Here is a 138,932-nt window from a genome sequence, read left to right on the forward strand (position 1 = left end):
TAGGTGATGATGATTGGAGCAGGGCCTGGAAAGGAGGTCTTCTCCAGCTGGACTAGGTAACTCTACACTCTCCTCCTCCACACAGCCTCCCCACCTCCGAACCCATCCTCAAGGCCACAGCAGCCACTGCGAGTGCACCCACGTGAGTGTGAGTGTGAGTGTGTGTGTGTGTGTGTGTGTGTGTGTGTGTGTGTGTGTGTGTGTGCATTTGCGTGTGTAAATGTGTTGTTGTCATACAAGTGGATGCTCCAGAAAACACCTTCTACATTGTAGAAGGCTTCATAGGTTTAGTAAATAGTTTGTGTTTCCGTACATATCTTTACAAAAAGTGCAACATTGCTACTGCTGCTGCTTCACATAAGCATGAAAAAATATATTTAAACATTGATCAAAGTTCTAGCCGGCATCTTGTCGGAAAGCCCCTTGTGTAATGACTGTGTCATTCAATGACACATATTGTCTCGTTGACAAAATCATTTTGCTTCTGCAAGTGTGTTTTGGTGAGTCCAGCTTTCAGCAGACCAGCTGGTGGTGGCCTGGTGTGGCACAAATGCTAACTCATGCTGCAACGTGTGGCAGGGAGTCAATCAGGGGGATTGTCATTCGCAAAGTAGCATAGCGTCCTTTATCGCTGCAAGAGCTTAGAGAATAATAATGGAGCTAGAGAGGGTTAACGGGAGACAGTAGTGTAGAAAAATACAAAGTAGAGGAGAGAGGAAAAGAACATGGAAACTGAGATAAAGGAAGGCAGAAAGGAAAGAGAGATGGAGAGATGGAGAGGAGAGAGAGAGAGAGAGAGAGAGAGAGAGAGAGAGAGAGAGAGAGAGACATAAGAAGAGAGGTTGAAAAGGACACAGGGACAGCTGTTAGATACAGTCCAGGCTTGGCACCTGCGGAGTTTCCCGTTTGGCATCTTTCAGTGGCGTGGATAGATAACATCTCCTACCTTATTCACAGCCACCCACACATGCACTCTGGTCTATTATATACATGTAGGGTTAGCATACTAGAGTAGTGGAAAAAACATTGTTGCCTTGGCAGTACTGTGTGTGTGTGTTTGTGTGTGTGTGTGTGTGTGTGTGTGTGAGCACATTCATGGGTTTATGTACCCATGTGTTTGTGGGTGCATTAAACCACATTCAAAAATCATTTCAGTTTGCAGCAACAAATCACTGCGAGATAAATGTGTCTCACACTTGGGGTTACATAGGAGAAGTGCACACATCTCACTACGTCCACCAACAAGCTAGCTTAGCCCCTTAGCTCCTCCATAGACCACCTATACTGAATGAACCCAGAGCTACCTTTCCAAAGTGTTTCTACACAGATATGCACCATTAACACTGGAGCTTCGCACACATCTCAACTGTGAAGGTCACCATTTAATTCTGTTGTCATCTTTCCAGTGTTTCACTCAACGTTTAATCCCTTAAACTCCCTATTGTTGGCATTGAGATGTCAGATAAAGCTAGCTGCCGGCTGGTGGTCAGTTTGTGCTGACATCAGAAGGAGTGAGTGTGGGTTGAGTTGGAAACGGCCATGTTTGAGTTTCTCCCCCGTTTCCTGTCAAAAGGCAGCTTTGATCTGTTTTTTTTTTTGGTGTCAGTCGGCAGCCATGTTTGTTTAGTCAAGAGAAGTAGGCTACCTGGGTAATTACCTCTAACGAGTGACTTGTTTTGATTTGGACTGAAATCTAATCCGTCGGATAAAGATGAGGAAACCGGCTGAAGTCTTGGATGTTGTGTTCGGAAGGTGTGAGTTGGTCTGTAGTTGTGGCTACGGGTCTGGTTATGTATGGGGGGGCAGTGGTTGTTTTGCATGAAGTTTAAGGTAGATTATTTTCTCTCCCTAATTTTTAATCATACACATACACATGCACACACACGCTGTTGTTTCTTGCTGTGTGTCTGTTTCTATCTCTCTGTCTTTCTGTCTCTCTAGTTCTCCCTCACAAAAAGGCACACAGAAACACATACACACACACAATACCTCTCTCACACAGAAACACATACACACACACACACACACACACACACACAATACCTCTCTCACACAGAAACACATATAGGCACCAAACAATCTTGCTCCTGTGAGTCATTTCAGCCCTGGCGGTGGTTCAAGAAAAACCTCAAAGACAGTCTTGTTGGCAGAGGGCTACGATGCTTCACCTCTCCCTAAAGGTTAGGAGGAACACTTTGTGTAGCACTCCTCTTTTCTCCTTTCTGTTTCCCTCCCTTTAATCTCCCTGTTTTTGCTTCCCACTCCCCTCCTTGCCTCCTCTCCACGCTCCTCTTTCCTCGATGACGGTGATTAAATCATCCATTGGTGTGTCTCCAGTGGAACAGGAGGGAGGTTTATAGACTAGAGGAAAGTTGCGGGGGTGATTCATTGGTCAAGTCATTGTGTGGTGGAGCTGAGCTCCAAGGCTGGTTAGAGGAGTGACAGATTGTAATAATGAGACAGCAGGCAGCAGGGTAGCAGAGGGTAGGAGTCTTAAAGCTTCCCATAGGCTTCCTCCGGCCGATAAGGAAGACAAACACACAACGCCACCAAAATGCACGCCTGCTACCTTCCACACTGAGAAGAGGTAAGGAGTTGAGGAGGTAGTAGAGGGGAAGGGGGCGGGGCGGGGGGGGGGGGGCGGACGATGCTGCTCTATGATTTTAGACAATGATCTGTGTGTTGGAACTTGGAATGAGAAATTGCTTTCACAAAGTAAGGAAGCCCCCCTACCTCACACTGACCCACCTCTAGTTATCACATTCTTTGACACACCGTAGCCTGATCAGACACCCGCGTACACACCATCACGCACAGAACATGTGTGTGTGCGTGTGTGTGTGCAGTCTGTGCATGTGTGTGTGTGTTTCTGCACCACCAGACCCCCCTGCACAGACCCCCCCCCCCCCCCCAGACCCCCGATCTTAATCCATGCGGGTGTGGAGTTAGAGAGGATGAGGGGGGGTGGTCCCTGTTTATTTGCTCAATCCTCTCTCTTCTTTTAGGGAGGAAAAAAGAGCCGTGTTTGAGCCTCTGCATGAGGGCTGTGGGTACATCCTTTCTTTTTCATCCCTCCCTTCCTTCTATCCCTCCATCCCCCCCCCCCTTCTCTGGTCGTCTCCCTCATAAGGATTCTATTCAGAGGAGGCTATAGTTTTTGTTATGTGTCCATGCAGGCCAAGCAGATACAAATGATCCAGAGTAACCTAACAAGATCAAACTGAGATGAAATGGGGCAGGGGGGCTGGACCTTGTTCACTGACCCAGTGCACATGCACCAATTCCAGGGTGGACGGGGGGGTACCCCAGCCTGAAAGGGATGAGCCAGCACATTTCACATGACATTATCATGATTGGTTTACACACACACATTTGTGACACACATAGAGTATTCATACTTGCCCGCAACTAACTTTTACCTTCTGTTCAACTTTGTACCATCATAACCCTCATCAGCAAACTGGTGACTTAATTTGTGTTTAAATATGAGTTTATGTGTGTATATACTACTGTATATATATATATATATATATATCACACTGTATGTGTTTTTACATATGTAAATTTTTTATTGCAATACCTTTTCAAGGTATTCACCGTGCCCAGAACACATGGTACATCTAGCTGTCATTCCCCACAAAAATTAATAATTGTTGTTGATACTATTTGATCAAAATGTATGTTTGTGTACTATAAACTAAGCTACATCCTAACTAGCCATTTTAGCAACATTTAGTCACGCAACCTCTACATTTCAAGTGTTGAGTCTTCCCTCATAACCTCTTTACTATTCTGTTATGTTTACATTATTATTGTTACTTGGATATAATTATTAAATTGTTCACTGTGAGCATTACAATTTTAAGTGTCGCCTTGGTGATTAAAAACATTGTGTATTTAAAGATAAGTCTGTAGCAGTGTAGGCTAATACAATTGATTGAAAAGATCCAAACATATATACTTCTTCTTACCTCATAATATTTAGCATTATTTTAGTTGTACCAGTAGTAGCCTATGCTAATAATATGTTGTTTGGTGTATGTGATTCTTATCTTTAATATTAGCCTACATGTCAGTAAAAAGGCCAACAGACAACATATTTAGGACCTACAGCTACGTTATGGATAAAGAAATTATTTCAATGATTTTACATGGGTCACAGCCAGTCCCTGACTGTTGTCCATGGGCTCCGGTCCCAAGTCCCCGATCTGACCTGGCGGATTTCGTCCTCCGCATTCCTCTCACTCGCCCTATCATAAACATCCTTGCCTTTAGACCAAGGGCAGGAAGCGCGCGAGGACAGGAATTTCACTCTTTCAAAGTGCATTAGAGCTGAGAGCTCGATAGAAAAATGTATCTGCAGTATTCGGTTTATTATCCTAAACACGTGGCGTTGCGCCACACACTGACGGGCATTGCGGATTCACGGGCCCTTTGCTGGTGTGTTTTATTGTTTTTCAAGTTTGTGTTAATATTATTATTATTTATAGTATTATTTTTTTGCGTTGTATCATTGCTGTTGTGGCTAATACCAGGCAATGTTTGTTATCTTGACTACAACACTGTGAAAACAGCTTTCAGTTCATTTACAAGGTGATAGGCCTACATCATAGGCTGTGTTGGCCAAACGGCAACAGAACTTGGTCAGCTGCGGGAGTGCGAACACATGCAGGATGGTTTTACATTGTATCTTTTTTTTACAGTCAGCGTTTATTCGCTCATGATTGTTCTGGATCTAGCAAAAATTGGAGAGGGATTCTTTATTCGATGTGTATTTACCTAAGACAAGAAACAGACTATGTATCTCTCTTCTTTGCTCTTGCGTTCAGCGTGCCACTGTGGCGTACTTATGCTGCCAAGTTCTGTTTTTATAGGAATTTAGATTATTTATATAAATAATTTAATGTGGTGAATATTGCTGCTTAATCAAAATGCATGTGGAGGGGATGTGTTGGAATTAATTCTGGGCCCGTCCTTTTGCTCTAACAATTCAATTCAATATGTTTTATTGTCATAAATGTTCACGTTAAACAATGTTGCCAAAGCAGTCCACAGTGAAGGGAAAACACATGTAATTATAAACATATTGTATTGTTGATCTCATAATCATAATCAGCGATTACATCTTGACACTTTTATCAATTAAGGTCTGGAATAAATTAAAAGTTTATTTTACTTAGGTACTCATGTTTTTTAGCTAAAATACATTTGACATTCCCCTATTTCCTAATTGTTGCATATTCTTGCCAACAAAATAACCTACCGATTATTTTTCTTCACCCACTTAATCTTTCAAGGTAACACTTTCGGTCCCTCTTTTATCCATTCTAAAAAGCGATGAAAGAGAAACAAGAGACATTCAAATTAACATTCTTAGACGCTATGAAAGCTAATAATGCCAAACCAGTTCGGGTTACACACTGGCCTCGTGCTCACGATGTTTACACATTACTTAACGTGTTTATTTACGGCTTGTTGTGACGTGGTACGCACGCCTGGTAGCAAAGGCCAGACGCGTCGCGCAGGTTAGCTTCAGGTGCCAGGGAAAGGTCGAAGGCTTTGTGGTGGAATTGCTCTGACAAGTTTAATTAAATCTCAAACAAAAGGCCACATTTCATTTAGCTTATTCGAGAAAATCAAACGTGCCTTCAACTGGTCTAAATAGCTCAGACCTAAATAGGCATACATATATAGGCTAGGTTAACATTGTCTGGCCCAGGTGCCAATGTTAACAACTACCTTGTCTACTTACCATGTGCCATATCTTAAAATGACATAGCCAGGCCAAAACCTATGGCAGATGTTAGCCTAAAGTGTAATAGGCCCAATTATAAAACCGTTAGGCTATGAAATGTAGGCCTATAATTATACCCCCAACAATGTATACATGGTTTGACCTTGCCCTATGTTTTATTGTTTAGAAGTCCAGAATCCAACATCCTCATGTGGGACACGGGGACAGGGAAAGACCACAAGAACAATCTTTCTCCGAACAACAATGAAGACGAGGCTAAATAACTACCCAACGGAAATCACAAGGTATTACTGAACCACACACTCACTGTCAACATAAGAACATAAGAACTCAAAAGGCTCGATTGTTGTGGTGACTATATACTCAGTAAAAATCCTCTGTACCGCATCTTTTGCTTCGGCACAAACCACAAACCAGAAACATATAAAGCGCTATTTTCAAGTGTTATGGAGGGCTGGATTATTTTCTGCATGCATGACAGGCAAGTAGCCTATTATTGTCTGTGAAAGTGTGCCTTGGATTACTCTTAAATCTGTTTGGTGGCACACATCTGAGGTCAAATGTAATAGGCCTGTATCTACTCTTTATCGTTCTAAATGGAATCCTTTGTAATTGAAGTCTTTCAGGTAGGTTCCATATTGACATGTTAAAAAGAAACATTGAGAGTTCCAAACAGCCGGGCAAATAAAGGCTGTATGATGTAATCAAAAATGTTGCATGTTTCCATGGGCTTTAAACTTGTTTAGAGGTTAAGATTATTATTTTGTAATTATATCTAGCAACGTTGATTTCAGAGCAGCATCAGTTTTAAGAAACTCAGTTGTTTTTAAACCCACTTTTGTGCACCCGTTATTATCCTCCATTATTAGACTAACACAATTTGCCACAATATCATCGATGCAGTTTTTAGAGGTATGCTACGTCAATTTTTTCAAGTTGCAATGGGTTTGCTACTTTTTGACAAGCACACTTTTCATGCAAATGCATGTCCTCAAACGGGCTATGGTCTTTCCAGTTGATGTGTGTTACCATGTGGGATTCATCAATATTAGTGTTGTGTCACTATAACAATTTATAATACCCAGTCGTTCAAAATGAGACTACTCGATTAACATCTCGTTCATGTGTCACACGTATTTATTTACATTAACAGTAAACGGAGAAGTTCAAAACATATGTGAAAAAGATCATGAAGAATTTCTAAAAGGTCTCTGTTCTAGCACTTGAAACTGCTCACTCCGACTCTGGAGTAATTGCACGTTGAGAGACGGTTGGCTCTTATCGCTGTTCAGCTGTTCCCCTGCGAGACTGGGCTTTTCTCAAGCGACCCAGCCGCAGACTGTGGGCCGGTGGCGGGTGATGACACACATGCCAATGCTGCTCCACCTGCGTCGACTCTCATAGCACGGAAATATACTCCCCGAGAAAGCCGACGGGACCCGCATGGGTGGCCAGGGAAATGTATCCCCTCTTCATACACCTCCCTACCAATGTGAGCTAATTAAGCGCCACTATCAATCCAGGTTTTCTGAGGCCGTGGACATGGGGGTAGCGGCTAATGAGTGTTTTGCATTTAGACCAAACTTCGTGCAAAAACACAGGGGCAATTCTGAGGTTATGATGGAAGTCACTTGGGGGGGGGAAAAATAAAAGCTAATTGGTTGTTTTACTAATCAAGCCAAGTCATATTATTGACCGCTTTACACTAGTTATAGATATGCATTGTGTTTAGCCTATAATAGCCTACAGAAAGGTTCCAAATTTGACTGAAAATATGTGTATGATGTTCCTAATTGAAGAATGTCTGTTATTCATATTATATCATTAAGTAATTGCGTCAACTGACTGCATTCAAGGAAAATATTAAAACTTGCTATAATAGAAGAGCATGCTTTTGACATCTCTACCATTTATGAACGCCCGTATCCAAGCCCACTTTATGTAATTGTGCATGCGGGTGTAATTTAGGAAAATGCATTTGATCATGATAGATTCCTCCCCTAACAAACAAACCTAGGCGGAACTCAAAACGCGCTCAAATCACAGAGCAGAATAGTATGCTACGTCGAACGACGCACGGTCGATCCGGAACGCACCAGCGTCTGCCCTCGGGGGGAAAAAAGAGAAAGAAAAGGGTTGGACTTAGTGAGGAAGTAAACCACAACCTGTGTTGCGCTTCCATCAGAAACCAGTTTTAAAGAAAGTCTATTCTACGAGGAGACTGCCCGATGCCACCAAGCCCCCGACTGAAACACAAAACAAAGATTTCTCTGTGCGTAAGACGAGGCTCATTTTTAAAAATCTCAGCTTGGGTTGCATCTCGAGTTGCTACGTTGGGAATACTTTTACCCTGTTGATTCTGTGCCACAAGCGCACTTTATTCTCTATTTCAGTAATTGTGCTGGATTAGTTTTTGTTTTGTTGTGCGCAATGATGACCACTTACCAAAATCCGGAGGATGACGCAATGGCCTTGATGGTCCACGACACCAACACTGCCAAAGAGAAAGAACGACCCAAAGACGAGCCCGTCCTGGACAAGACTTCGGAGAAAACGGACCCGTCCCAGAAACCCCCATATTCCTATGTCGCTCTCATTGCCATGGCCATTCGAGAGAGCTCCGAAAAGCGCCTCACTCTGTCCGGTATTTATCAGTACATCATCAGCAAATTCCCGTTCTACGAGAAAAATAAGAAAGGCTGGCAAAACAGTATTCGACACAACCTAAGTCTCAATGAATGCTTCATCAAGGTGCCCCGGGAGGGTGGCGGTGAGAGAAAGGGAAATTACTGGACCCTCGATCCGGCGTGCGAGGACATGTTCGAGAAGGGGAACTACCGCAGGAGACGCAGAATGAAGCGACCCTTCAGACCTCCACCAACCCACTTCCAGCCTGGGAAATCACTCTTCGGTGGGGACGGATACGGCTACCTGTCTCCACCCAAGTACCTGCAATCCAGCTTCATGAACAACTCTTGGTCTCTTGGCCAACCGCCTACACCGATGTCCTATACCTCCTGCCAGATGGCCGGTGGCAACGTGAGTCCCGTCAATGTGAAAGGACTGTCAGCTCCCTCCTCCTATAACCCGTACTCCCGAGTGCAAAGCATGGCTCTCCCCAGTATGGTGAACTCTTACAACGGCATGAGCCATCACCACCACCCGCACCCTCATCACCCTCAGCAGCTGAGCCCCGCCACTGCGGCACCTCCCCCCGTCTCCTCAAGCAATGGAGCGGGCCTTCAGTTTGCCTGCTCCCGCCAGCCTGCCGAACTTTCCATGATGCATTGTTCGTACTGGGACCATGAGAGCAAACACTCGGCATTACACACAAGGATTGATATTTAGTTTACGAGCATGTCACTTGTAAAATTGACTCTTAAAGAGAGTCTACTCCTCTGTTTTCAAACAAGAACCAAAGTATTTTTGAAGTGACAATATTCTTACGGGCTCTTTTGATCCAGCTAATGTCTTGAAAAGCCATATGGAGAAATGTAAGCATGGATATTGAGATTTTAAAAAATTAACTGGAAAAATGGAAGTATGGGAGCCATCGAGGACGCATGAGGTAGCAGAACTTTTTCGGGGCCATTGACGCACCAATGTTTGAGAGAAATCTGTGTTTTGTGGTTTTCAATATTTGTAAAAGTAAAAGAAGATATATAAAAACATTTCGAGATCCCCATTCAAAGGAATAGGCTAGATAAATAATTCAAAGCTGCGTTTGATCAGTATGCGTAATGACATATCAAGTTTATAGAGGCATACTATTACTGTTGCCAAATTAAACAAAAAACACTCTCGAAATGACTGTGGCTTTCATAACATTACTTGAGAGAGTGATAATTGAACTAGGACGTAATTAGGACATAGAAAGTGAACTGAGCGGATTCAGGAGAAATGTTGATTCTTTCCCATGTTTTCTGAGTGACAAAATCCATAGGCCTATGACTTGCAGGTGGGAATAGAAAACCCTCACATCATAACAAAGATATTTTACTTCAGGGGTCATTTACTTATTAGGCTTTGAGGCCCCCGATAGAAAATGTTTAGTTTCAAATAACACCAGCCAGTGCCAGATTTTTTTTTAAACCTTTCTTGTTTATTTCGTGCGTTGTTTTATACATAAACGTAAATACATTTTGTCTCATACATGTTGGGACCATGTTAAATTAGCACTTTTTTCTGTTTTTATAGTTTTGTGAATTTCTTAATAAACTTGTAATTCTTTCAAAGTAATGCACTTGTTGTGATGTAATCTTTATTTTTGCAAATAATTTATCCATCAACCGGGCCAGAACAAATCAGGCTATAGCCAAGCTAGCCTATATATTATCAATAAGTCGCTGTCATTGTAATTAAACATTTGTAATAAAAAATTAAACATTTTATTTTAAGAAAAACGCGTGTGTAGACTACATGAATTCGCGTTTTGCCGAGCAAATGTCATGGGCCTAATCTAGGCTACATTTCTACAGCAAATGCAAAAGATCAATGTTTTTCAGGAGAGGACGTTGAATAAGGGAATTAGACTCGTTGGTGTCATTCTGTTGACCTGCTTTAGTTAAAAGTGGCAAAGTTTGCACTTTGAGAGGAATTTATTCCACAGCATTATTCGGTATTAAGCCTATTCCCTATTTAAAAGCATAGATATTTTTTAATTTAAAAGGTGTTATTGTCTTTTACCTGCTTTAAATTTGTCCACAACTCGGACCTCATACAGTAAGCCAATCGAGAAGTCAATATATTCATTATACGTCATCATGCAAGTAGAGTAGAGATGTTACCTCTTATATTAGGCGTTCGCGCTTCTGTCTAATCGTTTGCTGTAAATTGAAAAAGAAAGGTGAAATTTGTGCGTTTTGGGCACGAGTTAACTTAAGCTATTGGGGGTTACTTGGCCGCCGTTGCTCACTGGCGTTGTGTAGGAGAAACAGATACTGCTGCAAGTCAGAGGTCTCAATGACAGTCTATCTATTTAAGCATTATCCACAGGAGTATGTGGACTGATAAACTTACTTTAATATCAATATGACATCGTCTACATTTTGGATGACCTGAAAAACGTTAATTGTTGCCCAAGGTTTACAACATTTTATGATTTGGATTATAGGACAGGCGATGGCTTTTGGACTTTGCTGGACTTGAATTAGTTTCTATACTAATATAACCACATTTTAATGTAATTTGTTGAGTAGGCTACTATACAGCTAATTGAAATCCTCAGCTATTTCAACAGTACTTTTGTGGTAGACTAATAGGCCTATACATGCTGAAACGTTCTGTTGTTTTTACACTCAACTCCTTAGACAGAAATGCATGCACCAACGGCAGAATGTACCAATCTTGTGAAGCTGGCTGACCAGCTGCTTTATGGGAAAGTACAATTATAACTTGCACGTATATAAAAACTCCACCTCTCGTTATTATTGTCTGGTAACATTGGATTTGATGTACGTGCACTTCCCGTGAGGCCCATTGCTGCCGTCCCCGGGGGCAGTGACTCTTGAAGAGAGAAACGTGGTGACGACTGAAATGCATTCAATACAACTTTTATTCTCAACTCTTTTCCACTTATTATCACTTTCACAACACTGCCCAAAGTTAGTGAGCGATCCGGTGATTCAATTTAAATAAAAACAAATCTCTGTAATGTATATGTATCTATTTATTAATCAGGGCGAGTTGTGTTTAGCTTTCGAACTATACAAAACAGTCCTAGTTCTGATGGCAGCCAAGTCAATAAGTTGTTTATTTTGGTAAGCTACTGGCATTACTTTGTGTTGGCACATCTTTAGGCCACCAGTTGTCTCTTATTGGTGGCACGGATTTATGGCCTGTGACGTCTACTTAGGCCGGAGGGATCTCAAGCTTAACCGTAAGCAATCACTCATGACTTCAATGCTTTTACAACGGAAAACAAGTTACCTTGATCCACCCGTCGTCCAGTGGTACCCTACCTGTCAAACAATACATTTTAAGATATGTATATGCCTGCATTATAAGTCTCGAAATCTTGCCGAAATCTGATCCAAATATTTGTAAAAAAAAAGTTAAACCCCGATCCAGCCTAAATCGAACAGAACACAGGTTACATAGCAATATTTCGATGTTGACAAGCGATTCGGTTTAAAAGTAGTGACCTTCCAGCATACTTTAAAAAAAAATAACAATCAAGCACTTTTACACCTCTATGGTTATTACAAGGCAAGAAGGCTACTGTGAATGATTCAGGGGATAATATAGCTCATTAAGTGTGAGGGCATGGTGCATCGTGCGTGGCCGGTAACAGAGACGGTGTCCTATTATTTTTGCTACCCAGTAGAACGTGCTGCCAGAAACTGCGCTTGCGCATTTCAAGGTTTAGGTTATAGGGCTAGACGTAAATTTGCGCTATATCAAAATCCAAGGTCTAGATACATGCATTTTGTTTGGAATTAGGTATTATAAGTAGGCCTATTAGAAGCGTAAGTTGATGTTGCACAGTATAATGTGCAAGTACAAATATGGATTCTGCGGAAAGTCGGTTGACAAACAGCTGTAGTGAAATTATTTATTTCCTCAAGCTTTGCGCACATTGGAGCCCATTGTGTTGTCTATCAAGAAAAACAGTAAGCTAATTATAGCCTATGCAATATAGCCTTATTTAGAATAACAATAGTTATACTATTTTCCCAACCACCTAACTTTCCCAATAGAGTTTCCTAATGCTCAAACTTCATTGAACGTTTTTAATACAAACAATTAGTGTACGTAACTGGAAACTATGGGATCAGTGGTTTTGTGGATTTTTTAACTTGTAACTAGTGTCACCCTGACTGGCATAGGCCTATACCCCTCAATTAAGAATAAAATATAGGCCTAAAGCATTGGCGTGTTTCCGTCGACAAGCAGATAGCCTATTATAGCATATAGACCTATATGTTTTGGCCTAGTTGTAGGCTCAATAATATTTCATATTTGCAGGCTAGATAAAAACGACCAACTTAACAATATCTATAATGATATTCATCATATTTTTCATATTTTATTTTGTAATTGTTCTGTTAAGGGAATAGGCTACAATCCCTAAAGCACACAAAACAAGTGTCTCAGTTGCTCTTCAACGGGGGCTAAACAGTTGGGCTAATATGCAGTGAAGCCAACTTCTCCCACTCAAATGGCTGCTTTCGAGCGAGCTGGGCAAAACAGCGCGTTCACAACTTTTCACCGCTGCCGCGCCGCATCAACTGACATCTTTATCCTCCCGCTCGAAGAGGGAGCGTCCGTGCAGGGTTGAAACGTGGCAGTGTAGCTATATTTTCTGCTTCCTCACATTAATGTTTTGTAAACAAAGAGAAGATAAGGGCGCGTTTAAAAGGCCATTGTATTCTAAACATGCTCCTAAAAATAATAAATAGAAATGTTTCATGAAAATATTACATTTTTATCTAGTCTTATTAACCGACATGATATAGCCTATGCACAGTGAGGCTATTTAATTTTAAATGAAGGAATATAGATTGTGATGGATGTTGTTATTGTAATTTATACACTTAAGATGGCCATGATTAGCATTGTTATTATTGTTTGTGTTTCTGCAGTCTTTGTGTTATAATTTTTCTTGTTTTTTTTTTCTTGCAAATATACATATTTTGTCTTTCGATTCAGTGAAAGTAGGAAGCCACGTAATAGGATGCTGATTCTGTAAGCTCATAACAATATGTGGCACAGGACAGAGACAAGTGATTGAGCGAGTAGTTCCTTTAACTCCTTTAGTGGAGCTTTACGCACATTTCTCTCTCTCTCTCTTTCTCTCTCTTTCTCTCTCACACACACACACACAGACACACACACACGCCGCACACACACTGTACATCTCAATGGCACAAAGCGCGCATGTCTTCTATGGTCTGGGTAACAGGTGTGCATTTGAGCAGAAAGGTTGACATTTCAGTCAGGCGGACGTGAACAATAGGCCTGCATGCAGGATGTCCCCGAGGCTGAGAGAGATAAGACGAATCTGAATATACCAATACCTTGGTTCGCGAAAAATAGTCAAAAATAGTCTCATACTTGGATACGGAAAATAAAAGGACAGCTGTCGCTGGATTTGTAAAAAGCCCTATCAACACTGCTAAGCAATATAGAACTCAAAGTCTAATGGAAATTAATCTAGATGTTGTAGGCCGGTATGTTCTCTCCTTTAATGTTTAAGGAATAATCGGATTTCAGATCTGTTTTTTCTAAGCACATCATGAAATTAATTATTCGAGATCAAAACAAAGACGCATTTCGATACATTTGGCTTGCACCGGATTTTACAGATGTGCGATCAAATAAATATTTTCCGCTATGTTTCAGAAACAGCCAAACGCTAAACAACCTAATTTTCTTTCATTCTTCGGCAATTTTATGAATTTGCCTTAAGTAGTCTAATGAATGTTTTTATTTATTTGTTATAGACCAAACCTAAGTAAGGAAGAAAAAAAAGATTCTAAATAATGATTTTAAGCGAATGCTCATGTGAATACAAATGGTAAATCCTACAAAACTTGGCCAGCTTTTATGCTAAATTGCAAATTTGTATCCAAATTAATTGAGAAAGCATAAGTAAGCTACTAATTGCATTGTCATTAAACAGGCCTACAGAATCGTGAACCAAATGCTATTTAATATAAACTCTTTGGGGACCAAGTGCTAATGAGCTGCTGAAGTTCTAAACTGAGGTTAATTTAATCACCAAACAACGTCTCTGTTAATAATTGCCCCATTTAGCAAATACTACGTTAACTCAAGGATGAATGTCTTGAGTTTGGGTTGGGTTGCAGTTTGAAAGGTGGGGAACAGCGACAAGTTGCTGTCTCCATCACGTGCAGTAATGGTGATTTAAATAGCAAATCTGAGAAAAATTACATTACAACATTATATTTAGTCTTTTTTTTTTTTACATGTGACTGCGACATGTCCCCATGTCCCCTCGGTCCAACACAGGCCGATGTTTTTAGGTGCAACACCATAATAGAGTTCAGGATCTCACAGGCACTCAGTCTTGTCGATTTATAAAAGGTAAAAATGTGTTATATTTGTATTGACTGCAGTGATTATACGACCAAGTGACCACCATACTGCTTTTCTCACATCTCTACGTAAAAGTTCAAACGGCCTATATGAAATATGAACATACCAAATATGCCATCAATGCACACATTTCCTCTCTATTTCAGTGCATTTAAAAAATTGAGTTGGGTGAAGTGAATCTACACACATGGCTTGCATCCAAAGTTCTAGGGATGTTTCTATTATATATTTATTATTCTACGATGAGGTGAAAAGGTTTCGCACTCTGTGCCATTTTGTTTTTGCGTGTCTTTCCGTTGAGCACGCAGTGAATAACCGTGATTGTATCCTTTGTTGTACTCCAGGGGATGACAGATTATAATCAACAAGACGAATGAGGTCAAATCATTCTCACAGAACGCATTTGACCCTCGCCTTCCCACCTCCCATCTCTATCCTCTGTAAGTTAGGTGTACCTGCACTTGCTCTAGGAACACGTGTGAGCGTCCGTCACCGGCGGAGGAAGGTGACGGCAAGTTTGGCAGCTGCGCACGCTAGGGCACCGGCGAGGTGACCCGGCCGTCCGAGTCACCTACAGGTTGCCGGTTTCCCAATGCTCTCACACAATTGAATTCCTGGCATTCTTGAGAATGTTTGAGATTGAAGCGAACCAGTTTCCATTTGGTCGCGGGACACATCACCCTAAACCCATTGAAAAGGAGAGTGGGGTCACCACTGTTTGGTATACACCAGCTCGAAACAGGAAAATATGCAAAGATTTGATTCCCAGAAAATCCGGCAATTGTTCAGATCAGCGTGAGTTTTTCCCTCTCATGCACCAGAAATACTAAAGGGAATTCTGGTTTGAGAGCTCTGTCTATTGCATTGCAAACAATGTCTTATTTTTATGAGGAGCATCCGTTGGTGAATCTGCAATGTAATCCATTGTCATGGAGATCTACGTGATGTTTTCAATTGGAAATGATTTTTATCTCATGAAAACCGCAAGAAACAAAGGATTAGGCTTCATGAAATATTCTCCAATATGTCAAAATAATTAGCCTACAATTGTGTATTTTGATACTCAACAATTGGTTTATAAATAGGAAACACGCGCGCTTTGTTGACATTGGCCAAACTGAAGACAGGGGTTTAATAAAAGTTCTATAAATACATAGTTATAAATACGCACGATGAGCTGTCATTCAGTCACGGATTTTAGCTGACTTTTTGCCTGAGGCAACAACACGCACCGACCTCCCTCTGCCCCAGCCAGAATAGGTCCACTGTAATGTCACCTCGAGCCCATTCCGATGTCAAGGGGCAGAGGACTGTGGTGCGCCATGCACATCTCCAAACAGGCCACTTTGGAAATATTGGATATTCATTTCATTATTTTATGGGGAGACAGAAGCCTTGCTGTAAATCTAAATCTAATGTGTCCAAGTAGGCTATTCTCAGACCGGGAAAGGCCTAATTAAATCTACTCAGATTTCGTTTGTAGCACACATTTACGGTCTACCTTTAAATATTTGGGACTCTTTTTGAAATCAAATAATTCCAAATAAAAGGAAACTAAAATGCTGCCTATACCTGTAGAGAGCTTAACTTGGACAACTATAGTCTACCTCCAGACAGCAGAACAGACTGGCCTCGTTCTGTGAAGGGAAATGCGATAACCATTTCCTTTCTCTTGATTATGAGCTCTAAATTGGTTTGTCGGTTTAAAATGTGAGTTATTTTCCCATCGTGCCTATTGATGGAATCTATTTTTAAACCTTTACTCCGGTTGTGCCCCACGAACGTTTCCGACGGGCTGGCACGTCATTAAATAGTGCGCCAGCCAGCCTCCTCTCGTGTTCAGACTCATGACATATTTATTAAAAAGTAGGCTAAACTAATCAAAAATTAAAATATCACGATCAATTAATTAAACCGTAACACCTGAAATCCATATAAAACCGCAGATGTTTACAACGTTATGTGTTTGAATAAAGTTATGTGTTTAAACTTTATTATATTATTCGAACTGCAAAACATTTTATCTGTTAAACAAAGTCTCTGGGTCACAATAAGGTTATAGAAAATGATGGATGACAACAAAAGTTGTCATTTAAAGTTTTTGTTGTCTAGTCGCCCAGTATCCAGAGTTCTGAGCCGCTGCATGTCATGCTCCTTTATCCGGGGCACAGTTACAATCAACTGTTTGATTAAAGGAATAAACAATAGCCTATCAATGTGAATTTACCTCAATGCAGACCAGGGAGGCTATGGTCAAAACAAAGCAAGGAATAGGATAGTGTCAAAAGTCCGACTGAGAAACTCAAACTGAGAAAGTTATAGGCATGTAAACGTCTTACGTGATAACAAATACATCAATACTTTAAGGGCCATTGTTTGAAACTTCAATAAAAAATTACAAAGAATTACGGAGTCTATCTCTTTATTGGCTGATATGTGTCCACCAAACAAGAAGGCATTGGTGCTGACCCTGTGTCCCAACCTTCCTATCAAGGATTTACCCCGGCCTCGTCAAACCAAATCTGGCCTCTCAAAGTACTATCCAATTTTAGAACCAGAACATTTTCCTTTCAAGCAATTACATACCTCTTGGCAAGAGCTCACAATTAAACAAATTATTATATTTTGATAACCGTAATTATACGCATTCGCATGAGGTCCCCTTTTAAGTCCAACGTGCTTTTTATTACACGCATTTCTCCCGTGATGAGATTATGCATAGCGCAGGTTTGGATTGAGTTAGGGTACATTTAATCGAATAAAATGAGAATAACTCTGTAATGGAAGCATGCTGGAAGCAGCACTGCACAGCTCAGGACTTTCTCTTTGAGCTCGGTTTATGTTTAGCAAATTTCAGAAAATGAGAATGTTATAAGGGGGGGGGGGCGTAGACGGAGTAGGCTAACCACCCTTCAATCTTCCTATATGTAGAGCATATGGCACATGACGTGGGCATTTGAAGTTGCATATAAACGACTGCAGTGTTAACTGCAGTCAAATCCAGTTTGGCAATGCAGAGAGTATTATGGTCAATATTTAAATCTGTTTTGAAACATGGTCAGGACTTTGGATGGAAGCGTCTGATAAATGAATACATTATCTATTGCTGTCTGATGGGGAGTGTTTCTCAAATTCTGTGTTTTACAACTTACACATACCTCATTCGTATGTGTCTATTGTTCATAGGACACTTTTGGACACTGGCTTTATCTATTGACCCATGAGCATGGGCCTACTGTAATGCCTTTGAGATATTAATGCTATGTATGGACTGCCCTCTTGAGGTGGAAGAAGTGCTAGTGCAGTTGATTAACAGGCTATCCCGTCCGTAGAAGTTCATAGGCCGTAGAAGTTCATAGGCCTACACGTCTTTCCTGAAATGTAGAATGCACCCAACTCCAGCATTGGCAGTTAAACCCTAACCCATTTAACGTAGGCTATATTGTTTTTGTAATCGTTTTTTTTCTCATGTAGCTAATGATTTTCATTCTGTAATGATAATCTAATTTTGGTCCCGGACAAACATTGTATTAGAGTTTCAGTGCTTTCAAATCAAAATCTCAAACAGAACAACATTTCAATGTTCCATTTGCAATAGGCCTACGGCCTAATATTATTTCACCAACGACCCATTAAAGGTAAAGTCCAATAGGCCTACTCGCTACTTTGGCCTAGAGGCTTAAATGGCGCGTCAACACTTTTCTTGGAAGATGAAAGTTCCCCCGAATCATATGCAAAGATTACGTAAAAATGATATCATTCGGAAATGAACTTTAGCACACTTAAAAATCTGTACTCCAAGGCTTTGCCCTTGTTGTCACCAGGGGGCGGCAGTGCTCATCATTTAGTTAGTGTCGCCTACCATGAAATGTCGCCGTGAAGCAAAAGGAAAATTAAATGGCATACATATAGCACTATGGATTTGTGTTGTAATTTGACAATTCGCCAGCTGTTGATCTGAACCAAGGTGATCCTTAAGTGGGGCTAGGTCTATCATGGGATAAACAACAGAATTAAGAACAGAACTTGGAGCATGTAGCCTAATTCTGCCCTTGGCAATACTGTCATGAGAACCTTCATCTTGTTAGCATGTGATCCTTTCTGGGCCTCTTTTTTCGTTTATAATTTTTCTTTCTTTTTTCCCCTTCTTTTTTTTGTACATAGACTACATAATGTTTTTCAAGACATTTCAATATTATTCCCGCCCCTGGGCATTTAGCTAGGAACCGCTCGGCACGACCTCCGTAGATAATAATGAGACATTCCAGATTGACTGAACTGGGCCAACATGCACGCATTAGAGATGATTTTTCCGATAATTCATCAGTAAGAACTTTCTATTTCCGGGTGAACTCACGGCCCCGAAGTTTTTGAGCCGGTTGTAGGCTGTAGATGAGGGAGAGCGTTGCCGTTTAGAGCACTGTTGCTAGAGCTGATACACAGGGAGGGGAATAGGAGGCGGACGGAAAAAAATAAGAGCAGCTAAGTAGTGCGTGTCCGTGGTGTGCACCTTCTGAAAAACAGGAAGCGACGCCTATCTGCCCACCTGCGCTAGGCATTGTCCTGCGTGGAAGACACGGGGCTTACGGACTCTGAAGCGTAACTCAGATTTGAAACCAAACTCTTCAGTGTTCTGGATCCTTTTGAGCAGGAAAACGAGACTATTTTCCCGAACGTATGTTCAGTATTCTACAATTGAAAGCAGAAGAGTACCCCAAGGTAAATCCATGTCTTTTTCCCCTTCCTCTATACCTTTAATGAGTGCGTCGATCGAGTTGGACTTGGTGTCATACGCTTCATTGAAAGGCAAATTCACCGGTCGTTTGAAGTGTTAAAGCTACGTTCTTGCACTTGTGGTCGATGATGTACCTCAAAAGTGAGCATTTGGTTCCTCGTTTTTGAATAGGAATGTAGAGGAACGGCAACCTTTTAACAGTGCAATGACATTCTTGCCAACTTATGTTCTTCCATGTGTTATGTCGGGATTTAGGGACTGTCACTTAGCGTAGCCAATTGTTGTTATGGACACTTAGCGCTCGACGCACCTTTTCCTGTCTGTGTTCCAAACATTGTCCTCTTGTTATGCTGTTTGAACATGCAAAAGCACCCGAGACGCTACGTTATCGCATGAGAATTATGAAGCATATTTAAACTCAGCCGTTGTGATATGTCAATATATGCACCTTGCAATTCTGTTATCGTATGAGAATTATGAAGCATATACGAACCCATTCGATATGTTTTGTCGGTTCATACACCTTGCAAACCAATTTACCCTTGTTGCTATATGGTAGTTAATTGTAGCGCTCCTAAACTGCCTTTGAGTCATATAGCCAGATATTATGAGGCTCTAACACTTTTCAACACTCACTTCACTTTTTGGCTCTGCCGGTGTTCTACGTTTGTATCTTTTTAATAATGAGATCCGAATTGTCATTAGGATATAATAGTTTAGGCTTGCTAGACAAAAGAAGTGGGGCCACACTTTCTTGGATAATGACGTTTTATTTGTGGCCTTATTCGATTTCAGAATGGGTTTCGTGTATGCTAATAGGCTACTGTAAATACGATGCGTGTTGGAGCATGTCTGGCATTCTCCTTTCCTCCCCCTCCTCCGCGGGGATGTCTCCGGTCTTCAACAAGGCAGAGAGGGATTTGAGTGCTCAGTCATGTGTTTTTGTCCACCTGCTATTCACACTCCCATGGAAAGTACTGCTGTTATCTTGTTGATGAAGATGTTTGTACCGACAGACTTGACTGCCCTCAAGGCTACTGTTTGTTTTGAATGGCCTTACAGAGTGACTGGATTCAAACATATCTGAGGTTTATAGTGACAGACAGTCTATGAATGTGCTGGTGATTGTTTTTGTGAATCATCATTGGGCTGGGACTCAAGCACCATGTGACAGTAAGTCTGGCCAGTAGGACGGGGGAGGTGATGATGTCACAGGTCAGGGGACCAGCAGGGATAGAAACTGTGTGTGTGTGTGTGATGTAAGTGTTGACCATGTAAAGCCCCTACCCCCTGAGCACTACCACACGAGGTCTGGGGAGATGTGGTGGTGGTGATTGGAGCCATGAATAGGGCAATTCTCTAAGTCATGTAAGAGCTCTCTGTGCTGAGCACACATTTGATGATATATATATAATGTATATATACAATATACATATGTCTTGGTCATTAACACACCAAAACATGTGACACACACCCACACAACGTGGATAGATGTACTTAAATATATTGATCTCTCATGCTTTGAGAACACACACTCTTTAAACTCCCGTACGGGTAACCGTGATTATCATTCAGCACTACCGTCATTTTCTTTGGAAGGTCGAAATTGACGCGTGACAGGCTACCGCGTGTGGGTGCACGCGCTCACTCCCTGTTCAGCACACAACATTCCGGTCCACATCTTCAAATGGACATCCTCGAGCAGCTCCCACCTCTCCTCAGGGTTTGAGTGCCTGCGGATTTGGCCAATGGCACGCGTGAACGCGTTAGTGATCCAGCACGAGCTGTCGGCTGGCTGGCTGCCCGTGTGTGGAGGGCGGGTCTCCTCCGGGCCTCCTCTGTGCTGCGAGGGCGACTCATGAGGCAGTCGGACGTCATGCTCCCCGTCTCGACACAGGCCTCGACACAACCCTGGGCTGGCTTTCCAAACTGACCTCTCCCAGGAAATGGCTCGTCATGCATCGGAAAGACCTGCGTCCCATTGAGAGGGCTTTGTCCCAGTGTTCCGATGTCACTTCCTGTTTCAGTGTGGTCCCGTCGGTTCACCCCCGCGGGCAAGACAATACAGGATACATGTTCCAGTAGGCCCTGCATACCAGGAGCCTAGAGGGGAAGGATGGGAAAGGAAAGGAATTGAAGGATGAAATATATTGTAGAAACGGGTTTGAAGCACACAACACAAAAAGAACTAGCGGTGAGAAATGTGCGTGGGTAAATGTTCAGTCCAGCTGGGTTTTTGATTGGCAGCCCTCCACCAGCATCAAGACACCTGCTTCCCGTGTCTCTGTCTTTGTCTCTGTGCTGTCTGCCTCCTGCTCTCTCTCTGTGACAGGCTGCTCTCTGCTGAGTCTCTTAGACTGAGTTGGAGATGTATGATTGACAGCTCCATTTAAGAGAGGTGGAATAGAAGTAGCTTTGCATGCACAGAGTCACTGGCTCTGTGTGTGTGCATGTGTGTACACACGCACACACATTTCAAGTGCGTGTTTAATTGAAGCACGCACATACAGGTGCCCTCATAGAGAGACATGCATTCACACGCATACACACATACAGATTGTAGTCACACACATGAAACGCACACTGAAACGCACAAACACAGACTTACACTAACTGACACGCACTTCCTGCTGTCACAGTTCTAAAGTAATCAGGCCTCACTGCCGGTGATGGCTTGTGTAACATCCTCTCTGAGACTCAAATCTGGAGGCAGGCAGAGGGAGGGAGGGAGGCGGGTGGTACTGTCTGTGTGTATCTGTCTGTCTGCGTGGGTAGGGGGAGGTGTGTGTGTGTGTTTGTCAGGTAGGTCACTAGTTGCTCTGTGAAACAGCCCCATTCGGCCCTGAATTGTCATTCTGAATGTGGGCAGTCCTATACGTCCACTCGCGCTATTGCACACACATTCAATCCAAATCTATGGAAAACGCATTCAATTCAAAATACACGCACAGTATCCCAAGATTGGAGTGTTCAGGACGCGCTAAGCTAAGCAGAAACTGGAGAGAGAGAGGGGAGAGCTACGTGGAATTCTCCTCTCCTTCCTGTACAGCAAGCCGCGACCTGCCAAGGAATGCAGGGAAGAGTGGCGTCGACGAGGACCTGAACAAGGGGAAAGGAAAAGAGGAAGAGCAGAAGGCCCGAGGAGGAGAGGCGCGGTGAGCGTTCAAGGTAGAAAGAGACAAGCCCGCGTCCAGAAGACGGGCAGAGTCGTCTGCTGTCGGGGAGGACTGTGGCAGGGAAGACTGGCGAGAGATGGAGGGGGAAAGGAGGTAGGGCGGAAGGCTTGGAGAGATGGAGGCGTTTGGGGAGGGTTTGAAATAGTTCCGAGGCAACGAAAGGAAGGCTGATGGTGGTCGAGGAGAAGAGATGCCGTGGTGGATGGAGGGAAGTCTTGCCTACGCTCAGGTGAAGGTGCAGAGAGGTAAAGGAGACGGAAGGCGCGGGGGCTGTGTTCTGTAGTCGTAGCCTGCAGCGTTGGAACTGACCCACGCTGAAACCCGAGAAACAATTCCTGCTCCTCACCATGGCAACGCTGCCCTCACACGGAATCTCCCCGTCCGTCTCTGCTTCAGACACATCGCACGCGCACACACACACACTCTTACACGTGGAAACGTGTCGCTGATCAGTGTCCTCCCTCACTTCTCATCCCCCGAATCACAAACCATCACTTTTCACTTTGAGTACGTACTGTACTGCAGCTTCCCAATCACAGTACGCACTGGTGCATGCAGTATGCATACAAATGAGACATGGTACTTAGACCTTGCCTTGAACTGGTTAATGTTCTCTACATGGTTCCCACAAAAGCATGCTTGCTCGCATGCTGCAAAATGCTACCTTATGTTGCAGGACGTATTCGTAATATTCGGGGTGTACTGTATTGCAACATACGAAAAGATTTTCGGGAATAGTACAAAGTATGGTAGTACGGGTGTTGGGACGCAGTTTGGGCTTCAAACTAGAGGCTTCACACTCACATGACAACTGCCCTTCACAAGCTATATAGCCAGCTACTCTACCGAAAAGCTGGCAGTTCTATGGGCCAGGTGGATGTTATAAGGTTGGTGAGTTCAACCTATTAAATTCGGTCACACACACACACACACACACACACAAACCAACCAAGCAGTTATACATTTAAACATGGAAGCAGTTATACATTTAAACATGGAAGCAGTTATACATTTAAACATGTTGTGCCTTCATAGCCCACGTAAAAGTGTGTGTGTGTGTGTGTGTGTGTGTGTGTGTGTGTGTGAGCTAGCGATAGTGTCACCACCTACATCCTTATCCTGCCCACATAGCTCCACTCTGCTGTTTATTTATAAACAACATGCACCCACAGATGCCTACACACATCTTATAAGGACTTGAGATGTACAACATTAGGTGTCCTGATCACCCCATATGGAATAGGAGAATAGAAACATGTTACATCATCAGCCCTAGTGTCTGCCTGTAACCTGACACCTGCATTGAAAAAAACTAATGTTTTTTTTTTTTTACAAACCTCAATTGGGAAAAAGATTTGAATGTATGTTTATATCATATTTTAATACCAGAAACAGTAAACCCGGTGCTTAATGCGTTATGGATCCAGGCACAGTGACGAGCTTTAAACCCGATGAACTTGCTCCGATCCAGGCCAGCTGAAGGAGCGGGGGGCCCCTGTTGCATAAGGACGTCCAGGCCTGGTCTGCTCCGCTATCTCTCGGTTTCCTCTTCAAGCAGGGACTTTGTCTACCTTCACATGATCTCCCCATACTGTGTCTCCGCGGACACATGCTCAGTGACTACATTTCTTCTCTTCCTGAATTTGTGTGTTGCCCCGGGCCGAGACGGACCTTTGTTCAGTCAGGCAGGCAGAAGGTAACTGATTTACAGCATCCTAGGGAACTCTACACACACACACACACACAGCCCTCCCTTTCACAACGGGGCCCTATAAATAGGGAGAAAGATGAGAAAAGGCCACAGGCTGTCTCACACACTCCAGGGGATCAACTCCCACACACACTCTCGCACACGGTGCAACATGCACGTTATACGCTCTTCAACATACAAACACACAAAATGGGACGCTTAGCCCACTTGCAATCATAGAGTGCTTTGATAAAGCATGCACCCGATGACCTTGTTGTGGTGGTAGTTTCGGCGCGAGCGTGCGTCGTGTACTACCTTGGACGAAGCATGTGGGGGTTGGGGGGGTGTTTGTGTCACTTTGTGTGTGTGGCAAGCGTTCCCAGTGTGGGTGTGTGTTGTGTTTGCGACAGATAGACAGGGACCTTTTGTTTACGAGTCAGCCATGATGACGTCGGGCATTCTGCAATACCCCCTCGAGGGCCCTGTCGTTGGTCAGTCCATAATGTTTGTGTTTCCCTGCATTCCTGTGCCATGTGAGCATGCTCTCCCAGGCTAGACCTATCAGTGTGTGTGTGTGTGTGTGTGTGTGAGAGCCTTCCTCAGCGACCACCTCACTCGCTCGCGTCGAGCCAGCACGCCCGCATACGTTCACAAACTCTACCCTGTGGACATCTGAAATCGACAGTCGTTTCATCCCTCTTTTTTTGGAATGTCCTACTTCCTTTGTCCTTTCCGTCGTGATAACCGAGCCAAATGCGATTTGAAAGGTGGAAGTGATGTCATCAAAGGCTCTACGATGCGCCTCTGGCCTGCAGAGGAAATGAAAGGAGATGAGTTCATGAAAAATCCTCCAGTCTTCGACCCAGAAAGCTGTCCTCGATGAAGGCCACAGTACCTATTGTTTCAACTGTGTGTCAACGCTCCACCATTATGTTATTGACTTGAGAGAGAGAGGTGCGGCTAACCCAGGTACAACAAAAAAAAACATGGCCTTTTGTCAAGATTAGGTCATTAACCCTCAGGAGGCCCGTTTACAATACAGCCCCAGGGTCCTAAAACCCACCTTCCATTGTCGTTGATGCCTCCAGCCAGGAGCAGCGAGTTGCCCCACTGGGGCAGTAAGTGTTGTGAGGAGGAGGGGGTGGGTAATTGATTCTCCGGGCATGCGTTTAGGTGAGCCTGTAACACTGGAAAGGGCTGTGAGTTTAGTTTCACAACTCAAAACAACTCTTTGAGACACGGTGAATTGTCTTTGGTTAGCGTTGACGGTGAAACTGTTCAGGATACAGCATTCTTATCAGCAGCTCTTGGACTGACGATGCGGTCCTTGGTGATTTGAGAATCCTTCATTCCTCGCATTCCACAATAAGAGGATGGGTGGAGGAGTGGAAGGGGTGTGTGTGTGTGTGTGGGTGTGGGTGTGTTTGGACTAAATGTGTGTGATGGGAGACTGAAAACGGGGGTTTTGTGTGCGCCGGGAGAGGGGGGTTGGGAGAGAGGTTGAAAAGGGAGAAGGAGAGAGGCATGGAAGCCCCGAGTCAGCCTCTGGGGTGTTTGTACAGTGAAAAGGGTGGGACGGTTTGGGAGGACGCCAAAGCTGGTAGATTTCAGAGGGTGATTCTGCAGGTATGTGTGTTTGCATGTTGATTGTACTTGTACTCTCCATACTAGGTGGAGTGTGTGTGTGTGTGTGTTGGGGGGCGGTGTGGGTGGGTGGGGGGGGGTGTCAGTGTCTGCGTAAGCTTGTACGCTCCCAGCTCTCATAGCCTGCGTCACTAGCCCCTACATTGTGCATTGTGAATGTCCGGCTAGCATTGTTCGGCTAGCTAGCGCCACAAGCCTGCAAGCGTTTGCCTTCAATGAAGAGGCCTATGTTTTTTTTAGCCTGTGGATCACGCTCTACAAACAAGGGCGCTTTTCTGTGGCACTAGGCAGCTTAGACGTCCCTGGAATTCCAGTAATATCGCACTCCCTCTCTTTCCTCGTATGTGTAGCTGTGCCTTGTTGCTCGGAAGGATCAATACCGCCAGACATGATATGGGAATGTTCACAGTCAAGGGGCTCCAGTGTCGCCTAGCGTTAGCTTAGCAACACACAATTAGCATAGCTATTGGCTAGGTAGTCAAAGGAACTTTTGACCAGTACGCTAACAGGGAAAAATCCCTAAATGTGCGTGCGTGCACATGTTTAGGGATGGGAAATGTAACGAGACGCGCGCACTCGCACACACATACGGATGCTGGTTGGTCATGTGATAGCCTCTTCTGTGATAAGCACAGCTGCAATGAATCCATCCAGTCAGTTAAACATTGACTCTCCAGACTAAAGATCTTATCGTGATGTTCAACAGCCAGACAGTTCCTGGAACGAGCATGAATGGGTAGCACTCATTGTCGTTTGTGTGTGTGTTTCTGTCTGTGTCTGTCATTTGTCATGTGGTGATGACTGTTTGGGGAACAGATATTAGTGTGTGATGCTAGTGTGTCTTTTCAGAGTCTGTTTGAAATCTTCTCCTCATAGTACTTCAGACTTCAAATACACACAATCGATAATCAATACGGTTAAATTGATACTGATCAGTGTTTTTATGGAGTAATGGTTTTCAAGAATCCCCATACTTTCTTAGACCAAGAAATATGCAAGCAGCAGTACCATAGAAGAAGCAGGTAAGTTGTTTAATGAAACATCCCACTGCAAGGAATTCTGGGATGAAGGCATATGTGTTGTGTCCCAGTTGTCTGGACTGGAGAGATGATCTGTCATGTCTGGTGGAAACACAAGTATTTAGTTTGAAACCTAGTAGACGACCTTCTACTCACCCACAAAATGCCTATTATATAAGTTGTAGTATAGCTTTGTTAATGTAACTCACACACACACACACACTTGTTGTTGTTTTTTGGCCATAAGGTCACGCCCTTGTAAACAAGATTAGGAACATCTGAACCTACGGGGAAAACGCAGGAAGTCTCTAACACTCAGTCTTGAGTTTTAGAAACCTTGAGGTTTTAGGGCTACATCTCAACAGGTCTTCCTTGATGATTGAAGCCTCCTTAACATCCCTGTCTTCCATCTCCGACGAGTGCACATGTGAAGACAATGAGTGCGTACGGTAAACGGTACCGAAGCTTGTCGGACGCGCAACAGTAGCCCCAAAGAGCTTTGTCTGGTTTAAGTGGCCTAAAAAGTGGCCTGGGCTGTAGATAAGTGGACGGGGCTCGAGTTCCATGCCATCTGTTGCTGAGAACTCACAACAGCCATTAGCGGAGATTTGCTGAACTCGAATGAATAAACGGGAATGACTGTTAGAAGGCCGTTCTGTGTGATCTACTCAAAATGATGATACACAACGTTGTCTCTTTGCCCCTTTTCTGTCTCACGCATTCCTTTTGAATGTACTTTATGGCTTTTGGCGCACGAGCAAGCAGTGGTATTCGGTCCAATACCCTCAGATTCAGTTTTGTGTAATTGGAATTTCTATTCTGGGATAAGTGTTTTTGTGCTGGATGTCGATGCGTTGCTTTGAGGGATATTCTGGAGCCTCAGCAATGTTTTCAAATGTGACACGGACTGAGCGCAAGCCGGAGAAAGACCGGGAGGCTAGGTGAGGGAGGGAGGCCAGGCTGAAAGAGGGAGAGAGTGAGGTGTTGATGAGAGAGGAAAACAAGAGAGATGGAGGACTGGAGAGGGAGGGGGAGAGCCACCGTGAAGTACTGAATGCACTCGGATGCACTTAGTCACACACGTACAGAGCACAAGTCCCCCAGTCGATCTCTCTCTTTCTACTCAGACACTTCCACACCTTTCACTCACTCCCTCTTATACCTCTCTCTTTCTCACACACACACACCTGACCGACTTCCTCCTCCTCTGTCCACAGATGCAGTGTCCCTTCAGCACCCCAGACTCTCCCAGCATGCAGCAGAGCCACGGGAAATAAGAGACTCCAGGAGAGAACAAGTAAGGTGTGTGTGTGTGTGTGTGCTGGAATCTGGTAGGGTAGTGTCCTGACAGGTGGGGAATGTTGGAATCCTGCATGGCGTCTCCAGGGAAGGCAGGACTATGCTCCTGCTCTTCTCCAGGGCCCAGTCCCAGCTGTCTGGGCCTCAACCTCACACTGCTCTGTAGATCCAGCTTGGCTGGTCTGGCTTAGGCCCAGTCTGGCCTGGCTTAGACCCAGTCTGGCCTGGCTTAGACCCAGTGTGGCCTGGCTTAGGCCCAGTCTGGCCTGGCTTAGACCCAGTCTGGCCTGGCTTAGACCCAGTCTGGTCTGACTTAGACCCAGTCTGGCCTGGTTTAGACCCAGTCTGGCCTGGCTTACAACCAGTCTGGCCTGGCTTACACCCAGTCTGGCCTGGCTTAGACCCAGTGTGGCCTGGCTTAGACCCAGTCTGGCCTGGCTTACACCCAGTCTGGCCTGGCTTAGACCCAGTCTGGCCTGGCTTAGACCCAGTCTGGTCTGACTTAGACCCAGTCTGGCCTGGCTTACACCCAGTCTGGCCTGGCTAACAACACTGGACTTTAACAACCTTACTACCCTCAGTTTATAGGCTGGTCTTTGATTCGTTTATAGCAGGAGAGAGAGAGAAAGCGTGTGTGGTTGTGTGTACGTAATGTACATAGGGGTGCTTGTTGTGCACTCAGTGAAATGTACTGTACCTAAGGTAGGGTTTGTATCTACACTGTGTGTCTGTAGGCAGGTGCAAATGAATAAGAGTCTTGGCAGCTGTTCACTCCACCTCCCACACACACACACACACACACACACGCACACCAACACACTGACGCACACACGCATTCCAGCTGCAACCAGGTACCCAGGGCCGGAAATCTGTCACTTTGTAGCATAGCAGCCTTCTAGCCTTTTGTCACTCAATACCGTCTGCCAATAATGCTCGAACCAGCTACTCCCTCCCCCCTCGGCCCCGACTGTCATTTGGATTCATGTGGAAAGCCAGCCTGATCCAGTTATCTTCACTTAGGCCCTGTCTCTTTGATCAGGAGGCTCCTTCCAACTCATCCGGCATCACCGCCGAGCGCACAATCTTTATGACGTTCCAAGCGGCTCGCCGAGCACCTTCCCTTTCCAGCCGAGCGTAAAAACCAATGCGCGACGGTACCGCCGGCGCCGCTCGGACCATTCCCAGAACGCCGTCTCAGCAACGCAGCAGCTGAACGTAGCTTTCCTGAAACATGGGTGGGGGGAGGGGTGTTGTGGAGAGTTAGGGTTTTTGTTTTTGTACCTTTTTTAAAAAAATCTTTTTTTATAAAAAACGTTGGCAAATTGGCAACCTTCTTACGCACACAATCCTAGGAAACCCTGCCCCAATGGCCTATTCTTATTACTCTGTGTAATGCCCCCAATGCTCTCTGGGAGACAGCCTCCACACTGTAGTGGATGGGAGGCTAGCCTGCACTGTAGGGACTAGCAGTCTTCAGTTGACTACACATAGTCCTAGTGTGGAGATGGTTGCCCGACACATTCAATTGAATAATAGTAAGGCTACACATTCAGCAATGTCACCAATGACGGAACGTCATGGTTAAACTGTATACGGTGTGCCGATATTGCTGGTATTATTGAGTTCTTTCACGCAAACATGATTTTTGACCACTTCCTGTGAGATGGTGCACTCGGTTCACTGAATGAAAAGGGATACCAGAGGGATGGAGGAAGGGAAAGATGGGGGGGTGGGCAGGGGAGAGAGGGAGAGAGAGAGACAGAAACGGAAGAAGAGACAGCCATGGGTGAGTATCACTTACTAGAACACAGTATCCCTGGCAATCAATGTTCCTGGGCATCATGTGGCCTTAGTGGGAGGAGAAGACCGGAGCCAAACCATCTCCCCATTACTGGAGGAGTGAGCGTCTCTTATCGCTGTGTGTGTGTGTGTGTGTGTGTGTGTGTGTGAGTGAGTGCACGTTCCTCTGAGTCGACAATGTGTGTGCGTGCTGCACGCGCGTTTGCGAGTGTGTCTCGTCGCGCCACATGCACGGCAGCTCAATGTTATTTTTATCCCGCGGTTCCGGTCGCTGTCCGCTGCGCTCGGTCCACTGTCCGCCTCTCCTCCTCCTCTCCTCTCCTCCTCCTCCTCTCTCGGTAGCAGTGAGGGGGACTGATATGGGAGGATGGGTAACTGGTGCAGTATGCCTCAGCCCAGGTGCTAACCAGGGGAAGATGCACGGAAGAAAAACGGGAGAGGAGAGAAGGGAAATTGAGTTCAACAAGGGGTTAATGTGTCAAACATCCCAATGTCAGAAGCAGCATGACTGACCACTGAGGTACACACACACACACACACGCTTTTCTCTTGGCTGAGAAGGTGAGGTTGAGGTGCTCGCCGAGTGAGAACGTACATTTCCAAGCAGACAATCAATTTGTACGTCTCATTCTGGAAACGTCGTCGGCGTCGGGGAAAACCTGCGAGGGCTTGGGAATGGACTGTGTTGGGTAAAAGGTTGTGACAGAGTGGCAAGAACAAGCCTCTTGACATCCGATCGTTGAGGAACAACCGCCTGAGGCCCTCTCTGACATCATAAGTCGCCTATTGTCGTCACCTCAATCGCCGTCACAGTTTCCACGTTTACTCAGCAAAACCAACTTCCTCAATGTACTACTTTATTTTCGCAAAGAGTGTGCGTGTGTGTGCGCGCACGCGTGTGTGTGACTGAACAAAGACGTGTCCTTGCCGTGAGAGAGATGCGGTTGCGGCAGCAGGACAGGACCAGACCCAGAGCTGTTAGCACCATCACTAGGGAGAAAGGGGAGGGCCGTTCAACTCCAGACACCCAGTAGCTTATCTCCGATTTGGGAAAGAGGTGGAGGAATCGATGGGGGGGGGGGGGGGTTTGGGGGGGGGGGGAAGGTAGGTAGAGAAGAGTAGGCCGTGGAAATTATACCCTTGGTTTGTTTTGACACTTAATCTTTTCTTTTATTCATGGGATCTGATTAGACTTGACTGCTTTGCATTTGTGGTTTTTCCTTAGAAAGTGTTTGTGTGTGTGTGTAGGGGGAGGTTGCTTTGAATACCGATGAGGAAAAGATAAGAAATTGTGAGCTTCTGTAGAACCAGTCGTTCTTCTGGTAATATCCTTCCTTGTTTTTGAAGATTAAAAAATGAATACAAAAGGGAGTTCACAGCAACTTTTGTTGAACCACTCTACCACCTGTTCCCTCATCGGCAGTGTGCAGACCAAACACCGTGTGTGTGTGTGTGTGTGTTCTGGTTGACCCCTGGGAGCTGTGCGTGGGGGTCTACCATACAGCATGTGAAAGTCTCGGAAAGGTCCATGTCCACCGACTAGACCACAGACGCGTGTGTGTGTTTGAGCGCATGTGACCTAAACTTGTTTAACCCCTGTGCCCCCCCAGGCCCCAGTGTTTGGCCTCTGTGCTGCATTGAGCTCCCTCTGCCGAGCGGTTGTCTCTGAGCGGGGGGGGGGGGGGGGGGGGGGGGGGGGGGGGGGGGGGGGGGGGGGGGGGGGGGGGGGGGGGTTAGGGGCAGGGAGGGCAACGGGGATGATGGGGAAGGGGGGGGGGCGTACGGGTGATACAAGGGTAGTGTTTGTGCTGGGCACGGGACTGTCCTCACTGACACCAGCGACAAGACACACACACAGAGCCGCCGAGCTGGACTGGGACAGAGGTCTATTGTGGAGGCCCAGCCCAGCCAGCACACTCATGCATTGTAGCTTTGCCTTCCATCTCTCTCTCTCTCTCTCTCTCTCTCTCTCTCTCTCTCTCTCTCTCTCTCTCTCTCTCTCTCTCTCTCTCTCTTTCTCCCCCCCCCCCCCTCTCTCTCTCTCTCTCTCTCTCTCTCTCTTGCTCTCGCTCGCTCTCGATCTCTCTCTCCCTCCCAATACTCCGTTTCATCCTGCCTTCCATCCCTTTCTCTCTCCTTTTTACTCGTGTTTTTGACGTTTTCTTTGAAACTGTTGGTAGGATTCTAGAGAAGACCCATTCCAGCTCTGGTTCTCCTCCTTCACCCCCCCCTCCTCCTCTCACAGGGGAGGTGTGAAAAGGGGGACTGACGATGTCATGGAGACTTCCTTGCTAAATTGGTGTGTGTGTGTGTTTGTGCAGGTGTGTCGCCATGCATGTGTGTGTGCATTTCTTTTATGACTGTGAAATGAATCAGATCCCATGGAACATCAGATCGGCACATCTGACTCACCCGCTGTCAATCTCACACGCGCACACACACACAACCCCCCCGACAAGTACACACAAAATCCTACACACACTCATAATAGGACTTCAATAGAACATGAACTCAATCCCCCCCATTTTACATGAACATAATATGGTGACATCTTATTAAAGGCACAGACACATTTGATGTTGGATTTAATCATTTCTCTCCATCTGTCTGTGTCTCTCTCTCTCTCACTCTCTCACTCTCGTATTTGCAGCTGTAGCCACATTCTTTCAATATTTGTTTGTTTCAACTGATCCACTTCTGAGTCACACCACACTGAAAGATTCGCAGAGTGCATTAGCACGCACAGCAGAGGTATTTGTAACCGAAGACGCACCTCCGTCGAACATCACCCCGTGTCCTCAACTCTCTCTCTCTCTCTCTCTCTCTCTCTCTCTCTCTCACACTTTCTCCACTTATCTCATTCCCTATCTTGCCATTCTCCTCTGCTGGATCCAGCTTTACGTCACTGTTTCCCTTTTAACGGCCCTCTTACTTCATGTCAGTCACACTCCGAGCGAAAGAGAGTGCTCCTTCCCTGCTCATCTCTCTCTCCCTCTCTCCCACCCATCTCATCCGCATCCTACAGGACCCAGGTTGGGGAGTCTCTGTCTCACTGTCTCTGTCTCTCTTTGTCTCTGCGTCTCTCTCTCTGTCTCCCTGTCTCTCTGTCTCTGTGGTTCTCTCCCTCCCTCCTTCCCTGCTCTCCGGACTTGCTTCTCCATTCCTAATCTCTAAAATGTCACAATTTTCAACAGTTTAATTTCTCAACACGCACACTCAGAGACAACTTTTTTTTTTTGTTACCAATGTCAGTCCTGCTAAACATAAACAGACACAAACTCCGGCCTCCGGCGTTGGGATTCGTCGCGCAGGAAAACAATCTGTCTTCCCTTCACCCCCTTTCCCCTCTACCTGAGTGTGAGATGCAGGGCCTGTTCCTAAGCATGCAGCCCTTGTTCCCTCACAAGCTCTCCCAGCGCCAAAGGTTTGCAAACTCCCTCCCATCTACTTTGGCCCGAACGCATGACTCAGGCCCCGGGCACTACCCGAGTCCAGACGCAGACACGTGGGCCGTTCAGAAATACTACGTCCCGGAGAACGACTCGCTCATAGACTCAGCGGTGCGTTGTGCTGAGACGTCGGTGTGTCTCCGGGCTGCGAGCAGAGAGAACTCCCAGATATCACACTGCTCCTTTCCCACAGTCCCTCCTTCTGTCGTTTTATCCTTCCTGACCAAACACCCACCCGTGTCTGTCCTGTGCACGGCCCTCTGTCCTGTACACGGCCCTCTGTCCTGTACACGGCCCTCTGTCCTGTGCACGGCCCTCTGTCCTGTGCACGGCCCTCTGTCCTGTGCACGGCCCTCTGCTCTGCACGGCCCTCTCATGCTTTCACTACAGAGGAGCCTTAAACACCACATCATTGTATACTCCACCATGTACACTTGCCTCACACGTGTCCTTCAGTGTCAAGGTAGAAAATGACCTCTTCACTTGATGTCAAATAGATGTATTTCAAATAAGAGTACTAATCCGATTATTCTCACAATCAGCATGTACAGTCTGCAGACAGCCGTTCTTACCAGTAAGAAGTGTAGGGATTGACAGAACTTGCTGGTTCATTTGAATGAGTTTGTTCTGTTACGTCTCTCCACAGTTCATAACATTCCTTTTAAACGCGATTATGTATTTTTGGGGGACAAAATGAAATTGAATGAAAAATGAAATCTCTTACTGGCTAATGGATGCCTCTCCCGCTCAAACCCTCTCATGTCACGATGACTTTGTTGTCATATTTCATTCCTGTTTTCGTTTTTTAAGGGGGGGATTCAAGACAAGGAGCGTCTATTCATGTATTTGAATTGTGTTCCAAGACCAGACCTTTAGCGTGCGTCTTCCTCCTCAGGGTCTCAGAGGAGTCTCAGAGTGTCGCAGTAGGAGGGTCCTCATACACGCAGGGCCCTCGCTGTCGGGCAGGGCCTACACCACGGGGAAAAACAATATGGACGTCACAATAACGTGTGTGTGACTTCAGAGCGGGTGTTCTATTTGGGTGATGCCCTATCTAGTGGATAGACAGTACTTTATGAGCCGGGAATCTGAATGGCCTGGAGGGAGGGGGGTTGGGGGGGGGGGGGGGGGTTGCTTTATGAGGTCACCGTAAAGGCTGAAGATGTCTGACTGAGGTGTCAAAATGGAATCCTTATGTCAGAAGCAGTGCGCCCTTTATTATGTCACAGTCGGGTGTGGAGATCCATACTGTTTCGAGTGTCACTATAACACTATGAACTGTACCCCTATATATAGTGTCCTGGATGCAGGATACACTCATTCCGATTATAAAATCGGTGAGACCTTAATTGGCAGCACAGTAGCCATCTTATTCGCTTTGCGGACCCTTTTTTTCCCCAAAGCCAAGTACAAATAGTGTATGAAGGAAGGCCAGCGGCAGTGCTGTGTCCACCAAGGGAGGGGGCCGGAGGATGTTCCCGTCTGTGATGTCACCATAGCTGCATTATGAGGTCACATTACGCGTGTGTGTGTGTGTGCTTCCATCCCCTCCATGTAATATCATAAGTGGGGCTAAGAGGATTGGGCTCTGAGTAACTCTGGCTGCTCGTTACTCAGCCTGTGCGGCTTACGGCTCTTTGACTTACAGTAGGGAGGTGGGGGAGGGGAGGGGGGGGGGGGGGGTGAAGGGGGCGGTGTTGACAAGCTAAAAGAAATGGGAGGGAAAGGAGAGGACGTTGGGAGGCGTGGGGCGGGGAGAGGGGGTGGAGTTCACGTTTTGACACTTTCACCAGAGAAGCGAGGAGGGAGAGGCAGAGAACGAGGCAAGAGGGAGGGAGAAAGAGAGGCAGTGCAGATAAGGTCATCCAACTGCATTTATGCCACTCCCCCCCCTTCCCCCCAAATGGAAAAATAAAAGATAAGTCTTTTGACGTTTACCTGCGCACGGGCGCCGTGCAAACAGTCGCCTGTGCTCATGTCGTCTCTGATACAGTACTACGCTGGATACAGGGCTCAGTGTTTCACTAGGGTGCTTGCGGTGTAGGTACCGCACCTTCAGAATGAATGAAAACACTACCGTTTATTGTGTCATGCAGTTCCATCCTCTCGATTGCATCACTTCCTGTTTCAAGATCACAGCACTCCTGTGTGTATTCTGCCGTGGGAGGCTTTCAGAATCCGGGAGGATGTGACGGGTCCTCTCACACACACACACACACACACTTAGTAGCACTTCACACACACCTGTCAAGTCACAACAGAGACGGTGAGTCACAGTTTTCAAGATCTCTGCTGTCGAGTCAGTGTTTACCCTGCAATCTACTCTGCTGTTCCAAACATCCCCCACCTACCACTTACACACACACACACATCTCATCTGACCAACAGAGACACAAACACTACTTAGCTGTCTGTCAGGAAACAAACCCTTGTGGATGCCACCTGCCAGCTTAAAGGCCTTTCTGCCACTCACTCACTCAGTCACTCTGCATATGTTACCACACATGGACGCCCCTGTGGAGATCAATCGTGGATCAATGTGGGCCACACACACACGCGCGCGCGCACACACACACACACACTTGCCTGAAAGTAGAGCTATACACTCAACTAGCCCAAAGAGCTGACTCATGTTCCTGGTTGAAGTGTGTGCGTGTGAACTCTTTCACACTTTTACTGTATTTATAGCAGAATGTGGAGGCGCGGGGTCGACGGGAGGGGGAGGATAGGGGAAGGGTGGGTGGGTGTGGGTGTGGGTGAGGGTTGAATCCCTTTTTCAATGTTATTTTTAGTCACAAAGCATAACCTCACACACACACGCGTCCCATTGTACAGAAAAGTAAGGGGCTTCACAGAGAGAGAGAGAGAGAGAGAGAGAGAGAGAGAGAGAGAGAGAGAGAGAGAGAGAGAGAGAGAGAGAGAGAGAGAGAGGCCTGTCAGAAGGGCTGTCGCTCGGGGGAAGCAAAATGCATTTGGGCACAAAAGCTTCGGAGATGTCTCCCGGCTTGCTGAAAATCACAGTTACCATGGAAACAGGTTACTCTTCCCCAATTCGCTGGCCATAACTGTCACATTCATAAAAAAAAATAGAAATAAATCAAAGTAAAATCATTGTCCGGGGAATGGGTGTTCAAATGTATCTCCAAAGTATTCCTCTTTGTATTGATGTTGGGTGTCTGAGTTTGGGAAGTCATTTGGATGTGCCAGACTTCTGAGAACCTTGGGATGGTCATCCAGCTGTAGGGACCCAGTCCCTCTCCCCCTCTGCAATTTACACTCAGCTGTGCACTTGGACCCAAACAGCCGTGTTTACTTAGGAGGGGCCCAGTGCAGTTCCCCAGTACGTTCCCCAAGGTAAGCATGTTTTGGATTAGAAGCAGAGGACTCATTGCGTTGGTTTCGGAAATGTAAAAAGAATTTGTCCGATTTTTAGGTCAATTATATTTTGATGGTGGCCAGCAGGAAGTGTATTCGTAGTCTACATGCAGACATGATGACCTCGTCAGATCTCTCCCCTTGGTCTGATCTTCATGCTAAACCCAACATGGCTATGTACTTACACTCACTGTATGTAACACTGTTCTGTTACCTGGGGGTTACTGGACGTGACGTGGGATTCAATGTTTCACTGGATCTCCATTCCAGAAGTTTCCCCGTGAGAGAAGACACCGTCGGCCTGCGTATCTAGACACACCCTCCCGTCGCTGGCCGTGTCTCTTGGAGAGCAACCCATAGTTCCCCGCAGAAACGCCGTCCCACCTGCACCCTCCCCTTTAGCCTCCGCTTGTCCTCTGTTCTCCCACCCGCCCCTCCCCCTCCCCCGGCTGTGAAACCTGACCCAGCAGCAGTCTCTGGCTCCCTGCCCCAGTGCCCTCCGTCACCCTGCTCACCTGTGCGTGCGGAGGTCTGCACAACTCCGGGGCAAGTCACTCTGCGACGAAAACAAAACGCTGCTTTGTCTTGGCAGGGAGAAGACTAGACACCGTGCGTGCGTGCGCATGCGCGCGTGTGTGTATACTGCCGATCATTGTCTTGAGATGGGCTGGGCCTCGCCCTGTCAGGGTCACACTCCGGGGCTCACGTTTCCTTTCATGTGGGCTCTGTGGCTCGCGCCCACAATGGCAGCACCGGCCGGGCCTCGTCAGCACGTCTGACCGGGGACTCATCCGGGACAATCCGTCTGTCACACCCTGTCTGCTTCTTCGCTGTGTGTGTGTGTTCACAGGCGTGTGCGTGTGTGTTTACTGGCGTGCGAATGCACGCATTGGGAGACACTCGAGAGCCTATGTGACCATGCCTGAGTCCAGAGAGAGTGTGTGTGTGTGTGTGTACGGAGGGCCTTCCTGTCCCTTTAAGATGGCGTCATCCACAGAGAGGAATCGCCCGCCTTCGAGCCCTTCTCATTTGCATGGTTGATGATGTTCTGTAGCCGTGATGGTGGCCCCTAACGGCCGGAGCACTGCCACGATCCAGGCCCATTCGAAAGTCGAATCTACAGTAACGTCAGCCATTTAACACAGAGGCAGGTTGAGTTGGTTTGGATGTCGAAAGGGCCTGGTATTATCCAGCCCGAAATGGAGTGTGACTTGTGGTGCGGTGGGCACTTAACACACATGCTCTCTAGGAAAGGGGAGTTCCCGAGGAGTTTATTAGGCGCTGTGGTGAGATGGAGGCCAGCGTGGAAACCAGCCTGTGGTCATTTCAGCAAAGCAGCCGGAGCACTTTAGCACTTTACTCTGAAGTTTACTGGCAATGTGTGTCTACACCATTTGCATGCAGCCATATACGGCACGTGTACGTAACTGACTGATGAGGGTGAGCTTGGCGCTGGGGCAGTGGTTTGTGTGGGATTGATTTCAACATTCCGGGAACCACTACCTTTACTAGGCACGTCTTACCAACCGGGACGTTTTTGCTTCCAAATCTGTGTTGACGCACCAGAGGGATTTCGAACCGTGGTCTTAAGGGAGCCCCCTCACCAGGTTTGGTTTTGATATTTGCCTTGACAACGACCGGTAGGGGGGGGGGGTTAGCAGGTTGTCACTGGTGAGGGAAGAGGGGGGACGGAGGGGAGAGGCTGACCTTTTGTTCTGCTGTTTGCTTAGTGGGCATTCCTGTGAGCGCTGGTGTCCACCCAGGAACAGCGGGCGGCAGCCTCACACGGGGAGGCGCCCTCTGTAGGGGAAGACGGGCTACTGCACCCTCCCTAAGGCCTTACCAGGAGGACCTAACCGGGGGGGAGCCCATCACTCTCTCTTCCATCGCTCTGGGTTGAACTACAACTACGGCAACGACAGTGGTTAAACTACAACTATGGCTGCATATTCACTGTCTGTCCCCCTCCCCAGCTCCTTCTGGTCAGGCTGGCTGGCTCTTCCTGCCATGCCTCCCGCCATGACCGACCTCCTGGACATGTGGGCGGCCCACTCCCAGCTGGCGTCGTCCGGAGAGGACCTGGTCACTGTCGACTTCCTGCTGCCCACCGGCATCTACATCCAGATGGGGGTGCCACGCGAGGCCACCATTCAACACATCAAACTGGTACGGGGAGTGTGTGTGTGTGTGTGTGTGCGGGTGGGGGGTGCTGGTCATGAATGTTTGTGTGACCATGTGTCACGCTGTGAAATGTGGAGCCGGATGTCTGGTTGAAACTTTTTTTGTTGTTGCTAGTTTCACATCAGAGAGGGCAATCTCAGTGGCCTTTGGCGCATGGCTTTCACTCTTAAGTCTAAAAATGAGAATGAATGAATCAAAACTCCTCGTTCTCCACAACGAGCAGACTGCAGGCTCCGGGCGCCGTCTGAGAGCCACACACCCGCCTGGCGGCCGCTGTTCCCAGAACAGCCTGTCCAATGACTTGGGGGGGGGGGGGGGGGGGTTTGGTTTTCCCCTGCAGACTCCAATTCTGCACCCCACACACACACACACCTGCCTTTGTGGTCCAGTGCCTGCCGTCGTCTTCACCCCTCTTCCCGGCCCTCTGGGTTTGAAAGTCTTCCCTGAGAGGCCTTCTCTCAGAGAGCAGTTGGCCGGCAGATTCAGCGTTCTGCCACGTACTGAGGGGAGCTCTCGGATTCACAGAAGTGTTTGTCTCTCCGCCTGCGAGCCGGGAGCAGAGAAGCACACTGAGCCACTGACTTAGAACCAGAGGCTGTCGCACATTGTGCACATTTCTTTTCTTTTTTTCTTCTTCTTTCTTTTCCCTAAGTGTGCTTCGGCAACTCCCCGGGGCCAAGGAGTGGAGGGGTAGAGGCAGGTGTTGTGAAAGCCGGTGGGGTGCCAAATTGATGGGAGAATGACGTCAAAGGAGGAGGAGGGGGGGGGGGGGGGGGTGCAGAAAGAGGGGTAGATAGGGGAGAAGATGGGGGGGGGGGGGGGGGGGGGGAGTGGGGAGATTTGGGCCAAATGATTTGAAGTGGAGGGTAAGAGAAGGAGCAGAACAGCCAATAGGGCCCCCGCAAGACACACTGCCTCACTTCCTGCTACTGCCCTTTCTGACGTGTGAGGATGTCTTGATGTTGGGTTACGTTGCTGTAGATCATGGGATGGATGGGACAAGGAAGCCGCCTCCAGCTCCCACACACACACACACACACACACACACACTCAGAAGACGTCCCTGAAAGAACTGGTCTCACACCTTTCACTAAAAGGAAATTCAGTCTGACACTCATTCCTACTGGAGGGCATGTTGGGACCTGAACTCTGCTGCGATATGATTCTAGAGAAAGACTATTCCAGAGTCGGGCACGAAACTGTGGGAAGAGACACAGAGAAGACAGTTGGTTTATGATGTCGTTCGATTTGAGAATGGGAAACCGTTAATTCAAGGTAACCCCTGGGAATGGTTTGCCCTGGGCAAATAGTAAAGCAGTGTTATATGATCCGTGTCTTTCTCCGGTTGTGTTGATCTAGTCTGTACATCGGTTATGACAAGGACTTCTCAGAAAAGTGGACGAGAAAAGTCGTCTCATGGGTTCCACGATTCCAAGAAGAGAAACGCAAAATCCAGCATTCCCTGGAGGTGTTTTGCCTCAGCTCACACCGTGCTCTTGTCCTAACGGCCTTGGGAACTGCTCTGGAACCGTGGAGAAAATGTATACATAATTATAATGCCAATCACCAGAGTAGAATTCTTCAAGCCCTGTTTGGATGTCATTGTGTACAGGACAAAGGAATGCAAGGATGTGGATGTAGGATCCGGAGGTAGGGCCTGGTCATCTTCTGGAGAGTTGCTGGGAAAACGTCCACGTGCTTTCTTGGACCCGATCCTCTCAGGTCATTCCTGGTGCCCTCGCTGTTTTTGCCTCGGCATCATCACATGAAAAAACGCTTCAAAGGAATCTAAACCATCATCTCAGGATGTGACCAGTGCTTAGTCACATCCTGAGATGATTGTTTCGTTACTTTGATACGTTTTTTGATGAGTGTCTAGATGTTCCGTGCTGTACAACAAAGTTGCCTCTCGGAGGTCATTCAAGTGTTGTCGTGGCTCCTCGTTATTGTCCCATGTGACCAAGCCAGAAGTTGTGTAAGAGTAGAATTGCGCTGGTTCCAATGAATCCAGTGACACCACCCATAGGGATAACCACTCATCAGAAACGAATAAGAAGTCTCTTAACCACCAACGCTCACCCCCTCTCCCCGCATACCTTACTTTTGAAATCCCGGGAGGTATGCAGGAGGAAGATATTAAGTAAAAGGGCAAAAACCTGTGGCGAAGGAGCTGAATCAGCGAGCAAGTTTGTTGCCATAGTGTCCGATTCGCCCTCATTTCAGTGATTTAGGATCCTGGGAAGCCCCTGCGGAGCATTCACCCTGCTCCGTTCACACCTGACTGTTCTGGATGGTTCTCTTCTCCACACCGTCTCTTCATTCTCCACTTGCCTCACACACGGAGAAACATACACACAACACGGTGACAAAAACCTTACCTCCTCGACCCGGTCATCGAGGCATGAGTTAGGCCAGCTATGGGTTGGTGGTAGCATGATTCATGTGCCGATTAGCTCGTGGATCTGTCATCATGTCTCGACCTGGAAGGCAAGCTGTTACATCACCGGCCCTTGTTGTTGACTCGGTGTTCACCCTCCAATGGGTCACTTGCCACGTCATTACAGTCCCCTCTCGCACTGTGGCCCACAAGTCCCAGTCTGACCTACTTTCAAACCATGTCCCAGTGGGAACTGTAGTCCACTCTCAACCCATTGCCTACACGTCCCAGTAGACACGGCAGTGCCGAGTGGTGCGTGTGACCGGGTTCCAAACGAACCCCACTGGAGCGTCTGCGAACGAAAGGGCAAGGCAAACGGAAAACGGGCAACGAATCGCTGAGAACTCGGGCCGACGGTGATGTTTTAGGTGTGCGGATCACGTGGAGTTGACTTTGTCCTCCTGTCTCTTATCTTGTTCCCTGACTGAGCCAAGACAAGCTGAGCCAAGCTGTGCTGCCCTGGCCTGCTTCACCCTGCACCACTATCCAACCCAGGCAACGAGCTGCTGTGTTGATTTAAGGGGCACTGTGAGAGAGAAGTGCCGGTCCGGTGCGGTTTGGGGGGGGGGGATCAGGTTGGGAAAGGTTGCGCGGCCTCCGTTGTGACGTCCGTTCCCCCGCGAGCTCCAGTTCGAACGGTAGCTCGCGTCCTCTCTCTTTCTCTCTCTCTCTTGCAGTGTTTGTACACTCCCCTCTCTCGCTCTCCCGTTCGCACGCACACAGTCACGCACGCACGCACGCACACACTCTCGACACCGTCTCTCTTCTTGTCGTGCCTCTTTTGTGACGGGTTTAACAGCAAGCCGCCGGGTGCCGTAAAAGCAAGACGTCTGCCCCCCCCCCCCCCCCCCCCCCCCCCCCCCCTCCTGACAGGACAATGAAACGTGTATTCCCCCCCTTCTCCCCTCCCCCCCTCCCCCACAGCTCCTATGGAAGCAGGCCCAGACCTACCCCCTGTTCCCGTCGCTGGGGGAGATGGAGGGCCACATGTTCGAGTGCGTCAACCAGGCGGCGGTGCATGAGGAGCTGGAGGACGAGAGCCGGCGGCTGTGCGACGTGCGGCCCTTCCTGCCCGTGCTGCGGCTGGTGACGCGCAGCTGCGGCCGCGCCGAGCGCCTGCTGGACTCCAAGATCGGCGTGCTCATCGGCAAGGGTGAGGGGGCCCGTCTCACACACACACACACAGAGACACACACACACACACAGAGACACACATGCGCAGTGGTGCGCACACGTACGCCCCTCGTGCTCACGCATCTCCCCCCCCCCGGCTCATACCATGCCAACACACACGCTATGTGTTCATCCCTGTACTCTTTCGGAGGGAAAGGCTTTGACCCTTGACCCTGGCAGGTCTGGCGAGAGGACTTCCTTTCCCTTTTAACACATGCGCCCACACACACTCTCAGCTCCTTACCACTGTGACAACTACACATGGGGCCCTCTAACCTGGGGCGCATCAGCAGATGTCTCCTGTCGTCAGTGAGTCATCAGCAGGGTCTGGGAAGAGCAGCATTAGGTTTGAAAAGGACTGAGTCCAACCGTTCACGTCACTTTGTGTTATGCATCAGGCCTGGGATGAGTGAAGGAGACACACACACACACACACAGAGAGACCATCACAGTAGGAGGGCACCTCTGGGGGGATGATGGAGTGGTGAATACACACACACACACACCCTTTGTCCTTTAGTCCCTGAGCGTGTGGTGTGGAGGACAGAGTTAGTGTGGGGGCTCTGTGGAGGTCCTCCAGGCTGCTGTCCAATCAGAGCTCCTCCTCACAGAGACCAGGCCGAGGCTAATCACAGCAGGCCCCCCCCACATACAAACACACACACCACCACCAGCCCTCTCCCTCAGCTTTTGCCAGACAGGACCTTCAAAGGCTTTCGTCAGCAAGCGCTGCTCATGAGGAGGGGGGGCGGGGGGGGGGGGGGGGGGGGGGGGGGTCGCCGGGCGATGCCCCTGTTGGCGTCCTCGCCACACACAGACACACACGTGCGCACAGACACACACACACACACAGACATCCTCCCTCTCTGTTGCTAATGCAGTCCAGCGGCTGAGAGTCATATGAATGTTTAATGGTTTGAAATGTCAACCCGCTGTTTGGATTAGCCAGACCATTAAGTGTCTGCGGCGCAAAGCCAACTCGCTCAATATCATCAGTCTGGGATTTAGTCCTGCCCTGACCCACAGTGTTGAACACTGTAGACTATAGATTAGCTTCGAGTCAAACAGTGTCTGTGGCGTGCCGGTGCTGCATGGGTGGAGGGCTTCTGGATGTAAACAGAGTGGACTGGATGTTTGGCCCAGCAGGATCCCAGGGCCGTCGATCACCCGGGATAGCTGTTTCCAGGTCCTATGTGTAAACAGGGCGGGAGGAAAGGATTGTACAAACACGTCAACTCATTTCATTTGTCGATTGTACAAACACGACAAATGAAAAGAAGTGCTCTAACGCCATACTAAAAAAGGAGTTGAGGCTCCCCCGACAGTGCCCTCGAAGGGTCCGGCCCGTTTCTACTCGAGGCTACTGGTGCTACAGGAAGCGGCCCCCGTGATGTCATGCTCTCTCGCTCCCTCTCTCCCCCCCCAGGCCTCCACGAGCTGGACGCCCTGCAGGACCAGGAGGTGAAGGACTTCCGCAGCAAGATGTTCCGCATCAGCGAGGAGAAGATGCAGCAGGTGCAGATGATGACCTGGAGCGAGTGGCTGCAGGCCTGCTTCTCCCCCCAGCTGGAGCAGCACGGGGCCGGAGCCGGGGCCGGGGGGGCCAACGGGCTGGGAGACAAGCAGCAAGCCGTCGACGCCGGCCTCAAAGTCACCATCCACTTTGACCAGTCCCAGGTAACTATGGGTGTTGTGCGACACACACAAACACATGAACACAAACGACTCCGCGTGCAGCAGCCGTCAAGTACGCTGAGACAAGTAGGTGACACGGTCAAACACGACTGCTTCAGTTCAGCTGCAGAAAGTGCAGGACGAGGAGCGGCTCCCCACGGTTCATGTGTTCTCTTCAGAGCAGCGTGTCGGCATCAGGTCTGCTGGGTGGAGCTATCACTAGGACCATGTGACTGGCCATGTGACTGGCCATGTGACTGACCATGTGACTGACCATGTGACTGGCCCGTGCCACTGCCAGTCAGTGGGGGCACAAAGTAGGTCACCACCATCAGCACGGTCGTGGCATTCTCACCAAACACGCACACACGCATGGATGCGGATATAAAGCGGACACACTCATACGCGGCGTATACACACACACGCACACACAGTCACTATCTCCATGGATTTGGTCGCCCCACTCACTTTTCCTTCTGTCCATCTCGTCTAGATCTGTTTAGATCCGTTGCACACCTGCGCACACGCACACACACACACCCACCGATGAGGCCATCTGACGTGTCTCTCTGCTGAAGTGGTCATTGGCCGGAAGTGTATTCAAGACCACAGACACAATAAGCCACATGAAGCACAGGAAGCAAGGTTTTTATGGCCGTTTCGGAGCACATTGTTTCCTGAACCCGATTGTTTTAGTTGGGTAGGTTATTTTTAGTCATGAAATACATCATGGTTTCAGGGGTGCTGGCATTTGTATGGTGTACAGCATGCTAAGTTTGTCCTAATTCACTGTATTACCTTACAGTGTCTGCAGTTGTGCTGAGATATCAACTGCACAGTTGTCTAACGGTTCCTGTAAGCCGTTTGTACGAGGCCCCTAGCTGCCAGGTGAACTCTGCGAGCATGCTGGGAGATGTAGGCCGAGCGGGGACGGCCCTCTGTGACATGAACTCTCTGGCCCCGGGGAGAGATGAGAGCCGGGGAGGGAGGGCCGCTCCAGCTGAATGAGGCCTGACCTGCATGTCTGGGTGGCTCTCCGCGCTAAGCCCTGTGGCTGCAGACAGACGCTACGCTGTAATCCCTCTCCTGAATCTACCGCTCGCCTGGCTTTAGCCATCTCGCTCGCTCTCTCTCTCTCTCTCTCTCTCTCTCTCTCTCTCTCTCTCTCTCTCTCTCTCTCTCTCTCTCTCTCTCTCTCTCTCGTCACATCCCTCACTTCGTCGCCCGTTTGTTGGCTTTTTGACAACGACAAAATAATCGCATTTAGGTTCAAATTGAGGCAGAAGAACCTCCCCCCCCCCCCCCACACGCTTCTCAAAACGTCTTGATCTAGGGGTACGCTCAAATGTCTCTCTGTCGTCCCGTCCCCCCCCCCCCACCAGGACACGGCCAGTCTGAAGGTGCCGTCGTCGACCACGCCCAAGGAGATGGTGGAGCAGGCCCTGAGGAAGTGGCTGAGCACCCACGGGCCCGGCATGGACCCCCAGGAGCAGCTGGACACGGACGAGGGCCAGTTTGTCCTGAGGGTCAGCGGCAAGCTGGAGTTCCTGTGTGGAGACCATCCCCTGGTCAACTACAAGGTACACGGCTGTCCCCGCTGACGGGCGGTGCGCTCTCGCATCTGGGTGGAGATCAGCTCGACGCTGGGGCCGAGGCAGTGACGTATGAAGGGAGACCCGATGCACAACTTTAGACCGTGAATGTGAGGCAGCGACAAGTCTCCACTTTCCACGGGGAATAACGGCCTGCAGTTGAGTGTAGTGGAGGGAAGCTAAATCTTTTCCAGAGCTCCAAGAGTCTTGATAATGATATGGTAGCTCGTTTACCCATTAGCACATACTGTAAAGTCTACTGACAACAATCTACATCGACAAGGCTTTCAGTGGAGATGCAAACACTCAGTCTTTCTAAGGGGCTTTAACCTGTCCATCTTGAATGAAGTGAGTCTCACATAACCAAACTCTGCTCAACAGTCCCGGCCAGGGTTCATGTTTCAAGGTTATTCTGGACTGTGGTCAAGGTAGAGGATTGTGTTAATCCCTAAACTGGAGTCAATGGACCATACAAGGTCAGCTGATGGCCCAGTATTTGCTCATTAATAATAGTGTGTGTGTGTCCATGTTCATTGAAGCAGACACTGAATATTGCAGCTTGTGAAGAGACAGGCTCTGGCTGTGCCCTTTCCCAGAAGCCTGTTGCAGACACCATGTGTCTTTACAGTCTGGCAGCCGTCAACACACACACACACGCACACACACACCGTGTTCGGCCCTCCAGCTGTTAACGTTCCTTCCTTGTTGTGTCTGGGTTTCTTCTGGGCCCTAATATTCCCAAAGCAGCCATGTGACTGTGCCCGTGTGCTCGCCCTCTGTGTGTCCACAGTACATCCGCACGTGCGCCCAGACGAAGGAGTGCCCCCACCTAACCCTGGTGCACGTCAGCTCCGTCCAGGCCATGTTCGACAAGGAGCTGTCCGCCATAGGAGCCGTGGTCAACCGCAAGGGCTCCAACCCCCCCGTGCCCCTGCCCCCCAAGAAGAGGGCCGTCTCGGTCAGTCTAAAAGAGAGAGACGCCATCGGATCCATCTGTGTGTGTGTGCACCCGTGTGTGTGTGTGTTGACCAGTTGTGTTCCTGTCAGCTGTGATGTCACGCTTTTGAGGGGTTTCGAGTGGCTCTCCCCCCCCCCCCCCCGCCCCCCCCCTCCTCTGATCAGACATCACTAGCCGCTCTTCCACAGGTGGTCCATGACATGTCTCTTTGATGAGGTTTCATGTGGAAAAGGTCAGAGGTTTTAATTGGCCCTCGGCTCGTTAGCGAGGTCTCCCGAGCGCGTGATTGTCCGGTACCATGACAACAGCGTCCCATGGATGTGTGGATCAGCTGCAAATAAGCCAGCGTTCATTCATCAGTAGGTTTACTTTATCCCCTCAGATCAAAACAAGTATGTGTGGATCGGCGAGTCAATTTCTATCTTTGACTCATCCGTGTGTTTTTACGTCGTTGACAATTTAGGACAGGAAGCAAGCATACCATAACATGTAGCCAGCATGCAGGAACTTGAGGCTAGCATACAGCATAATAACCATATTCTGATTTTGGGGGGAGGGGGTTTCTACGAATGCAAACTTTAGAACAGTGAAAAAGACAGCCAAAAAGAGAATTTATGGTCCCCCGACAAACAAGGACGGGACGCGGGCATACAAGGACATGACAGAAGTCAAGGACAGGGGCCCAAATGGGAGTTGTGGCCATACGAAGAGAACGAGCAGAGCGCTGAATGGAACAGAAAGCGACTGCGGTCGGGCTGGGACGTCTTGCGGACAGAAACGGCGATGAAAGGAGAAGTGAGAAGACGCCTCGCAATAAGAAACTCCACTCTTCGACGTGTTCTTTCTCCTTTGAGCTTCAGTCGAGCGGTGCTCGAGAAGAGAGGAGAGACTGTGTTGTAGTAGGGCTGCAGGAAGAAGCACACAAACCCACAGCACAACATGTATGAACCACACATACCATATGAAACACACACGCATGCCAGTAAACACACACCTACTATCAAACCCGGACAGAAAGATGTGCAATGCCTATACAGGCACATGCAAAAACAAACACAGGAAATCATCCTTATATATAGATGCATGTTCTTTCAGTGGGACCCATGCTATGTATGTATGCACCGGTTCACATGATCTGACACACACACACACACACACACACACACAGAGTGAGTGAGCGAGCAGCAGGAAGTGTGCTGGTTAGTCATGTCGATGTTGCCCAGAACCAGTCATGTGGTGGTGTTGTTCCTGTCCAGTGCTGCTGACCCTAGCAAATCTACTCTGCTTCACACCAGGCTGACCGCCCTGACCTTCACTTGTGTGTGTGTGTGTGTCTACGCTTGCCAACATTGGTGTGTGTGTGTGTGTGTGCGCACAGTCGTAAAGAGGAGTGTGGAGATTTAAGTGTACGGTATGTAGCTACATACTCTCAGCCAGTGATCAGAGCGACTTGCGTTCTCTGTGTTCAACAGCAGCTGCACACGTGTGTCTGGGACGTGCCTTCGCCCTTCAAGATCGTCCTGCTCAAGGGCAGCAAGGTGAATGCCGAGGAGACCGCCAAGGTAATCCCACGCTGCTCGCACGCTGACCTCGAGGCTTGACCTCCCCGGCGACCATCCTCCCAACCTTGACCCCTACTAGCTCGCCACAGGCATTGCCTTCCAGAAAACTCTCACTCGTTTATGAATGCCCGTTATGACCCTCCCCCCTCTCCCTTAACTATCCCCTCGCCTTCCTTCTTCACCCTCTCTCTGTCACTCCCTCTTATTCACTCACCCCTGTCCTCCCCCCCCCCCCCCCCCCCCCCCAGGTCCAGGTGCGCGCCGGCCTGTTCCACGGCACCGAGTTGCTGTGCAAGCCGGCCGTGAGCAGCGAGAGCGGCGGGCGCTCGGAGCACGTGTGGAGCGGCACGCTGGAGTTCGACATCGCCGTGAGCGACCTGCCGCGCATGGCCCGCCTCTGCTTCGCCGTCTACGCCGTCATGGACAAGGTCAAGAAGCAGAAGTCCACCAAGAACGCCCACCCCAACAAGTACCAGACCATCCGCAAGGCCGGCAAAGTGGTGAGAGGAGGGGACACGTGACGCACGCGCGCGCACGCTTGTTTGTGGGTGTTTTCTGAGGCTACGATGGCTCTCCCCTGTGTGTGCCCCTCAGCACTACCCCGTGGCCTGGGTCAACACCATGGTGTTTGACTATAAAGGACAGCTGAAGACGGGAGACATCATCCTGCACAGCTGGTCCTCATTTCCTGGTGAGAACACGCTCACACGCTCACACACACACACGAGGTGTGTCTTCAGCCGCAAACGCTGTGCACTCATTCCTGAGCTTCTACATACAGCATGTGTGTGTGTGTGTGTGTGTGTGTGTGTGTGTGTGTGTGTGTGCGCGTGCGTTCCTCAGATGAACTTGAAGAGATGCTGAACCCCATAGGGACTATCCAGACCAACCCCTATACGGAAAACGCCACAGCGCTCCATATCAATTTCCCAGAGTACTGTGCACACCCCATTGTGTTCCCTCCCTTTGACAAGGTCAGGACACACACACACACTCATTATGCAGACATTGTCTATAGCCTTAGAGCACACTACCAGGCTCATAAACCAACACTTGGTCCTGTTCATAACTTGGCAAAGTCCCAAGGAGTGTAGTGTTGTTTTCCTTTCATGAATTCCTCTCGTGTTCTATACATGCAGTGTGTATGATACGCTCTTTAACCTAAACACACACACACACACAGTCTAGCTTGGTCCTTACCTTCAAACGCGTGTGTGTTCTTCTCTCTGTAGATACTAGAGAAAGCTGCCGATATCGCCGGATCCAGTGACTGCTCACCAATGGTAGGGAGTTCCAGCCACACTAACCCTAACCTCACACCTGTATACACACACGCATACGCGCACACCCACACCCACACACTGCACACGGTCAGACGGACGATTCCCGAAGAAACGAACTGCGTCAGAGATCCTGATCTCGCTGGGGTCCAGTTTCCAGAGCAACCCGGTTGATGGTTTTGGCAGGGTGTCACGACACAACGCCTCGCCCAGCCAGATCAGTGTCCCAGATCAAAACAGGCCAGACGCACAGTCTCCCTCTCCGCCCTCCCTCCCTTCCCTTTCTCCTCCTCTCCTCACGCTTCTCCCATCTCTCTCTCCTCTCCCCTCCTCTCTTCTCCTGTCCTCTCCCACCTCTCTCCCTGAGAGCGCCCGGGGAGAGGACGGATAGTTCTAGAACACCATGTGATAGAGAGGGCTTGCCAGAGCTTGCCCGCTCGCAGAGCAGTGTGAGCAGCAGGGCAGTTGGTGGACAGGCAGACAGGCAGACAGGCAGACAGGCAGACAGGGCAAAGGACCAGGACATGTGCCAAACACGTGTCCAGTTCTGTATGTAGTCCATGCATGCGTGTATGAGAGACTGGCACCAACCCACTCACAGCTCAACCAAGAAACTCGTCTTTTCAAAACGTTGTTCGGTCGCAGCCCGATCCATCTCTCGCAGCACGCGTCTAAATTCCCTGTCCTGCGCTGCCCCCCCGTGGCCGCCGGCCCTCACTGCGCCCCGCTCTGCCTCCGCAGGGTCGCGGAGGGAAGAAGTTCCACATCGAGCTGAAGGAGATCATGGAGCGCGACCCGCTGTCCCAGCTGTGCGAGAACGAGAAGGACCTGATCTGGACCCTGCGCTACGACTGCATGGAGAACTTCCCCCAGTCGCTGCCCAAGCTGCTGCTCTCAGTCAAGTGGAGCAAGCACGAGGACATGGCTCAGGTCAGCAGGACAGCGCGCACACGCTAACATCTTCTGCTCAATGAGCCGCCAGTCTCTGAAGCGGTTAAGCTCCGAGTCAGTCTTAAAGTCAGTGTTGACGAACCAGTGTGTACTTCTACATCTGTCTTATGGTGGCGTGTGTAAGCATGCAAACTCGTTCAATCTCACACTCTCTGTCTCTCTCTCTCTCACGCACACACACACACACAGCTGCAGGCCCTGCTCCAGATCTGGCCCAAGCTGAGTCCTCGGGATGCTCTGGAGTTGCTGGACTTCAACTATCCTGACCAGTACGTCCGGGAGTACGCTGTGGCCTGCCTGAGAGAGATGAGGTAGGCTGCACACACACACACACACACACAGTAGACAGATCGAGAATGATCAGGTAGCCCCCCCCTCCCACACACACACACACACACTAGATTAGGATTGATTTATTATAGGTTTAGATTATTTATTGTAGGTTTAGGTAGGTTGAGATGGTTTATCCTAGGTATATATAGGCCTCTAGGACAGGCAAGGATGGGAAAGACAAGCAGGAGAGAAGCATTTCAAATGGCTTGAACTTGAAACTTCAAATCACTGTACTTTCATTGTGAACCGCTCAGTTTCCTTATTTCACTCACGTTCCACTACTATGGCCCCCCCTCCCCCTCGAACCCCTCCCCCCCCCCTTCCCAGTGACGAGGAGCTGTCTCAGTACCTGCTCCAGCTGGTGCAGGTGTTGAGGTACGAGCCCTACTACGACTGTGCGCTCACACGCTTCCTGCTGGAGAGAGCCCAGGGCAACCGCAAGATAGGACACTTCCTCTTCTGGCACCTCAGGTAGCGGTGACACACGTGTGTGTGTGGTGTGTGTGTGGTGTGTGTGGCGTGTGGAGCTGCAGAGTAACAGTGGCTCCCCCTGCAGGTCAGAGATCCACATGCCGGCTGTGTGTGTGCAGTTTGCCCTCATCCTGGAAGCCTACTGTCGAGGCAGCATCCCTCACATCGAGGTCCTGAAGAAGCAGGTAGGACTTTAACACGCACACACACTCTCTCACACGCACACACGCACACACACACATCAGCCTGCCATCTGAGCCTGTGTAACCTCTACATGGTGCTGGGTAGGGGCTGTGGTCTGCCTGTCGTTCACGCTTTCCAGTTGCGTTTCGTGTTTGTCTGGGCTAGGGATGCGCCAAATCCAGATTTTTGGGGTTCGGCCGAATATCGAATCCACTAGTTAAGATTTGGCCGAAACCGAATACCGAATCCTACTCCCATCCTCAGTCCGTTAACACAGTAAGCACATGAATGAAGTAAACAACGTCTACAGCAGTGTTTTTTTTGTTTTTTTTACTGTAAAAAAAAAAAAAAAAAAGAAGAAGAAAAAATAGGCAACGTTATGCCAGGAAGACAAGTGGGAAAAACTGTTTTGACAATTACCATGCCTGTGTTTATCCTATCTCAAGATCCAATCAATATCCAAAATATTAGCCTTTTAGAATTCTTGAATTTCTTTCGGATGTTTCATACGTAACTGTTTTAACAGCGGACATGTTGTGTATTGTTTAGGGTCCTTGCCACCACGAGACAAATCGGTATTGCAAACATTTCCACTTTCTCTTAGCCTACTGCATTGAACAGTCCACCTATGTAAAAACCTGCCTGTAATCAACGGCGGCGTCATAATGTCGACCAGCGTAGCGCGCATTGTGCAAGCGTAGGGTTCGAATTCGGTGGGAAAAAAAATCTATGGTTCGGTTGAATCCGAACCCCGTCAAAAAGCCCAATATTCGTCCGAGTTCCAAAACCGAATCCTAGATTCGGTGCCTCCCTAGTCTGGGGTAGTTGCACCTCACCTCTCTCACCTCTTCAGACACGGACAGGAAGTGGCCTCCTGCTCCTCAAGCAGTGCCAGGCTGTTTGTCTTTGATTTTCTGAAAATATTTGAAGAAGTTGAATGTTGGCACACCTTAACTCAAATTCCCCCCCCCCCCCTTCTAAAAAAACCTTGACCAGAAGACATGCCCTGGGAAGCGTACTTTGCCGACAGATTATGAGTATTCAGTGATCCTAAAGATGTTGTTTATTGAGTGACTTTGTCAACATTAACACTTTTAACTCGTGATATGAAAAACAAGAAGAGTGGGTCCTTCTAAAGACCTCTGACATGAGGGGACCTGTGAACCAGCCTGTCACACCCTGTCCTCTGTCCTTGTAGCAGCGCACTGGGACCAGTCCAGCCAGGAGCAGGGGTTATTTATAGAGGCAGAGTGACAGCAGAGCGACCTCTGACCTCGCTCCCCCCCCCCCCCCCCTGTAGTAGCTCCACTTCCTTCCACTCCCTGTCTGCAGCTGTCCGTCAGTGCTTCACTTCCTGTTTTGGAGAGCTCCCTCTGTGGGGATGTTTCAGGAAGATGGGGGGGGGGGGGGTCACAATGTGCTTGTTTACCGTTGACAGTTTCGACTGACCTTTGACTCATCTTGTCTGTCTTCCTTTCTCTCTCTACTCCTCTCTCTCTGTGTCTCTTTCTCTTCCCTCTCTCTCTTCCTCTCTCTCTCTCTCGCCCCCCCCCCTCCTCCTCCCCCTGCTCCAGGTGGAGGCCCTGAGCAAGCTGAAGTCCGTGAACGAGCTGATCCGGCTGGGCACCCTCAAGAACGCGCGCAGCAAGACCAAGGAGGCCATGCTGACCAAGGAGGCCATGATGACCTGCCTGAGGCAGAGTGGCTACACGGAGACGCTGTCCGACCTGCACTCCCCGCTCAACCCCAGCATCCTGCTCTCCGGCATCAAGTGAGGGGAGGGGGAGAGGGGGAGAGGAGATGGGGGGGTATGGGGTGAGAGGGAGGGGGAAAGGTAGAGGGGAATGGAGAGCAGAGGATTCAGTGTTTTCTTAGACCCGACTATTTGTCCTTCTTTGCAAATGCACGTTTCTCATCTTGTATTCAGTTCTATACCCCTCTTGTGCCGCGTCTCATTTTCATCCCGTTCTCCTCCTCCTCCCGTTCTCCTCCTCCTCCCGTTCTCCTCCTCCTCCCTTTCACGGCCTCCTCCTTTCCCTCCCCTCCCCTACAACCCCCTGCCTTCTATCCATCCCTCCCTCCCCCCCCCCCCCCCTTTGTTCTCCCCCCCCCCCCCCCCCTCCCCCTTCGTTCTCCCTCTCCCCCCCCCCCCCTTCGTTCTCCCCCCCCCCCCCCCCCCCCCGCCGCGTGTCAGCGTGGAGAAGTGTCGGTACATGGACTCCAAGATGAAGCCCCTGTGGATCGTCTACAACAACAAGCTGCTGGGAGGAGACAGCCTGGGCATCATCTACAAGAACGGAGACGGTGAGGGAGGGAGGGACAGGAAGGATGAGGAGTCAGGGGGGGGGGGGGGGGGGGAGTTACAGGGGAAGTGAAAGGGTAAAAGTGGGTCATGATGGAGAAACATGTGAACGTGGGAAGATTGACAGATCGCTGGAGAGAGAGAGAGTAGCCTGGCTAGAGAAGTGGGTCATGGGGAACTGGATTGAGGAGAGACGGAAATGATGTAACGACTTCCTTTTACGGCCTTCCTTCTCTTTCTCCCCAGATCTGAGACAAGACATGTTGACTCTTCAGATCCTGAGGTTGATGGACCTTCTATGGAAAGAAGCAAACCTGGACCTTAGGTGTGTGTGTGTGTGTGTGTGTGTCGTGAAGATGAGCAAGGTGTCTTGTTTGTTCCTGTGCTCAGTAGGGAAGAGGAAGCACTTTTGTGGGGAACAGAGTGGGGGGGGGGGGGGGGGGGGGGGGGGGGGCGGCAGGGTCACTAAATCACCCCCTGCTAGACTAACCTTTCACTTCTCAACACACCCGATATCCATACCACACGCACGCACGCACACACACACACTAGTCGCCTCTCATCCTAATCAGATCCACACATGCGCTTTGAAATGCAAACACTCTCTGACACGCACGCACTCGGGCACAAACACACATCTGGAGCGAGGCAGTGGAGCGCTTGTTTTGACAGTTGAGCTGGAAGGCAAGCCTCAGGGTCACCAGGACAAAGGTTCTGCAGGAGATGAAGCTCTTGGAGTCTGGGGAGGAGGAGGAGGTACAGAAGATAAGGCCAATGTTCGAACGACTACAACATGTTGTGTGTGTGTGTGTGCGTGCCTCTGATACGTGGCTGGTGGGTAGTTCCGCAGTGCCCCCCGCTAGCACGTGTACTCCACACGATGCAAATTTCCGCGCGCGTCCTTTTTTACACACATCCGACACGCGTTCCACCCGTTAGAACATGTGCCCACGGGGCTCGGAGACAGTCATACGCGATAGCTTCCAGGAGTGCGCCCTGTCAGGTGTCCACCACGCCCCCTGGTGGATACGTGGACGACAGTTGCTCCATCCAGGGTAAACCTGATATGGAACCAATGTGACAGCCAAGGGGTTTAATCACGGCAGTTTGATACTCACACGCATCTGACCGTGATCGGGACGGATAAACACCTTCCTGGTGTCGATGATGAAGCTTCGAGCCGTCTCATCTCATTACACCAGCAACCCCAGACACAGCCAGCCTCAGTAAGGGCGGGCGGGGGGGGGGGGGGGGGGGGGATTGTTTTCCATTACGACTTTTTACCAGAGCGTCACATGTCGGAGAGCGTGTTCAACATGATCCGCATGTGGATCTCATCACCAGTCATCTGCTGCTGGCAGAATCCTCCTTCACACCCCGGCTTCCCAGTTTAACCCCCTGATCTCTGCTAGCAGCAGAACGTAAGGGATAATCAACTCACTAGTCTCAAGAAGGATACTGGTACTGTTGATGAGGAAGACAAGGTTAGGGTCAGATTGTGTCTGCTCCTTTTTACATGTGTTCTTCTCTGTGTCGATACGATTAAATCAAATAAAAATGTGTACAAATGAAAGAAGTCCTCGATGTAGTTTGATGAAGGTGTTTCGCTCTGACATGGGACGCGTTTGCTCACACGTGTTTGTCGGCGTTCAGAATCGTGCCTTACGGTTGCCTGGCGACGGGGGACCGCTCCGGCCTCATCGAGGTGGTGTCGTCGGCAGATACCATCGCCAACATCCAGCTGACGAGCAGCAACGTGGCGGCGACGGCGGCGTTCAACAAGGACGCCCTGCTCAACTGGCTCAAGGAGAAGAACTCGGGGTAACGACACGCTTGGCCAGCGCTTTATCTGGGTCGGCTTTCAGTTGGGGGTGTATCATGGGGGCTACGGGAGGAATAACTGCAGGGTGTATGAGTTGTACAAAACCATTTCAACGTTTCGTGAAAAAACAAGGAATGGTCTGGAACGTTCCTGGACATTTTGAGCTGGTTTAAGGCTCCTCCTCAGCCTGTATGAATACGATATATTAAAACCAACACTAAGAATAATTCCGGACTGGAACAGTCTGGAACACCTTGCATATCCTCGAGAGAGAGAGTGACCCCTGACCTGATAACCGTCCTGCTTCAGTTTCAACTCTGTGGAGGTTCATGTTTGGCCCTGGTGTGTTGTACAGGGACGCTCTGGAGCGAGCCATTGAAGAGTTCACGCTGTCGTGTGCAGGCTACTGTGTAGCCACTTACGTCCTGGGCATAGGAGACCGCCACAGTGACAACATCATGGTTCGCAGTACAGGCCAGGTGGGTGACACTGTTACTCCCTGGGAATACTCCACACACACACACACTGCCCTGGAAATACCACACACACATTGTTCTTGCGAGTACTACACACACTGTCGTGGGGAATAGTAGAAACACACACACTGTCCTGAGAATAATCTCAGTGTGTGTGTGTGTGTTCGGTCATCGCAGTAATGTTGACTCTGTGCCACTAGGGGGCGGTCTGGTCACTGACTGACCCAAGGTGGCGACTACATCACTGATGGGGGACAACATGTTTAATATCTGCTTCTTATTCTTTAGTCTGTGTGATTTGAATTGTTCCTTTTTGATATATGTATTCCTTGACATGTTTCTACCCATGGTCTTCACTGATTGGACCTCTGCCTCTGTCTCTTAGCTCTTCCATATAGACTTTGGCCACATCCTAGGGAACTTCAAGTCCAAGTTTGGGATAAAGAGGGAGCGTGTTCCCTTCATCCTCACCCATGACTTCATCCATGTCATCCAGCAGGGCAAAACGGGCAACACAGAGAAGTTTGGCAGGTAGCCCTTCAACTCGTACTCCACACGGGCCAATACTCACACACACACACACAAGTAACCTTAATCCTTCCTGATTGGTTTAGTGAGCCTGTGGGTTGACCTAAAGAGTTTGTTTCGCATGAAGCCAATATCATGCTTATGGAAAGAATCCTGTTTCTGTGGTTGGTTGGAAAGGTTAGCAGCATTTGGTTTTGGAATGCTGTCACAATTGACTGTAACATGTGCGTGCGTGCGTGTCTCCCCCAGTTTTCGTCAGTACTGTGAGGACGCCTACCTGATCCTGAGGAGAAACGGGAACCTCTTCATCACTCTTTTCGCCCTCATGCTGACGGCCGGCCTGCCTGAGCTCACCTCGGTCAAAGACATCCAGTACCTGAAGGTACGCCCGTTCAATCACGACAGGATGGGCTGTGTGCACACAGATGAAAGCCACTTATTTACCGGGCTTAACACGGCATGGTAAGATGTAATAGAATTGACCCCTCTCTCTTTTTCACCTCCCCTGCCCCTGCCCCCCCCCCCCCCTCCCCTGCTCCCTCCCCTGCTCCCCCCCTGCTCCCCCCCCTCCCAGGACTCTCTGGCCCTGGGTAAGACAGACGAGGAGGCCCTCAAACAGTTCCGCCAGAAGTTTGACGAGGCTCTCCGAGAGAGCTGGACCACCAAGGTCAACTGGATGGCCCATAACGTCGTCAAGGACAACCGCTCTTAAAGCAGAGATACCTTGGGGGGAGGGGGGGTGATGTAAAGAGTGCCACGGTGCTGGATGAACCCAGAGGGGGGGGAGTGGTTTTGTCCTTGGTATGCCTGAGGACAAAGAGGACATCAAGAAGGGAATCTAGAGGAGGATTGCGTATGTGATCTGAAAATACACTCTGCAAACGCTGCACACAGAGATACTGTACAACATTCATGCACACACACTTACACACAACTCCCCATGGCATGACATTCTACTCCCTCCACCCCTCATGGTCACCCGTCTGGCCCCTGCTACTGACCTGTCCACCAATCCCATTCCGCTCACTTGGTCACGTATTATATCTCTGGATTTGAGGTAAAGCTGATCGCGAGCTTTGCACACACACACACACACACAGCACCCGTGGAACAGCCAGAACAGCCGGTGGAACCGTAGAACCAGGCCCCTCCCTCCCCTCATCCCCTGCAAATGGACCGCCCCCGTCCCTCAGTCCAGGGAAAAGGATGGTCGGATCCACGAGGAACTGAGAGAATGGGTACGGGGAGGGGGCGGTCATGATTGGACCAAACCCAGGTCGACCAATCCCAGGCCCCGTGACTGCTTGACTGACAGCACAGACAAAGAGGGGCTGTTGAGGACTGAAGAAGCCGCATGTCTCACCCATGTCTTAAAACGGCGCCAAAATGTGCACACGCCCAGCAGAAGTGCTTCTTATTGGACGTTCCCTCTCATGCCTACTGTGGGAAGATTGTATTCCGTTTTTCTTTCGTTTCCTTTTCTTGGTTTGCCTTTTTTTTTTTATGATTGTAATGTTTCAGAGATGTATGTGCCAGACTACTTTATGACTGCGTTAAGAAAGAGAGAGTGATCGTAAGAAGAGATGGGATGCTCATTTAGAGGAAGAAGAAAGATGAGTGAGCGAGAGCTTAGAGCTCAGTTCTGAGGCTAAAAGGCCAACTGGACAGTAACCACGTGAGCTTTTATACAGTACAAGAGTGATAGCAGGAGTGTTTTTAAAGTTAAACAAAAAAACAATTGTGTTTGTTGAAAATGTTTGTTTCACTTTTCGGGGTTCCATTTCTCTATCGGTTGGATGCTGAAAAAACGGTTAACCAAACCACGCAGTCTCCAAAGCTTGCCTTGCTTAAAGTTTGTCAGACATGACTTTGAGAGCACCAAACACCCACTCACACTATGAAACAACTCACAGACTCATGCATAAAAAAATGCCTTGTTGGACCAAAACAGTTATTTGGTTTGTATGTTTTTACTGTGTTTTAATTCTGTTTCCGAAATTGAATGTCAATGCAAAAATAATGTGCCGTTCTCAGTGTGATTCCTTTGACGTTTTAAAGTCAGCAGGTGTGGCTGGAGTTTCTACAACGTGTGGGAGGGGGTTTGCAAGCAGAGGGCCTGACACTGCGATTCTAAACTACTTCCTGGTTCTGACAGGATGCTCCTACAGCATCTGCATTTGTGTTTTGTGCAATATTCGTACATGAGTACATATGATAGATATATATATATATATATATATATACATATATATAAGTATGATGATCCCTGGGGCCCAAAGTCTATAATGTTGTCACTGTGGCTTTACTTGTGATGCTGCTGTATTTCGCACCGCTAGCCTTCAACAAGTCAACTCAGACACTGGATTTTGTCAAATGTACAGGCTTTTATTGTTTCGCTGGTTTAGTTTTCATAGGAGTTTTATTAAAGTTATTTTCCATCGAACTGAATCTTCTGTCTATTTCAGTGTGTTTCAGTGTGTGGATACTGGAGCCAGTGTGCTGCTAGTGGTCTATATAGTACATACATGTGCTTGTATCTGCCAGGGAACAGCCCGAGGGCCTGGCTAGCCCACTGGTGGCAGACACAGATCGATCCCAGGCCCAATGTGTGTGTCACTAAAACACTGAGGGCACACTGCTCGGTTCGGTATAGTAAGGTTAAGACAATCCAAGTGATTACCCATGAGCCTTTGCACATTTTGTGAAATTAAAATCACTCATGGACACCTTTGTTTCCAAAGTCAACTATCACTAACTGAATGCATAACAATGGATGTAAAGATTTGCCAAATTTGGCTTCTGGGTGGATTTATACAGGAATTCCCCAGATGAAATACTTTTGATGTGATGACTTGGTTGTACTGTTGTTTTATTAAAAGGAGTGACTGTAGTTTCCTTTAGTTTTGAACTGAACTGAACTGGAGCCCAGCCTTGGCCTGGTCTAGCCCACTTGTAGTTAGTCCACCGCTCTGTATGGTGGCATACTGTCTAAGCTGTGACATAAGACTGCTCTACAAAGTCTACATTTTTGAAAGAATCTGTGATTGCATCCACCACTCCAGAAGCAGAATACTAGCTCTCCAATACAGTGAAAAAGGTGTTAAAAATTTAACCATACCCAGAGTTTGCAAAGATTACAATGCTGTCTCCCTCCCATCTCAAGAGAAATCTCAAACAAACCTATCCCATAATTTGATTCTGTCTCTGGTTAAAGTTACTCTCCTTCAAAACAAGTAATCATTTGTTATCTGTGTTGTCCACCTTTGTCCTCCGCCAACAATGTGTCTTACGTTGTCATTCTTTATTCCACCGCTGCAAAAGTGGTACCTACTGTTTCCTGGCAACCTGCAGAAGAATTGTCTAGACCAATACAGCCCTGTTTAACCTGATGCACAGCCACCTCACAGCAAGAAGGCCCTGGGCTTGATTCCCTGCATGGGGCACCGCACATCTCCTCCCCAGACCTGGAGGTTCCCAGGTGGGTTCTCTCTCCTTCCACAACAGGTTGTTGTAAAAACGGACGATAGCTACATGTCTGACAGACTTCCTTTATCACCTCTGAAGCCACAATCAAATATGTCTTACATAAAATAAGCCTGCTCCTGGAGCACGATTAAGCTAAATAAAAAGACTTGTTGCTATGACAGAAAGTCCCGGATGAGCGTCGAAGAACCGAACAATACAAGATCATTACAAATCATCAATAATCAAATCGAGCTAGCTCTAATTGAGTTAGCGACGTACAAAGAACTGGCCCCTGAATACATTTCTGCCAGCTCTTACATCACCTGACTCCAGTGTCATTCAAGCCCTCACCTCAATCCTACAGCATGTTCTAGTAGCGGTCATGAATCCAGTGTTCTGCTGTTCCGTACCTATAGAAAGGGTTGGAACGTAATATTGTCTAAGATGTCTTGTGTGGTCGTAGTCGTTTGGTGCATCTGGCCCTTAACTTGAGTGGGTAATGTATTGCCCATGAGTGGGAGTATTTTTCCATCAAAGAATAGGGTATGTTGACAATTTATTCAATAAAGCCTTCATCAGTATTAAAAGGTAATCAACTCATCTCCAGTTTTCCCAGATGTGGGTCTATGCACATATACAGTATATCATCCATATACATTTGCCTATAGAGCTAGGTCAATGTAATAGTCTGTCTTTAGTAAACTCCTCTAAATGTGTCCATTTTGTGTCAGTGGAACCTACACAGTATGCTAGGAACTTGGCTCACTTCAACCAAGCACTTCACTGAGTTTGTGTGAGTGGGTTTTGCTTTAAAGTCTCTTAATCCTTGTCTTTTTTTTACAAGACTCTAACCCCTGAAGCACTTATGTTGTACCTGATTGAGTTGACAGTAAAAAGACCCTGTTATGAGAGTCTGCCAAATGAATAAATGTAAATGTTATGACCAATGTAGTTGGCTTACGGCATCAGTCAGGTGTTTTGCTGCCTCTGAATATAAACAAGGAATAACAAGGCAAAGGCGTCATTGGACCAGGTGTCAGATAAACAAATAGCAGACTAGGCTGTTCCATCCAATGACGCATCCCTGACATCAATTTCCACCTGTATGTTGTGTAACGGTTTGGTTCCTCAAGATGTACATACACACAGTATATATAGTGGGTATTGGCTTCTTTAGAGAAAATCTGTCATTCTACAAATGTTCAACAGCGGTGGCTACAGTTTCTTACTGCAGACAGACTTCTCTCCCTGACCTCTTTAGGCCTAAGTTATGTCATATTTTATATTAATAATAGATCACATGAAACAAGAACTGATCATAGTAATTTTGGGGGGATTGAATGACCAGCCACAACTCTGAACTGACAACATACATGCTCTTTGACATGTTAAACGTTTTGCTTGCAGAGCAGAATATTAAATATTAAGGTATTACAAACTAGTTTTTGGTCAACTAAATGTGTGCCAAGTACCGACAAACAATACTTTTTATAGAAAACAGTTTTAGACTTCTACGTACAGGCTATGCAGTATAATTTGATCTAACACTTTTTGCATATAAGGTAAAGAGGATTTTGTGGTTGTTGTCGAACATTTACTCAAGCGGGCACATCCTGCATGTCCGCCCACCCTCCAGTTGCCCTCGTAATGTGACTCAGCATCTGTCTGGCATAATATCCCACCCACTCCTGGAGTAGGAAACCCTATGAATTTACCATAATCAGTGAATGTGTGTCTGCATGCGTCTATGCAGGAGTGCAGGACGTTTGGCTTCAAATGTGGAAAAACTCCAGAACCCATTCTCCCGATTAAAGTTGCCTAAAGCACTCCTCCGACCAGGCCTACGTTTTGCCATCGTTTTTGTTGCTACCGGTTTTTGTTATAAATTATGAATATATTTCGAATTGAAAAATGTGGTTACACTTAATAGCCTACTAGTATACTTTTTTCATTTTCAAAATGCTTTCAGGAGGCTTAGAATTTTATTTTTTCTAGTTTGTTGATTAGGCAATCATTTATATCAGCATTTATTACACACTTTAGTTCTACGATTAGTTGCGTTTCTGGCCATACTGGTGCTAGGAGGTGTGGTGTAGGGGGGCGCTCAGCCTTCACCTACCTATGTTGCCTATATGCCCGGATACAATGACGTTGTTATAACGTCGTTGTCTTATCTATCATCTATTGGTCCTAAAGCAGCAGCTTGTGAATGATGTGACGCTGTTTGATGTAGGGCCTACGTTGGCCCCCAACCCCTCAATGATGTGTTATCTGCCGACATAATTGTTTTGTTAATAGTGCAGTCCAGTCATTAAATTGTAATAGCTAAACAAATTTTAGACAGAAGATTCAGTGTATTTTTTTGCTTAGCCTATGACATTTAATGTCCATCCATTTAAAAACAGAGTCTACACCAGTCTACAGTGGAGTCAGATGGCTGAGCGGTGAGGGAGTCGGACTAGTAATCAGAAGGTTTCCGGATCGATTCCCCGCCAAGCCAAATGACGTTGTGTCCTTGGGCAAGGCACTTCACCCGACTTGCCTCGGGGGCGATGTCCCTGTACTTACTGTAAGTCGCTCTGGATAAGAGCGTCTGCTAAATGACTAAATGTAAATGTACACCAAACGTTGGCTTGGCCTGTCAATTATTGTGCAATATTTTAAAACCATCCGCCAGCATAGCTACACTGGATAGAGAAAGTCATCTTTGCAACAGCATCTTGGTTTATGTACTTCTCCTGGTTTAGGTAACATCTAGCCTATTGATACCACTCAATCACTTAAGATTCCGTCCGATCCATACCTTGCAATTTCTCAAAGAATACTGTCTCACCCATCGCCACTTATGTAAACGCTTTGTTTTGGATGCGGTCGAATTTCCACAATGCCTGCTATGCACGATCCAACATGGGAATCCACGTGTGGAGGATGGCCCTTTTATATAAAGAGACTGGCGGGGATTTAGACCAATGAGCTTCAGATAATGTTCTTTCGTCATGTTTTCCATAGAAACCTCAAGTAGGTAACCAATGAAGTACAGGCAGAGGAGGAGTCTGAATTGAGGTCACGGTTTCAGAGCCTGGTTTTGCCAGTGGGCCAGCTTGAAGAAAGCCGGTGAAGAATCGTAAACCAGTGTGTCTTTACGTCTGGACTTGCTGTTCCGGGACTTTACATTCTAACATTTATCGGCTGCGTACAGTATTGGGACGAAGAGCTGTGTCAGAAAGTACCTCTACATTTGATTCAAACGCACAGGTTTGCTTTTCTAATGTTTATTTTACGAATATAGGCTAGTCTGCAAAATGTTACATAATGTTTCAAGTATGCGCATGCTCGAACATTTGTTTGTTTAAAATACATAATTCTTCATGAATTGTATGAATATATATAGGCTATATATATTTACACAGGGACCAATACTTTAGAAAAAGCAGTTTTTGTTTGCTCCTTTTTTTTGTCTCTTTTATATGTGCATTGAAATAAATAGTGACTTTTACGTAAGTGTGTCAGTGTACCGTAGTGTAGCCTATTGCAGGTCAACGTGAGTGTCTTGAATAGCAGGTCGGGAGTTGGATGGGGGAAGAGAAGATGTAAAACCTACTTACTTAGCCTACTTTAATTTTTCAAAAAAATCTGTCAGATGAACACATTTCAAACATCAGTTGTGCATATTATTTAGAGGCTACTTGGTTGATGTTGCAAAGTGTATTGGTCCAATCACTGCTGTGTGAAACGTTTTACACTTTTCACTCACTGTGGAACATTGTATCAACCAGAGTAGACGTCACTATTACATTTTAACTGTAGACTTCAGCCCAAAACTGAGACCACATATGACTAAATGTCATGGCAGGTCTACACACTGCAAACACTTATTTTATTCGGTTAGAATAAACGTTAGTTTCATAAAGATGCTATGCTACCTTTGCTCTTAACACGGACATTAAGTTATGAAGGCTATATTTGCATGTTAAGACACAGTCATCCAGATAAGAGCACCTGTTAAGTGATATGAACTGGGCGGACAGCTTCCGCGGTCGAAATCGTTTTTGGTATTAAGTCACTTTTTGGCACGACTAGTCACATTATGCACAATTGCACCATGTTGAATTTTGGAGTATATGTACTTTGAAATTCCTACATGAATTATTTGTATGCTGCTATCTGACAGTAAACGTACTTAGACATGTTCTAACTAAAAGATAGTAAGCAGCCTAATGTGGTCTTTTAGAAAAATGATGTTGAAACGTCTCTTGGCAATAGTCTTCGTCAATGTGTTTCTATTGGCCTCTTTTTAAGACCTCCATGTGGTTTAATGAAACACTGGGCTTTAACCAAGCCACGTTAGCATGTGACTGAGCTTCCGTATTGTATAATGCCTCAGATCTGTGCTAGTAGTGCATTGGTTGGCTGGATCCGCCCCTTTGCCGGAGTTGCCTTCCACTCTGAAAGACTGTGATTATATTCTGAGACACGTTCCTGTCCAGGCAATTATTTGGTATTATTTAGCCATATACAACCTTGTCACTAAGGGATAGTGTATGTGTATAATGAGGTGTGTGTAGCCAGCGTTGATCGGGTTTCATTACATGGATCACTTGAAGGATCATTTCAGATTTTCCTAGTCTTCCCAGATTTATTCTTGCGTAATGTTTAAGTTCTAACTTTGACCCATGATTCAGCTTGTGGGGCTGTCATAGTTCTGGTCGAAACATGTAAAACATGTAAACAGTTGAAACATGTAGCTTACCCCACATTCTGTGCAAGACTGTCTTTGTATTTCAGTGAGCAGATGTCCTTATGTGACAGTACAGTGGCAGGTATCAAGCTGCTTTCATAACTCCCTCCTGTGGGCCCCTGATTCGTCAGTTATAACAGCCAATGCCAGTTGGTCTTGAGCATGTGGCCACTCCCTGTTCACCCAGCCCATGCGTGTCTGATGGTCATCGCTGCATATGATCATGTGTTGACGGACCTAAATTGGTAGATAATAAACGTTTTCTCAAAACGAACGATTACATCGTCGTTATGTAAAAGTAGAAACAATTCTGCTACGCAAAAAGGGCATGATGCTCGACTGCTTAATCATGTGGAGTCGGACAGAGACTCTTGTTTAGCTTTTGCATAAGCCTTGCCAACATTCTCTTTTGACGTTTGATTATAAATAATACAGGGATTCCTCGCTGCTGTTCTGACAGGGCTGGAGCAGACAACTAGTGGAGGAGATGAAGAGTGTAGGTTAAACAGGATGCTGCCATGGTTTTGTTCCTTGCCCGCTGTGTATACATTTGGTCAGTGTGGCAAACCAGGATTATAATGTTTTAGGAAGGGAGTAACAAAGGTGAAATGCTCTTCAATTTCAACCCTAGCTTTTTGGGACCCACATGATCAACTCTTCTTGCAATCATGTCATCATTTCCACCCACAGACAAAACTAAAGATGCGTGTCTCTGAGGTTAAGAGGATAGGTGTGTTTTTACCACTGGGATCAAATCACCTTTGGTTTTGAAGTGTTTATCTTTTCAAACGTTTTGAACGAGGTCACACTGAAAATAACTTTGGCTTGACATTATTTTAAGATCAGTTCTCAAAGTAAAAAAGGATATTGATCATTCAAAGGCTATAGTTAGCTTTTATCTTCAATGAGATTATAGGGGCCAACCCCTGAGGTAGTCCCTGTTAGCCCTTGTAGATTAGCCGACAGTAGTTCTAATAATAGATTTAGGAGTGTATCAATTGACCCCATTCTACCCTACTGTGTTAATGCTTTACCTCTCTGCTTCTCAACTCAGTGTGTTTCTGTCTCTCCCAGCAGGACACGCCCCTCGGTCTGGACCGCTTTCACTCCACTTCCTACTTGGTTTGATCCTTTTCACAATCACGCCATGTGGAAGATAAGGTAACTTCCTGTGCTAGGCCCTTTTGAACACTGACCTGATCTCCAATGTCTGAAGACGGCGACTCCAAACGGTACCTGTACTCGGCCCTAGAGGGGCGGGAGAGGCACCGAGAGAGGAGTAGCTTCCAGAGGGAGAACGCCTCCCCCTGTGGCACCATGGCACAGCTCCACTGCATGGGCGGTTTTGGGGAAGGACGGAGGCGGGACGGGGGGGAGATGGAGACTGAGTTAGGATTGGCCTCTGAAGGGAGTGACAGCAGTCACGACCACTCTGCCCCGCTCTGCCCCGCCCATGGCAACGAGTCCCATGGCAACGAGTTCCATGGCAACGAGTCCCATGGCAACGAGTCGGTTGGCAGCTCCAACGGCAACAGCAAGGACTCTGCCCTACTGGAATCGTCGGGTAGCAACAAGAGGTGAGGCCTGTTGTGGTTACATCATGGTCATCTAACCACAACCAGTGGAGAGACCCTGTGGTGAATGGAAGTATGCCTTGTTAGAGGTGATTGGCTGGGTGACCCCTTTAGGAGTGAATCATCGATTGTGAGTCATTAGATCAATCCGGTTGTTTATATGACTTCTGTTTCCTGGAGGGAATAAGAGGAGTAAAAAACTGATTGTTCACTTCTGCATGTATTTAAGATGATTGCTAATTTTCCAAGAAAAAGGTTTGGTATTAAATGGGTTTTCACTAATCCCAGTTCCATAATGGATCTTCATAATAATTCATAATTTTCAGATTCCTTAACTTCTTTTGAACCGCTTTAACTTATCCTATTTTCAGTTAATGGCACTTCTGTCCTTACTAATTGAGTGAAGATGGGTAGGTTGTAGACCTCCTCTGTCAAATCTGTGGTATCAGTGAGAGCTGTGAAAGTCTTGCTAACTGGATTCATTAGGTCATACACATGCACGTTGAAGGCTCCCACAATTAGGATGTTGTTACTTTAGGTTTTGAAGTCAGCGGCAAAGACAGCAAATTATAGGTAGGCGAGCTTCCTTCCAACTCATTGTCATCCAGTCTCTATGACAACAGCAATGACGTTGACACTTCCACAAGAGGAGCCCGCGATGCTAACAGAGGAGAGCGCTGATGCACTGGCCTGAAAGCAGACAGCTGGGTTCTCACATGTAGGCCACTTGACGGCGATATGCCTATGAATACAGTCATGACGTGGAGTTCATCATTCACTAGCCCTCTCAAACTGAATATGTTTATGTTGTCTTCCTTCCATTGCGTGAGTCATTTAGAATTCAAAACACTTTGGCGATGACGAGTCGATGAATGCAGTCGGTTGTGAAAGCACAGTAGGAGTAGATACCCTACAGCGGGAAAATAACGTTCGACGCCATCATGAACTGTGGTGAAAAAGTGTACCTCAACTTGAAGCTCGCTTTTATCGTTATGTCCCACAGATGTTTCGTAACCCTCTATTGCATCTCCTTCAGATGTTGTTCATAAACATAGCCAAGGGAAAATATAGAGCAATGGATATTGCGTCGCTTCGGAGAATGCTAGCTTATGAACATCTTGTGTGGGCCAAAATGGGCAAAACCTTGCTTTTCTCAGCTCTTGTCAAACTAAACGAACATGTGCGTCGTGGAAAAGTGGGGCTAAAGGTGGAATTAAATTATTTTTGGGGGATCTGTTTCAGCGTTTAAGATCTATATTAAACCTGCCTCCAGTCTTTCCCATCAGGTTAATTAAAGACTCTAAGTCTAAGTTTACCTTAGACAGAAGTAGCAACTTTTAACTGGAGGCTAATCCTTAGACCATGTAGCTAGTGCACTATTCTAGGATCAAACTCTCTAATGAGACTTTGGATTTTCCTATCCTTACTGTTGAATAGTTGTAGGGCCGCAAAACACGTTGGCCTTTTCCACAGAAGATTTAAACATAGATTTGTTTTTGTGTAACAATCATTATTTAATATCGGTGGATGTTGACCTGAACCCCCAACCTGTCTCTTTTTCTCTCCCCGTCTCCCCCCGTTCACCTGCTCTCCTTTTTCTTCTCCCCTTATGGTAACTGAAATCACAGCGGAAGATGACATAAACCCGATCCAATATTCATATGTGTTTAGAGGTGAATCACTTCTGCTCTCAGATCTGTGGAGGCTATCTCAGCCACGGGGTTCAGTCGGCTGGCACTCACTCTGAGGCAGCCAGGGCACAAAGGAATCCGAGGAGGAAAATCCACTTGACTTCTGATCATATGGCCTGTCTGTTTTGTTGTTGCAGCTCCAACTCCCATAGCCCATCACCCCCCAGTAGTTCCAATGCCTTCAGTCTGGTGAGCTCAGAGCAGGACAACCCTTCTACCAGCGGCTGCAGGTTAGTGCCCTCCGTCAGCCCCACAACGACACCCCGCAACCAATATACTCTTGATATCGATGAGGAATTCCACCCCCTCTCCCCCTCAATTCACGTGAATCAGCTCTCTGCGTCTCGGTGCCGCCTGCCACTCTGACCCGCCTGTGCCATGTGTTCCCCCTCGCAGTAGCGAACAGTCTGCCAAGGCCAAGACGCAGAAAGAGCTGTTTAAGACCGTCAAAGAGCTGAAGATGCACCTGCCCTCCGAGAAACGGAGCAAGAGCAAGGCCAGCACGCTCAACACGCTGAAATACGCCCTCCGCTGCGTCAAGCAGGTCAAAGGTAGGCAAGCTCCCACGCACACACGTGTCCTCGCACGCGCACACGTATCCTCGCACGCACACACGTGTCCTCGCACGCACACACGTACGCCCAAACACGTGGCGACAGGCAGGCGCGTGAAGGCGGCGTCCCACGCAGCACCTAGTGTGAAGACGCTACCCCCGCGAATGTGAATGCCCTCTGTCACCTGGCCCTCTGTCACCTGGCCCTCTGTCACCTGGCCCTCTGTCACCTGGCCCTCTGTCACCTGGCCCTCTGTCACCTGGCCCTCTGTCACCTGGCCCTCTGTCACCTGGCCCTCCACTGTTAGACACACGCGTGTTCACAGGGAAGGGAGGGGTGTGGATGGTAGCCAGGAGCGGGGCCGCGTGCGTGTGCCTCCTGGAGCTGTGCTCTGAACCCGGGCTCGTGTTTATTCAGAACATGTGATCCTGTTCCCTAGTGATGGCCCTAGTCACGTTGGGAGAACGTCCTTTTGCTAATATATGTATGTTATCACTATATACATACATATGTATCACCTTGGTATCAGCTTTGGAAAAGGGTCTGCTACAGTGTGTGTGTGTGTGTGTGTGTGTGTGTGTGTGTGTGTGTGTGTGTGTGTGTGTGTCTATTTGGGCTCATTGGATGATATGTGTTTGAGTTGATGTTGTGTATGTGTGTTTAAAGTGTGTGTGTGTGTGTTGTGTCCCGGCAGCCAATGAGGAGTATTACCAGATGCTGATGATCAACGACAGTCAGCCTCCAGGTCTTGACGTGTCCTCTTACACCATCGAGGAAATCCACAGCATCACCTCAGAGTACACCCTCAAAAACACTGTAAGGACAACCAATCACAACCTTCCGCCAATCACAACCTCCCACCAATCACAACCTTCCGCCAATTACAAATTACAGCCTTATACAATTACAACCTTAAACTAATTACAAATAACAACCTTACACCAATTACCGACTACAACCTAACACCAATGTATTTAAATGCAGTAAAATAATACATATTCAACACATTGGTATATTCAGTTGATGTTTCAGAGCCACCGCTGGCTATATAACGACAAGGCCATAACCAGCCTGTTCAGGAAATGACTTATTGTGCTGTCCCACTCCAACCTTTCCGTCTTCCCATCTCTCCAGGATATTTTCGCTGTCGCCGTGTCGCTCATCACGGGCAAGATCGTGTACATCTCAGACCAGGTGGCGTCCATCTTGAACTGTAAACGAGAGGTGTTTACCAACGCCAAGTTTGTGGAGTTCCTCAGTCCGCAGGACGTCAGCGTGTTCTACAGCTTCACCACGCCCTACCGCCTGCCCTCCTGGAGCATGTGCACCGGAGCAGGTGACTACCTCTCTTCCTCCACACAGACTACCCCCCCCCCCCACCCCTCAACAGACACACACACACACACGCATAAAGACACGCGTAGTATGCAGAATACATGTGAGATCCTCATTTTATGGCTTACCATCTTTCACAGTCGCGCGCACAGTCATGGAAACCGATCATCGTTTCCTGAATATTGATGAAAGCCAGATGGAGCTGTTACATAAAAAAGCATCCATCAAGTCGGTTGGTTGTTTATTTATACTGTTTCATTTCCCCTCCCTCCCTCCTTGCTTCCTCCCTTTCTCCCTCCAGAATCATCTCCCACAGAGTGCATGCAGGAGAAATCCTTCTTCTGTCGTATCAGGTGAGTGACAGGGTTCGGTGACGAGTCTCCCTTTGTCCTGCGTCAACACGTCTGTCTTAGCCATGTTAGAGAGCAGAGGAGAGACAGAGCCAGAAGCAGGGAAGAGGGGGATAGTCAGTAGCTTCAGGTCTGTACTCCCGCACCTGTCCTCTGACCAGCCACGGTACTGCAGGGGCAGAGTTTGTCTTCATAGAATATATCTTCAGAGAATATATCGTGAATAAGTCCAATAAATAGAAAAGAGATGCAATTTCACACTGTAAGTAAAACAGCCCTGGGATATTATTTGGTATGTCAACTCCTTAGAGTGACATGGTTCTTTTTGTGTCAGGTACATTTGTTGTAGCACTATAATTTGGGCATCACGGGTAATGCTGTTTGACATATACAGATGGTGAATAAAAGGGCCTCAACACAACACAACAACTTCCACATACTGATAGCTCGGTCTCTCCGTCGCCGTAGTGAGGGCTGGTCATTTCCTCCATCTGATCCTGTAGCTGTGGCTCTGTGGGCCGTCGAGGTGATGACCTCCCCACACACTGACCTCCTTCTTCCCGTGTGTGTGGCAGCGGCGGTAAGGAGCGCGAGGGCGACCTGCAGTACTACCCCTTCAGGATGACCCCGTATCTGATGAAGGTGCAGGACTGCAGCCTGGCCGAGGAGCAGTTCTGCTGCCTCCTGCTGGCTGAGAGGGTGCACTCCGGGTATGAGGGTAAGCCAGTCCTCTCTCCCCACTCAAACACACACACACACACACACACAGACACACACACACACATGAACATGCTGTATGTTGCACTTCCCATTGACCGTAGGACATCTCCCATAAACACACCCTCCAAAGCACCCTTACCCCCCCGGTTGACCCTGTTGCTGTCCCCTCTCCGCAGCCCCCAGAATCCCCTCTGACAAGCGCATCTTCACCACGACACACACGCCCAACTGTGTGTTCCAGGATGTGGACGAGAGGTGAGGGCCACGATATACAGTGGATTAAGCCGCCGCCAAAAAAATTGAAAAGTGACATACCTGAGCGTAGACGGGAGAGTTGTGGTGTGTGACAGGGGAACATGTTGTGTGCAGGGCTGTTCCCTTGTTGGGCTACCTCCCCCAGGACCTGATAGGAACCCCCGTGCTGCTCAACCTCCACCCCAGCGACCGGCCCCTGATGCTGGCTATCCACCGCAAGAGTGAGACCCCCTCTTTGATTGACAGATCTGATTGGTTGATTGGTATAATACTTTCACAAAGACGTGCGCTGACAGTAAGTCTAGAGGAGAGGTTGCCGTGTGAACGGGGAACATTCTGGAGGATTGGGGGGAACGGGGGGGGGGGGGGGTCATTCCATTCAAACACGGGCGAGAAATGGGACATTCCCCTCAGAAAGTAACCATTCCTGGGAGTGATTTGAATTTGTCTTTGTGGACTGAAATCGCCGTGTTGAAAGGAATGGACCCCCCCCCCCTCCCGAGGATGGAGCCAAAAACGAAACATGCGGGGAGTGGAGGTCTTACTCTTCTCTCGGTCTCTCTCCCTTTCCCCTCCTCTCCATGTCGTCCTCGTGGAGCAGTCCTGAAGTACGTGGGGCAGCCCTTCGACTGCTCGTCCATCCGCTTCTGCACGCGCAACGGCGAGTACATCACCCTGGACACCAGCTGGTCCAGCTTCGTCAACCCCTGGAGCCGCAAGGTGTCCTTCGTCATCGGACGCCACAAAGTCCGCATGTGAGTGGTCCCGCTTACGCACGCGCACACACTCGCACACGCACGGAAGCGGACGTACATGAAGAGAAATCAAAGGGTCGCGGGTCTGTGTAACTCTGTATGGCGTGATGGCGTGTGTTTGGGCTGCACTGTGCCCGGGCGTGTTGAGGACTGTCCGTCTAACAGGAAGGTGTGTGTTCCAGGGGTCCTGTGAATGAGGACGTGTTCGCTGCTCCAGCCTTCACTGAGGGGAAGATCATGGATTCAGACATTCAGGAAATGACTGAGCAGATTCACAGACTGCTGCTGCAGGTACATGGCAAGCACGCACGCACACACACACACACAATCACCACATGCACACAGACCTACCTATACAGTCCTACTTCAATCCAATTAAGACACACTTACTATGTCTCGCATTGCACAAACACACACTCACACACATTGTGCTTTCCTATAAATAAATACAAATCTATAACAACGACTGTGTCTTTCTAGCCGGTTCATAACATTGGCTCCAGCGGTTACGGTAGCCATGGCAGCAACGGTTCCCACGAGCAGCTGGTGACCATGAGCCCGTCCAGCGAGAGTAACGGGAACGCCTCCGGGAACGCAGTGGAGGAGCCGGGCAAGGCCAAGCCGGTGAGGGGACACGCCCCCAGGGGTCACACACCCTGTCTTACACTCTCATGGTCACATTTGCTGTTAATTCATCTTAAGCGATGCCATCAGAAACTTTATGGAACTGTTGTCCCCGCCCGCCCCCCCCCCCCCCCCCCCCCCCCCCCCCTTGTAGAGAACCTTTCAGGAGATCTGTAAAGGGATCCACATGCAGAAGACCCAGGACCAAGCGCTCTACCTGTCCTCTCCCTCCCCATCCCCCTCCAAACACGAACAGAGGAGGACCGCTGAAAGTAAGCAAGCGTTCAGCAAGCGGCCATGAAACGGGCCCCTACATCGATTGTCCATCGTCGATTGCGTGCGTGGTTCCCTGCGCGGCGTGCGCTGACGTTGCCCCGTCCCTCCTCCTCCCCTCCCTTTCACAGGCGCCCAGCGGGGTCCTCTGGGGCGCGTGAGAGACGCGGCGGCGCGGGACGCCACCACCGTGGAGGAGCTCATCTGCAAAGACCAGAGCGTGCACTCCTACCAGCAGATCAGCTGCCTGGACAGCGTCATCAGGTGCGTGCGCCTGCCCCTGGGGGTAAGGGGTTGGGGGGTGTGCCGGCGCCACGTGCGTGTGTGTGTGTCGTGGCGTGCGGGCGCGTGACGGAGCTCTCCCCCCTCACTCTGTCAGGTACCTGGACGGCTGCAACATCCCCATCACGGTGAAACGGAAGTACCAGTGTTCGTCCAACACCGCGTCGTCCAACTCGGACGAAGACAGGAAGGGCTCGGACAACGGCATGCCGGGGCCGCAAGGTGAGACCTCCGTCGCTCGCGGAGGAGGGGGCGAGGCGTGTGGGGGAGGGGGGGATTTTCACATCGTCGTCGTCCGCTCTTACTGCAACACGATGAGGCTTTTTCGGGCCGGAACACCACGCGCGCGCCCTCCTTCCTCAATGAATCGTAGTCTGTCGAAACATCTACGATGAGTTGTCGCGATAACTGAAAGACGGGAGCTTATCTCACAAGAGCGCAGTCGCGTTTGCGCTCGTGTTTGGTGGCGCCGCCTGCTGGTTGCTGACGCACGCTGCTCTTCCCTCCAGAGTCTCTCATCCCGGAAGCCAAGGCAGAAAGCCAGTGCAGCTACAGCAGCACCATCGTCCATGTCGGGGACAAGAAGCCCCAGCCAGAGTCTGGTGAGAACACACACACACACACATTGAGGCAAACACACACACACACACACACACCGAGACACAGCCACATGCAAACACGGCCACCGAGACCCACACAGACGTGCACACTGCACGACACACGCGCGCGCCCGCCCAAACACGCACACGATTATGACGACACAAAGATGCCCTCTTTCTGACTCTCCGCCCCACCCCCACTCACAGAGATCATTGAGGACTTGACCGAAAGCCCCGCCCCCCCGCCGCCGCCGCCCGTCAGCGTGGTGTGCCCGCCCCCTCAAGAGAAGGAGGCCTATAAGAGGCTGGGCCTGACCAAGCAGGTGCTGGCTGCTCACACTCAGAAGGAGGAGCAAGCCTTCCTCAGCCGCTGCCGCGAGCTCCGCCCCGCCAGAACCTCCCAGAAGGACTGCTCCGCCCACCTGCGCAAGCACAGAGGAACCGCCAACGCCGGGGGTACGAGCTCGACGCCCGCGCCTGCGCGGATGACATCCAGCTCGTGATGGTTAAGACGGGGGGACTGACGTGTGTGTTGTCTCTATCCAGGTGTCAGGGGTTCCACCAAACTGGGAGACGCTGCCAGACCCGAGAACGCCGCCAAGAAGGGCGGCCGCAACAGGAAGTCCAAGAAGCCGCGCATGAGGCGTCCCGATTCGTCGGACAGCGCCGTCTCCCATCGCAAGCCCCGCCCTCCTCTTCAGGGCCTCAACCAAACGTCCTGGTCCCCTTCGGAAGCCTCCCTGTCCGCTTTCAGCGTGCCCTATCCCACCATACTGCCAGGATACCCTCTCTCGGTGTACCCGTCTGGCCCGGCAGCCCCGACCCAACCCTCTCACCCCGACCCCTCTCTCTCCACCCAACCCAGCCAAGCTCAACCCAAACTCAACGCCACTCCATATCCTGCCCCCATAGTCACCCCCGTGGTGGCATTGGTTTTGCCCAACTACCTGTTCCCCCAGATGGGACAACTAGGGCAAATGGGGGCTGCCCCAAACGAGCCGGCCTACACTTCCCATCAGCCCTTCCCAACCCCACCCACCTACACTACCCAGCAGCCATTCTCAACCCCTCAAGGGGCCTACACTACCCATCAGCCCTTCCAAGCCACGCAAACAGCCTACCCCAGTCAGCAGCCTTTCCACACTCAACCCGCCTACACTACCCAGCAGCCCTTCCCGACCCCTCAAGCGGCCTACACCACCCATCAGCCCTTCCAAGCCACTCAAGCAGCCTACTCCAATCAGCAGCCTTTCCAGACCCAACCCACTTACACCACCCAGCAGCCCTTTCAAACCCAACCCGCCTACACGACCCAGCAGCCCTTCCCCGTACAGACCCAGTTCGTCCCCCAGGCCAGCTACCCCCCCCAGGCCTTCCCCTACAGCCTGGCCCCCGAGCCCTCCAAAGTCCCCACCATGGAGCCCACAGAGGGGGCCGCCTCGCGCTCCTCCACCCCTGCCTCCGGGGGCCGCGAGCCGGCCGCCTCGCCCCCGCTGTTCGAGTCCCGCTGCAGCTCCCCCCTGCAGCTCAACCTGCTCAGCATGGAGGACACCCAGAGGGCCGTGGAGAGGCAGGACAGCTCGGCGCCCCCTTGTGGAGCGGCGTCGACCAGCACGACCACAGCGGGGCCCACGGGGGAGAAGAGCGGGGCTCCTGTCACGGCCTCAGAGGACCTACAGCAGGTGAGAGGAGGGGTTCCTTTGGAAAAGACCCGTGTGGTAACTTTTCTTCATCGAGACGTTATATATATATATATATATATATATATATATATATATATATATATTGAATATAACAGCGCGCATGATAAGTGGGTGTTTCCAGGAGAACTAAGACCACACAGACACAGACCACAGTTCTGTACAGGGATTTGAGGTGTGTGGCTTGATGGTTGGGACTGCCTGACCTCGTCGCAGACGCTAACGTTGCCCCTCCTCCTGTCGGCCCTCAGCTGGCGGGAGACGACGCCCACAGCGAGGCCCCCTCGTCCTCCTCAGACCTGCTGGACATCCTGCTGCAGGAGCAGGAGGACTCCCGCTCCGGGACCGGCTCCTCCGGCTCCACGGGCTCCGGGTCCAACCGCTGCGGGACGTCCGCCAGCGGCGCGTCAGGAAGCAGAACGGGTCAGTCTTCTGTTTAGTGTCGCCAGCACCAGGTTTACAAGCCTGGTCATTGAGATCACGATAGGTTTTAGACTCGTCGGTTTCACCATTAGGTTGAAGTGTTATTCCGGTTGTGGGTCCGGACCACCTAGTGTTAGCATTAGCTACTGTCCAGCGTTGATCTGACCTCTGTCCGTCTTTCCCCCTGCAGGGAGCAGCAACACCAGTAAGTACTTTGGCAGCGTTGACTCTCTGGAGAACGACCCCAAGATGAGGGCCCTGCCAGAGACGGGCTCCAAGATGACCCTGGCCGAGGAGGACAACTTCAATTACGCCCTCCAGGAACCCATGTGGCGCCTCATGTCCAACACCGACGAGAATGTCATGATGACCTATCAGATGCCCTCGCGGTGAGTGACAGACAGGATAGCCAATTGCAGGGTTGTGTTGCCCCTATTTGGAGCCATTTTTCACCTGACAATGTCTAAAAGGGATTTGACTCAACAAATAGTGAACGTTTGGTTAACAGTAAATGATCTGGCTGGTCCTGCCTGAGTCATTACTAATAATACAGATGATGACTACACAAGAATCAAATGACTGAGCAAGCCCTAGCGTTACGCTATGCTAACCCAGATGTGTCCATGTGGTCGGTGTGCAGGGACATCCAGAAGGTTCTGAGAGATGACAAGGAGCGCCTGCGTCAAATGCAGAAGAGCCAGCCGCGTTTCTCCTCGCCGCAGCGGAGAGAGCTGGTGGAGGAGCACACCTGGATGAGGAGGGGGGGCCTGCCCAAGGCCATCAACGTCAAGGTGGGTCACACACACCGTCACACACACCTTGTCATCTCTCGCACATTTTCAGTGAGAGGTGTTCGTGAATTGCCTTTTTCAAGAACTGCAACACACTTTTCTCCATGGAAAGTCTTGCACGCACACCGTGCTGAATGAACAAAAAGTCATGTGAAAACAGTGGGCGTTTGTAAAGTAATGTGTCTGTGTACACGTATGCCTGGGTGTCGGACTTCATGCATCGCACACAGCTTGTATTCATCATTGTGTTTCTGTGTTCAGGATTGTGTGTACTGTGAGGACGACTCCTCTGCCCCTCCCATGGAGGAGAACCTTCCGGACATGGAGACCCAGGGTTTGGGAGGAGCGCCTCCGCACGAAGACTCCCTCCCCCAGACCACGACAGCAGCCTCTCGCCCAGACCCAGACTCTGTCACCTAGCGACTCTGTCACCTAGCACCCTCTCACCAGCAGAGGGCGCTCCGCTGCTGGTGGACCAACGGACCCCAACACTTTACCTAAGCACACAAACATAAACACACACACACTGAAGATGTACAAATGTGAACACTCCCACAACAGTTCCAGGGTTGTGCACTAAAGACAACTATGACCCCAAATTAGCATAACATGGCCAAGATGCTGTTTGTTTTGTGTTCCTTTACATATTATAGATGACAAATATTTTTGATACACCAAAGCCAAATTAATGCATTTCCCCAACTTGACTTTGCTCTAGAGCTGCAGCTGAACCTTGTAAAGTGTTCAAATGTGCACCAGTACTTGTCTGGGTGCGTGGGAATGTCCTGTTAGACAGGTGTTGCAGAAGTTCTCAACTTAAAGGAAATGTGAACTTGGTTTTATAAAATGTGTGTCGTGTTGAGCTTGCCTGTCCGTTAGAAAGTCCTAGTATTGGAAGGCCAGTACTTCTCATTTGGACAATTTTCTAAATACTTCAGTTGAAGTCTTTTTCTTTAACCCCTGTAACCTCAATTCTCTTGTAGCATTTACAGTGCGATTGTATCAACTTTTCAAATATTCTCTTTATATTGTTCTATAAGGCTGATTGCACAAGATACCAGAAAATAAGCAAACATCACTGCCTGAGCTTTTGTCACTGTTGTTGTCGTTTTGTTGTAAAAGTGGCATTCAGTTTTTTGGGGTCCAAAGATGTGAAGGTGACAGTTATGTGGTATTTGACATCACTAATCAAAGACACTAGCATTGATTGTAACGATGGAACGCCAGAATTACATACATACAGTATGTAGGAAACACACTATCTGTTTTTAGGAAATGAGGAACCAAGATATCCAAAACAGTAGTGGGAACTATAGTAATCGGTGCTAGATATTAACTGGGAAGCTTTCAAGTGGTGCTGGATATTAACTGGGCCAGATCAGGTGGTGCTGGATATTATCTGGGTCAGATCAGGTGGTGCTGGATATTATCTGGGTCAGATCAGGTGGTGCTGGATATTATCTGGGTCAGATCAGGGGACAGCAGAATGTCATCTGGACCAAGTGCATGTCACTGGCTTCTTACATTTTTTCTTTAAAATATTTCATGTCTGAAGATCATGTGAACAATTTACTTAATTTCATTCGTTATTTTTCTATTCGTCATATTTTTCTTCTGTGTGTCTAATTGTCTATTGAACAGCTCAAGTGTCATTGGAGACCTATGAGAATACCAAGTCGAGTTACTGTAAAAAGTGAATTCACCGAGCATGGATGTACTGTAGAATAAGACTGGGGCTAAACTGCAATTGACAGAGATGAGAGATTTCATCTTTTGTCTTATATGTTGTGCAAAAAAAAAACTTTGACTAAACTGCGTTCATATTGACAGGTAGAATAGCTGATGCCCTCATATGGCAGGTGAAGGAGTTCACATGGATGGATTGCTAAACCTACACGTTTGTTTTCATTGATTGATCAGACATTCTGAATGTGCTTACAAGTTATTAAACTGATGGAATGTTGAAAGTGTTCTCTGTAAACGCCTACCCCTGGTATCAGCGCATTCAAATGGTTGTGTGTGGTCATGGTTGTGTATGGTCATGGTTGTGTATGGTCATGTATATCTGTGTCATTGCCATAATGGGAGCCTACAGTCCTATCCAGTTTCTGTAGATGAAACAATGAACTATGTGAGACATTCAGATGTTATCAAATGCATAAATAAATATCTACTTGTTTATATTTGTTGCTGCATTTTATGTCTCTGGAACTTCCTTAAACTTAATGACACTAGGCCGAGTGTAGAAACGAGTAGCATAGCCACGAAGGGGACTTGGGGGGCCTAGGCCCCCTCATGTACATGTCCAGCCCCCTAGATTTCAGATTTCTTACAATAAATTAAGGAATTGTTGAAACAAATAAGAATAGTTTTTTTTGTGGCCCCTTCATTTTAAGATCCCCCCCCCTCCCCCAAAATAAAATGTTGGCTATGGTGCTGGTAGATCATAAATGGGGGGGGGGGAGATTAAAACAAATCTATTTATATAAAAAGAGGATAAAAGACACCCTTTTGTGGAGTGAAGTGCGGTAATAAATGCTTCCCCAATAAGGGGACCACCTTTAATTGACAGTATTGAAATGGTAATCATGTTCTCACCCATGTCGGTCATGGGAGTTACTGTTGAATGTCTTAAGATGTTATCTTTTTTTCATTTTATTTATACCAATGCCAAAGTATGGGTAATGAATACAGCTGGTCATCTATACACAATCATTCAGAAATAGGCTACGATTAATAGTCTAGCCTATTATACAAAACCGCTTACTTAATTTGGCCTATTTACAATTGATATATCAATATATAGCCTACATTAGGCCTACATATTTTTTTTTTAACTACTTTTAACTACGAATTGTAAATAAGTGGCCCTATCACAAAACAAGCAGTGTAGCCTATGTGCAATGAATTACATAGACCGTAGGCTGCGTTAAACGTATGTGTAAAACTATAGCCTCTGATCACTGATTATTCTTTCAGATTCAAAGACAGTTGAGACGCGCAGCGAGGATGGGAATCCCAGGGGATCCGTTTCAACGCCATATGCTCTCATGCACCGTTTGAAATGACCGAGGCCAACAGGCTACACTCAGTAACCTTTAAACTCCGGAATCTAAATGCATTGTCACGAATGCACAGCTGATTCGTTAGCTTGCTGCTCAATTGTCCCCTCTCTCTTTTGTGTATGAGCAGACGCAAAAACAAATGTTGTCCAATCTTGCTATCATCCTCTGTGAAGCGATAGCCTACTGTGTGTCTGAGAGGAGTCTGTTTAAAGCACATTTGCACAGGTTTGTGTGCCATTCGTCTACTAGGCTACTATTAACCTAAAAATGCAAACTTTCATGGTAAAGTAAGGGAAGCTAGAGTAGTAGCCTGCGATGTCGCCTCCATGCTTTTTTCTTCTCCCTTAACTTTGAACCTAAAACCGGGTTGTGGTGTCTTCAATATGCCGGCTTTGACGCCTGTCTGTCAAATGGTTGACTGCGGACCGACAGCTTTGATCACGTTCCTCTCCGCTGCTATTTCCATGTATTGACATTCACACCTCGACCGATGTGCAGTGCAGGTGTGAGGAGCTACAAGACCCCTGGAGCTCGCGCAATGCTAATCCTTGTTAGCCGGTGTCATAAAAGGGTGACGACAGTCTGTGAATGTAATTTGTGGATTTGCAAAGAAATTAAGATGTTTTCAAACGCTCAATGGGTTCTCGAATTAACTCAAAGCCATTTAACCTAGTCTAGCTATACCAAATATGAGCTATTATCAGCTTGAAGACCACCTGCGCTCCAAAAGCTTGTAGCCCTATAGGCTATTCAAAAAGCTAATAGTAATTCTACCTCATCGCACTGGGGGTTTCTAAGTGCCTAATATCTCTCTCCAAAAGGCCAGCCTGGTGTACCTGTGACTGGTGATGGCTTCCTCGGACAGGATCTAACAGTCCGCTGTTGAATACAGCCTTTGTACCTGACGTGTTACCAGTAACACCAAGTTCTATCAAGGATATCCGAGGTGTGACTTTGGCCAGAAAGTAGTGTCTGTCTACAGCATGCAGAGCCCTTTCATGTAGCCTACGGGGGGCCTGGGAGAAAACGACACAAAGTGTGTGCATGCCTTTGTAGAGTTTATCTTTTCAAGTGTATTCCGTCATTTGTAAGCTATTGAATTAAATTCTAATGAGATGCGCATGAGTAACATCACAAATAGGCCTATATTTGATTTTATATCTATACCTTTCCATGAAGTTACCATAAGACATCGGACCATTAATGAAACTCTATTCAAATGCAATTAATTATCTATTATTGCCAAATGGTTTCTAACTACACAAGCATAATCACACTGTGCTTAAATTGCGCTCCCTTAGGTCAATTAGATGGAATTAAGTTGTTCTTCGCTGAACCTGCATGTACGACTGTTTATTTTTTATGGTAATTCAACCAATATAGTCACAGAGCTATTAATGATCTGTGAATTACAATTTTGTTTTTATAGAAATCTATATAAAGTCCAGGGTAACACCTTTCCACTTAAAAACATAATGACTTCGGGTGGTGACTGCAAATCGGATGTCCAATTGACCATATGGTAGGCTAATTATAGGTCCAACTGAAAATTATAATTTCTAACGGACGCCCATATAACATGATAAGGCTGAGCCTTTCTCATATCCTTGCATTGTGATTTATTTTATTTTGTGTGAAATACTTTCACTTGATTTGTCTCACAGATTACAGTGCACTGCGTTATGTGTGAACAATCTTGGAGTCATATAAGTGCAAATCAATTAATACGTTTCATTAAATTATTTTATTAATTGAATTCAAAATAAAGACACAACATTTCTACACATTAATACAGCAAGTGGTTCTGTAGATGGTTCTCTTCAGTTCTCTTTTTCTACAGGACAAATAAACTATAGGCCTTTAGGCCTTTTACTTATCAGAAAATAAAAAGACTTTAATTAAGGCGCAGCCGAACTCTTTCGGTGTCTAAAAGAGCTTTTCCCCATGTGAATCCTTTACTCATATAAAATATTTACACAAATCAAAGATGAGCGAGCAACAGACCTCCCCAGCTCCCCATTGCGCAAAGTAAGTGAATATCCGTTGACAATGATCACGCACTCTCCAGGTGGGTCCTGAGTTGTCTCTTAACCCAGGACCCAGGCAGACTCAAAACTATTATCATAAATCCCAAAAGAAGCGATTTGACTTAATACGGGCTATACTACCAGGGCCTCCACATGGATTTGGAGTAGGTGATAGTAGGTATGTTCTGGGCCTCTTGGTTCTGCGAAGGCTCACTGGCGCTCTGGTTGTGCTCGCTGTCGGTGTCGTCCAAGTCCGAGCACAGGTCCTCGATGGAGGAGGGGGCGGGAGAGAGGACCGAGGACAGGCCGCCTATACTCCTGCCTCCGGGCGATGCCAGCGCAGCGCATAGCGCCTCCCCAATCGGCCAAGTGCTGCCATTGTTACTTGAGGTATCCGATATTAAATCCATGAACATGTCCTGAAAGTGTTCCTCGTTAAGGGGCATGCACTCTAACAGATGGTTGAGGAGCTCTGCTGCAACCGTTGCATCTATCCCGGGACAGTTAGACACGAACATATGGACCTCGTGCATGCATTGGATGTAGCCAGCCGCGAATCTCTCACTGGCTTCCCGGTTCAATGATTCCGTCTCTACAAAGCAAAAAAAAAAAAAAAAAGGGGAATAAGACACGTTGAATAAAAAACACATGAACAGGTGGAGGTGGTACGCTTACAAATGTTAATCTTCATGCAAGGCCAGTCTGTCATTAATCATTATAGGCTATATTACCTTGAGTACGATTTTTCAGAATGTGCTCCACTCTCTTCACTGTCATCTCCAGAACCTCTGCGTTCTCCATCTTGGACTGAAGCTGTGAGGACAAGAAGTAGACACGGATTACGGTTCATATGTTGTATTATTCTGTAAACATTTGGGTTCAGGCTCCCGAGTCTCTGCACGGCGCAGGGGAGGGTACGGAGGAGGTGCGCCAAACTCACGTCAGTCTCAGTAAGCATAGTCCGGAGCTCCTGCAAACTCTCGTTGATACGAGCACGCCTCTTCTTCTCCACCAAAGGTTTTCTTGTCTGTAACAAAACAAGACAGGATTCCTGTGTAAATACTTTGTAACAAGAGCGCCATATAGCCAACGATTTACAATGCGCACAACATCGTAACTCCAGTTCAGACGCCCATACCTTTCTGTCTCCTTTATTCACGCCATAGTATTCATCCTCATCCAAGCAGAGTCCGTTCTTGTTGGGTCGAGCCGAGGGGGCCATGTTGTTTGGAGCCCGAGCGGTGCAGAGATAGCCGTTTTGTATTCCACTGTGCTAGTTCTCCGGTCCGCTAAGCAGAGCAGCTGGCAAACGGACCCGTTCAGAGAGAATCTATAAACTACAGGCGCAGCACCACGCGTTTATTGTGCAATCCTAGCGAGACGTGCTGTTGGCGCTGAGTAGTTGTTGTAAGTATTTATAGCGGCTCATTTGCATATGAATGCCGGATTTTGGCTGCACCAGCCAGGGGACAACAGAGCGCACACCGTGGGAGCCAATCAGCGCCCGCTCCTTTGTCTTTGACCAGCCCTGGCTGCGCCGTGCGGATCAGTAGCGGTCACAATAAATCATCTTGTGGGTTAAGTGACCGACGACGATTTTTTTTTTTTTCGTCATACGTTAGCTGTACAAAATTTTGAAACCGTTGAGATGCGCATTAAGTAGCCGACTGTTGGGGATGGGATTGTGGTCACACTGATCAAACTATTAATGGAGGGACACTGAGGGTATTGTCATGCTACACCAGGTAGTGTTCAGTTATGACATTACATGCTTGTTAACACAAACCTTGAAACGAAATATGAAATTTCATTTTTATTCTGACAAATAAACGAATGAAGTAGTTAAGGAATTAACCATATGTCAATGGTCACATTAAATTGTGCAAAATACGTATTATTTTGGTCATTGTTCTGTAGGTGTTCACTATTTAAGTTATATAGGCTACGATATGTTTCTGACAACCATTTTGTTCAAATATGACTTGAAAGATTACATACAGGACTACCTCAAAACACTCATCCTTTTGTTCTGCCCAAAACCCTTTCCATTTTACAGTGCTTTGCCGTCCAAGACTCTATGGACTTCTCTCTGCGCGGATTGGCGGATGTAACGCGATGCCTTCAGTTGGCAGCTGCTGACGGTGGCCCCTTGGCCAAAACGGAATCAGCCCGGGGAATTAAGGGCCCTTCCCCAAAGAAAACGACAGGTGTTAGCCTGCGCCTCGTTTGTTCTCGTCGTTGTTTAGTGACTCTTCTGATTTGTGTGGAATGGCACTCTCACGCACTGCAGATAGGAGATATAAGAATAGGAGGCACTGAGTTTCAAAGTTGTGTGATGCGCAGACTATAGACTAATGCCATTAATTGTATATTGTGCAATCTGAGCGAGTACACTTGTAGGCCTAAATTAAAGACAACAACAATTGAGTGATGGTTTCTCAAATTGGTCCACATCACATATTAAGATACCAAATGTAAAAGTTAGTTAAACGAGTATTTAAACACGCACGATAGGCTACATTTCTTCAGCATATATGTTTGAGACCAGATCTCAACTCTTGCCCTCGTTGCATGTGTTATGTATGTGTACAGCGTATTGTCATGCAAATTGCCCCCACAATAGAGCGTTGGTGTTCATTCCAAGTGTAGGAGATGTTATTTCTCAGGTAGGATAAACAAAATCATATCGTTTGGGATCACTTTTACACACGGTGTTTCCGCCAGGGCAATAAATAGAGTAGGCCATCTACAATCCCAAATGATAACAGAACTCCGGGGCTTTGAAGTGGAGGGATTTGGCACCTCGCCACCCCCACGCTTTGCTCCAGATCTCCCTTAATGGTCTGGACTGTGGAGAGCGCAGCTGTCTCGGCCCGCTTTTGTTCGGGAACTCGCAGAGGGGCTGCAGGCGCCCCTTCCCTCCTCCACCACTCCTACCCGCGGGCTTCATTAGATCTGTCGCCAATTATAATGGGTTTACCATTGGGAGGGAACAGACAGTGTACAATTTTTATTTTCCACAGAATTCAAGTAATGAACCATTCCCCAGTTACGGTGGCAACAATGTGGGGTTAAAAACGCGGGCATAAATAGTTTCACATTTATTTTAAGATGATGACTGACTAAAATGGTAACAAGTTCAGTGGCTTAGCATAACGTCACTGGCATATTCCCAGGGTCATTGTCCAAGTACCCTAATGTTGACCTCCTGTGGTTTCTAAACCACCTGTTAACCAAAACATACACAATCCACACCCTCATCCGCATGCAGCTTTATCATAAACATAAACGGAAGTTTACAGTGTATAGGTTGTAAATTCTATACAATTAATGTAAGCTTATGGTTATCTTATAATTTTTCTTGACGGTTTTATTTTCTACATTTGATTAGTGATGGTTGGATCACATCACAGATTCTGAATCAGTAAAGGGTAGTGAAGGTTAGGTTTAGTCAAATTCAGATTTGCCAACTCATCAAAGAGAATGACTATCCGAAAGGCAAATAATTGAAAGTATGTAAACCAGATTATTATTTCAAAATCTGTGTTATGTGATAAAATGGTTTGAAACAAGGTTTGAAATGTGAAAAAGAGACCAAGTGCACATTGCATATATACATACTTTATTGATATTGGTTAAAATACAAAAAACGAGGAAGTATAAAAGCTAAATTATGCATAGAAGCTAAGGAGCAAAGTTGAAACATATTATTCAAAAATAAATAAAAAAGTTAATACAATAAATATAAGAAAATATTAATAAGAGCCTTCTACAATGCAGGCTACAGGAAGTCAACTTCTGACTGGAAGTACTGAAAGGTCTGTATAGAATCATAGCACACCTAAAATACACTGGAACAAAACCGCCCCACACTTTAGTCTTCTGAGTAAGCATATCTATAAGATACATAACAGAGGAGGGTCTAACATGGAAATTGAGAGCACAGGCCAAAGTCCCACAACATCTTTCACCAGGGTCTCCACATCTCGAGCATGCCCAGGTGAGGGCTGTGGAGGTGGGGACTGCTGGCCAGGAACAGGGCCCTTTCCTGGGCCCCAGCGGGAGAGATAGACCCCTCTCTCTGGATCACCCTCCCAGACCGTGGGTCTCCTCGGGCAGGTGTGCCTGGGGCAGCAAGTCCCTGTCTGGATGGAGGGACATCATGCCGGGTGTTAGCCTGCAGAGTGGGCTCTTCTGTGGATCTGGGCAGGGACTTGAGCAGGTGGTTGAGCAGACGTGAACCCAGGGTTTTGTCCATCCACTCACAAGTGAGCAGCATGTTATGGACCTCGTGCATACACTGGATGTAGCCTGTGCTGTACTTCTGTTGGGCCTCCAGGCCTAGAGTTGGATCTGGTGTGGGATGGGCATGCATGGAGATAGTCAATTAAACATGTAATAGCGCCTCTTTGTGGAGGCATTTAGGAACTGCAAGTAAATATTGGAAGTTTGACATTGTCATTTCACAAGCCAATATTAACAAGTTATTTTTGTTATTGTCATTTATACTTGTTGACATTACATTCTGCAGACTATACGTGGACAGTATCCTAAAAGCCTACTATTTACAGTTGTAAGAACAATAATATGCATCAGTTTGGCCAATAAACAGATATTGTGATTTGTTTGAAAACTTACCACATAATGTGTTGCTCTGAATATTCTGCAGATGCTTCACTGTCATCTCAAGAATGTCGGCCTTTTCAAGTTTCGATTGCTGATGAGGAAAACTGAAGTTAGACTACAATCTGCGAATACTGATCGGCTAAAGAGCTACAAAATTCTATGAAAATTGTAGGCTTTATAATATACTCACGTCAAGTCTGAAAGCTCCGACAACAGTTTCTTTAAGTTGGTCCAAACAATTATTTATCCTTTCCCGTCGTTTCCTCTCAATGAGTGGCTTTCTCAGCTAAAGATGAAATGAATGAAAATGTACTCGGTTAATGTGATTAAGTGAATATACTGCATGCCTAGTTACAAACTAAGGCACAGACTCACAACACTTAAGATGAAGCCTACATCCTATATCCGATTAAAGACACCTGTTGATGTAATCCAAGGAAAGTAGTCAACTACCTTTCTCTCTTCCTTGGCATTTGAGTGTTTCCCCACGGTATGCGCCATGGCAGAAGCGGTCATGTCTCCTCTACTGCGCGCTGGTTGTGTGAGAATGGTTTGCCTGTCAGAATCTTAGATCCTCTTTGGGGCAATCCGCGCGGAGCACCCCTCCTATTTATAGGACAGAATTAGCATGTGAATGCTCAAGCTCTTTGGCTGAGGTATTTTCCCACACACGGGGTCGCTCCCAGCGGCCCGCTCCCATCAGTCAAGACTGACAGGTCACTGCCTCTATTCAATAGCCGGGCTACCCGCCCTGAAGAAAAAAAACACACAAGCGACAGATGTCCAGCCTGAAACCATGCACCCCCACAAAATCCTCCCGTTTCCTCTCCCTCACTCGCTTCTCATAGGGCATCACGTGACGCAAAGCGCGCGGGTTCCCCCAGGATTGTCATTCCCAGGGACGAACAAGAGTGTGCAATTACCGTCGATACACCGGGGACCATTCTGCTATTCACGTAAATGAACTTGAGCAGCATTACCTGGAAAAAGGCGAAACCAATCCCCTGAAATTTCACCAAATAGGCTAGACCAATACCCATGGCCCTTCGGCTATTGATGTTTGTTTTTTTTACTTTGCAAGTGTAGCTATACAACCACAACTTGGTCAACCTCACCCACTTATAAACATTTAAATTAAATTAAAAAGTGTTTTGGCATACATCTTGTAGAGAGATATAGCCTCGATTTTGAATGCGTGCAGGGCATTTCAGTTAAGATACAAGTAGGCTATTAACTTTACACCAATCATTTATACATTAACATTGCTGGGGAGGCAGGGTTATTGTCATGACATTCCAAACTCATTCCGATGCTGCATTTAAAATGTGTCAACATTGTTGATTTGACAAACATACATGGTAGCGGCTTGTGCTTGTTGATTATCACAAATAAAACTCACGAGAAAAAAATATGATGGACAAAATGTCACATCGTCATAAAAGCAAGCAAGCAAGCAACAAGTGTTAAAATGCTCAACATCTGGACAAATGTTACGTGCACCGAGGAAGAAAGAGCAGATGCCACCAAAGTGACCAGGGACAGATGTCCGGGCGTGCTGGGTCCTTGTTGAATTTGAAGGAGGGGTGGTGGGGGGGGTCTGTTTGACTTGAGCCACGCGACTGCCAGGCGAATGTCCGAACGTGGGAAACTTAGTCTAACAATGGGCTGTATTCAGGCAAACTTAATCACTGTGAAGACGGTAACCCCGTGGTTGAGTTGACAGTCCAGTTGGGGGAGGATGGTCTTTCTGATAAAGGTGGCCGAGGGGCAGTTATGGCAGGTGCGACCACTGACCGCTCGGTAGGTGTGGCCCACACAACGCTGTATGTTAAATTGTGCTGTATGTTGCTGCCTTTATTGTTTATTCATACCCAATAAAGTTTGGTTTAGCAGGTTGTGTGCATTAATCTGAATTCAACAGTTGTCATAGGCTACAGTTAACACTTGTACATTTTGCACGTCACATATTTAATCAATAATTAAAAACATATTCTAAATATTTACATTGGATCTTTTTAAAACAAGAGTATGCCTGTGCAGGGATTAGTCGAGCATGTGCCTGGACCATGAGTCCACTTTCTAAAACTCTCATTCAGTATTGCGTCTCTCTCTCTCTCTCTCTCTCTCTCTCCTCTCTCTCTCTCTCTCTCTCTCTCTCTCTCTCTCTCTCTCTCTCTCTCTCTCTCTCTCTCTCTCCTCTCTCTCTCTCTCTCTCTCTCTCTCTCTCTCTCTCTCTCTCTCTCTCTCTCTCTCTCTCTCTCTCTCTCTCTCTCTCTCTCTCTCTCTCTCTCTCTCTCTCTCTCTCTCTCTCTCTCTCTCTCTCTCAAGCAGCTGGTGTAAAGCTGATAAAAGCAATTCCAGACGGAAGGGTTTTTGTGTTGGTGCTCCAGGAAACATTGACAAGATTTGGGGAGGAGTTGACTGTACAATGCGCAATGGGACATCTGGACACGCGACCCACGTGCAGTCAGCCTCCTGTCGTTTGTCTGTAGCAAGTGGGCCACACACATGCTTGATCGGTGGAGGACAAAAAATAGAGACCTACAGTTTAGCTTGTTGCTTCAATTATATACGCCTGTATTACAGACACCGTGTAAAAAATCGGCAATCTGGTTTGTCTGTAGGCATTAAAGAAACAATTAATTGTTGTCAAAGTGCTTGAGACTTACTTTTCATTTTAAACCTGGATTTGCATTTTAATGATATTGGGTAAGATGACAAAGATAAATCGTCTTGGCTGCTAAACTGTTGGGGCGAAAGTGGAAAAACTCAGACGTTAAAGCTAAACAAGTAAAGAGGGTGACTCTTTCATTCCATTCTGTTTTACCATCTGGCCACGCGTCACCCTATAGTCCACAAAAGGCGTGGGAATGACAATGGCACAATGGTTGCCCGCATTCCCAGACCCAAGCCTTGCTTGCGTCTTGGTCATTAATTAAGAAAAAATAAATGAGTCGCTTTGTGTCGTGTTGGACATTGGTGTTTGACATAAGTCTGTATCTAATGTTTGCAGCACCTAAAGAACGCTCTAACAACGTTTTCCCAATTGAAAGCACTTTCAAGTTTTCCCAATGCACTAGGTCATCTTATAAAACAAATTCTGACATTGTCTGAGCTACTTTACATGAGATGTGTTAATAAACAACTCTTAGAGGGCTTCATAACACAACAAGTTTGACCCCTTTTTTATTGCATTGTAGATTTAATTGTAAATCGCTACATTAACTTATCCTTGAATATGTGTCTATAAATTGATTTGGGTCCACCTGTGTCAAAATGAATTGATTGGACAAAGTTTACAAAGACACACCTGTGTACATATGGTTCCACAAATAATCCATGATACAATTATTCATAGATTAAAGCCATTTCTTAAGCTTTGAGTGTCCCAGTGGCCTCAATAATTTGTTAAATGGAAGAAGTTTGTTACCACCAGGACTCTATCTACTAGGCCGTCCGTCTAAACTGAGAAACAGGGCAAGAAGGACCTTATCAGGTATAAAAAGTAAAAAACCTAACTTAATATCACAAGTAATGGATCCTGCATGCAGGGTGAGGTGTAACACACACACACACACACATGCATGCAGGGTGAAAGGTAACACACACACACATGCATGCAGGGTGAGGTGTAACACACACACACACATGCATGCAGGGTGAGGTGTAACACACACACACATGCATGCAGGGTGAGGTGTAACACACACACACAAGCATGCAGGGTGAAAGGTAACACACACACACATGCATGCAGGGTGAGGTGTAACACACACACACATGCATGCAGGGTGAAAGGTAACACACACACACATGCATGCAGGGTGAGGTGTAACACACACACACATGCATGCAGGGTGAAAGGTAACACACACACATGCATGCAGGGTGAGGTGTAACACACACACACATGCATGCAGGGTGAGCTGTAACACACACACACATGCATGCAGGGTGAGCTGTAACACACACACACATGCATGCAGGGTGAGGTGTAACACACACACACACATGCTAAAGCGTCCACCAGATAAATAAGCCTTTTCCTGTTTCCCATCATGCTGACCTGAGAGCCTTCTGTTCTGCAGGTTGTTTTAAAAACATATATAATTGGGGTTCTTTGCAGAAAAGTCTATGTGAGTACAGGGAGAACCTGCACACTCCACACAAAGGCCTGGGAGATGGCCCACCCAAGCACCACACAGTACAAGACCCCATGTGGGAATCAAAACCAGGACCTTCTTGCTGTGAGGCAGAAGTTCAAGGCAATACAACACCAGGCCACAAAAGGAGGTGACCAAGAATCCAGAGGTCTTTCTGAGAGATGACGTCCTCAGCAGAGATGGGGGAACCTGCCGGAAGGACAACCATTTCAGCTGCACTCTGTCAATCAGGCCTCAATGGGAGAATGGCTAAACAGAGCCACTCTTGAGTAAAAGGCACATGATGGCCCACTTGGAGTTAGCCAAACAACAATTAAAGGACTCTTGAGAGCATGAGGAAAGAGATTTTCTGGAATAACAGGACAAAAATTTAACTCTTTGGGCAGAACGTCGAGCTCTAGTTCTGTCAAACACCAAGCACTGCTCATCGCCTGCTAATAACATTTCTATGGTGAAGCTTGGTGGTGGCAGCATTGCTGCTAAGTGGCAGGGGCAGGGAAACTGGTCAGAATTGAGCGACCTCAAACTGGGGCACCAGCTCAGGACAACAATGACCCAAAGCACACAACCAAGACCTTGGCTTAGGGAAAAGTCTCTGGCTGCTCTTGAGTGGCCCAGCCAGAGCCTGGACTTTATCCCCATAGAACATCTGTGGAGAGACCTGAAGATGGCAGTTCACAGCAGCTCCATTCTGCCAGGAAGAATGGGTTAAACTGCCCTCACCCAGGTACGCAAAGCTTGTACAGATGTACCCAAGAGGATTCACTGATTTGGGGGGGGGGGGGGGGGGGGGGGGGGAGTCCATTTAAAATTGTATTTACGACACAATACTTTTTGAAGCCATTATGAACTCCTGCTGTATTCAATTTAATGATTTAGTCTAGTAACAATCAATTAGGTAGCCTATAGGCAAGAGAAGCGTTCTACATTCTACATGTTTTAAGTAAGTTGTACAACTACCATCAGCACATATTATAATTGTTACTTTTATAGTTGTTGACTTATTATAAATGTAATTATAGACTATATAAAGACTAAAGACTATGAAAGTAGCTGTGTTGAAAACTATTTGTTTGATGCCATCCTAAAAGTATTTTGGGTAATTTTAGTTTGATGAGTATTTTTAAGTTAATGACTAGGGTCCTTTAGATGAAATGTGTTAGATAGACAAAACCAATAAATATGTTTCGGGTTAATCAAAAATGGGTATTCATGTTTAGGTTATACAGTACAGCAGAAAATGAAGGATCAGAAGTGCAGGCCTATACTTTTGTTGAACATGAGCGCCACCAAATGGACACACATAGAACCAGTCACATGGCTTCCCAAATGTTCCCTCCCTGTCGCAAATGACGGGGGCAATAGACCAAGCAGAAAAGGGCCAAATAAAAGTAGGCCTACTTTGAGGTGCCTATATTTTCAAAAGCTTTAACCCAGGATTATGTTCACATGGTTGCTTAAAATATATGCAATGTTTTGATATTGTCATGTCGTTTCAATCAGTGTCATAATCTAGACTACAGTAACTAAATAGGCTACATACAGACCAATTTGGTATACACGACAGTTAATGGCAAGAGGCAGGCTACAAACGACATATTTGTGGGCATTAAATGTTTGACCACAAAACACACCCTTGTCTCAGACTGAAAACAAGCCGTCTCTTTGACGCCCCCGCCAAGGTCTAATAACAGAGTGCAGTTGGCTACTTTACAACCCGTAATAACCTTGCTGCAACTATTGAGTGTTGGCACTGAGCCAACGTGCCTCCTCATTAGAGAGAATTGGAGCCTGGGGATCAACAACATAGACCCGTTTTGTCAGCCTCACATTAAAACCAGTTTGACGGGGAAAGGTGCGTGGGAAGTGCTTTGTTCTCTCACATTTACCCTTCAGAGCAGCAAGGTAAAGCTAAACTACACCCGCAGAACAAAAAAAAAGGTGATTTTATACTGCCCAAAACTCAGCATGGCGTTTACGTTAGTGCTTAGCACGTTTGTAGGCTGTGTTTTTATCGCTATGGGCCATTTAGAAAATTCTCGGTTGGCGTCCGTCGATTTTAGTTCGTCTGTTCGCTCGGTGTGCAAACCAATTCCCAACACACTCTCTCTTTGCCACGGCGTCGGTTACCGGGAGATGCGTTTGCCAAACCTGCTTGGCCATGATTCGTTCAAAGAAGCTCAGCAGCAGTCTGCAGCGTGGCTGCCTCTGGTGTCCAAACTCTGTCACCGGGACACAAAGAAGTTCCTCTGTTCTCTCTTTGCGCCAGTATGCTTACCTGAGCTCACCGGTCCGGTGAGTCCGTGCCGAGGACTGTGTGAAGCTGTACGGGACGGCTGCGTTCCTGTCATGAAGGCGTTCGGGTTCCCATGGCCCGACATGTTTAACTGCAGCCGCTTCCCGCACGGGACTGAACTATGCATTCCCGTCACCGGAGAACCAAATGCCAGAGACGTACGACAAAAGAACAAGGAGGATGCTCTGAAAGGTAAGTATTTTTTAGTAGTTGTCGCATGTAGACTTCTGCTACACAGTTGTGTTTACATAAAACCAAAACTCCGTTTTGTGTCTTCAGGAGCAGTGATCTGTGACGTGTGCAGCCTGGCCTCTGAGGGAGATATGGACATTCAGAACAACTTCTGCAAAAGCTCATATGGTGAGAAAAGGAGTAGATGTATTATACAGGGGTTACACTATGGACCCTATCTGCCTTCCCAGAGTGGACCAGTGATGGCAAGCTATTGAAAACAAGTCTGTGTTCTTAATGTTGGTTCCCTTTTCCTGTTTATCGCCCTGCAGCCTTCAAGCTGCGTCTGGGCAGTGTGTCTGTGGTGGGAGGGGACCGCCGGGTGGTCCCACTGGGCCGGAGCCGTATCCTGAGGTGGGGGGGTGGAGGAGCGGAGAGGGCGGAGGGGGTCGGGGGGGCCATGGCCCACAGCGCCCTCTGGCTGTTGGAGGGGGGCATGTGCGCCTGCCCTGGCCTGGATGACCCAGAAGGCTCCCAGAGGGACGGAGAGGAAGGGGCCCATGGTGGCGAGGGGAAGGCCTGGTGGTTCCTGGGCCTCGCGGAGGCTCAGGAAGGGAGGCTGGTCCTTTCAAGGCTGGTGAGGTGGACCAAGGGGGACAAAGAGCTGAAAAGGTTCATCAGAAGTACCCTAAAACAGCCCTGCTGAGGAGGGAACAATCAACCCCCCCCCCCCCCGCCTCCCTCACTCCCCATCCACGACACAGCAGACTACCAGATCCAGGTCATTACTCTACTGGACATACAAGCCATAAAGACATTCAAGTTGAAGAGAAGCTCTCACCTTTCAGATGAATGAACAGTTGTGGGAAGGGGCTGCTGTGAACCAGGGCTTGGTATGGAACCCCCAGCCATCCACACAGCTGTGGTGCTGAACAAGAACACATGGGGAGGGGTTAGAATAAAAGGCACAGTACTGGGCCTAGGAGCAGCTTCTGGAACCTGGTTTTGTTCAGACCTTGTTGGATTGACATGTCAAATATCATTTCTACAGCATTAGTTCAACAAAGCAACATTTTCACTGTATGTATTTATATTAGGAGCTCAAACATAGCCTCTCAGAGCATAGTAGGTCAATGTTATCAGATGGTGTTGATGTCATTAACTAATGTCCAATACATTTTCATAAAATGAGCCATAAATACTGCAGTCATTGGAGTTCTCGATCTTTCTGTTGTTTTTGTGGGACAAGGCAACCTGACTCCACACACACCTCACACCTGGCGCTGTTACCTGAACCCCAACCCTTCTATGAGCATCTCTCTCTCCACCCTATTTACGTACTCTCCTTCTTATTCTCTTCTTATGGCTATGATTTTAACCATCCATTTCTCTTCCCTGGCCGTGTGTGTGTGTTTGAGAGGAGTGATGCGGCAGAGATAGGCAAGTCCCTGCAGCGAGATCATGCCCCGTTTGTGACTAAGCATGGAAGCCGCGGGTAATAATGAATAATTGAAGTCTCAAGCTCTATTACCTTGTCTCCTTCCCACACAAATACAGTCAGACGAGCTCGTTGGACATCGTCTTCTCAGTCACTCTGCTTACGCCAAACAAGTGGTTTTTAAAACAGGTGAGTTTCGTACTGTTCTGCGTTTGAAAGAAAACAAAAGCTATGCTAGTGGATTTTGAGCTTCAATGTTGAACTTGACTTACATTTCACATACAGTGGGAAGATTGTAGTATATCCGCGTAGAATAAAACCTTTTCAGTGAACGTAATAATCATACTGTGATGCGTTATGATGCTGAAGTTATAGTCTACATTACTTGCGTTCGACGTGTGAGGTACGCTTTGCTTTTCGCAGCTTAGGATGGTGTCCCCTGCCATAGCGCTAGCTCTCCTTCCCCTCCTTCTGACGTTCATCATCCGGTACCGGTACTACTTTGTACTGTTCTACCGGGCGGTACTGGTGAGAGTGTGGTACGACTGCCGGACGGGGCTGAGCAGGGAGGAAAGGGCCTTCCAGTTCATTCTGACGCATGCCACCCCTGGTGATCCAGACAGCATCCTGGACACCTTTGACTTCTGGTGCAGCAAGGTCGAGTTCATCAGTAATATTGGGCCTAAGAAAGGTGAGCACACCATGGAAATGTCTTTGGCCTCGGTCGCACTACAGTCGGCGGGTTCGGCCTCTCTGAAACTGTGGTCCATGTTTTCTTGGTGCTCTGCCTAGGAAAATACAAAAGTAGCAGATTGAAATCTAATGTCACAAGTTCATAGACCAGGAGTCACTAAGTGGTCCAGGTAGATATGGGCTACGTTTACACTTCATGGTAGATAGCAGATGGGTATTAGGTGTGTGGTATTAAGATTAGTAGGAGGGAGTTGAGATGCAGTATCTTCTTTCCTAACCTTACAACATGTAATTTACCCCATAAAGAAATACCTTTATGGAAAGTGAGCCACTCAACCAGCTGATGGCGCCAGTCTGCTCTAAGAATCATTGCCAAACTTCTTTTGACCAAACTGGAACTTTTTCACATCTGTATGTATGTGTGTGTGGGGGTGGCTGTGTGTGTGTATAGGTAAGATCCTGGACCGCCTCCTGTCTGAGCAGTGCCCCCTGACTGTGTTGGAGCTGGGGGCCCACTGCGGGTACAGCACGGTGCGCATCGCCCGGGCACTGCCACTGGGCGCCAGGCTCTACAGCGTGGAGATGGACCAGAGGAACGCCACCATCGCTGAGAAGATCATCCGTCTGGCCGGCTTTGACGATGACACGGTGAAAGGGGATGGGGTTATTAAGAGCACCTGTTCGTCATATCAGAATAAGCTACTACCAATGACCTACTATCCATCTGTGGGTCACGTATATGTCATGTGTCCATCTGCCCGTGTGCGTGTGGCAGGTTGAGTTGATCGTAAATCCGTCCGACGAGGTCATCCCTAAGCTGCGGTCAGAGTATGGACTGGAGCGGCTGGATTTTGTGTTTATGGACCACTGGAAGAAGTGCTATCGCCCTGACCTGCAGGTGATACGACAGACTTACAACCTCACCATCCTGTAGAATTGTATAATACCACAGATCTCCCTTATGACATAAGATACATGACTTCACCATTTTCAAGTGCTTATGACCTCACCCATAACATATTGTAGTTCTAACGTCATCCATAAGACATTCTAGTACTCTGAGCCTCACCTCCCTGTGTCTCTAGGCCCTGGAGGGCTCTGGCCTCCTGGGGAAGGGCTCCATGATCCTGGCTGACAACGTGCTGTTCCCTGGAGCTCCGAACTTCCTCAGGCATGTCCGTGGGTGCGGCCTGTACGAGTGGAGGATCCACAGGGCCTCTCTGGAGTACATCAAAGGCATCAGGGATGGCATGGCCGAGTTGGTATACCAGGGAGTCAAGTAGACACACAGGTTTTATAGAAGACAGAGCTAAACACGTGAGCACACAGCTGTACAGTAGAACTGAAACACACCGGCATTAGATGTGTTCCGGTCACTGCTACGTTTGTTACTAATGTTCCCTCCCCACTCAAACTCTGGGTTAATATGGTTGTATTGTCCCCTGGTGGTGACCACAATTACACATTTTATGAGAATAAGAATGTTTTATTAAAAAAATTCTGTGGATGCATGGACGTTTCCTAATTATATACATGAACAACATCATACATTCCGTTTTATTATTTACACAATACACTTCAAAGAATAACCTCTCGTAAACTGTTAGAGCACACGAAGTCGCCAGTGTGTTTTTGTGCATGGTGGACATGTTCAGCCAGGAGTGGAACACGTTGACCAATAGGACTTGAAGCAAAGTGCAGCCCTGGAGCTTTGTTCCTCTTCACCTTTCAGCCCGTTCAGCTGTGGCACATGACTGCAGACAGACAAGAGGTCCAAGTTCACACACTGACGCCACACTGTTTTAATACTGAGAGCACGCGTCCTTGGGACAGAGGAAGGATGGGAGGGTGTGGGTGGGTGTACAGTAGATAGTATTCGGGTCCGTAGTCACAGCACGTCTTGTGACCTGCACAAAAGGACAAAATAGGGTGGAGGAGGAACTCAAAAGGCAAAACGGTGTGAACAGTTTTCATTGCAGTTTCACACACACTTCACTCGTGCAGTAAAAACTGGCACCCCTCCTTGCAGCGTCACCAGTTTTAGAAGGTGTGACAGTGAGATCAGCAGACTGTTCCGGCAGAGTCAAAAGAGATGGGACCAAGGCTAATCTAAATCATCCATTGGTCCTGGTCTTGGATTGCTCCCTCCATATCCACCTGATACAAACAGAGAGATATCATTAGTTTCCTGGTGGAAAAAAAATTAAACCCCACAGTAACACTAGTATAATATACCTAAACCCCGCAGTAACGCTAGTAAAATATACCCAAACCTTACAGTAACACTAGTATAATATACCTAAACCCCACAGTGTAACACTAGTATAATATACACAAACCTTACAGTAACACTAGTATAATATACCTAAACCTTACAGTAACACTAGTATAATATACCTAAACCCCACAGTGTAACACTAGTATAATATACCCAAACCTTACAGTAACACTAGTATAATATACCTAACCCTTACAGTAACACTAGTATAATATACCCAAACCTTACAGTAACACTAGTATAATATACCTAACCCTTACAGTAACACTAGTATAATATACCTAAACCCCAGTGTGGGGGAGTCCCAGTAGCATGGACCATGTAGGCTGAGGCCTTACCGCAGCGGCCTGGGTTCAAATCCAGCCATGGCCCTTTGCTGCATGTCTTCCCCTCTCTCTCTCTCTCTCTCTCTCTCTCCCTTTCCTGTCACACTTCACTTACAAACTGTCCAATAAAGCATGAAAAATGCCCCTCCTCAAATATATATTTATATATATATATATAATACAAACCCCACTGTGTAACACCAGTCTGCTAAACCCCACAGTGTAACACCAGTGTGACAGTAACATCTTGCCTCATTGATCTCTCCATCATCAGGTGATTCGTTGTAGTCGTTCATCTCGTCCATGTCCTGCATGTCTTCTTCATCCTCCGAGTCCTCCTCGCTGTCCTCCTCGTCTTCATCATCCTCCTCTTCCTCTTCGTCAAACGTTGGCTACATGGAAACACATGAGACCAGGGAGGACCCAGTAAACATCTCAATACTGACATCAGCTTCCTAGGACGCAACGGTCCCATTTATTTGTTCATTGCTCATTTTAAGAATCCTAAAAATAAGGTCTGCATAAATTGATGATGTCCCCCCACCAACCCAACTGAAGGAGATAACTGAAACATGACGTGTATAGTCCTAGGTATTTAGTACCTGGAAGAAAGCTTACTAGGTAGTGTATGATTCCAACACCTAATCATGAAGCTCCCTTTTGATAGACCCCTCTGCAATGTAACATGCCACTATTTACCTTTATTAGGGGAAATAGCGCTCTATAGAACAGAGGTCTTCAACCCTGGTCCTCAGGGACCCCTGCCATGTATGTTTTAGATGTTTCCCTGCTCCGACACACCTGATTCAAATGAATGCTCATTATCAGGCTTAGATAAAGAGCCATTCATTTGAATCAGGGGTGTTGGCGCAGGGAAACGTTGAAAACATGTAGGGCAGGGGGTCCCTGAGGACCAGGGTTGAACACCTCTACTGTAGAACTTTCTACAATGCCAGACCTCCTGGTTCCCCACAAGGAACATGTGAAGAAGCATCACATGTCAAAAGATGTCAACATTGTGGAAGTGCATAGGATACTTCAATGGAATTCTATCTCCTTTTGCCAATGCAACAGGAAAGGAGTTAGAGGTAGAACACAAATTATGTCTGGCACTCTCTTCTTCACATCTGCCTCGGCCTCCACTTCACCTGCTCTGGTACTCAACCCTTTCACTTTACCTTCTGAGCCTTTTCCTGTGTGAAAAGGAGTGAACCTGCTTTAGGCTGAGGGATGGGTGAGTTCGGAGAAAGAATACTACACATCACAACCAAATGGACCGTAGCTGCACTGGAAAGGCTTGGCCAGCTGTACAATTTATGAAAATTGAGCTTTTTTTAAGAAGGTTGGATTACCTCAAAAATTGGTTTTCCAATTGGCATCAAGTTGTTGTCCTTCTCAGCTATGCTCTGCAACTAAGAAAAAAAAAAACACAAGTTATGACCATAAGGAATTGATCAACTGCAATATCCATAGTCTTACTGGTAGGGTTAGGGTTAGGTAGCTGGTAGGGTTAGGGTTAGGTAGCTGGTAGGTAGCTACCCAGGTCTGATGCTGCTGCTCTTGTTGATGTAACTCGGTCTCGTCGACGCACGGACGATCCAGGTTAAACCATAGTGACTCCGTCATTCGAGGAAACAGTGATGGGAAAAGGGTCGACATCTGTGTGTCATGCAAACATAGCATAAGAGAACACACGGATGATTGCCAACATAACGAAAAAAAGAGTGCAAACTTTAACTAGGCTACATTGTCAACTACTAAATTTCGGTAATGTTAGTTGGCCGAATTGTTACGCACTGACAGGATAGGTGGTTATCTTGAGCTAGCTTGCTAACAGTGCTAGTCTGCTGTACTAGTATGTCGAGATCAATGTTTAGTTTTCACCCCAACATGGTTTCTGACTTAACAATTTGTAACCTACCCTTAGGCACCAACAATCGTTGTCCAGAGAAGTAACCAGCTTAGGTGGTTAGTCGATAAATAAAGTAAAAACTCAAAACAAATTCAAAATCCTACTTCCGCTTTCACCGGCAACATGTGCTCACTCGTTACACAGCCGTCTTGTTTCTTTTACATATAAACAGTTCCCATACAGTGTGTAATTGTAAAGGGGGTTTGGTTTCCTATGCTCCGAGAACATATGTTGTGCTTATTTTGAATACTTTTGAAGATTACTATTTTAAATGTCTTCTGTCAGTTTGGTTTGTGATTTATAAAAAAACAACGGACGTGTGCAGTTGGCTACGACTTTAAACCAAGCCCAACATTTATATTGCCTTCATGGTGTGCTGGCTCTTGGTCTTTTTTCTGCTTATTCACAGTAAAGTTGCAGATCATGTGAGCCTGGGTTGAATGCATTCCGTTTCATGTAGGTATCCCTATACAGGGAAACCTTGACCTCTGAGTCAGCTAACATAAAATCTTCAGGAGATTACACAAAAATAAACTGCCTTTCAGTAAACGTGTATTAAAGATATAATGAGTACTTCATGGACACACACAAGCACACACACACACACACACACACACACAAGAAGCAGACTTTGCTCAGTAGAGAACTTTCTCGAATGACAGTGGGAGTCATTCACATACCAGAAGACAAGTGGGATACAAGAACTCCTCTCACACACCAGTCCACACGGGGTCACAGACACATTGGCGAGTTTCCAGAAGATTGAAGAAGTTCTGTGAACATAGGGTTGGGACTTTTGTGTGAAGGTGAATCCAACCACTAACTTTTATTTCTAATGAGTAATTTTGCTCTCTCACACTCTGAATTTATTGTTAGCAAATGACAATGACATCTTATTCGAATTACATTATTCTGTAATCTGTAGATAAAAATATTAACATGTTAGCCATTCAAATGTACAGTTATATACTTTTCATGTAATTGTAGGTTACATGTGTTGTGTTACTTTCTGTATGTTTGCAAATCAGTATTTAATGTCAGGACAGATACGTACAAGTGCCTCTATATCTGAACAGTGTCTCTTTTATATTGTACATTTTTCTGAGATGTGGTTCCGTATGTTTATCTTCTTTGTTTTAAACTAATTAAGTTATTATGTTTGGCTATCTATGTGACCTTGGACTTGGACAATTTGGTGCAGGACATAGTAGATATGAGTTTGGAGTTGGTAACTGTGTTGTAACCTTCCGTCAAAGGGATGTGGTGTGTGTGGATGTTGCTGCTGGCCCTGGTCAGTGAGACTCGGGCTCTAGACCAGCTCAATATGTGCATGGATGCCAAGCACCACAAGATAGAGCCAGGACCAGAGGGGAAGCTCTACCAGCAGGTACTGACAACACAACTCTATTTGCGTGCGTGTGCTTGCATGTCTCTATTAAACAACCAGTCTGTCTTTCTCCATCTTGGGCTCTCTGACACAACCTCTGTCTGTCCAGTGTGCCCCCTGGCGTGACAATGCATGCTGTACAGCTAACACCAGCGAACAGGCGCATGCGGATGACTCTTACCTGTACAACTTCAACTGGAACCACTGCGGCATTATGTCCTCCCAGTGCAAGAAACACTTCACACAGGATACCTGCTTCTATGAGTGTTCACCTCATCTAGGGCCCTGGATTCAGAAGGTAGTGTGTGTGTGTGTTTGTGTGCGTGTGCATATGTATGTGTTTTAGGACCAAAAGCATAAAGACAGCATAAGGACAGTTAGGTCGAGCTCGTATCTGTCCCTATAACACTACATGTTCAAGTTGAAGTTGAGTTTATTTCCCCAAAACATTTGGACATGTGTGTATGTATGTTAGAATGTGACGTATGTGTGTGCAGGTGGACCAATCGTGGCGGAAGGAGCGGATCTTAAACGTTCCTCTGTGTAAAGAAGATTGCGAAGGCTGGTGGAACGACTGCAAGAATGATATGACCTGCAAGGAGGACTGGCACTACGGCTGGGACTGGACCACAGGTCACAGAAACGCTCTCAACACTAGGAACTTTGTCACATTGGAATTGTATTTTCTTATCGTGGAATCTTTGCCACACTAAGAATCTCACACTTTCTCTCCTCTCTCCCAGGTCGTAATGTCTGTCCCAAGGGTTCCATGTGTCGGAAGTGGACCGATGTGTTCCCCACACCTAAGTCCATGTGTGAGGGCATCTGGTCCAAATCCTACCTCTACACCACTTTATCGAAAACCTCGGGGCACTGCATGCAGCTCTGGTTCACTGGCGAAAACCCCAACAAGAAGGTGGCGGAATACTACCTGAACCATGCCACCTGGCAACGCCTTCCTCTGTCAACTCTCCTTTCCCTGGCCTCCTTGTCTGTAGGCATAGTGCTCCTCTAAATAAAAAGTGCCACTTCCCTTTACTCCAACTTCTCCCTCCTTCCTCCTGTAATCTGCCATTCGCCTCCATTACCTCTCCTCTCTGCCAAGGCCTACCGCCACACAGCCACAAGGATCTCAGATTCCCCCTGCAGGATAAGAGGGACGTTTGAATGCCCCACACAGCATCACGTGACCATGCTGAGGTTTCGTCTGCTCCAATGTTCAGTAATTATGGGGTTCTGTACGAGTGCGTGTGTGCCACGTCTGTTCATTTTTATACTCCCTTTGAAGACAAAGATGCTTTTTTAATTATTGGCAGCAGAGTGAGGTCATCGAATAAGTAGTAATAAATAAGGGTGTGGCCACGGGCACCTGAGGTGTGGTTACTGTCACTATGGTTGACTGTTGCTACACACACATCCTTTTGCATATGTAAGATATATCTTTATTTTGGATACATTATTTACACACACAAGCACATGCACACTCAGTCTGATGACATAACCAGGAATTTCAGAAAGATGGCAGTAGTCCACATGTCTATAAATACCCAGTTCCTTTTGACAGCTCCACCTTCTTCACGAACTGTGTATGACTTTGTGTTTAGGTGTGGGTGTATGCGCGCAAAACACACATAATACTGCAAGAGTTACTTACAAACATATTTACAAAATAGGCTACAATGTACTTGTTATTGTTTTCCTGCAGTCTGTCACTATAGCCCCTAGGTGGACCCCTCCAACTTTGAGCCGTTCAAGTCCATGGTGTTGAATAGATATTCTTTCAGAAGGTTCTGATATTGTTTTATATGGTTCCATATAGGACTATCACTTTAACTGTTTTTTGGGAACTGGTAACTGGAGATATTCAGATATTCCGAAATGGACGGAAACTGTCTTGAATCCAGTAAACGCAAAACAGGAACTTTTTGACTGAAGTGCTGTAGGGAATACGCTCTTCTCTCAACTGAACATCTACAGTAGGCTACTACTCTGCTTATGGGCCTGGTCGTGTTTCAACAACAGGATGTCAATGCTACAACTGGGGTCAGGTTGTGAGAATCCTACAAAATAGCTGATCACGATTCGGTTTTATTGTGGAGTAGCCTAGGCGAAATTGTGGCTCGCGACATTCCCTGCTGTTGTTGTGTTTTAATGCAGTTAAAAGGAAGTAAAAAGCAGTGGTCTGGAGCTTGGTAGCGTGCTCCATCTCCCTCTATCCCCCCACTCCCTCCAGCGCTCTCAGGATTTACATACGCTGATTTCCGTGGGAAGCGCGAGCAGCAGATCCTCCATGGCAGACTTTCAGGAACTGAGGAAACAACGACAAACGAAGTTTTGACCTTGCATTTTCCCCCGCACACTGCCCACTAGTACGGAATCCTTATAACCGGGTATCGAAATCACGAGTTATTGGGTTGGTTGCGCAGTTTTAGACTCGGGAAACCGAGTTATCTGAGTTGTGGGGCTGTGGCTATGGCCGGCGGTGGTGGGGTGTCGCCGCTGGGGCTTGCGCCTCCGTTATGGTATCACCGGGACCTGAGTCGCGCGGCTGCCGAGGAGCTTCTGGCCCGGGCGGGAAGGGACGGAAGTTTTCTGGTCCGGGATAGCGAAAGTGTGAACGGTGCTTACGCTTTGTGTGTGCTGTAAGTAGTTTACGAATCTATGTTGATACAATTTGCCATTTTGACGTAGCCTAAAAGTGTTCTCGTTCACTCTTTCACATGTCGGTCAAATGCGTTTCTTTTAGATGTTTATTTGTTCAGTGTTTACTACATTTAACTATCCAACACCGTTCGGTAACACCGATGATACATGGGATAGGATTTTACTTGTTTGTATTCATGTTTTAGATGACCACAAATGCAGACTGGCAACCTCTTACCAGGCCCGCCTGTCCAACTCACCAACATTGAGGGGAAGAGTTCAGTGTGAAACTGTCCGTCTTCGGTGGTGGCCTACTACTTTGTATAATGATTATACTGACTCATGATGTGAAATCCAACTGTCAACAGTACTGAAATAGATCATTTTTAGCCTCTATTGTGAATGTAACGCTGTAAACATATGCCCCAGGCTGCATAAAACACTTGGTAAGCCAGAAATAATACAGCCGTTGACAACTCATTGATCCCACATGTGTTCATAGTTTACCCCCAGAAGAGAAATGTGTGTGGACATGTGTGTGATTCATGGACAGTTTGACCCAGTAAAGACTGGTAAATGTAAATATAGTCTCCTCCCATGACAAAGACCACTGAATGGCCCCAGACCTAGGGGAAAGAGATGCTGAAACAATTCAAACAAGGCTTCTGCCCTGTCCTACTTACAGTGAGGGAAACTGCATTGTGTAGGTTCTCTCTTCAATACTGGTACGGATGTGATAAAACAAGATGACTGTGCAAGTGTCCATAGAGATGTGCTCTGCTCCTCCAGGCTGACCTGTAAGCTGCTCTATGATAACACCGTGATGACCCAATCAGTCCCAAGTTCAAAGGTTCAGGGCGAGTTCTCCCAACCAATCAGAAGACGCCTTTGAATTCCCAAATGACCTCACGCATTCTGGAGCAATGCTTGCAGTTCAGCCTGAAACGGGGGCCACAGCCATGGGGTCGAGTGTTGTGGTCTGAACACACCAACACACAGATGTCAGGGTGTGTCCATACAGCTTGCTGAACGCACACATTCCCACGCCTCCCCTTCACCCATATCTGCCCAGTCCTGTTCAGCCGGTGTTTATCCATATGACCCGTGGAAACAGACCCAAGCACAGTGCAGCACAGCGCAGTGCAGAGCAGAGCAGAGAGGAGCCATATGAGGGTCAGGTCAACTAGTCTTCTGGTTCCCCTTCACTGCAACCCTGACCACTTCTGGTTTTAGGTAATACTATATGTGAATGTGGAGGACCTGAACCTGAGTGTGTGTGTGGTTAGGGGGGGTGGAGTTTTGTGTGTTGATTTGGCCCACATTATTTGTCTCCTCATAAATGTGTGTGTGGTTGGATTGTAAGCCCAAGCTTCATCCAACTTGATGTTTCATGGAGGGGGGGTGCTGCAGGGGGGATGCTGCAGGGGGGGGTGCTGCAGGGGGGGTGCTGCAAGGGTGGTGCTGCAGGTTGAAACTTGCTGACTGGGGGCCTCTGGGGTGGGGGAGAAAGTGTGTGCGCACATGTATCGACAAGGGGGGTGATCAGCTAACATTCCTTGATACATACACGTGCGTGTGTGTTTTGCCTTCATGGTGATGTGTTTGTAATACAGTAGAGGAGATGGTACTCTAAACAGACAGAGATCGTTGACACTCACAGCACTGTGTTGGTCACACACATGTCGTCCGGTTTCAGACACTTTTGATGTCTTTTGTGGTTTTGTGGTAGCAACTCTGCTTGTGTGCACCCCCCGACACACATTCACGCTCCACCAATTGATTCCTGTTATAGTTTGGTTGCAGCTGAAACAATGGTATTTACCCCACAGAAAAGTCAAACAGCAGCAACCTACCCTGACAGCAAGAAGAGGGTTCTGATGTGTGTGTGTGTGTGTGTGTGTGTGGGAGTATGTTTGTGTTCCCTTTGTCAAGACTGCATAACCGCAGAGACGGCATGGAAATCAATCTATATTAAAACCCTCGAAACCAAAGAAATATGGACCCAGCCCTGAGGCTGTGTGTGTTGGTATGTGTGTGTACATGTGTGTGTGCGTGCGTGCACAAGTTTCTTTATGACAATAAAGAAAAATTATATTTTATTCATTTATAAGGAGAGAAGAAATAAGCAGTAATATAAAAACATATATACCCCTTATCCAAAAGAGTCTAAAGCACACTTTTAATATGTACACGCAAGTTCCAGTTTGAGTGGCTAAGTTGATCCTAGACGACATCCCGATCTGTATACAGAAGCGTAGATATTTGTGAAAGAGGTATTTGTGAAAGAGGTCTGTTTGTGTTTCTCTGTGTGCTATCAAGCCTCACCATGCTCATGAACTTGACAGACAGCGACAGGTTATGCCCCCATGCACACTGCCTGTCAGGGAATATGTAATTCCTATGGTATCCGTAAAACGTCATTGTGTGAACTCACCCTCCCCGTCTCTCCCCCCCCCCCTCTCCCCTCCTCGCATCTCTCCCCCTCCTCACATTCCTGCTTCTCTCTCTGTCCACCTCTGCTTCCCCCCCACCCCTGCTGTCTGTGTCTCTCTCCTTCTCCAGGTTCCAGAAACATGTCCACACGTACCGGATTCTCCCTGACGATGAGGGATTTCTTGCCGTCCAGGTACGTGCGTGCACACACACACACACATGCAAATAATCTACCGTGGTTGGAGCACCAAGGAAGTGTGTATCGCTGCCTGTGTGACTGTGGTATACTGTAACACAAAGAAGTGGGTCTATGAGAATCCATGAAGTAGCAGCTGGCATGCTACAGTGCTTGTGTTTGATTTGTGATCCATAGCATGCACACACACATTGAGCCCCTGCCTCTCTGTCTCTATCACACACACACACTACCTCTCACACACAGACACACTTACACCCATGTATGAACACATTCACAGCGGCGTCTTTGTGCTTTTCCCAACAGCTGTGTCCCCACCCCCACCCCATCATCACCACACACACACACACACACACACACACTGTACCTCCTCCACCCCTCCCCACTCCAAACCAGCTCATACCATGTCCATATCCTGAACATTTGAAGTAGGGTGGCCAGATAGGTCATTCAGATATGTTAGGGTGGCACATGGTATATGAACAAGCTAACACGATCAAATCACTCCACTGCAGAATAATGATAAAACAATCTGCTTTACATAAGACTACATATGGATGAGTTGAGCCCCCCCCCCCCCCCCAGAATCGCCACAGCCTGGGACCTCCCCCCCCCCCCCCCCCCCCCCCCCCCACCTTGTCACATCAGCCATTCTAAATTGTGTGTCTCTCTCTTGTTTCTTCTCTCTCTCTCTCTCCCCCCCCTGTCTCGTTCTCCCTTGGTCGCCCTCCCTCTCTCCCCTGCTGCTCTCTCGTTCTCCCTTGGTCGCCCTCCCTCTCTCCCCTGCTGCGCTCTCGTTCTCCCTTGGTCGACCCTCCCTCCCTCTCTCCCCTGCTGCTGTCGCGGTCAGACATCCCTGGGTGTGCAGCCGAAGCGCTTCAAGACGTTACCAGAGCTGGTGCTGCTGTACCTGCAGCCCAGCCAGGGCCTGGTCACTACCCTGCTGTACACCGTGGACCGTGAGGAGACCAGCTCCGAGGAGAGGGACTACTCAGGTACACACACACACACTCAAACACACACACACTCAACACTAGAACACAACACACATACACACACATAAGAACAGGCACACACACGCTAGAATCAGAAAATACACACATACAGAGATAGTATACACTCTAAAAGGCACACACATACCGGTATAAGCACGCGCACACTGACTGGTCTCGCGCGTTCTCTTCCTTCCTTCTGATTGGTAGATGGAGAGGATGAGAAGCCGCCGCTTCCCCCTCGCTCCGCCTCCACATCGACGTCTACCGGCCCTGACACGCCTACAGAGAGGTATCCACGCACACACACACACAGACACACACACTTCTCCCTGCCTGAAGGGGGAGGGGGGGGGGCGGGGGCGGGGTCTTGGATAGGAAAACCACTTCCTGTTTAAAGCCACATCTCTCAAAGAGGATGCAGGGCTTTGAGGAGAAGGGGGCTGTGGGGGGGGGGGTGGGGGGGTTGCAGTTTTGGACCCACAGCCATCCGTCTGGGTGTGCGTGTGTGTGTGTATGCTTGCAGCATTGGGTTAGACAAGTGAGTCAGCTGTCTGTTTTAGAGGAACTGTATGACCCTGAATCTGTCTGGAACAATGTCTGGACTCCTCCACCTCTTTTGTTTTCTGTCACAATCCTCCTCCTCTCTGTTTTCCTTTACCCCTCTATCTTTCCCTCTTGTCACCCCCCCCCCCCACCCACCCCCACCCTCTCAAATGATCTCTCGTTCATTAGTTCCCTCTCTGCCTCTTCTTTTGAAGTAGCACTTCTTTGTAGCAAACTGCTGGGCTGCTTCTCTGGTTCATTTCTTACTCTGACATGGTGGACAGCGAACAGCGACTGCTGTGAGAAAGAGACCCGTTGACAACTCCGGTTCCCCCCTTCCTTCCTCCAGCAGCCCGCCGGCGGCTAACGGCCTGAGCACCATCTCCCACGAGTATCTGAAGGGGAGCTACGCTCTGGACCTGGAGGCTGTGAAGCAGGGGGCCAGCTCTCTGCCCCACCTCAACAAGACCCTGGTGTCCTCCTGCAAACGCCTCAACGGGTGAGACAGAGGCACTCAGGGGGAGAAAGACACAGGGACAAACACCTGAAATCCAGGAGGGGTTTAGGCTGACTGTGTGTGGGAGGGAGGAGGGGGGACTAAGTGTGTACCAAATGTGCACTTGTCTGTTACATAATCCTCAAGTCATACACACATAAACAAGGCCCCTTCCTACATACAGTGCCCTCCAAAAGTATTGGAACAGTGAGGCGAATTCCTTTATTTTTGCTGTAGACTGAAAACATTTGGGCTTGACATCAAATGATGAACGTGAGACCAGAGATCAACGTTTCAGCTTTTATTTCCAGGTATTTACATCAGGATCTGATGCACAACTAAGAAAATATCACATTTTGTTTGAATCCACCCATTTGTCATGTGAGCAAAAGTATTGGAACAGATATACTTAAAACATATTTAAGTGAATAAGACTTAATATTTAGTTGCAAATCCTTTGCTTTCAATAACTGCAGCAAGTCTGTGACCCATTGACGTCACCAAACTTTTGCATTCTTCCTTTTTGATGCTTTCCCAGGCTTTCACTGCAGCCTCTTTCAGTTGTTGTTTGTTTTGTGGGGTTCCTCCCTTCAGTCTCCTCTTAAGCAGGTAAAATGCATGCTCTATAGGGTTTAAGTCTGGAGATTGACTTGGCCAGTCTAATACCTTCCATTTCTTGCCCCTGATGAACTCCTTTGTTGTTTTGGCAGTGTGTTTTGGGTCGTTATCTTGCTGCATGATGAAGGCTCTGCCAATCAGTTTGGTTGCATCTTTCCTTAAATTGGCAGACGAAATGTTTCTGTAGACTTCCGAGTTCATTTTGCTGCTGCCATCATGTGTTACATCCTCAATGAAGATTAATGAGCCCGTCCTAGAAGAAGCCATGCAAGCCCAAGCCATGACATTACCTCCACCGTGTTTCACAGATGAGCTTGTGTGTTTGGGATCATGAGCAGTTCCTTTCTTTCTCCAAACTTTAGCCTTTCCATCACTTTGGTAAAAGTTAATCTTTGTCTCATCAGTCCATAAAACTTTGTCCCAGAATTTTTGAGGTTCATCTCTGTACTTTTTGGCAAATTCCAGCCTGGCCTTCCTATTCTTCTTGCTAATGAGTGGTTTGCATCTTCTGGTGTAGCCCTTGTACTTTTGTTCATGAAGTCTTCTGCGAACAGTAGATAGTGATACCTTCACTCCTGCCATCTGGAGGTTGTTGCTGATCTCACTAACAGTTGTTTTAGGGTCTTTCTTTACAGCTCTCACAATGTTTCTGTCATCAACTGCTGATGTTTTCCTTGGTCTACCTGTTCGACGTCTGTTACTTAGTACACCAGTAGTTTTCTTCTTCTTCAGGACATTCCAAATGGTTGTACTGGCTATGGCCAATGTTTCTGCAATGGCTCTGATTGATTTTCCATCTTCTCTAAGACTCACAATTGCTTGTTTTTCACCCAAAGACAGCGCTCCGGTTTTCATGTTGTTTTCACCTCTGAATACAGTCTGCATAGACAAAACCTATCTTACCCAATCTGAACCTGAGTGTAGACATTCAGTGGTATTTATTGATTGAATAATGTATGTAATAGGACACACCTGGGCAACAAAACACACCTGTCAGTCATATGTTCCAATACTTTTGCTCACGTGACAAATGGGTGGGTTCGAACAAAAAGGTGATATTTTCTAATTTGTGCATCAGATCCTGATGTAAATACCTGGAAATAAAAGCTGAAACGTTGATCTCTGGTTTCACATTCATCGTTTGATGTCAAGCCCAAATGTTTTCAGTCTACAGCAAAAATAAAGGAATTGGCCTCACTGTTCCAATACTTTTGGAGGGCACTGTATATGTAGACAGGCACAGGGAAAACCCGTAGGCTAGATCCCAAGATTGTTTCCCATCTCTATGTTTCTAGGGAGGTGGATAAGGTTCTCTCCGGACTAGAGATCCTGTCTAAAGTGTTTGACCAGCAAAGTGCCTTCATGGTGTCCAAGATGATCCAGCAGGTGTGTGTGTGTGCACTTTTCACCCATGTGTGTGTCCATGCATGTTTGTAAATAACCATGTGTCCATGAGTGAATGTGGTTTGTATGTAGCTGTGTGTCTGTTCAATATAAAACCAAGGTCTATGCTTCCTGTGTTTTCCAGTCATATATGTGTGACCACAACAGCTGTCTCCTGTAAACATATACATGCACGCACACACACACGCGGACCAGAGTTTACTGACGGTCATGAGGAAAGAGCTCTTTTGTCTTACAAAGGAGGAACCAGAGTCCCTGGAGACAGCTGGGCTAGAGAGTCACATTGTCACAGCACACACACAGCAGGCATACAGTTCCTTCAGGGGGGGTCAAGGCCGTTTTATATGTGTGTGTTTCCATGGTGTAATTGCTTGTGGTCTTCAGTCAGTGAATCAGGGTGGAGACCAGGAGTTGGAGAACCTAGTCACCAAGCTGGCTATCCTTAAAGATCTGTTGTCCTCTATCGAGAAGAAGGTAAACCAACACGCAGCCATCCAAACGTGTGCATGCACACACCCCCAGATGTTTACACACACGCATAAATAACACTTGCACAGCTGTTGTAGAGTATGTAGTCCCTAGACCAGCTCGGTGGTGGGTCATCGGCCCTGAGGGTCAAGCTGGAGCAATGGCCCAGAATGAGTTCTCTTGTCTGGGGAGGGAGAGAACCCCTCTCTGGCTAGTTTCTGGAGCTGTAGTCGCTGAGGAAGAATATGGGGCGAGAGGTATGTTCACATCCTGAAACATCCAGCCTTTCTCTTCTTTCTCTCTCCTCTCTCTAGGCCCTGAAAGCTCTCCAGGATATGAGCTTGTCTTCTCCCTCCTCCCCTCCTCCTCTCTCCACGCGCCATAGCAAAGCCATTCCCGTCCAAGCCTTTGAGGTACACACACACACACACACACACATACACACACACACACTGACTGTCTCCTTCCCTCTCTTAGATCTGTTAAAGATATTCCTAGATGTTCCTGGTGTATCCATGTCTTAAGACTGTAGAGGTGCTCCCTATGCTCATTCAAAACAATCGTTTTATTTTGGGACTTCCCATTTGGGTCTCTCGACAGTTCAGCAACTGTCGTTTTCAAGATTCAACACGTTCAATGTTATGAAAGACAGAATATAAACATACAGCTTTGTTGTGACTTCCGTACGTGCAACAGATTATTAAGTCATGATTTTCACCTATTTTAAATTCTTGTGGCTTCTAGAGTAGCTGAGAGACTGAGGCAGGGAGAACCTGCAAACCATTTCCTCGTTTACCGTCTGTACCACTATCTGTGCGGTGACCTCCTTCTAGCAACTTCCTGTTGACTGCGGAAGTGGTATTGTGATGATAATGAAAGGAGGAGATGTGTCTCCCTGAGCTTGGAGGAATGCCGTCAGACTCGACCCTGGGAGACCAACCCATGTCATGTCTGAAGACCAACGACGGCCCGGGATTTAGTCCACGTTGTCGAATTAGCCCACATTAAGTAAGATGAGGTTTTAAAGTAGATTCACTTTGAGTAGATATGTGATTCTGATGTAGGCTAAGGGCATGTAGGGATGTGGCAGTGCTGAATGGAGCGAGTCCAGGTGAGCTTCCTACAGCCATGTGGTCTGTAGTTTGTGGTGTGCTGCGGCGCCCCCTGGAGGTGGAGTCAGGGCATGACGGGTGTGTCCGCATCAGGTGAAGCTGGACGTGTATCTGGCGGACCTGACCAAGATCGGGAAGAGCCAGAAACACACGCTGTCTGTGGACGTGGAGGGAGGAAGACTGGTGGTGATGAAGAAGATGAAGGACAGCCAGGAGGACTGGAACACCTTCACGCATGAGAAGAGTGAGGACGGGCGCGCGCGCACACACACCAACGTTCGCTGACTAAAATGCTGTTGATAAGAAACTTGTTTATCGTGCCTTTTGATATCTCTTTATTTCCCTCTCTTTATCTCTCCTTCTCCCTCCCTCTCTCTTTCTCCCTCTCTCTGTCTCTGTCTCACTCTGTCTATCCCTCTCTTTCCCTCTCTCTCCTACTCTCTTGCCCTCTCTCTCTCCTACTCTCTCCTACTCTTTCTCTGTCTCTGTCTCTCTCACTCAGTCCGTCAGCTGATTAAGTCCCAGCGTGTTCAGAATAAACTTGGCATTGTGTTTGAGAAGGAGAAGGACAAGAGTCAGAGAAAAGACTTCATCTTTGCCAGTGCCAAGGTAAGCACACATACACACACATTGTCAAGCAGCCGGGCCATTATTTATTTATTTATTCAAAATTCATCAAAATATTCAAAATAATATGCAAATGAAGAAAAGAAATCCTACCACACGGACACACATCTTTCACACACATTTTTCCGGTTTCAGAAGAGGGAAGCCTTCTGCCAGTTGTTGCAGCTTATGAAGAACAAACATTCCAACCAGGATGAACCAGACATGATCTCCATCTTCATAGGCACCTGGAACATGGGTTAGACTCACGCTCTCTCCTCTCCTTCTCCTGCTCGTTGACCCAATACTCGACTGTTTCCATGACTATGGCCAGTTTAGTTAGAGCTAGACGATGTGTTTCTAAATAACATGAATGAACACAACGGCTGCTTTGGACTTTTTATTTTATTCATGTAGCATAGTTTTTATCTTTATTTTTTGATCCAAAGCATTGCACAGAGGGGGATTTGAACCTGTAACCTCTTGATCTGAAGTCAGAAGCTCAAACCAATGAGCTAAACCTTTCCCACCCAGTAGTCAATGTTGTACCCCCCCCCCCCATCCATCCCAGGCTCGGTGCCCTCCCCTAAGTCGGTGGCCTCCTGGGTGCTGTGCAGGGGCCTGGGGAAGACCCTGGACGAGATGACCGTCACCATCCCTCACGACCTGTACGTGTTTGGAACCCAGGAGAACTCTGTGTGTGACCGAGAGTGGGTGGAGTCCCTCCGCATGGCCCTGAAAGAGCAGACGGAGCTGGACTACAAACCGGTAGGTGGGGTGGAGGAGAGGGAGAGATCAGGAGCTTCTGGTTGGGGTTTCTCTGCTGAAGAAGGTTCCACTGTGTTCTCCTGGGTTCTAGATTGCGGTCCAGACTCTGTGGAACATCAAGATTGCTGTGCTGGTTAAACCAGATCATGAGAACCGTATCAGCCATGTTGGAGTGTCTAGTGTGAAGACAGGCATCGCCAACACACTGGGTACAACACACAACACACAGACACACACAGCACAGGCCACCCTGTCCATTATCTGAAAAGACAAATGTAGTCGAAAAAAACGAAACATATAAGACAATATTCGTACATTTCTTTTTTGTACAGTGCTATGCAGACTCACCCCAATATATTTTACATTAATATTGTCTCAAATACGAATTTTCTATCTTCTGTATTTGTGCGACAGTGTGAAAGTGCAATGTTGAGAATTTTTGTTGTGTCTTTTCATTGCATTATTTCTAAAAGCATTTTTCCATTACTTCTTTTTTGACTGTTATATTATATATTTGTATATGTGTATATATCTGGGTCATTTCTCAGGTAACAAAGGAGCAGTAGGCGTGTCTTTCATGTTCAATGGAACATCGTTCGGCTTTGTGAACTGTCACCTGACGTCGGGCAATGAGAAAATAGCCAGGTACAGTCTTCTTACTTAATTACTGACTGACGTACACACGCACACACACACCCTGACCGGTGAGGTGTGTTCCTGCAGGAGGAACCAGAACTACTTGGACATTCTGCGTCTTCTCTCTCTGGGAGACAAGCAGCTGAACTCCTTCGACATCTCTCTCCGCTTCACACACATCTTCTGGCTGGGAGACCTTAACTACCGGCTGGATATGGACATTCAGGTACACACACACACACACACACACACACACACTAACACACAAACGTTTCTCAGGCTTGGGGGCCTCAACTACTGGCTCCACATGGACGTACACAAACACATCTGTTTTGTCTGAACTTGTGTTTTTCTCATCCTACACCTCTCAGGAGATCCTCAACTACATTAACAGGAAGGAGTTTGACCCCCTCCTGAAGGTGGACCAGCTCAACCTGGAGAGGGAGAAAAACAAGGTCTTCCTCCGCTTCGGTCAGTACCACCCTGAGATGAGGAACGAGGATTCTGTCAGACCTTTATATATGCCGCTGTTCGAAAGAAGTAGGTCTTTGGATCAAATGTGAGACTGGTTGTGATTTTGGGGGGCGGTGGTGTGTGTGTGTGTGTCCAGCTGAGGAGGAGATCTCCTTCCCACCCACCTACCGCTACGAACGAGGCTCCCGGGACACGTACGTGTGGCAGAAGCAGAAAGCCACAGGGGTAGGTACACACACACATACACCTTATATTGCGTTTGAATTCAGTTTGCCGTTCCAGTTCGTTAACTCTCTTTCATTCTTTTCTCTCGTACTCTCTCTCTCTCTCTGTCTGTCTCTGTCTGTCTGTCTCTCTCTCTCTCTTTCTCTCTCTCTCTCTCAGATGAGGACTAATGTTCCGTCGTGGTGTGACAGGATTCTGTCGAAGTCCTATCCAGAGACTCACATTGTCTGCAACTCGTATGGTAAGATCTGCACTGTCCCCTGTAGACAGTCTGGATGGGACTGTCCCTCCGCTGTAGACCGTGGCACACTGTGGAGACAAGCTAAGCATGCTGTCGTGACCCGAGCGCTGTCTCTGTTGACCAGGCTGCACGGATGACATCGTCACCAGCGACCACTCCCCCGTGTTCGCTACCTACGAGGTGGGAGTGACATCACAGTTTGTCTCCAAGAAAGGTACGGCTGCAAAATCTTCGACCCAGAAATATATTCGACTGTCGATGGCATGTCGTAATTTGGATTGATATTTTGCAGTCTGTGTTTCTTGTTGTGTGTTTGTAGTATTGTAGGAGTTAAGCGTAAGACCTGTGATCGTGCCTCCCTCTTGTCACCAGCTATCATCCCGGTGTTCTTTCTTTCTTTCTCTCTCTCCCTTTCTCACCTTTTCCCTCTCCTTCTCTCTCTCCAGGTCTCCCTAAGTCTTCAGAGCAGGCCTATATCGAGTTTGAGAGCATCGAGGCCATTGTCAAAACAGCCAGCAGAACCAAGTTCTTCATCGAGTTCTACTCCACCTGTCTGGAAGGTGAGGTGCACGTGCTCACAGATGATCGCCTAAACAAACCAGAGCTCCTTCTGTCTCTGTCTCACCCTCTCTCTCTCTTTTCTTTCCTTTCCCTCCCTCCCACTGTAGAGTTTAAGAAGAGCTATGAGAACGACAGCCAGAACAGTGACAACGTCAACTTCCTGCGTGTGGGTTGGTCCAATAAGCAGCTGACCACCCTCAAGCCCCTCCTCTCTGAGATCGAGTACCTTCAAGACCAGCACTTGCTTCTCACCGTCAAATCCTTGGACGGCTACGAGTCCTACGGTACGTGTGTGCTGTGTTCTGATTCCAGGAGGAAGGGTGACGTTCCCGACTGTTGGACGTTTTAAGGATAACGTATTCCGTTGACTGTGTGTGTGTGTGTGTGTGTGTGTGTGCAGGCGAGTGTGTGCTGGCTCTGAAGTCTATGATAGGCAGCACAGCGCAGCAGTTCCACACCTACCTGTCTCACCGGGGGGAGGAGACCGGAAACATCAGGGGCTCCATGAGGGTCCGGGTGCCGGCGGAGAGGATGGGGACCCGGGAGCGCCTCTACGGTCAGTGTGTGTGTGTGTGTGTGTGTGTGTGTGTGTGTGTGCGCGTCTGTGTGTGTGTTTTGTATGTGCTAACCTGCCCCGTACTGTCTGTCTCAGAGTGGATCAGTGTGGATAAGGATGAGAGCGGTGGACCCAAAGGCAGGACCACCCTGCCCCCCCGCTCCGGAGGACACGACTACGTCAAGTGAGTTATCCACCCCTCCCCCCCCCCCCCCCCCCTCTCCCCATGCCGCGTGCAGCCTCCGCGTCCGATGAGCGTGCTCTCGCCGGGTGTTTCTTCGCGTGCGCTGAGCGTGTGCTGTTTCCCCCAGGCCGTCGCTGACGCGGAAACAGGTGGGGGCGGAGCTGGGGAAGGTGAGCGAAGAGGGAGAGAAGAGCGGGAAGGAGGATACCACCGCTAGGTAAACACAAACAGTTAATCGGCCTTGATTATCTTATCAACAATGCCTTCGATTTGAAAATGATCTATTTGAACACCCCAGAAAGTAGAATGTGGTTGTAAATGCGCCTGTGTTCAAAAGGCTGATTGTTGTGATTGGCGTGATTGTTTGTTTGGAACGGCATGGACATCCCCCCTCTCCGGTCTACCACACTCTCATTCTGCCGGTCTGTGTTGCAGGATGAAACAGCCGGACTCCGACGACCCGTCGTCGTGTAAGAACAGCTACAACAACCCCGCCTACTACATTCTGGAGGGCGTCCCCAACCAATCGGCAGCCGCTCTGTCTCCGGAGCTCCTCCCTTCCTCCGCCTCCTCCAGTGCCAGCCAGGCAGGTAAAGCCCCTCCCCAGGCGGGGGCCAGGACCAAGCCCCTCCCTGGCTCCTCCTCCCAGCAGCGCAGGCACACCAGCGGACAGCCCGTCAGGACCATCAGCGAGGAGGGCTCGTCGGAGGATGACGTCGGCGGCGCCGCCGTGGGGGGCGGAGCCACGCTCAACCGCCCCCCTCCGGACTTCCCCCCTCCCCCCCTCCCCAAAGCCGCCCAGGAGACGGCAGAGCCCAAACCCCGCCCGCTTTACCCAGACATGGCCGAGGTGCGAATCCCCTCAGCCAATCCTAGTCCCTCCTTTGTCCTGGGGGACGGGTTTAGGAGGGGCGGGGGCGGGGCTCTGGATGACCAATCATGTTCGGTGCTACAGATGGCCAAGACCCTGAGTGAGAGTGAGTTCCCCCCCCAGCCTCCCCGTGCCCCCTCAGCACCGCCCCACCACCTCAGGGGCCAGGGAGCGGGGCTGGGGCTGGGGGACGCCTGTCGCACCTTCCCCCCTCGCGCCCCCCTCCCAGAGAGCATCGCTGAGGACCTGCCTGAGGAGGTAGCTTCCTTGAGTCACCAAAACCTTACCCATCACCAGACACCTCAGCGCTCTTCTCTAGTGCCTCCGTCTCATACGCGTGTGTGTGTGTGTGTGTGTGTGTGTGTGTGTGTGTGTGTGTGTGTGTGTGTGTGTGTGTGTGTGTGTGTGTGTGTGTGTGTGTGTGTGTGTGTGTGTGTGTGTGTGTGTGTGTGTGTGTAGGCTCTGTGGGGCAGCAGCAGTTCGTCTCTGTCGGTGGGCGAGTCGTCTGTAGGGGAGTGGCTCCAAAGGCTGGGTCTGGAGAGATACGAGGAGGGACTGCTGCACAACGGCTGGGACGACCTTGAGTTCCTCAGGTACGCACACGCACACACAGGCTCTCACCGGCACACAGAAGCCGCAGACAGAGAGTGACACCCTTGTCATCCAATCCCGTTACTCCACAGTGACATCACAGAGGAGGATCTGGAGGAGGCGGGAGTCCTGGACCCCGCCCACAAGAGGATCCTGCTGGAGAACCTGAGACTTCAACAGCCACAGAAGTGAACTGGGATGAGACGTGCTAATCAATGCCACACTGTGCCTTCTGAGAGAATTTGCACTCCAATTGTATCTACGTTGGACAAAAAAAAGAAAAGGAAACAAATTTAATCGTTTTTATTTTGATGTTTGTAGGGAATTTGTACTGGTGGTTGCCATAGTAATTGCTCTTATTTAAGAGAAAAACATTTGAGTCCCTTATTGCTGCCAGCCCCTCCTGTCCAGAGAGCACACTCCACACCTCCATTAATCTTTTTGTTAATTATTCTGTTCCTTTTGATTTATTTCGTTATAATTCTGAGTGCAGTTAATATTGTTTGTGAATGTGGGTCAATTGTCTCTGCATGTTTTAATGTATCTCAAAGTAAAAGGGAATGGAGCACCACCAAACCAGCACTGTGAGGCTGAGAACTCTCTAGACTGAACCTGTTGACATGTTGCTTCATCGTTGTCCTGGGCCTGGTCCTAGGCCTGGTCCTGGGCCTGCTCAGGCCTCAGCCTGACCAGGTGTGTGGTTGAAAGTGAGCTATTCAGCCAAGTCCAGTAGTAGAGGGTCAACCTTAACAGCTGTTTTTGTTTGTTTTTAAGATGGGTGTTTAGTCTGTGGTTAATGTGTTTACCATAACTGAGTTAATGGCCTGTATTTGTTTCAGTCCAGCTGGAGGTCTGCCTAGGTCTTAGAAAAACGTCCTCAAATGAGGCTGCATATGCCTGATCTTAACACCAGATGGCGCTAAAGCTCTCTAAACATCAGTGTGCGCTCACTTAGCTACTTTTTTTTAAACCCTGAAACAAGCTTGAAACACCAACATATAAAAGGACTTTGACTTAATATTTCACCATTATTTTACTTATGTGTATTATGTATTTTGTTCAACTGTTTCTGTACAACACATAACATCATACGTTTTCTTAGATGAGTTGGACAGCAGCTCGTCTCAACTCCCAGCCCAATGACAGGATCGGGACCATACACTAATGTGTCATGTTTCCTTAAGGAACAGGAAACTGTGTATCTGGCCAGATGTGAGGTATCCCAGGCAACTCTTTCTTTAGAGCCCTTGTCATGTCGCCTCATTGTACCTCCTGTCAGTGTAGTTGCTGCACAGAGTGTGTAGGTTTCCAGTGTGACTGTCTCTCCTGTGTTGTCCAACATAGGCCCTTATTCGGCAGCGTAGTAGTCTTAACATTCAAGCAGTGTCGGCCTGTTTGCCTACTGTCTCAATACGTTGAAGCTCTGGTTTCATGTTGTTTTTGTTGAAAGCATTTACCAGTCTGAGATTGAATGTGCGTCTGTCTGTCTGTCTCTGTCTGTCTGTGCGTGTGTGTGTGTGTGTGTAAGTGTGACCTTCGCAGAACAACGCTGGAGTGTCCGTCCATCCACACACCATTCGGAGTTTTATGATTGTTTTGTGTTCTTAAGTTAATAAATGTCGATGACTTCATCTTATCAGTCTTTTTACGGTAAATAAAAAGAAATTATCTAACTTAACGCTGCCTTGTTTGATTGTTTGTTTCAGTGGTCAGTAATGAAAGTCACACACACACACACACACACTTTTGCTCTCACACACGAGCAGATCATGTTGAGTTCGGAGCAGTGATTTTAAAGTGTAGATTTATTAGACAGAATATGACAGTAGTGCTATAACCTTCAGTACCTCTAACCTTCACAGGGCTGCTCCGGACCCTCCCCACAAGCTGGCTCACACACCATCATTCCTAAGCTGTACGGGGGGGGGGAACACTACCTAATACTTATATTACTATTTACAGTATAATTTTCGTAACTCACAACATTGGATATCTATCTGTTTCAAAAGGGCTTACAGTTGTACGTGGTCACACACACACACACAGTGGGGCAGCAGTGTGAGTGTGGCGCTGGATTTCGACTCGGAAGATGACGACCATGGTTGTGACAGGAAGGTAAAGGGTGTTTGGTTAACTTGTCACACGACAGTGTTCGTGTGTCCGCAGTAGGGGAGACTGTAACGTGTGAGCTGACTCCATCTGCTGAGTCAACCATGCCAGGGATGAGGAGTGAAGGTGGTTGTCTCACTCGGGTGAAACGATGTGTGTGTTCTTGATGTTTGAGCTGGGAACTGTGTGTGGGTGTGTGTGTGTGTGTGTGTGTGTGTGTGTGTGTGTGTGTGTGTGTGTGTGTGTGTGTGTGTGTGTGTGTGTTTTGTGTGTGTGTGTGTGTGTGTGTGTGTGAGAGAGAGAGAGAGAGAGGGGGGGGGGGTGCTGTGCCAGTGAGACAGTAGCAGTAGTGTTTGGGGTTGTCTCTGAGAGGGCGCGGTGAGGTGGGCCGAGTGGTGGAGGGATCTGGGGCGGAGGGGTCTGGGGCGGAGGGGTCTGGGGCGGAGGGGTCTGGGGCGGAGGGGTCTGGGGCGGAGGGGTCTGGGGCGGAGGGGTCTGGGGCGGAGGGATCTGGGGCGGAGGGGTCTGGGGCGGAGGGGTCTGGGGCGGAGGGGTCTGGGGCGGAGGGGTCTGGGGCGGAGGGGTCTGGTCTGGTCCTAGTGGTTCTAATTGGATTTGGGGGTGCCCTCTCCTGCTCCAGGGATTTGGGGGTGCCTCTGTTCAGGGCTTAGAGGAAGTTGTGCTTGCTGGTAACAGTTAGGTTTTTGTCCCCTCATTTCTGCCCTGGGAGACACTGTGTTTGTCTTCACCCTCTGATTACAATTCTAGTCAGAGCTACTGTCACTGGGGGCCCACTAAGTGCACGACAATGTCTCCCAACTACTTTAATGCTAAGTTTGTGTGTGTGTTTGTGTGTGTGTTTGTGTGTGTGTTTGTGTGTGTGTTTGTGTGTGTGTTTGGCGGTAGGTTCTTTAGTCTACGTTTTGTATTTGTTGAATGAGAATTAGGAACCTAAATGCTGTTATCCCAGTCCTGTCCAGATAAACATACACACACATACAGTTTTCATTGAACAGTTGCGGATGTAATAAATTAAAGGGGTTTGGGTGGGGGTAGGGGGTAGGGGGGCGGTGTAAATAGGGTGGTATAGATATAGGTATACTGGTCTCTGCTCGGTGTCTCTCTTCAGTATCTAGTCTCCAGAGCCAGGAGTCTGTGGAGCAGGGAAACATTGTCTGATGTCTAGAACAGGTTTGTCTTCAGTCCAGGGTTGGGTTTTCTGTGGAAGGTGGACAGCACGCCAGCGAACGGTCCAGTCATACTGTCTGCTGGCTGCCAGGCCTTCAGCAGCTCCGGAGCCTGGGAAGCGGGTTGGGCCATGCTCGGGTTAGAGGGGCCCAGACTGGGCCAGCTGGGGGGCTTGAGCCCCTGCAGAACAGGGGAGCTGGAAGTGTTAGCGTATCCACCATTAGTAGGTGCTGGACTGGGGCTCAAGCTAGCAGGACTGCTCATGTTCCCATTGCCTGAGCCGGGCAGGGAGGCAGTGCTGTCAGGAGTTGGGCTGCAGGTGGATTCTTTAGATTCGTCGTCGTCTGAGGAAGACCTGGGCTCGCCCTTCTTTCCTCCGTTGCTGCCAGTACTCCCGTTAGTACCCCCGTTGGCGTTACCGGATTTAGAGTTTGCCGCACGCTCCTGTTTACGGAACTTGGCACGCCTGTTCTGGAACCAGACCTGAGAGAACAATAACGTTTCAGAACAAACTCAGAGGGGAGGTGGTATGTATTCTCTATGGAAGAGTGCATTTGTAAGACTATATTGACCCTAAATCCCTTTGAACTTTAGAATCTGTTCACACTAGTTCATCCTTTTCAAATGGTCTTTCCAGGCAATATTTTAGAGACCTATACAGTATGGATCCTTTGAAAAATAAACATCTAAACAAAGGGAATGCATTATATCAAATTAATTTCTGCCGTTTCGGAACCAAATACAGAGCAGGCAGGTGAATTGTACAGTCAATGGAAGACTTTGTACAATCATTAGTCTCACCTGCACCCGCGCCTCAGTCAGATCAATCTTGAGGGCCAGCTCCTCTCGAGTGTAGATGTCTGGGTAGTGAGTCTCCGCAAACACGCGCTCCAGCTCCTTCAGCTGGGAGCTGGTGAAGGTGGTCCGGATGCGCCGTTGCTTCCGCTTCTCGTTCAAACCAGACGGGTCGGAGAAGAATTTGTAGGGTACTGTGGAATCAAACAAAATAAATTAAATCAGTGAGTTTTGACCAAAAAAGCAAGGGTAAGAATACGAAGAAAAGGTGTACGTGGTTATTCCTGGTTGCCTCACGCAAGTAGAGACCTATAGGATGGATTAATAAGGTGGTCTTGAATTTATAATCAATAAATTACGATTGTTACAATATACATTTTCCCAACCATATTTGCTTCATGACACGGTACAAACAGGAACATAATGATAGAAAAAAAAAAAAATCTTTTTTTTAATACAATTTCAAATAGGCTAATGTATGCAATAATAAAAAACAAACAAACAGAGCAATTGCCTAACTACAATTTGTTGCTTTAAGCATGTAAAATGGTCTGAATAACAGAGTGCACCCGCTGTATAAAATCGCATTTGTTATGCCTGTAGCCTCATGCTTTGTGATTACTATTATATGACGGAATATTATTTTGCATTTCAAGTTAACGGTGTAGCCTAATGAATTAATATAATTTAGAGGACGAAAAATGGTTTGTGGATCAAGGTTATCGACAAGTTGCACAAGACTATGCTACATAACCCAAACAGCCTTCAATCTGATAACAGTAAAAGATGATGACAGAAGCAATTTTGTGTTTTGTTAAATATTTCGTATCAAATTATTAGGCAGGCTTTTATTCAAGTTAAAAGACAGGGTCTCAATCAACTTTGCCAAAAGCTGGAGAATCTTTGATGAGCGGATATAAATGTGAACGTCAAATATTATAGGCTATACATTTGTTAGACGTAAATATTATAGATACATATTTAATCAGGGATCATAACTTATATGAATATTATATGAATTTGTTATTATTAGCGACATGCAGGTACATCAGTTTAGTCCTCTTGCATGTGGTTAAAAATCAAGTTATGGAAGCCACGCTAAATCGTACATTTGTGCGAACTTAATATTGTGTTAAGGTTTTGATTTATTTCAGTTTATGTATTTAATAGTTAAGCCTTATCTCAAAAAAACAAACTGAAAATTTATCACAAACAAAGTTCTTCGTAAACGTGTGTACAATTTAAAGGGCTAATAAAGCATATATTAAGTACATGATTCCTTTCAGAACAGTTATTTTCTTTTCACGGAATCTGTCCTCTTGCCCCTGGCCTGTGCTGCAATTCCTCCCCGAGGAAGCGCACCTAGCGCGCTCTTACCTGTGGAGTAGGGTGTTGGTTGATGTTCGCGCAGGGCGCCCAGCGTGCAGCTCGCGGTGCTGAGGGGCGTGCAGCCCGGGTTGGTGAAGCCAGTCCGAATCGGGTTATATTGGAACGAGCTAGCCTGGCTGCATGAACTAAAGTCCGCGTAGGCCGACGCTTCCATTGCCGCCATGCACGAGTCGTAGGAGTTCAGGTAGGAGTAATCCATTTTATACATGGAGGCGCGTAAGGCCAACTCTTGGAGCGCTGGATCCCGGTTTAAAATCAAAACTTCAACTACACTTAGAATGTTTAACCGTGGACAATACCGTTGAGACTGCGAAAAGATGTCTCTAATATCTCCAAGGATGTATCACCGTTAGGTTTGCCGTGCAAGTCCCAGTCGCACTCTGTTTTTCAGATTTCTTGTTTTCCGTGATCCAATTTTAATAAGGCTATTTTCCTTTCTTGTTTCTGAAATATCCTCTGTCTTTTTATATGTTCATCAGTCGCTTTTGTCTTTCATTCACGTCCACTCTGTGACTCTCTTACTCCCGTGCTGACTCGCGCTCCGTTTGACAGCACACCGGGCAGCTCGCGCAGTGTTTATAATAAACTTGGCAGAACGCGAGACAAAAGCGAGGCGGTGGTCTCTTTCCATGACAATGCCTCGAGAGTCTATTGGGGGGCAGCTCGGATGGCCAGCCCCCTCCCACCGCTCATGCATCACCAATGCGCATGAGGTTAACCCTCTCAGTCAGACGTCTTTATGTGAGATGCAACTCAGATATGATTTTGATTTCCGAAATTAAACGCTTTATTTGATGTAGCCCATCAGTTGGAGATGTCACTTCAGCCTCATCTTTAGTGAGGATGATTAGGATTAGGATTCGAATTGAATGTGGTGACACCTCAGCCGAGTGAAGACTAGAGGTTAAAATAACGTCAGCGAAATTTGTATAGTCCAGAAATAAAACTGCGCCCTATAAATTGAAAAAGTTATTCTTGTTATAGCTACAATGCATGTAGGCCTAAAACGAACATGTACAAACAACCTAGAGGACTCCACACGATTGCGGGAAAATAATCCACCTCTTGGTTTTCCAGTTTTCTAAAACATCAAAGTATTGTATATCTGAATGTTTAGTTATGTCTGCTCTGTAATAGCCTATTTTGTAGGACTAGATATAATGATAATATGCTTCCAAATAATGTTCACAAAACAATATGATATCCTGCTAAATGAATTATTATTTGCCGGTGGCATTGTGTGCCTATGTGTGTGTGTGTGTGTGTGTGTGTGTGTGTGCGTGTGTGTGCACGCGTGTGTGCAAGTTTGTCTGTTTCCAAGTGTGCTCTCCATAACGCTTGACCAGCACCCCAGCATAATTAACAATCCGTTACTGATGCCAGATTACCCATGTTAATCTGGCATCATTACCCATATTAACACACGTTTGAGATCAAGTCGAACTACAAGAAACGAAGTTTATACCAAACGCAATGCATGTCCAAACGCTGATGTAAGGCCTGGGAAGTAACACAAAGGAGCACCTGTACGACATCAGCAGAAAATAATAATAGCCTACAATGGTGGTGCATTCGATTATTTATAGATTTATAATTTGTATGGGCTATGTTAGATTTTTTTAAATATCTTCTTTTCAACATTTTCTTTAATAAATGCAATAGTTAATTTCTGATGATTCGAAATACGGACCATTGTCCTAGAAAAATGAAAAATGTAACAGCTATCTTTCACGCCATTTACATGTATTAGTTTATCGACAACATTTAACTATAGTGCTTTATGTTTCTGTAGACACAAGGTGTGTCATTACTCTATGACGCATAGGCACATTTTGGATTTTGAGAAACAATCGGGGACCTGAATTTGGATAGTTCTAGGCCTAGGATGAGTTCTTTTCACCCCGCCAGATACCTGGCACCAGCAGTCAGATATCTGTCGCGTTCCCGGGGTTTAACCCGGTTAGACACGGACTGCCGCGAGCGGGTGCGTCACGATGCATTTAGGTAATTCAGGATTGAATGTCTGGTGAGCCAACGGGACTCCCTCGCTCCACCGTCCCTCATCCATCACTGAGTAAATCATATGCACGCGCCAGCCATAGTCTGCACCAGAAATGTAAACGGGAAAAGTGCAGTGTCTTACTTCACTCTCAGAGGGAAGGGAAGCTGATGCTGACGTGACGAAGTGGCACACACACTTTAATCTGCCAACCTGCCACAGGTGGGACAGTGCAAAACCAAGCGCGGCCTATACCTGCGGTTTCAACGCCATGTCAGTCTGGATGACTTTAAATGCTGACCAGGAGAGTGAGAAAAACAGGACTGGTGACGAGTGCGCCACGGGCCATACATAGGCCTACCCTGTGATAGACCTGTATGCTGGCTCAATCAGACCCTCCAGAAACATGAAACCGATCTTTGCGCATTCAAGAAATTGAAAATAATTTGAAGCAGAAAATACGTTTTTCACTTAGGGTATAGGCAACTTCAAACTCAATTGAACAGGCCCGGTATTTATACCATACGCATTGCATAAAATATGCATAAACAGCCTTAACATTTGTTTTCTAAACGTATGGCTATAGATTGAATTCGTTTGAATATTATCAGACATTCTTTCAACAAAAATAATGCAAATGCTTAAACAAAACAAAGTAGGCCTATGTAGCCGAATTCACGGGATATAAATGTTTCTTGTCATTGATATTATAGGTTAGTATACTTAGGCCTATCTTTGTGTGTTTATCAGTGTATTCTCCTTGACTAATTAACATTTAAAAGGTTAACACAACAGCACAACTCGTATTATATAGTAAATATGCTAACTGACATCCTCTGTCGAATTCTTTGTGAATATTCTGATGACTCCGTCTGACTGACAGTCCCTCACCCCAGACCACCGCCATGTGCCGCAGGACAGATACCGGCAAGACCCCCTGTGTGGTAATTCTTGGTTGTCCCGTCCTTTACTGGTCTCTCATCCTCCCCCCCAGTCTACTCTCTGCATCCCCTCTCTCCCTCCATCCATCTATCCATCACAGCGGCAGTCTCTCCCCGCCTCATCAATCTCTCCCCACACTCCTCCTCAGTGCCCCTCTACCATTGCTTCATTAGCCCAATCTGCATTCACCAGCCATCGGTCTTCCCACCCCACACGTCTCACACAGCCCCGTACACGGTACCGGCAGAGAAACGGCCTCAGCTTTAATATGAGGAAGATCGGAAACAATTACCGTCAGAAGAACTGCAGAAACCCAAACGACAATGAATTAAATTAATCTGCAAATATGTGCGCCGTTTTCGTTTTTGTGACTTTTTTTTATTGCTTTGCAGAACCATTATTATTAGCCTACTATCATTTTTTTTACACCAGGTAAAATAGTTAGGTTAAGAGGCCCAGGTTCCGGACCATTCAAATATGGGCATGAAAATGCCCATGGTTCCCGCCTTAATAGCGTCACCGTCCAATCACCGATTTTATTTCTGAAAACTGCCAGATACTCATGACAACTTAAGCTCAAAGTACATATCATTGGTTAAGGGGTTAGTGGGAGGGGGAAATAAATCTATCGTCTGCAACGGCAGCCATCGTTTTCCGAGGCGGAGCCAGAGCGGAGACCATGGGAGATTGCCTACAGTGTTAGATTTACAGCTTCGAATTGAAATCGGAGACGATATTATGAGTAAAGACAAGTTCCTTAATATGTGTTGTCAATATTGTCAATTAAAAGTCTAAACTTTTTACTTACGAAGAATTTGTTTGTGGGAGTGAAGCGAGTGTTTTCAGGAAAGAATGACGTGTCCGGCTTGGCCGTTTGTGACAGGCAGCAATGACGGTAGTAGCACTGTTTAGCTTCGATTTGAGCAGATTTCTAAAAAACTTCGAAAAACAACATTAACTAGGTAGATTATGTATACTGTAAGCTAAATGTACATGCCTTGTTTGGCCAATTCGGTCGATTGTGGAAGAAACTCGAACGTTTTTTAGTTATCGAGAGGAGTATCCAGCCATAGAGCTAGCTACTTTTGGGACAGGATAATTCCGGTTTTCCCTATGTCTCCACTAGTCACTAGAATGGTCATAACTTTTAATCAAAATATGATATTTCTAATCTGTCTTCTGTTCTACATTGCCTACAGACTTGTGGATATTCCACCCACTCAAAGTATTTCTCCATCTTGTAATTAAATCGGTGAAAATAGCAGTTGTCTGATGAGGTATGGTGGATGGAGAAGTTTTTGTAAAGAATGGCTGCCTGAAACCACTTTAATAAAATATGATTTGCCTCAAGTGATCATATATTTATTGACATGATAAAAATCTCCTAGTTCTCCTCTTCAAGATGGTATAAACAGTTAAGGTGTATGATTTAATATGAAAATTCATAAAATATGAATATCATATTTCAACAGCTTATGGAATGTTTGGAATGTTGGCTAGGCAGTAAAGGGTTAAGAGGCCCAAATTATGGCCGAGGTCGAGTAACAAGCAATGGTATCAGAACAGATAACGGAATGTTCTATCATGAGAGGAAAGTGTTTGAATATTCCCAAATGCCTTATCCCCTTGTGTCACTGCAGGGTCTCGAGAAGGCTCTTCTGACCATTGTTCCATGCTTCTGTTGACTCAGACATCATGAATGTTAAAGACCGCCGTTACTGTTTCCGTTAAATCGCCCATGAATTTAAAAGTCCAAAGTTAAACCTCTAGCGCCCATGCAGGCCCCTGCGAAGGGGCATTAGCGGGGATTAAAGACCGTGGGGAGAGGAGGCTCTTTGAGGGGATTAAGTTAAAACGTTAAACTCGCGGGAGAAGGTCGCTTGCTCTTTTGGGTGACTGGCGACGCAGTGAGTTTAACTTTGGAAACAGTTTAACTTCCACAGCAAACTAACCTCTTAACCCACCAGAAGGGACCTTTACACACAACAGATGGGCCTCGACCCAAAAGCTCTGTTGTGAAGTGAGAGAAGAACAAATTGACACACCTCCCTCAACAAACCCTGAAAAAAACAGAGCTTGTCCTGCTGACAAAAAACAGCATAGACCAGCATCCCGTCCATGCTGGTGTATGCTGGTTTGGTGCTTGTTTAGCTGGTGGACCGGCATGATGAAACTGGTCCACCAGCAAGCTGTCATTATAATGCTGGTCCACCATGGTCTTTCAGGTGAAGCTTGTCCACTGATTTGGACTCCAGGATCAGAGCTGCGACATTGTGAATTCCACAAAATTAAATGTAAATTAGCTACCACATCCAGACCGAGTCCTTGGCAAAATATTGTTTTATCATTTGGTTATTATGCCGTCCACATCTCCACAACGAACGACCAAATTATCCTAATGGACAAAGGCATGTTAGGCCCACTCTAAAAAAAGGCATTTTAGGATGAAAACTTGACTAGCGGTCCCGTGAGATCACACACACACACACACACACACACGCACACACACAGGCACACACACTACACACACACCACAGCTGGAGAAGCAGGGATGGCCGCGCGCAGGAGAGCTTCTCCAAACACGCTAATTAGATCTGGAGCTCTGGCCCCGCGCTCTGAAAGCAGGCCCAGCGGCGGGGCGCGCGGAGCTGTGGAAAGTTAATTGAATTAAATTCTCTCTAAACTAATTAGACTGCAATCTGCCACGCGAGCTGTCCCTGAGCAAGGTTCGAATTAGGCAGAATGGATCTGTTCCTTTCTTTAAGAAAAAGAGGGCAGACTGGTATGTTTCGTGGTCTTTTATTCGCATTTTATGCTAATTTTCCCGAGGGACTGCGCGTGAGGTAACCGTGCGGGTTTGGCAGCTTGTGTCTGGAGAGTCTCCGGTCTATGTCTCGAGAACCATCATGTGATTAACTCACTATCCTTTTGGTCTCCTACATTTGGATGTTAGCTTTATTTCCCTACAACCTGGAGACGGCTATTCCTATTAACACTCAATGTTGAATGGGAGCACTGCGAGATTCTCCCTTGCTTATCTGCTTAACTTCCCATCTATGAGGAAGATGGGGTGGGGCATAATAACAATCTAAGGTTTGTTATTCGTAGGATGAGCTGAACTGGGGTGGGTGGGGGGGGGGGGGGGGTAATGGTGGATCGATCTGTGCACGGCGTCCGGGGGGAACCATGTTGTAGACATCGTGGAGAGGAGCGGAGGGGATGAAGGGACTAGAGGAGAACAAGGATAAAAATCCTTCGTTAAGAGCGCAGACAGATATGATAATGGAGAGCGCGGAAATCTCTGAATTATGCGCGCGGCGGTGCTGAGCGCTCACCGTCCGGTCATCAGAACCGCCTGATGCCGTGGGCATATGTGACCGCGCTCGATGAAGGTGAAGAAAAAGATTCGATTTGCTAGACTTTGCAGAAGAAGCCTTCAATGTGTAAAATATCCTCTAATGCAATGTTATCATCAAATCCTTGCCAGCACACCAAAGTACCCGGCTGTACACTAGACACCTGCCATTACATGTGTCTGAACGTCCTACTTGGTTCTTTCACACTTCACCGTCTCTCTACTCCCTCTTCCCTTCCCACTCCCTTTAAGTATTCATTTCCATCTCCAGACACTTCATCCCTGCTCCCCCCTTCATCTCTTCTCCTGAACTCTCTCCCCTCCATTAGAGATGGACGGGGTACCTCTGGACATTGGCGTGGAGGACGGTGGGACTGAGAGAGAAAGAAAGAGTGAGAGAGAGAGAGCAGGGTGGAGAGGGTAGGTTTCCGTTTCCCTTTAATCTAATCAGAGAAATGGCAGCAGGCAGAAATAGCCTGACGGACAGACTAAGAGGCTCTCTTTCTCTTCCTCATCATCTCCTCTTCCTCAGGGAGGGTAAACGGATATGCACACTCTCTAATACACCCTTACACACACACACAAACACACGCTCACTAATACACTCTTACACACGCACACATTCACTAATACACCCTTACACTCATGCACACTCCAACACACCCTGAGGCATTCTCTCTGATACACTTTAACACACACATTCTCTAATATACCTTAAGATATACACCGATTCTACTACACCCTTACACACACTCTCGCTCTTTCTAATACACTCTTGCAAGTATTCTGTCCTTAATAAAATGTATACACACACACACACTCCATAATACACCCATACACTCATACACTCATACACACACACACAAATACACCCTTATACACGATGCAGATGTGCTTCACATAAAAACATGTCATGCAACAGGATTTTTAAAAGAATCCATAAAAGTACATTTTAATTAAAGAATAAAAAGCAGTATTATAAGAGTATAAGCATTTCAATTAAAGAGCAAAATTGAAGTACGAGGATTAGTATAGCCAAAAGCATTGGTGAACGTCAACGTTTTCAGTCTGGATTTAAAAGGAGTCAACGCTGGAGCAAGTCTCAAATGTGCTGGATGTTAATGACAGCTATTTGTTGCATAGTGGCTAAATGCTGCTTTTCCATGTTTTGTTTAGACTCTGGGGACAGTTAAGAGACTAATCCAAGATGACCTGAGGGCTCTAGATCAGGGTCTAGGTTCATATTGTAAAAGCATTTCAGTGATGTATTATGTCCCCAAACCTTTTAGTGATTTATAGCTGAGCAGCAATATTTTGAAATCAATTCTCTGACACACCGGGAGCCAACATAGGGATTTGGGAATTGATGTCATGTGCTCAAATCTTTTTGTCTTTGTTAGCACTCTTGCGACAGCATTCTGAACCAGCTTTAGCTGCCTGGCCACTTTTTTTAGGGAGACCTGAGAAGAGACAATTGCAATAATCTAAACGGTAATAAAGGCATGCATAAGTTTGTTTATCTAAGACCTGTTTGGAAATTATTCCTCTAAGTCTTGTTATGTTTTTAAGGTGATGGTAGACTGATTTACTGACTTGATGTGGCTGTTGAAATTTAGATCTGAATCCATGATAGCACCAAGATTTTTGGCATGGTTTTTGGTTTTCAAAGACAAGGAGTCAAGGTGTGAGCTAAATTTCAGCATTTCTTTTTTGGCGCCTAATCTTAGTTCATCTTAGTTTTGTCCTTATTTAGTTGAAGTAAATTCTGACACATCCAGTCATTGACTTGTTCAATGCACTGGCACCGCAAATCTACAGGACAACGTTCATTTGGTGATAGAGCTATTTCGATTTGAGTGTCTTCCGCATAACTACGGTAAACAATGTTGTTATTTCACATAATTTGGCCTGGCAAGAACATGTACAGATGCACATATACACTCACATAACACACACAAACACACATACACTCAAATACACCCTTCAACACACACTGTGACATCTGTGCTTCACCAACCATATGCAGTTTTCTTGTGATCTCTCGCTTGATGCATGACAGTGTGCAGTGTTCAGCCTGTGGTCTGCACCTCTCAGGGTCACCAACTATCTCTGGAGGAGGGTAGCCCCCACTGAACTGCTGCTGCCAACCCTTTTCCTTGTCTTTCTTGAGGGGGTTAGGCTGGTTTAGAGGCAGTTCTATGGGCATATGTGAAGCCCTCTGTGTATTGCTTGTAAGGCCTATACATACTGTATATACAGTATATTAACTTGCTTGTGTAGGCTTATCGGTGTTAAGACAGTAGGTTGAGAAGGTTGTGTGTGTGTGTGTTCTGACCATAGGTCCTCGGGTATGTGCGTGTCATGGGGGGGGGTCCAGCCTGGGCACAGTAAGAGTGCCTGTGTCTTGTTCTCCATGCTAATCCTCGCTCTCCAGGGGACCAGACTGCATGGTGTGCTCCTCTCTCTGGGGGAACATCTTCTACATCTCTAAGGAATCCGGCCCCTCAGAGCCGGGATCGCCCCTCCCACATTCCCAGCCGGCCGTGCGCTGCTCTCACACACACGGCCCACATTCCCCTGTCACGTTGTGTCACTGGACTGACATTTGTTTTTGTGCCAGTCCCACCCAGATGCTGGTCACACACACACGCGCACGCTACGTTTGGATTGACAGCAGAACACAAACCAAACAAAGACAGGAATCTGTGGATCACAGGGACTTTAATTTACATCACAGAGGTACACATGACAGATGCCTTAGGACGTGCCTCGCCAGCATGCACTACACATTTTACACCTGTGTGAAACCACTGCACCAGTGTATAAATAACTTTGATGTCCCCACAATCTCAGTGTCACATAGGTTTGCCCGCAAAACACACAACACTACGGTACTGTATGTCTTCATGACTAAGGCAGTACTTAAACATTTAACATCCAATAAAAGGAACCCTTTCTCAAGGCAGTGATATTCATATCCATACACTTTTGTCTCAGTGTTCTTTCCAAGAACACACTTAAATGATCGATTGTAGATATGATTAAATATAACTCTACTACTTCTTCACAAGACATACCGTCTGTGCAATTATGGGACAACTTTTCTAACTTTGGCTATTCCTATTTCCAAGCAATGAAAAAATACTATGATATAGCTCTAACTATAGCACATATGACTGTTATCGATGTACCCCATTTAAAGTATTTAGCAGCAGCCTATTGCAGTTTCCTTATGCTGTCCCCTGAGCCTTCCTGTTAGCCACCGATGCTAACAAACGAGGATATGGCTTGTAGCATGAAGCAAGGTCCTCACTGGTATGCCTGGTTTTGTGTGCGTGTGTGTGTGTATGTGTGTGTGTATGTGTGTGTTTGTAGAGAAACAGTGTGTGTTTGTAAAGGAACAGACATGGAGAAAGAAACATGGAAAAAGGCAATGACGTGTTGGTACTGAGGCGGTTTTATTCGATATCTCCCAACAGAACCAGGATTGCCGGTCCTACCTGATGGATGTGATATGACAGAATGGCAGTGGTGCTTGTGTGTTCACGCCAGCTGGTGGATGAGACATGTTTATGAGAGTGTGAGTGCCACGTGTGTGTGTGTGTTTAAATGAGTGAGTGGGTTAGTGGTCTGGGCTAAGAGGTGGACGGATGTCCAGAGTTCTGGCAGAGCTGTCCTCTCCCACTACCTCCAGGCGCAGACTGGGCACGCTCCGTTCATCCGGCCCCTCTTCTCCAGCCCTGGCCTGGGATTGGACAGTCAGTCGCAGGGTGCACCCTTTGGGGAGGAGCTCCTGCTCGTAGGCAGCAGCCAATTGGTTGACCACGCGTCGCTCAACCTTGGGGGACAATGAAAGAGCTTGGTTAGATAACCTGCATGGCAGGTCCCAGTAGCTATAAGGTTGCTTTGTCTTCCTTGGTGTCTTCAATACTCTCTTCAACACTCTCTTTTATATAAACATTGTTTATTTTAGCAGCTAATTAGGTGAATTGCACATATATTTCACAGCTCTCCTGAGACATGTGGATAGATGGACCTTTTAATGATGTTGTGGTGTGTGTGTGTGTGTACCTCGTGTTTGATAGAGCGTGCTCCGTAGTGCAGGTTATACCCCCCCGCCAACAGGTCGAGAACGGGGCGGTCCCACAGAAGAGTGATGTCATGCCTCTGTTTGGCCTATCAGGGGACAGGTGGGTGAGGGACGAGCCCGGATGAAACCAGAAAGAGATGAGACAGGGATGAAGACAGAGAGGGATGAGGTGCGTGAGGGTAGAACAAGACAAAGATGGATGACACAGCAGCACAGGTAGTGTCTAACCCTGTGTCTCTCGGTGCTAAACAAGCATTTTCGCTACACAGCTCTCAAAGTGATCAGATAGGTCTTTAGCCCTGTGCTAACCATTTACCCAATAACACATGCACCAGTCTGAAGTTACTCACGAATACACACTCAACCGCAACAACACAGAGGTTCATAATAAAGCCTGCTATTACAACCATTAATCTAATTCCGATGTGTCTCTCTCTCATTCACATACACACACACACACACACACACAAACACACACCCAGCAATGAGTCAAGACCCTATTGGTTCCCTGAGGCCAGTGTTAGCTGTCAGAAGCAGAACAATATTAATACTTAAATATTTATGACACACATGTTAAACACTGTAATCATATTAGAGCTGGGGCAAACACTGGGGACTATTGATCTGAAGGAGTTCTATAGTACACCATGTCAACACACACACAAACACACACATACACAAAGAGAGACAGAGAATGAGAGCGAGAACGAGAGAGATAGGAGGAGAAAGGGAGAGAGAGCTAAAAAGTGAGAGAGTGTGAGAGACAGAGAGTGAGAGACAGAGAGTGAGAGACAGAGAGTGAGAGACAGAGAGTGAGAGACAGAGAGTGAGAGAGGGAAAGGGAGGTGGAAAGACAGAGAGTTCTAGTGTGTGTGAGGAGAGTGGTACCTTCTTGGCCCAGAAGGTGAGCTCTCCGCTCACCAGCTGCAGAAGCTCTGAGTGACAGAACGGCAGGAAGTAAACAATCTCGTTGATCCGTCCCAGAAACTCGTCCCTCCGGAAATGAGCCTGTGGAGGAACCAAATCATCCATCTATTAGGACCAGTCACTGTACATCTGTTTTTTTCAGGGCGAATTACGCTGCATAGCAATTAGTGGTGGGTGGGCTGTGATTGGGCAGAGGTTGAGAGGGAGGGCGTTACCTTCAGGATGGGGCGAATCACAGTGTCCTTAAACTGCCGTGAGATGGTGACATCATCCCCCTTCTGCACCTCGTCTACAAAAATAACAACATCATATCAACAGTGCTCGTAGTGCTTAACTGTTGTACGAGCATATGCTGTGAGAGTATGTAGTGTTCGTACGTTTGTGTGTATATGTGTGAGTGAGCGAGTGGGGGGGTGGGGGGGGGTTAGTGCATGTGTGTCCTTGGGAGCGTTTCGTACCGAGGTTGTCGGCAAGTTTCCTGCGGCTGAGCTCCTTGGCCTCTTGGCGTAGCTGCAAAGCATGCTGGGCGATGTCGTCGCTGGCCACGTTGGAGGTCATGATGAAGATGGCGTCCTTGCACTCGATCGTCTTCCCCTTCCCGTCCGTCAGACGACCCTGAGAGAGAAACATGAAGAGAAGGGAAGAGAGAAAAAAAAGACAGGGAGGGAAACGGAAAGAGAGAATGAGAGAAAGAGATAGAGGGAGAGAGAGAGAGAGGGAAAGAGAGAGAGCGAAAGAGAGAGAAAGGGCCACAAGTCCATACGTTAAAGGAACGACGACATCCATCCATTTTGATTCCACTCTGAAACCGCCTGGTTTAGAATCAGAACAGGCTTTTCTTCACCATGTAAGTTTCCACCAAGTCAGGAACCTCTGTCGCGGATGGTGAAGTCAATGTGCGTTTCCTGTTTCCTGTATGAAGGTGTGTACCAATGTGTGTGTCTCAGTGCGTGTGTAGTCCCACCTCGTCGAACAGCTGCAGCATGATGGTCAAGACGTCAGGGTGGGCCTTGTCCACCTCGTCAAACAACACCACGGCGTTGGGGAACGCCTTCAACTGCTTGGTCAGCTGACCTCCCTCCTCGTGGCCCACATACCCTGGGGGGGAGCCGATGAACTTAGCCACCTGGGGGGAGGGGGAGGGACGACAGAGCGAGAGACACGGGAGAGTAAAAAAGAGAGAATAGGCCCATAAGAGAAGGCGTACAAAACACTTATCGCTGATATCCAAAATAAATGTGTTCGTAAAATGTAATATTTCGATTGTTTTCGTAAGATGTTACCTCGTGCTTCTCCTGGAACTCTGACATGTCCATCCGGATAAAGCCCTAGGGACAGAGAGAGAGAGGAGGGTCAAGTATGGAGAGGGCCTGTTTCTCTGTGTGTAGCCTGTGTGTGTGTGTGTTTGGCTGCGTGCTTGGCTGTATGTACGGGGCTGGGAATGTGCAGCTGTGTGTGTTTGGCCTCCGCATGGAGGTGTGTGTGTGTGTACCTTCTTGATGTCCTTATGCATGTAGCGAGCCACCTGCTTGGCCAACTCTGTCTTTCCTGTGGACAAAACACCGAGCAATCACTCCTCCCTTTTATCTCCCTCTCTCCATCGCTCCAAAATGTTTGGCAGTAAAACATTACCCTTATAAACATTCATATTCAAAATGGATGGTATGCATATTGTATGTGTGCGTGTGCATAATATCCCCATCCTGAGCGAAGGGACTTGTTGCTGAATGTTTCATATTGATGTCTCCTGGCCACTGTCTGTCGCTGCAGGCAAAAGGAATATGAACCCTGTCTACCTTCCATCCATCTCTCAGCCCTGTCATGGCTCACACTCATGTGTGTGTGCGCACAAACACACGCACTTTGTCTTGCTATCCTTGTGGGGACTCACAGTTCAGTCCCAATTCAAAATCAACAGCCTAACCTGAACCCTAGCTCTAGCTCCAAACCCTAAAACGATCCCTAACTCTAGCTCCAAACCCTAAAACGATCTCTAACTCTAGCACCTAACCCTAAAACGATCCCTAACTCTAGCTCCAAACCCTAAAATGATCCCTAACTCTAGCTCCAAACCCTAAAATGATCCCTAACTCTAGCTCCAAACCCTAAAACGATCTCTAACTCTAGCACCTAACCCTAAAACGATCCCCAACTCCTAACCCCCAACCCTTCATGTCATTCAAATCCCTAAAACCTCCTAGAAATAGCGCGTGAACTTGTGAGGGGCAGGGAACATTTCCCCCTGAGTTCCGATGTCTTTTGTAGCTCACACACACAAACGCTCTCGGTCCAGTCACAGATTTCTAACACACGTGCAGACACAGACACACTCATACTGAGTATCACCGTCACTCTCTCACATACGTACAATCCCATTGCTCTGCCATGTCATTTTTATTGTACAGTCATAGTATAATGGACAGTGTTAATAGAATGTACAGTGATAGTGTACTGTGTTTGTATATTGTACTGTGTTAGTAAATTGCACAGTGATAGTACACTGTGCAGTGTTTGTATACTGTCCAGTGTGTGTATGGGGTGAATCAGTACAGAAGGCCCAGGAGCCTACCGACCAAGGAAAGAGGAAGCTGGACTTCCTGCAACGTCCCAATGGGAGACGAACGAGAGGAGCGAAGGACAGGAGCGGGGGGTGGAGGGGAGGAGTTACCTATCCCAGACGAGCCGAGGAAGAGGAAGACGAGGGGGTGCTCTTCATCGTACCAGCCATTCTCCTTCCTCCTGATGGCTGTGGAGAGACGAAGGGATGCGAGAGAGACAGAGAGGGAGAGAGAGAGAGAGAACGAGAGAGAGAGACAGAACAAGAGAGAGAGAGGGAGAGAGAGAACGAGAGAGAGAAAACAAGAGAGAGAGAGAGAGAGAACAAGAGAGAGGGAGAAAAGAGGGGATGAGGGGGGAGATAGTTAGCACAGTAAGTATGATAAAGGTGTCAGTGGAAAGGGGAGAGCGGGTTCACAGGCACTTTGTGGGAAAGAGAGGAGAGAGGGAGAGAAATCCAGAGAGCGAGAGAGACCTCTACAATTGTATCCACCGGTCTCTCCTCCTCCCCCTCCCTCTCCCTCAGTCTGTGGGGCCATTAGCCAGCGCTAATCACGTTAGCCTTCCCGGCGCGGCCAAGGCTAAATCAGGTTAGCATGGATCTGAGCCTCACACACACACGCGCGCACGCACGCACACACACACAGCCTCGCTCCGGGAGGAGTGCCTATCCTACCCCACTATCACCCCAGCAACCAAAGACTCACTCTCTCTGTAACACACACACATACACACACAGAGAGACAAAGCTACGGAGTGGGTAGGGATCCATCAAACGTGGTACTGGTCTCTTGCCAAACGCATAGAGACAGACATTAGAATACACTCTTCATATCTCCATATCTAACCCTGCTTGTGCATGCAGGGGAGACCAACCAGTGGGCTTTCTCAAAAATCACCCTGTTTAACCTGAAATGGCCGAGTGTGTGTGTGTGTGTGTGAGTGTGTCTGTCTCCAGCCTCTCTCTGACATTAGCATGGGAGACCCATCTCATCCATCCATCCATCTCTCCTTTTCTCGGCAGCCTCGTCTGCCATCCCTCTTTCAGATCCTCTCAGATTTCTCCTCCTGAAACCCAGCTCCTCAGCTGGAAGCTTCTGGCAGTTTGAAGGAGAAGAGGGAGAGAGAGGAAGGCTCGGGGGAACGAACAGGTGATGGAGGAGAAGGAGAGAGGGAGGGAGGGAGATGCACAGAAGAGAGGGGAAGATGATAGATGTAATGGGGATAGAAGGAGGAGGGGTGAAGGAGGGATGAAGGGATAGAAGGAGAGAATGATATCAGTGATGGTCATGGAGATGAATACTGACGGCTACAGGCTCCAAGATTGTCTGCCTTATTACCCTGTGTGTGTCTGTGTGTGTGTGTCTGTGTGTGTGTGTGTGTCTGTGTGTGTCTGTGTGTGTGTGTGTCTGTGTGGGCGTCTGTATCTTTGTGTGTGTTTATCTGTGTGTGCGAGTCTGTGTGTGTATTTGTGTGTGTGTCTGTGTGTTTATGTGTGAGTCTGTGTGTGTGTGTGTGTGTGTGT

General features: G+C 47.4%; 12 protein-coding genes across 21 annotated transcripts in view; 7 read left to right on the top strand and 5 right to left on the bottom strand.

Annotated features, from left to right (window-relative positions):
• The first annotated feature begins 7,850 nt into the window (after positions 1–7,850).
• foxl2a (forkhead box L2a) lies at positions 7,851–9,994 on the top strand. The gene has a single exon (XM_047036416.1). It carries the CDS (start codon positions 8,186–8,188, stop codon positions 9,101–9,103), a length of 918 nt encoding a protein of 305 aa, XP_046892372.1. The 5' UTR covers positions 7,851–8,185; the 3' UTR covers positions 9,104–9,994.
• A 9,119-nt stretch (positions 9,995–19,113) lies between these two features.
• On the top strand, positions 19,114–59,373 carry pik3cb (phosphatidylinositol-4,5-bisphosphate 3-kinase, catalytic subunit beta). 4 transcript variants are annotated; one of them, XM_047035210.1, is made up of 24 exons: positions 19,114–19,534; positions 28,297–28,376; positions 38,976–39,168; positions 42,545–42,773; positions 44,220–44,470; positions 45,850–46,047; positions 46,850–47,017; positions 48,493–48,579; positions 48,828–49,079; positions 49,174–49,270; positions 49,423–49,553; positions 49,812–49,862; positions 50,601–50,789; positions 51,000–51,121; positions 51,471–51,614; positions 51,700–51,799; positions 53,372–53,568; positions 53,992–54,101; positions 54,346–54,424; positions 55,753–55,920; positions 56,277–56,400; positions 56,783–56,928; positions 57,175–57,307; positions 57,500–59,373. In XM_047035210.1, the coding sequence occupies exons 3-24, from the start codon at positions 39,010–39,012 to the stop codon at positions 57,635–57,637; spliced, it is 3,273 nt and encodes a 1,090-aa protein (XP_046891166.1). In that variant the 5' UTR covers positions 19,114–19,534; positions 28,297–28,376; positions 38,976–39,009; the 3' UTR covers positions 57,638–59,373. The 4 variants fall into 4 exon arrangements, with proteins under 4 accessions (XP_046891166.1, XP_046891164.1, XP_046891163.1 ...); XM_047035208.1 differs by having other exon boundaries at positions 19,115–19,534; positions 28,297–28,381; positions 48,490–48,579; XM_047035207.1 differs by having other exon boundaries at positions 19,115–19,534; positions 48,490–48,579.
• Positions 59,374–63,475: 4,102 nt separating this feature from the next.
• per2 (period circadian clock 2) lies at positions 63,476–79,216 on the top strand. 4 transcript variants are annotated; one of them, XR_006957192.1, is made up of 24 exons: positions 63,476–63,645; positions 66,206–66,705; positions 68,531–68,623; positions 68,790–68,944; positions 69,642–69,763; positions 70,082–70,283; positions 70,584–70,635; positions 71,208–71,350; positions 71,529–71,607; positions 71,722–71,828; positions 72,209–72,362; positions 72,545–72,653; positions 72,843–72,986; positions 73,141–73,258; positions 73,391–73,523; positions 73,639–73,763; positions 74,051–74,143; positions 74,348–74,596; positions 74,687–75,822; positions 76,092–76,263; positions 76,454–76,652; positions 76,904–77,054; positions 77,316–78,498; positions 78,530–79,216. XR_006957192.1 is itself a non-coding variant. In XM_047036025.1 (23 exons), the coding sequence occupies exons 2-23, from the start codon at positions 66,335–66,337 to the stop codon at positions 77,472–77,474; spliced, it is 4,266 nt and encodes a 1,421-aa protein (XP_046891981.1). In that variant the 5' UTR covers positions 63,476–63,645; positions 66,203–66,334; the 3' UTR covers positions 77,475–79,216. The 4 variants fall into 4 exon arrangements, 2 of the variants coding, with proteins under 2 accessions (XP_046891981.1, XP_046891980.1); XR_006957193.1 differs by having other exon boundaries at positions 77,316–78,436; positions 78,468–79,216; XM_047036025.1 differs by having other exon boundaries at positions 66,203–66,705; positions 77,316–79,216.
• Positions 79,217–81,850: 2,634 nt separating this feature from the next.
• Positions 81,851–83,591, bottom strand: LOC124477800 (transcription cofactor HES-6-like). Its single transcript, XM_047035822.1, has 4 exons — positions 83,285–83,591; positions 83,087–83,173; positions 82,878–82,959; positions 81,851–82,738 (listed from the first exon to the last, which is right to left on the bottom strand). The coding sequence occupies exons 1-4, from the start codon at positions 83,366–83,368 to the stop codon at positions 82,284–82,286; spliced, it is 708 nt and encodes a 235-aa protein (XP_046891778.1). The 5' UTR covers positions 83,369–83,591; the 3' UTR covers positions 81,851–82,283.
• Positions 83,592–85,805: 2,214 nt separating this feature from the next.
• Positions 85,806–87,770, bottom strand: her8.2 (hairy-related 8.2). The gene is made up of 4 exons (XM_047036232.1): positions 87,226–87,770; positions 86,963–87,058; positions 86,785–86,863; positions 85,806–86,499 (listed from the first exon to the last, which is right to left on the bottom strand). The coding sequence occupies exons 1-4, from the start codon at positions 87,286–87,288 to the stop codon at positions 86,114–86,116; spliced, it is 624 nt and encodes a 207-aa protein (XP_046892188.1). The 5' UTR covers positions 87,289–87,770; the 3' UTR covers positions 85,806–86,113.
• A 4,848-nt stretch (positions 87,771–92,618) lies between these two features.
• On the top strand, positions 92,619–94,598 carry sfrp2l (secreted frizzled-related protein 2 like). Its single transcript, XM_047036312.1, has 3 exons — positions 92,619–93,423; positions 93,511–93,591; positions 93,735–94,598. The coding sequence occupies exons 1-3, from the start codon at positions 92,904–92,906 to the stop codon at positions 94,106–94,108; spliced, it is 975 nt and encodes a 324-aa protein (XP_046892268.1). The 5' UTR covers positions 92,619–92,903; the 3' UTR covers positions 94,109–94,598.
• Positions 94,599–94,850: 252 nt separating this feature from the next.
• tomt (transmembrane O-methyltransferase) lies at positions 94,851–96,945 on the top strand. Of its 2 annotated transcripts, none has more exons than XM_047036313.1 (5): positions 94,851–95,029; positions 95,264–95,531; positions 95,985–96,181; positions 96,309–96,431; positions 96,619–96,945. In XM_047036313.1, exons 2-5 carry the CDS (start codon positions 95,270–95,272, stop codon positions 96,814–96,816), a joined length of 780 nt encoding a protein of 259 aa, XP_046892269.1. In that variant the 5' UTR covers positions 94,851–95,029; positions 95,264–95,269; the 3' UTR covers positions 96,817–96,945. The 2 variants fall into 2 exon arrangements, with proteins under 2 accessions (XP_046892269.1, XP_046892270.1); XM_047036314.1 differs by having other exon boundaries at positions 95,269–95,531.
• A 286-nt stretch (positions 96,946–97,231) lies between these two features.
• anapc15 (anaphase promoting complex subunit 15) lies at positions 97,232–100,195 on the bottom strand. 2 transcript variants are annotated; one of them, XM_047036315.1, is made up of 6 exons: positions 100,059–100,182; positions 99,677–99,796; positions 99,490–99,549; positions 99,316–99,330; positions 98,389–98,529; positions 97,232–97,690 (listed from the first exon to the last, which is right to left on the bottom strand). In XM_047036315.1, exons 2-6 carry the CDS (start codon positions 99,794–99,796, stop codon positions 97,643–97,645), a joined length of 384 nt encoding a protein of 127 aa, XP_046892271.1. In that variant the 5' UTR covers positions 100,059–100,182; the 3' UTR covers positions 97,232–97,642. The 2 variants fall into 2 exon arrangements, with proteins under 2 accessions (XP_046892271.1, XP_046892272.1); XM_047036316.1 differs by lacking the exon at positions 99,316–99,330 and having other exon boundaries at positions 100,059–100,195.
• Positions 100,196–100,668: 473 nt separating this feature from the next.
• Positions 100,669–102,474, top strand: folr (folate receptor). Its single transcript, XM_047036185.1, has 5 exons — positions 100,669–100,855; positions 101,306–101,436; positions 101,546–101,734; positions 101,934–102,069; positions 102,180–102,474. Exons 2-5 carry the CDS (start codon positions 101,308–101,310, stop codon positions 102,449–102,451), a joined length of 726 nt encoding a protein of 241 aa, XP_046892141.1. The 5' UTR covers positions 100,669–100,855; positions 101,306–101,307; the 3' UTR covers positions 102,452–102,474.
• Positions 102,475–103,202: 728 nt separating this feature from the next.
• On the top strand, positions 103,203–118,340 carry inppl1a (inositol polyphosphate phosphatase-like 1a). Of its 2 annotated transcripts, none has more exons than XM_047035595.1 (27): positions 103,203–104,078; positions 106,642–106,705; positions 107,559–107,703; positions 107,911–107,992; positions 108,596–108,745; positions 110,656–110,746; positions 111,149–111,238; positions 111,547–111,645; positions 112,438–112,588; positions 112,847–112,953; positions 113,107–113,209; positions 113,522–113,718; positions 113,810–113,927; positions 114,267–114,363; positions 114,442–114,580; positions 114,726–114,825; positions 114,965–115,053; positions 115,213–115,294; positions 115,419–115,508; positions 115,741–115,854; positions 115,963–116,139; positions 116,256–116,411; positions 116,508–116,595; positions 116,723–116,812; positions 117,031–117,724; positions 117,926–118,059; positions 118,150–118,340. In XM_047035595.1, the coding sequence occupies exons 1-27, from the start codon at positions 103,909–103,911 to the stop codon at positions 118,247–118,249; spliced, it is 3,717 nt and encodes a 1,238-aa protein (XP_046891551.1). In that variant the 5' UTR covers positions 103,203–103,908; the 3' UTR covers positions 118,250–118,340. The 2 variants fall into 2 exon arrangements, with proteins under 2 accessions (XP_046891551.1, XP_046891552.1); XM_047035596.1 differs by having other exon boundaries at positions 108,599–108,745.
• A 2,379-nt stretch (positions 118,341–120,719) lies between these two features.
• phox2a (paired like homeobox 2A) lies at positions 120,720–124,116 on the bottom strand. The gene is made up of 3 exons (XM_047035597.1): positions 123,527–124,116; positions 122,156–122,343; positions 120,720–121,837 (listed from the first exon to the last, which is right to left on the bottom strand). The coding sequence occupies exons 1-3, from the start codon at positions 123,744–123,746 to the stop codon at positions 121,349–121,351; spliced, it is 897 nt and encodes a 298-aa protein (XP_046891553.1). The 5' UTR covers positions 123,747–124,116; the 3' UTR covers positions 120,720–121,348.
• An 8,422-nt stretch (positions 124,117–132,538) lies between these two features.
• clpb (caseinolytic mitochondrial matrix peptidase chaperone subunit B) overlaps positions 132,539–138,932 on the bottom strand; it is a 19,351-nt gene continuing 12,957 nt past the window's right edge. The window contains exons 8-16 of the mRNA XM_047035948.1: positions 137,520–137,597; positions 136,344–136,399; positions 136,135–136,179; positions 135,816–135,977; positions 135,310–135,466; positions 135,067–135,140; positions 134,813–134,932; positions 133,906–134,010; positions 132,539–133,672 (exon numbers count right to left, since the gene is read on the bottom strand). Coding sequence (XP_046891904.1) covers positions 133,457–133,672; positions 133,906–134,010; positions 134,813–134,932; positions 135,067–135,140; positions 135,310–135,466; positions 135,816–135,977; positions 136,135–136,179; positions 136,344–136,399; positions 137,520–137,597 — 1,013 coding nt within the window. The 3' untranslated portion in view covers positions 132,539–133,456. The remainder of the gene's footprint in view (positions 133,673–133,905; positions 134,011–134,812; positions 134,933–135,066; positions 135,141–135,309; positions 135,467–135,815; positions 135,978–136,134; positions 136,180–136,343; positions 136,400–137,519; positions 137,598–138,932) is intronic.

The sequence above is a fragment of the Hypomesus transpacificus genome, chromosome 15 (genome assembly GCF_021917145.1).
Source record: "Hypomesus transpacificus isolate Combined female chromosome 15, fHypTra1, whole genome shotgun sequence".
Taxonomy (NCBI): Eukaryota; Metazoa; Chordata; class Actinopteri; order Osmeriformes; family Osmeridae; genus Hypomesus; species Hypomesus transpacificus.

Coding starts and splice junctions, on each gene's coding strand:
- foxl2a (XM_047036416.1), top strand. CDS start 8,186: ATGATGACCACTTACCAAAATCCGGAGGATGACGCAATGGCCTTGATG.
- pik3cb (XM_047035208.1), top strand. CDS start 39,010: ATGCCTCCCGCCATGACCGACCTCCTGGACATGTGGGCGGCCCACTCC. Junction 39,169..42,544: donor CCATTCAACACATCAAACTG/GTACGGGGAGTG, acceptor CCTCCCCCACAG/CTCCTATGGAAGCAGGCCCA. Junction 49,271..49,422: donor CAGCTGGTCCTCATTTCCTG/GTGAGAACACGC, acceptor TGCGTTCCTCAG/ATGAACTTGAAGAGATGCTG.
- per2 (XM_047036025.1), top strand. CDS start 66,335: ATGTCTGAAGACGGCGACTCCAAACGGTACCTGTACTCGGCCCTAGAG. Junction 73,764..74,050: donor CGGCATGCCGGGGCCGCAAG/GTGAGACCTCCG, acceptor TCTTCCCTCCAG/AGTCTCTCATCCCGGAAGCC. Junction 75,823..76,091: donor CCTCAGAGGACCTACAGCAG/GTGAGAGGAGGG, acceptor GTCGGCCCTCAG/CTGGCGGGAGACGACGCCCA.
- LOC124477800 (XM_047035822.1), bottom strand. CDS start 83,368: ATGGCCCCCTCGGCTCGACCCAACAAGAACGGACTCTGCTTGGATGAG. Junction 83,174..83,284: donor TGAATAAAGGAGACAGAAAG/GTATGGGCGTCT, acceptor GTTTTGTTACAG/ACAAGAAAACCTTTGGTGGA. Junction 82,739..82,877: donor TCTGAAAAATCGTACTCAAG/GTAATATAGCCT, acceptor TTTGCTTTGTAG/AGACGGAATCATTGAACCGG.
- her8.2 (XM_047036232.1), bottom strand. CDS start 87,288: ATGACCGCTTCTGCCATGGCGCATACCGTGGGGAAACACTCAAATGCC. Junction 87,059..87,225: donor ATGCCAAGGAAGAGAGAAAG/GTAGTTGACTAC, acceptor TTTCATCTTTAG/CTGAGAAAGCCACTCATTGA. Junction 86,864..86,962: donor TCGGAGCTTTCAGACTTGAC/GTGAGTATATTA, acceptor TTTCCTCATCAG/CAATCGAAACTTGAAAAGGC.
- sfrp2l (XM_047036312.1), top strand. CDS start 92,904: ATGGCGTTTACGTTAGTGCTTAGCACGTTTGTAGGCTGTGTTTTTATC. Junction 93,424..93,510: donor CAAGGAGGATGCTCTGAAAG/GTAAGTATTTTT, acceptor TTGTGTCTTCAG/GAGCAGTGATCTGTGACGTG. Junction 93,592..93,734: donor CTTCTGCAAAAGCTCATATG/GTGAGAAAAGGA, acceptor ATCGCCCTGCAG/CCTTCAAGCTGCGTCTGGGC.
- tomt (XM_047036313.1), top strand. CDS start 95,270: ATGGTGTCCCCTGCCATAGCGCTAGCTCTCCTTCCCCTCCTTCTGACG. Junction 95,532..95,984: donor TAATATTGGGCCTAAGAAAG/GTGAGCACACCA, acceptor GTGTGTGTATAG/GTAAGATCCTGGACCGCCTC. Junction 96,182..96,308: donor CCGGCTTTGACGATGACACG/GTGAAAGGGGAT, acceptor TGCGTGTGGCAG/GTTGAGTTGATCGTAAATCC.
- anapc15 (XM_047036315.1), bottom strand. CDS start 99,796: ATGTCGACCCTTTTCCCATCACTGTTTCCTCGAATGACGGAGTCACTA. Junction 99,550..99,676: donor AGCAGCAGCATCAGACCTGG/GTAGCTACCTAC, acceptor TTTTTTTCTTAG/TTGCAGAGCATAGCTGAGAA. Junction 97,691..98,388: donor ATGATGGAGAGATCAATGAG/GCAAGATGTTAC, acceptor TGTTTGTATCAG/GTGGATATGGAGGGAGCAAT.
- folr (XM_047036185.1), top strand. CDS start 101,308: ATGTGGTGTGTGTGGATGTTGCTGCTGGCCCTGGTCAGTGAGACTCGG. Junction 101,735..101,933: donor TAGGGCCCTGGATTCAGAAG/GTAGTGTGTGTG, acceptor ATGTGTGTGCAG/GTGGACCAATCGTGGCGGAA. Junction 102,070..102,179: donor CGGCTGGGACTGGACCACAG/GTCACAGAAACG, acceptor CCTCTCTCCCAG/GTCGTAATGTCTGTCCCAAG.
- inppl1a (XM_047035595.1), top strand. CDS start 103,909: ATGGCCGGCGGTGGTGGGGTGTCGCCGCTGGGGCTTGCGCCTCCGTTA. Junction 112,589..112,846: donor CACCTTCACGCATGAGAAGA/GTGAGGACGGGC, acceptor TCTCTCACTCAG/TCCGTCAGCTGATTAAGTCC. Junction 116,813..117,030: donor AAGGAGGATACCACCGCTAG/GTAAACACAAAC, acceptor TCTGTGTTGCAG/GATGAAACAGCCGGACTCCG.
- phox2a (XM_047035597.1), bottom strand. CDS start 123,746: ATGTATAAAATGGATTACTCCTACCTGAACTCCTACGACTCGTGCATG. Junction 122,344..123,526: donor ACCAACACCCTACTCCACAG/GTAAGAGCGCGC, acceptor TTGATTCCACAG/TACCCTACAAATTCTTCTCC. Junction 121,838..122,155: donor TGACTGAGGCGCGGGTGCAG/GTGAGACTAATG, acceptor TTGTTCTCTCAG/GTCTGGTTCCAGAACAGGCG.